The sequence below is a fragment of the Thermobia domestica genome, chromosome 4, assembly GCF_964235325.1.
Source record: "Thermobia domestica chromosome 4, izTheDome1.hap1.1, whole genome shotgun sequence".
Taxonomy (NCBI): domain Eukaryota; kingdom Metazoa; phylum Arthropoda; class Insecta; order Zygentoma; family Lepismatidae; genus Thermobia; species Thermobia domestica.
The window spans coordinates 151,921,886-152,066,064 of NC_137457.1; positions in this window are offsets into that span (position 1 = coordinate 151,921,886).

Genomic DNA, 144,179 nt, shown 5'->3' on the forward strand with positions numbered 1-144,179 from the left:
ATCGGACTTCCGAAGAAATATCAAACAATTTTAATGACCGTGTCAATAGCGAGAACTCCCAGTCACGACCCTTCTTTTTAGGTTTTAATAGAAATAGAGAAAGAAAGAGTGAGAAAGAGAAAGAAGAAGGTAGGAAGGAAGAGGGAAGGAGAAGGAAAGGAAGAAGATAGGAGATCTGAGGAGAACGAATTACTGGATAATTTTGGGAATATGGTGAAGAAACTCGAATATTTCTAAAAGGTAGTCTGTATTCAGAATGTTATTGCTCAAGTATTGATATTGTAGGGATCCGGAATAGACACTTGTTCACCCATATAACCTCGACCTGGATCCAGGCAACTACGCCAGCGGGTGACATGAAAGTTTAGTTCTATTGTTTATTCATTATTTTAGAACGAAGGTTACCTAATATCCAGTCTCGGAACTTCAAGATTCAGAGATCGATCACACATTTGAATCAGCCAAAAAAAAAAAAAAGTTAATGTTATGACTTACGGTTCAAAATTATCACTCAGTTACACACACACATACACATGGGACAGCGTATAAACAAGGATAAAATATTCCAAAGGAAACTATCTAACTACATTGTTTTATACAATTTATCACATTTAGAAAAAAATATTAGCCATTAATGACATATTTAACATATATCGAGAGAAAAGTATGGAAAAAAATTGGCAATATACATGATAGATAGAACAACAACGTCTTAATCACGTATGGAAATATATATATATAATTATATCCACTTATATTAACAAAGAGATTAGTAGGAAAATATAAGAAAGAGACCCTGTTACCAGTTAACTCATTGTTCTTTAAGTGACTGTCAAAAATAAGGAACTGTGCAGCTATCAATGGAAAGGGGACCCTCTTCCTGTAAGGAAAAGAATCCCTAAAAATTTTCTCAACCCATGTTTACTGAGACGATGCTCAATTTAGGAGCAGATGGGAGCCCCTTAGTTTTTATTTACACAGACATATTAGACATTACTCTAACTACGAGAAAACCTACCGCAATGTTAGTGATTATTTAAAAAAATCCTAACTATCAATCTACTTACAGATTTCTGTAATTCATGAATTCATGAGTTCCAAGCTTTCGACTCACCTCTCGAGTCTTGGTCACGGAGGTTAGAAACAAGATGAAAAAGAATAGGAACATCAAGCAATGAAAAGAATCGAACTTACCAAGGAGAGAGCTGTAGAAAAAAAATTTTGCCAAGTGTGCCAGCGATATACGGATAAGGTGATACGAACTAAAATATGGCAGGCATGTTATTATTTTTATTGTCATGCTAATCCTGTGAAATTTTTTTAATTATCACCTCCCATTCCTGTCAACTATTCCTTGTCTAGATTTAATTTTTTTAAATGAATTAATACATTTTCTAGCCTCAGTCTCTCTATTTCATTTCTAGCTTCAAACAAAAGTTGTGAATCTTCTACCCTGTGTTGCGTTTCTTTTAAATGTTTCGATAAACCTGACACCGGATTTTCTGCTTTTGAATCTCTAATGTATTCCTTTACTCGGACTTCTAAATTTCTTTTCGTTTTGACTACATAACTATCTTGGCAATTGCATTTTATTTCTTAAATACACAATTTTTCATTGGGATCCCTGTAATAACACTTAAATTGGGTGGTGCTCTTTTCTAAAGTTTTCGGAGGTTTTAAGACTGTACGAGAACCGTAATGTGCATTTTATATTTAATGCCAGCTGTCAATCAGAGAAAAATAGGCAATTTTTAGTATGTCTGCATAATGAGGAACGAAATTTGAACTTGGATTTACACGAACTGCATTCATACCGCAAAACCCTTTCATGCCTCTTTACATGGCGTGACAATTTATCAAAACTGAACGTTTTAAAAGAGCAATGAATACACCGATAACTTTTTCTCGAAAACCTATTACCAATTACCTCATTACTTTTGACGTGTACAGTTTCTTGCTCAGAATGTGCATCTCGGTCTTCTCTGTGGGAAAGACTGCTTTCTGTAGGTACTTCTCCAACTGTTTGTACCACACCTCGTGTCCAGATTCCAGCTGTATCTGACAAAAAAAAAAAAAAAAAAAAAATCAGTACCTAAATTTTGTACAGCCTTTTCAGATTTAAAATTAAGTCTAAGATATAAGTCAGGTTTTGAATTTACTTTTTTTTTAAGAAAAGCGTTTGAGGTCCGTATTTCATCAGTCACAACAGCCTAATGCTGAAATGGTGTCTAAAATGCAGGCTTTAACTTCTTTTGGAGGCTGATCCTCCCATTTTTACACAGAAGATGGTTGCTTGGGAAGGATTTGGCTACGACACTCACTTGTGAGTAAGCTAGACTCGCAGTGGGTTTGTTATTAATCTCAAGTCTTATCCATTACATGCTGGAATGTTGTGCATGCAACTATAAAAGGACCCAGAAAATTAACCTTGACTCTTTTAAATGAACATTTATAGCATTGTTTAACATGATTAGTTTTGTTTTAAATTTAGTTTACCATCCGCCTATTTGTCACGATGACTGAAGAGCAGGAAAGGCTTCAACAAAAATTAAGACGAACTCGACCACGGCCTTATTAGATGCCATCAGCATTAACCTGGTAGGACTGGGGAAAACTTCTAAAATTGGACTACCGAACAACGTCTGAAATATCGCCATCCATGTTTTTGAAAGGCCTGACAACTTTTGTGAGAAACTAATTAGTGCTGTTACTCATAAAGCGAACAATAATAGAGCGGATGATCGAGGTGCCTGAGACTTCAGGCTGCCAGTGGGGCATGGATCTTCGTGATTATTAAAACTTAACACCTAATGGCAACGTGCCAGGCCGATTGGTGGAATGAAGAAAGTGGGAGGAAACGGAAGAAACGCAAGAAAACCCACGCACACGGTGTTTATCCATCAGAAGGCCCACATGGCATGAGCCGAGTTTGAACCAAGGATCCCACGTACCAGAGGTGGGTGTTCCAACCAATGCGCCCACGCGGCCCCTTTATCAACATGAGTTAACACAAACTTGGGGTAATACTACTTGACAAAACTGCAGCATACCGAACATGCCTTGTTCACGTTCTTGTTGACAAGTGAGTCCGCGACGTTAAACTTTAGGGGTGAGTGCTAGTCAGGACCAGTTTTTTTTTGTTGTTGGCATAAAATGACATAATATCCATTTCTAATGAGTGACTTTCACATCTATAAAAAATCAGGAAAAATAGAGCATTACACCTGTCAATATTATATGTCTAAATTTCAAAATAATGGCTCTCACCACAATAATTGGTACACTTACTTTAATACAATAAAACTGAGAGGCCATACCTAACAAGGGACCATTCCAATTTTGTAAATTCAATTGTTGAAAATGATTGTTAGCACTGGATTCAGCACCAAAAGAAACAGAGAAAAAGAGTTTAGTGGCAGACCGTATACAGGGTGGGAAATAAGTGAGGGCAAAATGCGAAGATAGAACGTAGAAAATGCCTAGAAATGTTATGTCAATTTTGAAACGAGTAGATGGATTAGGAGAGTCTGAAGAAAATTTTTGACCTCTGTAACAGGAGGCGTTCCACGCTTTGGCAATATATCAATACTAAGGTGACATGAATGAAGAACTAGAGATCCTGTAATACGGGCCATAAGCACGTTGTATGCACGAAGGAATAACCTCGCTTGCGCGCATACCCACTATCACTGACGCGCCTGTTCCCTTCGGACGCATTCCTGCGCAGCCCCACCAGTTTCGTCTTACTCTGACTCGATTAGATAACATTCGTGCTTTCTAGTGGCTACCTATCACCAGTTAGTTTATTTTTCGCACTATAGTTTTTATGGTACACATCCAAAAGCCGTATTTAGACGCAAATCGTAAAAGAATTGTAATTTTTCAACAGTTACTTCTTGTGGTTCCCTTGGATTTTATCTGTGTCAAGTGAGATAATTTCATGTGGAAACCTTTTAGGGAACAATACGAAGGAAATTAGTGAAAGAATTATAAATCTTTTAGGCCTACTAATTTCTTCCTTATTGTCTTCTAAATGGTTTGCGCTAGGCGACATGAAAATATCTCACTTGGCATACTCGTAGAGAAAATTTAAGGGGGTCATCAGAAGTAATGGTTGAAAAATTATGGCCTTATTTTCTTTAATGATTTTCTTATATATAGGCAGTATCGTACCCAGGAATTTATTTCGGGGGGGTCGAAACTAAATATGAAGGTATTTTATATTAAAATTCCTAAAATTGCCCCTAAAATTAGGCTAAATTTTAAAAAAGTCGAAATTTCGGGGGTGGGGGTCCGGACCCCCAGTTTCCCCCCTGCGTACGTCCCTGTATATAGGCCTACGTAGTCCGGATATATGATAAAAACAAAAATGAAAAAACACAAACCCTCTGCTTGGTCGCCACTCAATAGCACGAATGCAATCTAACCGAGTCTGAGTAGGGCGAAACTGCAGGCCCGTGCGTAAGCGACAAGGTGGCGACCGAAGGGAGCAAGCGGATCAGCGACGGTCTTTCATATGCATTCACTTATTTCATCTATCGTAAAGCACTTGTAACGATTTTACACTTGAAACCGTATACTAGTAAACCTAAAATACATGTGCATTACTTTGGCAGGGCTCTAGAACTTATTAATGGAGTAGACGGCTCTACCAAATTTTCACACATTTATTGCATTTTCTGATTTCTTGCAGAGCATGCACTAAATGCGGAGCTAATGCATAAACCACGAACCAACTCCTGCTACGTGGCCAGTAAAAGCACGAATGCTATCTAACCGAGTCAGAGCAGGAAGGCAGCATGGGGCCCGAGCGGAGCGAGGGGTGCTTTCGTAGGGACCAGGCGCGTCAGCAACGGGGGGCATACGCATAAAGAAGGATAGTGGAAAATACATAAAATATCCCCAATAATTTTCACCTTGAAAAACACTTAAATAATCGTAATAATTCTTACTTTCAAAATGGTTTCACTGGTTTTCCGGGTACAAATTGCCCGCTGCGAGGAGAAATTAGTCTGTTTTGAATTTTCATTTCTTTTCCACATTTCGCATTCGTAGTTGATTTTACGTTTCAACATAACATGACGCTTCAAAAACTTTATAATATGACGCTCTTTATCAAACAATTATTTGTAATAAAATCATATGTTTACATTATACCCATCCCAAATGTCCATTCCTAACACGAACAGATTATTTCCACCTTTCCACCAGATTATTTCCACTTAGAATACGTTCACTGCCATTCAAAATGTATTTCAATATATCTAATGACAGAAATTACTTACAGTATATTCACAATCTACTTCTTTTACGAAATGCGTTTGTCATTGTATTTTACCTATAAATTTTGTTTTTGGTAGAGCCGTCTGCTCGAGTGAACTCTAGAACACAGGTTCCCATATCCATTTAGCTGTAATAAAGACACAAAACAACATTGCTTTGCATTTAATTTTATGGCCTGCAGAAATTTGTTTTATATAAATATGTCTTCTATAAATATGTGTTTCACATAAATATGCAAAGTTTTGAATTTGGCCTGTAAATCTTTCAGAATGTGGGTGCCAAGAGTAAACCAACACCTTATAACTTTCCAACCCGTCTTTCTAGTGGTGCGCCAAAAGTAAACCTGCACGCCTTGTTTAATGTCTTTATTAAAGTTTCATGGGAAGGGGTACCAGTAATCTAGAACCTTGCCCTTAGAGGACAACCAAACCATTCTTGTTTGCTATGTTCAAGTAGTATCTAAAAACTTATATTAGAGATTTTTTTTTTAATAATACAAGAATGTCATCCATCAAAAGAGTGTGAAAAGTGTGTATTCCGAAATAATGTACTGAACGTAATGATTCATCTTCTGGGAAGAATCAAAAGAGCATTCCTACATCCTTTCCATCATTATTTCTAACAACTTAATGTATATCATACGTTATTTCCACATACTGTACCTTGTCCAATCCTTGCGTGTTTTGTTGGAGGCCGGTCACAATATTCACACCACCCTTTAGATTCTTCTCTCGTGTAATAATCGCAGTTCCAAGTTTCTTCATTGCATCTTCCTCTTTTTACACCTCTTGCGTCCACGTCGGAGTCCATGATGCCGACTTGTTTTCACACAACTTTAGATTTCCCTGAACATTAAATAATTTCATGAAATAAAAATGGCTCCCGTTCGGGTTTGATAGACTTCTTTCGGATTTTAGCGAACATTTCAACGTAACGACATGTGATTTATAAAATTTTATACGTCACCGTAAATGCAACGGCGTGACACACAAAATATTCTTACATTGTCGTCCCTCTTAAGGCGAGGTTGTTACATTTAAACTATACTTCTTGGTGTTTAAATGTAACAAAATTACATCCATTTTTTCCCAGCAAACCATATTTATACATCACATTCCAATTTACATATATTTCTTCTACGGTTACGTGTATTTATAAGTCAAACATGTGAATGAACGTCACAATTTTTCTCTGTGTAAAATACACGAATACATTTTTTTTAAGTTTCTATTTTAAGAAACAATTATTGGGGACAAAAAGCCCTACCCAATATTTCGAAAGTTGACGCCCGAACGCAGTATGAAGTGGACCGAAGTCAATGAAATTGTTCACAGATATTGTACCTAGTAAATGTAAAATGAGGGAATACTTGTTTCCTATTTTCCTGAAACAAAGAAATAAATGGGTGGGGCAAAGACCCTTCCAAATATTTGATTACGAAATATGGAAAGTGCTAATGAGTATACTTTCGAAATGCCTAAATTACATAGAGATTCGCAACGAAAGTATGTTAAGAAAAAATACACAAAAATAAGCTAACCAGTGTTTGGTAGTTTGTGCGAAAAACTGTGTGGATACCACAGTCCTCTTCTAAAAAGTACATAATAAAGCAGAAGCGCAGGAAGGAGTGGACCGAAGCGAATGAAATTATACATAGATTTTGCATATGTAAAATAAGGCAATACGTGTTTCGCAAGTAGCTAGGGGGCGCTAACTTTTGAGGGCAGAACTTTGAACTTGAACTTTTGAGGTCAGAAAGAGGAAACACTCGGAATTCACTGTATTGATTCTTACTTTTAGGTCATCTATCTATTGGTAAAATTTCACTATTTTTACACTAGTTTCTTTTCTATATATATATATAGCGTATTTTATAGTATTTCGGGGTGCGCCTTTAACCCTTACAGTGTTTTCCCATAAATAAAATCACGTGTCGATTTATTTGCTGTTTACTGTTGGTGTGCAAATTTGAAGCAAATCAGTACGGGACACTTGGGAAATACGAATTGCCTTATTTTACATATATACAATATCTACACACAATTTCATTCGCTTCGGTCCACTCCTTCTTGTTCTCTGCTGTAATATTTACTTTCTTTAAAGGGGCCTTGGCCCCAACACTATTTTTCCGCAGAAACTAAAAGCACGTGTTCGCTTATTTTTTTGCCTATTGTCCCTACACAAAGTGTTGTAGTAATTCTCCTTATCCTTTAGACACTTCTAATATATACTTATTCGCTCTTTTGATATTTCATAATCAAAGGTTTGGAAAGGTCTGTGCCAAACTCACTTTTCTTCTTTTTTTCTTTTTTCTTTTTTCTTTTTAGAAAATACGTATTCCTTCGTTTTAATTCTACAGTATCTATGCATAATTTCATTTACTTCGGTCCACTTCTTCTTGCCTTTCGAGCGCCAACTTTCAAAATTTTTAGTTGGGGCTTCTGCACCCTAAGACTGTTTTTCCGTAAAAAGATAATACGTATTCATTTATTTCATGTAAAATATCTACCTGCCAAATTTTATCAAAATCGGAGTGTTGCACTTGGGAAGTGTTACATGTTAGTACTTAAAGAAAGTTATTGCTGTATATGATTTTTAATGACGATGTGATATATATAAGGTGCAAAGTAATGATTTATAATGTACTCAAGAGCGTTTTCAAAATCAGAAACAGTCAGTCTGAGTGAAATAAGTTGATGGTAATGAGTGTGCTTACTTAATCATGCTTTTCTACCCAATGTGATTAATATTTCTGTGAGAATGAAGATACGAAAATGAAAGAAGTGAAGAGACAAGAGAGGACATGCAAGTTGCTGTTTGCGCGGGAATATGAAAAGTGTAGGTAAACAAGAGGAATAATAACACTTTCGAACTTCAAGCAGTTGTAAAAAAGGAGTCAGAGAATTTCCTCTTTTTCAAAGACTGATCACTACCAGTGTATTATTTTTATGCCTTTGATAGGTTATATGAAATGCTTCCAATTTGAAGGAATTTGTTGGAATCATTTCTCCATCAACCACTTGTATCGCCAGGATATTTTCTTGTGTGCATACGTATCCAGTTTTGTGGTTTTTCTATCAGCATACATACCAAACGTATACACATATATAATATATATATGTGTGTAAGTGTATTTTTAATATGTTAATTAATAATAAGCAACCTTAAATTCAGAACTTCTATTCATTAAGAGATTAAGTAATTACTATTATTTCAAAATGTTGTAGCGAACTATATTTTGGATTTGAAATACAGTACTAAACATATTCTTTAACTCCATAGATCAATATTGAGAAATTCGCAAAGAAGGTTCCTTCTAAATGTCCATTACATTTCACAAAATATTTTTTTATCGTAAAAGAATTGAAATTAAATTCCTATTTACCTACAGAATAAAATTACAAAAGTTTACAATTATTACTGGAAATTAATGCTATAATTCATTTCTAACATTTTAAAACCACATAGTTTCTACTGTACTGAAATCATTTCTTATCGATAGTATGAAATATTGCAAATAGTTGTACTGTAAGTTTCCATAACTGTTCTCCAAGTGGATTTGTATAGAACCAAAGGGAGTTTTGTCAAGTTTAACAAAAATTCCAAAATAAACCTGTTGAAACCAGCTCTTATTTGTAAAAGAATACATAATGATCGCTTTTGGCTGTTGTAATGCTCTTTTAAGCAGCTTAATAAAAATTCAGTGTAGTATGATAACAAAACCTGCTTTTCAAATGTAAAAAACAGAAAGCTTGGTAAGGTGTCTGTACTGGGTGCCGAATTCTACTTCACACCGGGCCCCAAATTCTCTAGTTACGGCTCTGGTTGACGGTACTTAAAAAGCAAACATCTGTTGACATGTAAAAAGTTCGAACGGAGTGCCTACAAAACGGAATACCGAGCTCACTCATGGTGTATGGCACGCTTTAACAATGAGAAAGGCAAATAACTTTAAAACGTCGGCACAATCAAGCCCTTAAATGAGATATGAACTTCCTTTTCTGAACATTTGTAATTTCTAGGTTGAAATTGGTAAGAGTAATTTTAATTTTTCATTGTTGGATAAAGGCAGGAAGATTGTGCTAATATATTTACTGCTACAGTCAACTGCTTTCTAGTTTCCTTAAAAGTACGAGTAATTTCATGTGTTTAGGTACAACTCTTCCTCGTTGTTCAATCACTCATTTTCCTCCTTAATTATTCTTTGTTTTTGGCTGGGGGTTAAAATAATTGGAGTAAATGATGTAAGTTGGTTCTCAAAATAATTTAGTGCAAACATTACTACATAATTATTGGTCAAGTAATTAAGTTCTATTACTGACGGTTTTATTGAAAGTAACTTATAATCTTTAATACTGTGTGTAAATTGAATAAACTTTTTCCAATAAGAAAGTAATTTATCGATTTTCACTTACAGTATAGTATGTATTTGTGATAATGTTTTTGACATTTTACATGTTACAAGCTTTGCTTACTTAATATACATTAATATCATCACTGAGCAAATCAGCATGTTTTAATTTAGAAAGTTGAACATTCACATTTAATTTGATAAACTAGTTCTATTTTACCCCGACTGAAGAAGAAGAGAGTTGTTCCGTTGACAGCTCTTATGACTTATTTATACTTTTCTCGAGTAATCTTGAGGAGTACGAAATTTTAATTATGTTGTCCTTACTACGCAAATTCAATGAAAATTCTTGTGATTACTGAATCTTGTTTTCTGGTTTGTTGAAGTGATGTCTGAATCTCAATCAACCTTCACACTTTTGAAGACTTGGACTATGATGATTTTTTTCTCCAAGGAAAGTCCCCAAAGGATATAATGTCTGCAACAGAGATGGAATAGGTCAGTGGGTCAAGATTTGTGAGTGGGTCAGTGGGTCGTGGTCAGCAGGACGTGACCCACTGCTACCTACCACCCACCGTGACCAACTCTGACTCACCGACACACTCACACCGACTGACTCACTCTATTCAGTCCATAGTAGACAGCATCTTCTGAACACTGGTGAATGTGCCTGTGTTTCACTTTCAAGGCCTCCATTTTATTCATTTTTTATTTTTTTCTGTTTACTTATCTGAGATGAGTATATCTATGTGAAAAAAGAACTTCAGGTATTTTGGATATTGGCATTTGTAACTGTTGTAACAAGAATAGAACTTACTACCTGGCTTTCGAGATACAGCCTGAGAGTTTTTAGAGGAGCTAACTACTGAAAAAATACATTTTTGAATCACCTGTAATACATGAATTATTACATAAAAGCGAACGTAACTATATGTGAGTGATGATCACGGACAAATGGCAAAGCCAAATGAAATGAATTTTGGTAGATAGTTAGACCCTAATCCCAACTGGGATGTTATCATATCACTTTTATTATAATACATGTACTAAAGGGGGAGAGGAGGTCCAAGTTTTTACGAAAAATTGAGTATCTCACAAGTCGTTCAACTTAGGGAGGAAATTCAGTATATTAACTCTTTATTAAAAATAAACAGAACGTGTTCTAGCAGTTTTTAAATTTCTCTTCTATGAGGGTGGCTTTCTATATATGGGAAATTGGTAGTGTGTTGATTTGTAAACTAATCAAAAACGATCGATATTAGTTGAGAAAAAATTAAGAAACAATTATTAATTGAGACACAAAAAACACAGTGTCAATTAATTAGAAATAAGTAATAATTAGAAAGCAGTGATATCATATATCCACTACTTTCTAATATACTAATTTTTGAATCTTATGTTTCAGCACAAGGCACTGAAGCTATAAGGTTGCGAGAAATATATATATATAAAATTAGTACTGTAAGTTTAATTACATGGAAGTCTTAAGTTTTCACTGTATACTTAATTATATGGAAACCTTTAAATCTTTTTTCGCATTTACTTTGGTCCATTATACCTTGATTTGAGACTTTCAAATTTCATCCTATTTTCCACTGAAAAGTGTCTTTAATTCAGCAAGATAATAATTATATATAATACTTCAAATTCATCGTAATTTTACCCATGACAAACACTTTACCATTTTATATTTTAAAGGTCAGATCCACCTTATTGTAACAGAGCGGTGCTTGAGCGATTGACCGTAGAAATTCAAACTCCGATTAGTCATAATTTCACAGCATTGTTTAATTGAAAGTGTAAACTCTTTAGTCAGTGGACAGAAGGACATGGATCATGGGTTAAAGTTGATTACGATGGGTTTTGATGGGTAGTGAGTCAGAGTGCGTCACGATAGGTAGTGGGACATATTGGGTAACCGTTTGTCGAAGTGGGTCATGGTGGATGGTGGATCACAGTGGGTCATGGTCACGATCGGTGGTGGGTTAATGGGTTGTGGGTCAATATTTCATTGACCTACATCATCTGAACAGTGATCAGAAATAACGAATTGAAGCAAACAATATTCCTTCTGATCACTGTTCAGACATTTTCTCCTTTATATATTTTCCTTGGAACAACGTAAACATGATAGTTTAAACTAATTAAGGTTGCTTGAGATTCCGCCATCACAATTTTCAAGCTTGACGTATTATAAGAAAAGTAACAATGCACTGTAGTGCCTTTCTTTGCTAAACAAACGCATGTTTAATTAGATGCGTAACCGTGATCTCAACTAATGCGGATAATCAACACTATTGCATTTGCTGTCATTACTGGAAGTAAGATTTCTTTATAGATTAATTGGTATTTTAGGCTTCAAGACTTTTACTTGCCTCTTGATGTGACACTCGTCAATGAGCACGTAAGGTTGTAATGAAAAATGAGACTGAATTAAATTGTTCATTACGAAGCAACAGTCTGAAAGAGGTTTGATTTAAAGAGGGTGAGTGTCAAGAAAGAAAAAGTAGATTTTGTTGCGGAGGATGATAGGTAAATATAAAAGTTCGTAGTAAAGCTATACGTATAAGGGTAAAATATTTAAGGGGATGACAATAGTTTTAAGGAGCAAAGAAATATGAAGTTTGTTTACAGGGTGTCCAAAAAGTCCCGTATCAGAGATGAGAGCACATTTGTTCAATGTGCCCTCTGTTGTATTCTACCCATGTTTTGAAGCGGCATGGTAAAGGATGAAAATACGGAGAGGGACAATTTGGGCAAATTGCTTCCCTTATATGTCCTTTATTTTCGTGCAAAGATGAGCCCCGTCGCGAATCTATACGCTGCATTACAACAGAGATTAACCGTACTCCCAGAAAGCGTAGTTCATCGAACTCAAAGTAAGTCTCGGGCTCCTTGACGATCAATACAGTTTGCCTGAAATCTAGTGTTCAAGTAGTTTAGTATGATCAAGACGGAGATTGCTATGGCACCAACTTGCATGAACCATGCTTTCTTTATATGTTCTAATAACAAAGTGCAATATTCTTATCCATGTTCAAGAAATGACCACACAATACTAGTTTGTATTCACGATCGTGGGGAAGGAAAAGTTGCAGCTTAAATGGATGTAGTTTTCCTTTGGGTTATCGTGAATGGCTGAGCGTCTTGTCTTATCCTCCTGTCCTCCCTTCATTTTCAAATACCGTATTTACGCAATCCTAAAACGCACATTTTTAATTATTTTTCAGCCCCAAAATCGAGGTGTGTCTTACATTCGAGTTTGCAAGTTTAGGCCTACATTTTGCAGCGTCAGTAAGACCCAATTTACAGCAGAAAACGATTGAGTTTTGCCGGAGATAGCTAATGTCGTTAGTCATGATTCTGTAAAAAATAATGTGTACTAGGAATACCCACATTTTCCGAAAATGGGAAATTGTTTTATCCGGAAATTGGAAACTGAAAATGGAAGACGAAAAATTTTCATTGTGTTTTCACATGTTTATTTATCTTTTTCATTCTTAAAAGTCAACCGAGTAGGGTTTTTTTTCGTCTCACATTTGAGGGCGTTTTAGACTCGCGTAAATACGGTATCTAAAATGTCCTGCAACCCGTTTTTAATTGAAACCTACGCTTGAAACTGCTAAATTTTTATTCTTATAAACTTTTAGTTGAGATGCATATTCAACAATTTTTCCTATGACCATAGAATTTCACCCCAACGAAACTGTGCTTGGAACCTCAGAAACATTTAATATATACAGAAGTAAATATAATGTTTAAAATTGTTGAAATTTTGTTCTCACACATTTTCACCGCAAATTCAGTTTTACCAGTTTCTTGTATATTACAGCACTTTTGAAGTATTTTGTAGATATATAAATGAAAGTCAACGCTCTATTTTTACATAACAGAAAATTACATTTGAAGAAAAAACGCCATACAGTTTACCGCAGTTGCATATTCACCCATTTAAAGGATAGTAAACGTTTTATGTTAAAAGAACTGAACACTGTTTGAAACTGAAAGAAATGTTTTCAAACCTCAGATGTTATTTCACTTAACCCATTTCAGGAATTTTGCAGAAATTTTAAAGTAACATATATACAGGGTGTATCAGATCACCCGTCCCAGGCTTTTTTTCGGCTCGTAGTGCACGTATACACTTCAAATAACAAATGGTGATACTTTCATATTTGGTTCTTCAACTAAGTCAAACTAGCTTCAGGTATTCTTATTATGATAATGCCATTAAGCGATTAGCTAACTGCTTCACATGGCATTTGATACATAGATTTGGTGTTCCAAATACTTCTCTGCAACACAGACTGTCACAGCGAAAGCAAGGAATGAAATTACCTGTTGCGCGTAAGTTAGGAATTGAGAAAATACTTTTCCCGATATGTATGGAGAAGAGCTGAAATGCCGTGTGAAACAGTTAGCTGATCGTTTAATGTCATTATCACGGTAAGAATACCTGAGGCTAGTTTGACTTAGCTGAAGAACTAAATATCAATGACAGGTTCAACAAAGATAAACAGAGTGCTGTCAATGGTTTCTATACGAGTTTAAGAAGTGACTTCCCAATTTATTTGTTAGAACACCTGTGTCTACAAGTATATTGAAATATTTGACCTTTTTTTCCCACGCTTATGCCTGCTAGGCTAATAGAGACGGCAATGATGAGAAATGAATGAAATTGTGGAATCAAGAAAGTGGGAGAATACGGAAGAACCCGGAGGAAACCCACACACTCGGTTTTTGTCCACCACAAAGGTCACTTTGTGGAGCTGTGATCGAACCAGGAACTCTATGCAGCAGAGGTGAACGCTCTACCACTGAGCCACCGCGGCCCGTAAGTATATCATGAACAATAACTTTCAATAAGGAACAAATTGCAAAGTTCTATACAAATTAGTGCACACTGATGAAGAAATGTTCTTTTCCACCATCACGAATACTGAACGCTCATGAAATTAGTGTATCGTGTGTTCATGTTAATCGCAATGTGATATGTGAAAAACGGAAACGAGTTTTGGGCAAGTTGACGTCGGGCTAGGGTTGCCAGACGTCCCGGTTTTCAATGAAAGAATTAACTGTCCCGAAAAAGGCTTTCAGAACGCCTGTTTTCGCTCTTCAGATTGAAAAAGAAATCAGCCCGCAAGAACTAGTATGTCTCACCTGAAAACGGAAGGTAGTATTTCTGACTCAAATGATGACGAAACATTAAGAGTGTGTTGGGGAGAGTGTGTCGTAATTGGCGCAATATTTAGGGCCTTGTTAAACACAAAAGCTCGGAATTCGGAATAAGGGACACCAGGCAGCTCTCCCATTTTTATACTTCCTTTGTGGGGCTTCATTTGTGCTAACTGTATATTAAAAAAATGAACTGGAAAATTGTAAGTAGCTACTAATCTGGTAAAGACAGGTATAGTCGATTCTTACCAGATGAGTAGGAACCGTGATCTTAATGGCTATATAGCGTGAGATTGGTTTCCCCTGTTTTTCGCTTATAAAATTTGGCAATCCTACGTCGGCTGAAAGAGGTCGGAATATAACATTGATATTCTGCGTGAGTGCTACTGATCAGTTTGTACTACCCCTCTGCATAGTCGTATTTCCGAGCCAGAGAATGAGTGAGGGACTGTTTGTTGATGCTCCACCTGAGAGTATTGCTGTAGCACAAAATACTGATTGGATAACGAGTGATACTTTTTTCAACTTCGTTGCAACACTTTGTGAAATTCTGTCATCCTTTCCCTCACATCCCAGTTCTGCTAATTGTTGATGAACATGGCAGTCATAAAGAACTGAAAGTGATTAAATATGCGAGAGATCACAGGATTCACTGCTCAGTACTCCTCCACATATCACTCACAAGACTCAACTCACTGATAGATGTTTTATGAAACAATTGCAACACGCATACAATGATGCTTGTTCACTGTGGATGCGCAAGAATGCTGGAGTAAACACATCCGAATACTATGTAGGGTATCTTGTTTCAGAGGCATACCAAAAGGCATGTCACATGGACGTAGCTCTCAACCGATTTGAATTCACTAGAATATATTCACTGAACCCTCAGATATTCACAGACACTGACTATCTGTCCGCAAACGTCCACGAGTATTTGATCGGCACTTTGTGTGCAAAGGATTGGGCAGGGGGCACATCCATCCTCACCACAACAAACGTCTGCAGATCAGGCGCCATGTTCGGGATAAACGGTCTCCCGACATCCTTGATGCAGTCCTTATGGTTCCCCAAATCTCAACAGGACGATTAGCTAGGGATGCTGCTATGAGCCACATAATGATTTGGAGGACTCTGCACAATAACGCGTTAAATCCTTATCATGTTCGTCTGCACCAAAAAATCCGAGAACAAGATTTCCATAATCATCTAGAGTTTTGTCAATGGGTGAGCCCCAGGAACCCATGTTTCACCAGAACATTCTGTGTACGGATGAGGCGACCTTCAAGATTAACGTAGGTCAACGTACACAACGCTCACTACTAGTCCAGCGAGAATGCTCACTGGGTACGTGAAGTTGACAACCAACATACCTGAAGTCTAAATGTCTGGTGTGGTATAGTGGGAAGCCAAATTGGTCCTTACTTCTTCGAAGGTACTTTAACAGAAGTAGGATACGCTAATTTTTGTCAGATATTCTTTGTGAGCTCTTGAAAGAGGCCTCATTATCAACTCGTGAAATAATGTGATTACAAGACGGTTATTCTGCTCATTTTACTTTGCTCATTTATTTCCAAACAGGTGGATCGGAAGATTTCTTTTTCTGGTCAGCTCGTTCTCCGGATCTGATTCGTCTCGATTTTTCTTTTGGGGACTAGTCAAGGATCTGGTTTAGCAAGAGCGTCCTACTACAAGGAGAGACATAATGAACAAGATCTATAATGTCTCCCATGGACTAAGGGGAAATGGAGTATTAAGAGCAATCTACAATGTCCCGGTGGGCATTCGAATGTGGATCGCACGTGCTGGACGATCCTTTGAACATTTATTGTGAGTTTTATTTTTTTTTGGGGGGGGGGGGAGTATGATATTTTGGTAAGAATGTTCAGAACTTCCAGTTCATGTTATTTATTTTATTTATTATCTTCAGTTTGTTTATTTGTACTATTCTTGAACAATTGTTTGTGCAATGAGTTCCGAAAAGTGATTTATTAAAATGTTTACATAAGTTAAGAAGACTAAGAGAGTGGCAGAGATTTCGTAAGTTTGATTTTTTGGGTGGGGGGTGGGGGGGTTGTTGTTGGACTTTAAATCCAAATTTATTTCATACGTAGTTTAAAACCAAAGAGTATTTTTCTCTCTTTTTCTGTTTTAAATTGGTTCAGATTCCGAAATTTAAACTAGTACTGTCCTATAATATTGTTTTCGTTTGTTGATAAGTAGACGAGATATGACCTAACGTTTGATACTGAATGCTGTAAAGAGTTTTCAACAACTATTTAATAGAATACGCCTTATCTGATGTTCTTTTGGAGTCATTACCAACTAAAACTGTTGTTCTTAGTTGCAATTCAACAGCTAATATTACATAGATGCCAAACCATAGAGTTTAACGAAAAACGTTCCTGTAAAAGTTGTTTCCTTTTAAATAATACTTCCAAATAAATCAAAATTGATACCACTCTCCATTTAAAATTTTGGAGTTGATCCCCCGCGGAAGTATTCTCGCTACGCCACTGAATATGAAAGAATCACAGTTTGATTCTTCACATACGATTTGGTCATTCATTTTTTTGTTTGTTTCTTTGTTTGAAGTGCCTACTTGCACTGCAAAGTACGAACTGAGAAAAATGCATGGAACGGGTGGTCTGATAGCAATTCAACAACAAATAACACACACAGATACCAAACCGTAGAATTTAACGAAAAGTGTTTCCTGCAAAATTCCTTGTTTTTCAATAATACTTCCAAAGAAATCGAAACTGATTTCTTTGCAGTTGATCCCCCGTGGAAGTATTCCATTTAAAATTTTTGAAGTTGATCCCCCGTGTAAGTATTCCCGCTACGCCACTGGATACGGAAGCACCACTATTTGATTCTTCACATACGATTTGGTAGTTCATTTTTTGTTCCAAGTGTCAACGTGCACTACGAGGCGAGAAAAGTGCCTGGGACGGGTGGTCTGATACTCCTTGTATACAGTAAAAAGCTGAAGGAACAGAATAAAGAGCTCGTCGCTCCATCAGATAAATACATACATATCTGTTACCATAACTAGAGGTGCGTAAAACATCTATACACAGCTTTGCCGGAAGTCCGCTTCATTGTAAGGCTAATTGGAAGCCCAAGCAAACGTTGGTATTTCTGCTTGAATAGGCGCAGAAATTGCCTGAAACTGTACGCTAAAAAGCATCTATACTGGACTCCGAAGAGGTACTTGAGTGAGTTGTCTCCAGAAGAACGCCAGTTTGGGAACAGGCAGAAATGCATCAATTTTGAGGAAAAAAGTTGAGTATGGTATCATCCTCAATGTCTAGAGACGATATATCCAAAAACAAATTTCTATACTCCAGCCGTTCTACCGGTTGCAAAAAGGATACGTTTTATGACGGTCTCCAAATTAGTAGAGGGATTTAAATATATATATATATATATATATATATATATATATATATATATATATATATAGTGTGTGTGTGTGTGCAAAAACAAACCATGACTTACTTTTTGTTGTTATCTCTATCGCATGATAAAGGTAATATTTCCTAAGAAGTTATTATGCACAAATGACTGTATGTACAAGTCTATAGTAACACTACGTAATTATTACATGTTTTTGCGTGGATGGATAGACATAAAAGGACATATGATGAAATGTTGATATGTTGTATGTCCTTAAATTGGAAACATATATATCAGTGGCGGTTAGTGCTTTGAATTTTTGGTGGTGCACAATATACGAGGACACCTTTTCATTATTATTAATATTATTATAAATAATAATACCTTAATAATATATAAATAACAATAATTAGTATAAATAATAGCGATTTCTTCATATCATAATCCTAGCATGAAATGGAGGAGCTATTTTTTTTATGATTTTTGACGAATTCTTAGAAATTTTTACGTTTTCTAAATAACTCCTGAGAGCGTTGTCAAGTTCAGCACTGAAATTAATTAATCCACTAAATACGCCTGGATTTGAAGAAGAGCCTTTTTCATCTTGTCCTCTTAAAGCCAGGTCGAGGCACCACTAAACCGAATCCAATTTATGATCATATTGTGCACGTACCTGTTTTGCATAACTTTTTGTTTATGATTCGCAATCGACCGCCTTGCCTATAACCAACATCTATTTGAGTAGCAATATTCACATTTCAATATTCACAGTGAGATTAATAACATGTTTTATATAAGCTGACGAATTTTCATGTTTTTTTTTATTTTATCCTGCAGATGCTGGATATCCAGAACTTCTCTTTTACTCCATGCATTTCCCCAGCCCTTAACAGCAAACACGAAAAACAAAGTAATTTTAGTTTCACATCCACATAACCACTTATGAAGTTAGTACAAGTTCAGTTTAAACTCCCTTGTAAATATTAGTTTCTGACTTATTACTTGCGTTATATTGACAGTCGAAAGGGAACTCAAATGTTTTTCACAAGTTGCTTTGCTTCTAAAGTTCTGCTTGAAAACGGCCCATTCAACAGAGACGTTACACAATTCATTGTCACTTCACATATATCAGGGACAGACATGTAATTCTGCAATTACAACAACCATACTCCAATGAACAACAAAGACCGCCACACGCACACAAACACACAACATTACAAAGTACGAACTGATTCGACAATTGATCATGAACATACTACTGTCCGACTCCAAATACGTTATTTTCCCTGTCTGATATATTTTGTGCCAAACGAAACCATCGAAATACTCCCCCTCAATGACGTTTTAGTAAGAAGGGTGCTAGCCCCAATTTAAACAGCCAAAGGCGCGGGTGATAGTAGGCGGAAGAGGAAAGTAAAGAAAGACAAGGGTTTTGTCCTGTATTCTACATTCCCTTTGAGGAGACATTGGTCAGTTGAGTTGACAACTGGGCTTGTAGTCCTCTTCAAAATCGCATCCCTTTCCAAATTAACACTCTTTTTCTAAAAACTGCTCTCCAACTCAATCTATCTTCACTCTTCACGGGGTTGCCTTTACTGCCTCCATAGCTGACTTGACCTTCCTTCGTTGAGAGAACCAATAGTTATGACCATTTGGCACTCTTGCATTTAGGCAAGGTGCCAGAGTCTCTGTACGACTTGGAGGAGTGGACCATTCCCCTTTAGGCAGGAACCGTGTCAACCAATAATGCAGGGGAAAAGACGATGGAGAATTTCCAGTACCAGACCGTTTTGTTTTGGAAACGTTGCTTTGTGGGCAGACTTGCCTGCAAAAGATCAGCAAATGCAGTAAAAGCTCCTTATTCGCGCTTCCTTCATTCGTGTTTTCACTATCCGCGGATTTAAAAAATGCGACACAATTCCTATATTCGCGGCTAAAGATTTCTTTATTCGCGGATTCAATCAGTACGTACATACATAATAATAAACAGGATTCCAATAGGTATCCAACCCAATATCCTTTGTACACACCGTCAAATGGAGTAATAACATGTAAGATAGACCTTATTATAACTTTGCCTAAAGTATGTTGTTAAATGATATCGGCACTGTATTGGTTCGGACTTTAAAATAAGCCGCCTTCGCCGGGATCTGTGTTTTTGAGAATGTAAAAAAAACAGAATGAAAGCAACTTTATTACTCAGTAAATAAAGTATATTTTTAAATCCCACCACATTATTAGACGTTCCGTCCTTTGGTAAGAGACGCTTTGCGTGTTTTATTGTTTCGTCTTTCTATTCGTTATAAACATTCTGATCGAGTAACACGTCTATTCCGCTGTCTTCCTAATTTATACAGTAATGCCAACTAAAAAAATGAGAAACGAGTTTTGACACGAAAAAAATCTGTTACTGCTTAAAGTGAAAATATTAATGCTTGATCGTTTACGCCTTGGAGAGTCGTTTGCAGCCATATTACGCTCATTCAATGTCAACGAATCAATGGTAGGATCGATGAAAAGTCCAAAGATAAAATAAGGTAGCTTCAACTTTACTGTCAGCGAAAATTGTTGCTTATCCAGCAGTAGAAAAAAATGGAAGTGATGTTGTCATTATTGATCACAGACTGCAACCAAAAAGGGTGCCCCTGAGTGGCCCGATGATCTGGGAGAAGCAAAAGCGTGTTTATGCTGATTTAAAGAACCTTATGGTAGTTTAGTGGTGAACGTACACATGGAGGATTTCAATCATCGGAAGGTTGGTTCAATATATTTAAGGAGAGACAATCATAGCATAACTTTAAAATTGTTGGAGAAGCTGCATCTGCAGACACTGCTGCAGCAGAACGATATCCAGAAGAATTTGCAAACTTAGTAGCTGATGGAGGATACAAACCAGAGCAGGTATTTAATGCAGACGAAACTGCACTGTTTTGGAAGAGAATGCCAAACAAAACATTCATTTCTAAAAGCGAAAAGTCTGCTCCTGGATTTAAGGCAGCAAAGGATAGAGTTACACTGCTGCTATGTTCTAATGCATCTGAAGATTGTGTCATTAAACCACTGATGCTTTACACATCGTTAAATCCTCGGGCTTTAGTAAATGAAAATAAGGACGAACTGCCAATGTTTTGGTATGCTAATAAGAAAGCGTGGGTTACAAGCGCTAATTTTCGTGACTGGTTCCGAAATTGTTTTGTTTTTGAAGTTGAAACTTATTTAAAAAAAAACAGAATTTAAACTCTAAAGCAGTTTTAGTTTTGGACAATGCACCACGTCATCCTCGCGAACTTGAAGCTATGCATCCAAATATAAAAGTGACATTTTTACCTCAAAACACGATGGCTTTGCTTCAACCTGTGTATGATCCTTCATCCTGGTATAATCCAGGCCTTTAATCTCTATTACATTAGACGAACCTTCAAAATCGTATTGGATAATATGGAATGTAATCCTCATATGAATGTTATGGAATGTTGGAAGAAATCTGACATAGCAAAATGCATCGTAAACATAAAAGCATCATTGGAAGAACTGAAGCCACACACATTGAAGTCATGCTGGAAAAAACTGTGACCTGCCCTGACTGCGGAAAATGACGAAGAATGTGTGCAAATTCAGACTTTGACTGCAAACATAGCCGAAATTGCGAATGGAATAGGACGAGATGGGTTTGAAAAGATAGAATCAAGTGACATTCAGGAATTGCTTGAATCGCAAGATGAAGATTAGACTGAAACTGACTTGGCGGAAATGTTAAATTCACAGCTCATTAAAGAAGAGGCTTCAACAAGCACTGGAAACGTGACATTTAATATGGAAAATCTTAGTGAAGGTTTAAGAATGGCAAATGAGCTTTCTAATTTCTTTTTGAAAATTGATCCGTCTATGGAACGAACTTTTATTTTTAAGAGACAAATTGCTAATGCCACTGCTGAATATCAGTCTGAATTGAAGGAGCTTTTAAAAACTCCAAAACAAGAAAAATTACAAAATTCTTCAAACCATTCCCTAATCCTGAAGATAATAATTAATCAATATGGTCAAAAACTTGGATTACAATAAATTGATTTTTTATGTATTTGTTTTTTTATTCTGTCACCTCGCAACGTATCCCCTATAATCCCATATAAATTACCATTCCATATTCACGGTTTCTGTATTCGCGGCATATTTATGGAACAAATAAACCGCGAATAAAGGGCTTTTACTGTATATAGATCCTTATGAGGCACCATAAGGATTATCACATCCCTGCTCCACGCAATCCACACAGTGGCTTAGCTGGGGAGTTTGTCAAACTCCCAGGCAGAAAGAATTTGCCAGCCCCATTTCAAACGCACTTGTTTAAGAAAATATGATGTTGACAATAAAATGGAAACTGATTTAGCACAAATAAAAATTGAAATATTGGAAGCAGGTTTGTACAAATATGCAAACATTAAGACCACTGATTATATATATATGTATATATATATATATATATATATATATATATATATATATATATATATATATATATATATATATATATATATCATATAAACTGCCGTGGATCCAGGATATGATCAAGGGAGTGGCTAAACAGTAGTTTCCAGTTTTATCCAGTGTAAAGAAATTGGGATTGAAGCCCATTTTATACCTGAGCGTCAAAGAAGGGCTATAGCACTAAAGGCACTAAAAATCTCACCTTGCATCTGCACCTATATATATATATATATTCGTCCGCCTTCACAAATAAAGGAATAGTAACTGAATGGCCATTTTATAATTTCATTGTATCCTAGTAAGAACAACATGTACATTTTTCCAAACGTTCTTAAAAATTGTGAAGAAAATTGATTGACTTGACACATTAATGTGACAAGTGCATGAATAAATTGTAACTCGTTCTATATCTTTAGAAGGACCAAGAATTGTACTTGTTTTCCGTAAAATATTTTCATAATAAAGACCTCCAAAACGGGATAATAATTTAACGGGCAATTTACGTCAAGTTGGCCACTACATTTTCACCCGTATATTTGTGGTTATATCACAAATTCTATATAGGCAAACCTCATTGGATGCCGACCAAATATTTGATCGGCGCCCTGTGGAGCGCAGTGATTCGGCGTCGGATTAGTTTACAAGTTGCTGGTATATTTCTTTAATCAGCTGACAACACGCAAGCTGCAGAGCGGTAGTCAATTGCGAACTGTTAATTGATTGAGGATCCGATTCACTAAGTCTGAGTTCAATGGCGTCTCAGGTGTGATCGATGGGGTTCATATCAGGTTTCCGGTGTAGCTAGTTCAGTCATTGGATATCCCATGTATACTCTTCAGATCATTCACGAGAGACACAGGAGCGATGTGGCAGTGTAGTTTCATTGTGAGAAACTGTGATGTCCGGGTGTAAAATATCACCCTCCTTGTGATGGTGTCCGAGCTGCTGACGATACCGCGAACCAGTCAGGAAGTCGGGTCATTCCATGCTCGTAAAATGCACCCCACACTATGACTGATTCCCCACCACACAGGATGATCTCCTCATAGAATGTGAAATACACCACTTCATGAAGTCTGCACCCCACTATTGCCTTCCATTGGCAGGTATAGTTGATACCGCATGACGTTACACCACTGTTGGGGTGTTCATCCTCGGTGATTGGTGGCAAATACACGTCGGAGTCTCCGAGGACATGAGATAGCATTGGTACCCGAGTAGGGCGCCGGCATCCATTCCTGAGGTCATTCATGTTCCGACGGGTAGTCCACTGGGAGATGTTTCTAGCATTGCCAGTGTGAGATTGGGCCGTGATTTGTTGCACTGTTGCTCTAGTATCTTGATCGACCATCCCAAGTATCGCTAGTGTCGGTTATTGAAGGCAGCTAGACACCCTGCATGATGTTTCTTGTAACCTATGAAATCATTCATTGGTCATGAAGTCATGAAGTCATTGAAGTCCTCGGGTACATCCTGGACATGGTTGCACTTAGAAAGCTGTATTCCTACGCCACCTCCGAAATCGAATGTCCCATGTGTAGCTCATTGACCACCATTCTCCGTCCAAATACGGTTAACTCAGAACAACATTACGTTTTACATGAATCACTTATTAACCACTTTCTACAATGTCACAAAAAACTGCTGACGTCGGGGAGTCCTGCAGGAGAGGTACATTCATATTCAAATTTGAGACCTATTCGAATTTGAATTTAAATTAGTTTAAAATTTTGTATTATTTTTGTATCTTTTTGTACAACCAAGGAGAAATTTGGGATCATTCAAATTAACAAAGGAGGGCCATTTCAAAATTTGGGCCACTTCGATCACCTGTAATGCAACATCTTTAAATTTGAATCATAACTAGTTCAGAATTTTGTACTTTTTTGTACCTTTCTGTACGGTGAAGGTAAAAATTATAGCCTTGACATAAACGAGAGTGGGCTTTTTCAAAATTTGGGATTTTTTCAGTGAGACTGCATCTGCGGCCGTTAGGTATGAAACTTATATAGTTTGTTTTCAGGTGTTCTCAGCTCTCATCAACATCCGTAAGAACTGAAACTAAGTAGTGTGTTACGTTTCTAAATACAACCAAGTATCTTATCCATCTCCACATGAACTGAGTATCTACGCTTTAGCCAGTACTCTCTACAACAATCCTTTTTGAAACAGCAACCACCTGAAAAGGGTCCTTAACATTTCGCAGTGCTTACAGCTTGACGAGTGAACCAGTGGCAAACTGAAAGCATTGTGAACCAAGAATTCGAAACTCTGTTAAACTAACATTTTCTTCCCCAGCTGACAAAAGGAACTCACTCACTATCATATTCAAATAGTTGGAGTCAACCTAGAAATACTTTTAAAAAAGGCAATCTTTAAATAAACGTAGATACCTGTGCCAGACTACACTGCATAAGGAGAGAAACTCTACAAACGAGAAGTCTCAGTGAAAATGATCTTGAGAAAATTGAATTTCACGTCGGACTACACGTTTAAGCCTCACTTACCCTCGATGCTGAAATAATCCTTGAACTGTGGCATTCAAAATTAACACGATTGAAGCTCTCCTTGTAAAGACATAGGGCAACTACTATACTTGAGTATAGTGTATTTGACAATATTACACGTATGTTGTTCCTCAAAAGATTTCTTTTTGCTTTTTGTTTTTTAATTGTTCGTATCTCTTGATGAATTTAAAGATGAAAATTGAGTAAATGAATTAGAATGTAATTGATGTTGCATAAAAACAAATACAGTGATAAAATATTCATGAAATGTAATTGTGGTAATTTGATATAAAATTAATGATTGTTATATCATTGTAATTAAATGTATGGTACTTATATTAATCATACTTAACCGCTTAATGTAGGATTATAATAACCCTTAACTTAATCTATTCTTAGTAAAAAGCACCAAATAGGGGAAATTGATGGGTCTCGACATCGTAATAATCTGGCAGAGAAATATTCAGAAAAATTGCATACCTTTTACTAAGGAGGTATGCGAAATGTGTCAGCTAGATATTTATGAAAATTGGTGTCCTGACTAATCGTGTATCACTAATCATCGTGGTGTTAGTCATCTATGCTGAAATCATTTGTTTTCCCGCTACGTAAAATATATACAGTATACTAAGAAGTCACCGGGTGAAACTATGTCAAATTATACCCCAAAACGATGGAAAGGCAGAAAATGAAAATGTATACAGGTAACTGATATCTAGTAGAGGGGAAGACGTGCACAACAATACGGCAGTAATGTCACACAAGCAGTGCCGCCATCCCAACACAGACACAAAGTTTTTAAAATAGAACGTATATAATTATATAGCATTAAAACAATTGGCAGAAGGTGAGTTATCAGCGTTTCGAAATGAGGGAGATATGAGACTTTAAAATTGAGAAATATGGAGTCCGTACAAAGAAATTATCAGATGTGCAAAAACAACAACACTGCAGAACTAACAAAAATTATAGTAGGAAGTAAACTACAGCATGCAGAGCTAGTAGTTACTAACAAGCTTGATAAAGGATTCAGCCAGAAAATACACATGTTAGAGTAGCCGTAGAAGGAGGAGGTCGAATGTTACATAATGACGAAATGTGAACAGCAAGTCTTCCTGTAGCGTACCAATTCCAAAGGCATTTGTATGAAATCGCTATCTCGATCCGCTCTTGAGAGCTATAAAAGGAACTGTCTTTAGGTTGCAACAATGCATAAAATCCTGCTTGCCTTCCAAACCACAGAAACGACGGCATAGCACCTGAAAAGAGTATATAGAAGCTGTGGCACGAAAGGTAAAAATCTGTGACAAGAAAGCAAGTCAAAATCATTTGAGAAAGCTTAGTGACCTGTGATAGGTGTCAGTTGAGAGTATAGGAAACGTTAACATGTGAGACAGCGATGAAGGCAAAACACACTACGTTCAGGTTACCAGTAATACAAGACGTAAAATATTTAACATAATACATCAACGCTTACAAGAGAAAGAAATATATAGTCCTGCAAAATGCGTTAATTTTTGCCATAGCCGCGCACTCAATATGACGACATCAATTCCGTTAGTCACTAGATGCTGTGTATGCTATAGTTTAATCTCTACTTATATTTCCTCCTTCTGCCGTCTCGTTGTTGTACATTTGTTCGTATCTCTGTATAAACCTCTGATCTGTGTTTCTGTCTTTGTCTATAATCATTCAGAATCATGTAATTGGATGCGTTTGATTTTATACGCCTCATCCAATGAGGGAAAACGGTCATTATCGCTCACTCCGGCAAAAATTTTCACTTTTAATAGGAAATGTATAATTATTAAAGAATGGGAGATAGACAGTTGTTGGGATGCGCGTATGAGTTCCCGCGTTTATTCGCTGACATGTAGAAGTTTGTGTATCTTTTATATTAAAGATTGTAGACTTAGGGTAAGGAAAATCAAATCATGAATAACCAATCTTAATTACTTCTAGTCAAGGCCTCAACATGGAATATTTAAAATTTGATTATTGTGTTCAATATACATATTAATTTCTTCAATTTCTTTGTAAAATCCATTGTAGTTATGGAATTCAGCTTTTTGAATTGTAGTAATTGTAAAATTCTCGCTATATAAAAGATTGTTATCACTTTTTGTAATGCTTTATGATTAAGCTATCCTATGACTTTCTATGTAACGATAGTAGTTTGTTTGAAAATTATTCAATTACCTTTACTCCAATAGTATCCTTGTAAATGGTATTTCAGGTTAATCATAGTTGACTATATCATACAAACTTATAACCACAATCTGTAATAACTAAGATTCGAATTATTCAAAGGAATGGTATTAGAATATTCAAGAGGTTCGAGTTCGAACAACGAAGAGAAATGCGATCCTTTTGTATGCACACGAATTGTGCTAAGGTTCGGTTACGAACCACTAGCATAACACTTATCTGAAGCCCAGCGTCGCTCACCTCGAATATCACTGAGTGTCAGGACCTAGAATCTAAGTATGTGTGCTATGCTTTCAATTTGTATTTTGTATAACGTTGATAATCATTCTGACTTTTATCGAAGCCACGATAATTTTAGTCAGATGTCGGATATATACATCTTGTTTGTAATAAATAATGAAAACTTACATTTATTTCTAAGATCCTCTTGTGAGTAGTCTCTCTAGCAATTACCGAGTAGGTCATTTGTAAAACTGATTACATACTGAAACTTAGTATTAGAGTAATTGGGGCTGAAGTGGGTGTTGAGGTGAAGTGGGTAATCCTAAGGTTATGAAGATCTGGCAACATTGTAATGACATGACATAGAGAACCAAGTACTGTCATAGCTGCAGTCATTCAAAAGGTACGTACCCACTACATGAGTGACTGATGAAAACAACGCGCAAGAGACGTGTCAGATGGCACGTATTTGTTTCGAAAGTAACAAAAACACTCACAATTTTTCGTTTTTCTAAATTTTAAGCATGAGAACCTGAGCTGTATATCGCATCACACAGCTTTGGATTGCAGATTTTACCATATAGTATAGCAAGGTTTAATGATGTCCATATGAGAAATATATTGATGTAGATTCTGCATGGGATAGTAAGAAAGTGGTAACGAATCAAAAAGTGTAAAATGGCTTGAAGTGTGTAATGTCATGTGGGGTGAAGTGGGTACCTGTAACTCATTTGTATGAACGTTCAGTAGTGATGCGTAATTTATAATTGGGGTATATATATTGTATAACACGATATATAGAGTAAATTGAATTGAACTGAATATATTAGGCCTTTAAAGATCAGACTGGGATTTTGGAGGGGTAAGGATGTGTGAACGTGACGGTGGTTGGTTGCTGAAATGCTGTTGATATACTCCTTCCTCTCTTTGTTATATTCAAAGCGAAAGGGTTGAGGAGTGAATTTCGTGATGGTTTACCACCAACTTCGCACGTGATTAGGACTGATTCCGGTTATATTAATGACGCTATATTTCTGAATTCGCTGAAGCTCTTTGCTCAACTAAAGCCAGAAAGACATTGTTTACTTGTTATGGATGATGCAGCTCATTAGGAGTCATTGGAAGTGCTTGAATACTGCATTCAACAACAAATGTCATACGACTCATGCATTGCAATCTTTGGATATGGCTTTCTTTTCCACCTCTGAGTGTATTCGTCAAGCAAGTATGCAACCCGTGGCTTTTTCCACATCCAGATAGATTATAAACTACAGTTCAGATTGGTAACGTACTAAATGAGGCATGGGGAAAAGCTGAGACAGCTGCTAACATCGTTGCAGGCTTTACAGCAACAGGTAAACTTTTACTAAACATATTGGTCATATCCTAGGATAAACTTGTTACACTTTTGTCAACGAATGCGCCATATCAAGAAGAGGTAAGTGCTCTTCAGGAGGTCGACAGACAAGAATCACCAATAACAACACAAGCACGAGAGAAACTATCTTCCCCTCGCAAGACACCTTCAGTGGAGAAGAGAAAGAGAGCAAGACAGGGATCTGAGATTTTGAGGTCTTAGGAACATATTGAGAAATTGAGATGGACAAAATGTAGGAAGTTTCTTCAGTCTGAATGTCCAGACAATAACATTATGGAATCGAGCAGTAAAAGCTCGAGTCGAGCCTGTAGAAGACATGCGGTTTGTGCGGAAAATCTTTCACCAGTACGAAATCCAACAAATTTCTCGACTGAATGCACTACCAATAATGTGGTGTGTAGTATCATAAACACTGTTTTAGTGCTTCCAATAAGTTGCAGTTTGTGTGTAGCAAATGTTGACTGTTGTTTCGTTCCGTACTAATCCATTGTATATTTCACCCAACAGTTCCCAGTGGAGAACCTCGCATGTGGGCCTTGTGTATGAAAAAGTATAAAATGTTGTTTCAGCTATGTTAGTATAAGAAAAAACTCAACTTTAGTTCATATTTTGTCGAGAAAATGTGTCACTGTTTACCTATCTAATTGATAAAATATTACAATTTACTTTTCAAACAATTGATGGCATTTGCCACATTCCAATAACTATCCATATAATTTCGCTCTTTACTCAAACTTGAGATAAGAATTTCTACCTTACTTGACCTACGTAACGTCTGGTGGATAGTTCTCTCTAAAAACTTGAAGCTATCTTTATACCCATTTCACCCCATGCACCTAACCACTTCACCTCGACATTCGGGGTGAAGTGAGTAATTGAGACATTAATATTTTTGTTTCTTTTTTCTCTCATCTTAAGATATATTTGTATCAATCTATATCTACTTTCTAGTGGAAAGTTCGAAGTGTACAAATTACCAATAAGTTTTTAGTTGAATGCAAGAATACACGTGATTTGTTGCAATATGTTTCAAACCTACCCACTTCACCTCAATGAGTAATAAATATTACTTTGCATACTACTATATACTTGTCAAGTAACTAATAAAGTATACTAGATATCATATCCAGGTTATATAGTTCTGACGTAATAAAAAAGGTAATACTAATACATTGCTACTACCAAGTGTAATGCAATTAAGAAGATAACTATAACATCGCAGGGCCATTTCGTTTGAAATCACCTAATTTCAAAACATTACTGTGCTTCAATGTCTCAGATTTTCTTCTATTTTTTTTCATGCATAAATACCAATGAAATTATGCAAAATTTATTTTTTCTGATTTTTTGAATGAGAAATGGTCCGGGAAGAAATTTTTGAAAAAAATAAATTTTGCACGAATTTCACTTTCCACCACTCAGCATTTTGGGACTAAATGTACTGTCATATTTTTATTTTTCAAGCTACTAGATCCGTTAAGGTGTCAAAGGAAAGCTTAATATTTTCTCGTGCAGCAGGTTCTAAGGAACCTTGCTAAATTCTACAATGTCAAACATTAACGGACATACAAATCGAGTTCTAGGGTCTTTTATAAATTGTGTAATTACTCAAAAGTTACAACTATGAAACTTTTGAAACTCTTATATTCATTCATCTTAACACTTACATGGTATGGTTAATAAAATTAGAAGGTCTCTTTTGTATCTTTGTAATTATTGTTTTTGTATTTTACATGTACGGAAATATAAAGTTTTAAATTTTGTTACAAATGGTGTAATTGCTCATAAGTTTCAACTATGAAACTTTTGAAACCTTTTGTAGAATCACTTTAGCACATACATAATATGATTAAAAAAAATACGGTACTCTTGGTATTTTTGCAATACGTGTTACTATTATTTCATTTTAAATGCACAGAAATGCCAGTTTTAGTGCTGCAAACATATTATGCCTTTTCTCTGAAATAGTGTTCGATAATTCGGAAATTTGTAATTTCAGGATTCCGGAAAGTAAAATCGCAAAAAATCAGAAATCGAAAAAACATGTTTTCGGAAAATATCACGATTTTTTCCAAAATCTGAAAAGTGAAATTTCCGATTTCAAAAAATGTTGGCTATCCCTACCCTGAACTGACAACTGTCGCACTTTAAAACTTCTTCAGGGAATAATCTTAGTAAATATTAGTTATGTTTAAACATAAAACTGGTGTAATGTGTAGTTTTGGAATTACCATAATATTATATTTTTGTACTTTTAACTATGACTTATTTTCCAATTGTACCATTGCTTACAACTATCAAATTTCCGTAACATTTTATAGGGTTAATTTACATTTACTTGGCGTTATTAAGTAAGAAAAGTAAGGCTTTTCTTGTGATACTTTTGTGGTCTTGCGAAAATATAGACTAGCAATGTAAGGGTTTGAGTGATTATTACAAAACCTATCAACCAAAATAAAAAATAATAGACTAATGTATATAGATGAGAACAATAAAGATACATAATAGTAGTACTTCTCAGAATTACGTACATAGATTTACATACAAAATGTATCATACATGTCACTTCACTGTTCTCACTGATGATAAAAGGTCACTCTTTTTTAATTTTGTTTTCAGTTGCCTATTCCCGGGCTGATTGGCTTGTAAGAGATGGAACAGGAAGTTCACAGATGATATTTTCAAAAAGTACACAACAAACGTCTTCATTTTCTGACCAGTAGAATGCAGAAGACCCAGAGCGATTAATGAATTGCATTCTAACTTACAAAAAAAAATAATAATAATAATTACAAAACTACCAAACGTACCCTTTTTATTTTTAACCTATCATGTATGTGCTAAGATGATTCTATGAAGAATTTCAAAAGTTTCATAGTTGCAATTTACGAGCAATGACACAATTTATAACAAAACTTAAAACTGTATATTTCCGTACATGTAAAATACAAAAAGTATAATAATTAAAAAATACTAAAAGCACGCTTTTTATTCATTAACCATATGGCGTATGCGTTAAGATAATTCTATAAAAAAGTTTGAAAAGTTTCGTAATTAAAACGTATGAGCAATTACACCATTTGTAACAATATTTAAAACTGTATATTTCCGAACATGTAAAATAAAAAATACAAAAACACTCTTTTTTTAACCATATCATGTATGTGCTCAGATGGTTCTGTTAAAAATATTTCAAAGGTTTCATAGAAGTAACTTACGAGCAGTGATACAATTTGTAACAAAACTTACAACTGTAAATTCCTGTACATGTAAAATACACACAAAAAAACAAGAAATACCAAAAATACAAAAAAAACTTTTTCTTCTTTTAACCGTATTATGTAGGTCTTAAGATGAATGTACAAAAAAATTTCAAAATTTTCATAGTGGTAACTTTTGAGAAATTCAACAATTTATATAAACCCTAAAATTTGTTTTGTATATCCATTAATGTTTGACAGTGTAACCTCTTGCAAGTTTTTTTTAGAATATACTAAAAGAGCAAATATTGAACTTTCATTTGACACGTGGAATGGTCCAATAGCTTTAAAAATGAGAAAGTGATGGTAATTTTAGTTCCATGATGCTGAGTGCCGTAAATGTGAAATTGGTGCCAAATTCACATTTTTCAAAACTTTCTTGTTGGGAAAAGTTAATGTAGCATATTTTCATTGGTATTTATGCATAAAAAATTTTGAAGAGAATCTGAGACATTGAAGCACCTTGTTCCGTGTGAGTTGACATCGAATGACCCCGCAGCAATGTTGTTGTAAAGTTGCAATGACGGGTTAACATTGTAGTCACGTCTGTTTCAAACAACTCATAAAAGCTGTTACCAATAATTACGGTTATACGGTAGTGAGAATAAATCAATGATGTAAATAGAAGCACACCTAAATTTAGAGGTAGAGAAACGAGAATACAGGGACACTTTTATTAAACATTTTTAAACTTTATCTGTCCAACTGTATGATTTGTTATAAATATGACTTAATGTGATTCCTGTGTTATGTCAAGATGTATGTACTGATTAATTGATTTTAACGCTGAAAGAATTTCACCCCAATACAATAATGGTGTTATTGTATCATATATTATTGTAAAGAAATTCTTCATGTTTTTTCTCACTCATCCAAGGTATGTTAATAGAGGCATGTATATGCCCATAACATATAAAGTAAAAAGTATTTTACATTGCAAGATCTGTACTGGTATAATTGTAGAAGAGAAACGTAAGGTTGTAAACTATATGTGTATATTATCATGTTGCTCTGTCCACAGTACTCGGTACGTACTATTATTACTTTGTTTTAAATTAACTAGAGAACAGAGGCAATGATACAGTGTATGTAAATTTTCTATCAGTTAGATTGCTCTAAATGATCATATCAAGCTCGAGTGGATTGATTACTTCGTATACAATCCCGTTTTAATATCCTATATTGAATAGTTGATATTATATACTAGTACTAGCAGTCAAAGAGGTGGTTATTCTTTATTTCTAAATACATCCATGCCTGTTGAAAAAAGCAAGCTTAACCTGGTAAACAAGATCGCTTCCGCCCCTTTATTTTGTTGTCCTTAACTGCTGTTTACTTGAAACTCTGTTTGGCCCTTCCGGTTTATATCCAAGGTTAACGCATAACTATTACGACTTTTCCTGAAGACATTCCTTTCGAAACTTTTTTTAATGAGCCGAGGAAAACTCGTTACCTGATACGCGTAAGCCACAATTAAGGCCTTCAATTGTTGGGCTGTGAACTCCGTGTTCCTGGGAAGAGGTGTGGAAATCTTGATATAAATGGAGTGAGATTAAAATGACCCCTTTGGGATATTATTTTATTGATCAATGATAGCGAACCAATGAAGATATTATTATCCATGGTAGAGTAAGGTATGTTACCAAATCATACCTCCGTATTGCTGGGAGAAGAGAGAGAGACAGACAGACAGACAACAGAGAGAAATAGCGAGTGAGAGAATAGTTTTAAACCAATATAAGGCATGGTTATATATTTGAAGTTTTTCATAGGTGGAATAATGTGTGATTCTTACTTGGCCACGCACTTACACTGTGTGATTTTGTTATACCTCCTAATGTATGGTGGAGCCCTCAAATTCAAAGAAGTCATCGATCATCGAAACTACCACTAACTGGTTTTATGTGTTCTTGCCGAATTACCATCTTCATGTACACGCAACTACTACACCTAAATGTTGGTGTTCGTCTGCCGGGATACAATTAATGGACTGTGCTCCACACATGTGTATACTAATATCACAACACATATACACAACAGTATCTTCTTTAAATTTTCTCTTCATTTTCACATAATTCACATTTCCATTAACCTTTCTGTCTGCCTATCTGAATAACATTTTTTCTGTTACACCTCGAACTCCTTAACTGATTCAATATAACATTTTATTTAATTCTCTATCTTCTCGTTTTAATTTCTTATCCATAACTTTACTATTGCTATTACTCTTTCATTCAATAATTGTTATTTGTAATGAATTAACATTAATACCCCAGACAATACATTTTGTGTGTACTAATTTTTATTAAATGCAAAGAGCAGAAGCTCCAATTTTCTTTCAAATAGTATGATTAATCAATTTTACTTAAAACAATTTTAGCTCATAACCATTTTTATATATAGATTATTCTTACATAATTTTAAGTTGCCATATCTTATATTTTAAGTACACTTATCTGCATCACAAACGTTAATATTTTACCCACTTGTAGCTCACTGGCATATATTATCTGGTGCACCTATTCATACTACCGTTCATGATGATACTGAATATATGAAACGCGATACTAAAAAAATCCTGCTCACGCTCATTCACTGAACTTTCCTAAACCTTCCGAGACATTCTTTACTCTTACTAAAGTATCAGTATTAGAATTCACCAAAACTCTTAAACCGTTCCCGGTGGGTTCAGCAGATGGAATAGATAATCTCCGATTCTAAAAGATCTTATTATGATTTAAGATTCCGAGACGAAAAGCGCTTAATCAACCCAATCTGCGAATTATTAAATCTGGTTATTTCAGGAAAATTACCAGCTGTAATAAATCCAACATTTTAGGCGCTTCGCTCATTACGCTCAAGGAGAAAAGTGGTGGCACACGACCAGTAGCAGTGGGGAATGTGTGGAGGCGACTCACAGCTAAAATTATATGCTCAAGAATGCAAGAATCATTAATTGATATATTATCCCTATACCAGCTAGGAGTCTGCGTGTCCTACGGAGCTGAAATTGCAGTCCATGCTGCACGAATGTATTATTCCTCTCATTATCCTCAACCTAAAGCTCTACTTAAAATGGATTTCAAAAACGCTTTCAACAAAATTAACCGAGATTGAATAGTGTCTTCAGTTAAAAGCCACTTCCCTTCTTTCTTTCCATATAGGAGATAATATTATTCTTTCACAACGTGGAGTTCAACAGGGAGATCCACTATGCCTTGCTCTATTTGATTTAACTCTTCACACTATAATACGAGATATTAATACTGAGCTCAACATTTGGTATTTAGATGATGGCACTATAGCCGGTGGAACTGAGTCAGTATTCCATACGCACACAAGCAAAATCGATCAGATTGTCTCTCAATTACTCAAAATGCGAAATCGGCTTTCAAAGAGTAACAAATGCTGAAACTAAAAATCTATATCATAGATTCAACGAAGCGGAGCCTGGAATTAAATTATTAACATCTTCTAACGCTAAACTGCTAGGAGCGGCTCTTACACCAGACACAAGAGCAAGATATTACTAGAAAAGATTTGATCTTTAGATCATCTACTTTCACGCCTTTCCAAACTTTCTGCACATTCAGCATTTTATCTCCTCAGACCATCTTTCTCGATCCTAGGATTGTTGATTTTTCTATGTTGTTCCCCTGCTGGAAGGATAGGATTAGAACAAGGTTGAAGAATATTCTTAATTATACCCTCAGTGATGAAGCATGGCAACAAACATCACTACCAGTCAGAAATGGAGGTTTAGAATACTTCTCGCCAAGGATTTTTCCCCCGTCTTTTCTGGCCTCTTTATATAGTTCAAGACAACTGATTGGAACCCCTCTTCAGAAAGAATATGAAGTTACTAACCCGGATGTGCAGGACTGCATAGCCAGATGGTCAAATGTAATTGGGTCGAATGTAATTGACTCCCTCGTTCCCGAAAGCCGAAATAATCAGTCGGTCTTAGACGATCCTATCATGAATTACCGTTTAGCTGCATTATTGCAGACTTCTAATAACATCGAAGGTAAGCCCAGATTACTTGCTGTCATGTCCCTTAAAAACGGAGCATGGCTTCAAGCTCTACCTTCACCTTCTCTCGGCCTACACCTAGAAAACGAATTTTCCTAATGTCCGTCGCCGGTCCACTAGGAGCAAATATATGCGAACAACACAACTGCCCTAGCTGCAACGTTCTCGTAGATAAAAGAGGTTTACACGGTTTGTCATGTAAAAGCAGCGCCGGCAAACATTCACGGCATTCGAATGTGAATGACATCATTTGGATAGCCTCAACATTCGCAGGGGTGCCAGCAGTGACAGCAAAAATTGGGTGCAGCCGTGCAGACGGAAAAAGGTCGGATGATACAACCTTAGTCATATGACCCTAAAAGCAAGGAAAGTCGTTAATTTGGGATTCAGCTTCCTCAGACACTCATGCACTCTCCAATCTACAATTTTCATCTACCAAAGCAGGACTTATCCCTGCACGAAGAGCAAAAGAAAAAGAAATAAATACACTAATGTCCTAGATAAGTATTGGTTTATTGCAACAGCAATTGAATCTAGTGGATTCTGAGATCAAGAGGGCGCAAAATTTATTAACGAAATTTAAAAGCGCATATCCATTAAAGGAAGAGACACTCGAGCTAAATCTTTTCTAATGCAACATATTAGCATGGCCATTCAACGAGGGAACATAGCCGCTATTATGGGCAAGTTACCCTCTGGTAAAGAACGAGAAGAGATTTTTCTTTTATAATTTCTGACGGCGTGTAGTACGTAAGAGCATTAGATTTGGAAATAAAGTTAGAAAGATCTAGAATACATTAAACCCAAATCTTCTGGGAGTTAATTTTTATGTTACTAATATTATTGAACAATTCTAACTACATATATTATTTAAAAATTGTAACGTATATTAACCATGTTAAACAAATTAGAAAAATATAAGTTTCATACTGCGAAAAAAAATAAAATTATAGTGCATAATTTACAATAATTTTCTAACTTAGTAGAACTCTGACGATAAATATAGTTGAATGAATCGCGATTAGATTGAAATTAAGGCTGTGTGATTTTATCCGGGAAGTGAAAGTGAGACTGTAAGGCAAATAGTTATTTTATTTGTCTTTAGAAAAGAAAGGACATGTGCTCTTTTAAAATTTATGCAATAAACAATTACCGAGAAGAAGGAGCACATAGCTGTCACTCCTATAACATGTTCTTCAAATATCTATGGTTGAAAGTACGTTAAGGTTCAGCAACGTAGAAGTGATTATAATATGTAGTAGTATCACTATCACAAAATCTTACCTCTGGTCTTTTAACTGATTTGTATTAGAGCTCTCAAAATAAAATTTTAATTCTCTCCGCACTTAAATAATTAAAGAAGAAACAATAGTTACCTTTTCTAACGAGAAAGGGTATCTATCCTCATGATACGAAGATGAGGCAATCAGGAATTTTTTAACACGGAATTTCCTCAAGAATGGATTCACAGAAGAGGAGAGGTTGAGTGGCCCACTGGATCTCCTGATTTTCCGCTACTGGATCATTTCGTCTGGGGATATATGTAAACCCGTGTGTACTAAACAATGTCAATCACTTAGCATGATTGTCGTCAAAGAGTTATTGACGAATATGCACTTATTGAATCGGATATCAAAAGGGATGTTGTAGTTGGGTTTTTCCATTGAGTTGTTCGCTGTCAGAGCGAGAAAGCTTCACAGTTCTAGCACATGCTGTGAAACGTCAGCAACAGTATGTCAGCTGCTAAGATTATGGACAAAAAATCCTGAAAAGCAATGGGACTCATTTTAATTAAGTACTTCGAGAAGACTTCACGTGGCTGATAAACATGATGGGTAGTTACGCATTTCGCCGATAGGACTAACGTAATTCATGGTGGCAGGAAACAAGAAAGGACATTTTGTATTCTCGAATTTCATCTAAACCAGGGTATCAGTGTTCAATGCAGATAAATACATGTGAAAAAACAATGTGTCAGCCAGGCCTGATAGTATACCTGATTTTGAGCTCAGTGTGACAATTGCATCTACTTTCTCTGGAATGATTTAAAGAGTGTACCAAGATTTAAACTTTCAAACTGATGTGTGTCGAATTACGAAAGACCCTCATATTAAACATCATTACCATGATACATTTATTTAGAAATTTTTTTTTAAGTTTTTGTCTCATGTAATATAATCTTATATAATTATGATTAAATGAATATGAGTTACTAATGTTTGAGATAGGGAAGATCATTTACAATAGTCCTGTAATCAATTACATTTTTTCGTGCTTTATAGACATATTGCAAAATTCTTTTAATGTGATATGTCGTTTGTTATATATGCTTTTACGTGTTCGAATGAAATAATGATTTTGCTTACAGATGTGGACGTTTCACGTAATTTTAAGAATCATACTTATTTTTCCTTTATACTCCTAATGCATAACATCTTTCCTTTTCAAATATTAATGGTTTACCAGATTTATATTGAAAAATAGAAGGAAGGAATTTAATTATGTGATAATTATTTTTTAAATGTATAGAAGTTTCGTGATTTTTGAAACACAATAGTATTTCTCGAGATATTTAATTCATTATCAGGTTAGGTGACGGAGAAGGAACATCATTTATGCTATTACAGCACCATCTAGAAGAATAACGGAACAGTACTTCAAGTAAAAGTTACGTATTTGTGTTCGCAGGATTCGAATCTGTAATAAAAATAACTGGTTTATATTTGAACTTTAGAATTTATACCACCTTTCCCAACAAGGAAGGGAAGGGTGTAACGATCTATGTTCGTCGAGACTTTTCATCATCGAAGAATGGTTTCGTTGAAAGTAAAAGAAAAAAGGAAAAAAATAATGTATAATTAGGAAAAATATTAATTGATTTATTATTAATTATGCATAATTGTGTAGTAAAGTTTATTCCGTGAAGAAGTAATAATTTTCCGGAAAAAGAAGAAAATATGAAAGAACAAAAATTGATTTAAAAATCGTTTGCTATTGACAACTGGAGAAAGAGAGGAAAATAGCGAGTTGCGAGAACGGGGGGCGTAGCCTGTCTCTTGTGTAATCCTTGGATTTAGCATTTGTCGTGGTAACAGCCTTAAATTTAAAGTGTTATATTCACTTGCGAGATTTTTCAGAGTAGAATTTTTTTGGTGGACAAGTCGGCGTTTAGTGAATTGCTTCGTTCCTGAACTTTTCATTGCCAGCTATTAGTGGGATTTGTCCATTCATAGGCATTTTTCGGAATATAAATTGCGGATGACGTATTATTCTCTAGTTACTTCAATCTTTTAAAAATTTAAAAAAAAGTGTGTTTGGTCTGTTTGATTTGTTTGTGTAATTTACCTACATAAACAAATATTGGATCATTTGGTTGACATTCTACGTGGTGGCTTCGTAATGGAAACCCCGCGGGCAAGTTCATTTTGCCTGGTTTTGTATAACTGAATCCACATTGATAGTTCTGATATTATCATTATTGATTACATACTTTCCTTTGTTGAAGCTCTTAGTTTGGAATCGAAGTGATGGAACTAGGCTGACATGCCCTTACATAGAACAAGGAACTAGTCCAAATTTAATTTTTTTTTGGTTAGCACCTTTTACTTTTTGTATATATCTTAACGTCTGAATAGTCTTTATATTCATATTTATGAGAATTGGAAATCAATAACCAATATATACATATATACATATATATATATATATATATATATATATATATATATATATATATATATATATATATATATATATATATATATATATATATATTCAATCGCCACTCCGAAAAAAAATGTAGTTTGCGTTTTGGTTTTATGTGATTGTTAATGATCAATTGTTAAGAATTGTTTTCATTGAAATCTCTTCCAGATCATTTAAATTAGGTTCGGGTCAATTTCCATTTGTTTTCAGTCGTAGTGTTGGTCGAGTAGTATTTATGGATTTATTTACAATTAAATATTCCTTTTTCATTTTGCTTTTGTTTTGCATATATTATCATTGTATAATGGATAACGTTCGTGATTACGTTAGTGTCGATATTCCTGAATCAGAATTTGTGAATGTTGACGCAAGTGGGCATTCTAGTTTTCATATAAATTCAGCTTTTGGTACTTTGAGCATCGATTTAACGCCACCTACACGCGGTAGCATGGATGAAAGTTTGATCTCTTCACCCTATGGTAATATTTCAAATCCTCCAATTCAAAGTGCTGTTGGAACTTATGGTTTCAGTCGGTTAGCTAATCCTCCGAGTGCTAATTATTCAAGAGGTGAGCAAAGACTAACTTTTACGGAACTGCCTTTGCGTAGTAGACCTGTGTTTCTTTCCGAATGCTAATCCAATAGGAGGTACTCGAGATCGTAATCGATATTAGAACTAGGAAATTATTACAGAAGGGTTTCAAATAGACAATTATCATACTGAATCGAGTGTAGAACATGGATTAACGCTGAAGTACACTCAAACGAGACCTTTGTCATACTTAGCTAGTAGGTTGGTGAGTGTAAAGAATGTTTCTGGTAACGATAGTATGCAAGGTTTTGAAATGTTAACGAGGTTCATTAATTACAGCGTAAATAAATAAAAAGTATCATTATTGAAAAGATACAGTTCGAAATATATCACTTGTAATTAACAACTAGGATTTCACCCACGGTAAAGTTGTCAGGCAGTAACAATATATGTAAGTACTGCTAATTTCAGTGGAGAGTTCTTGAAAGATGAAAGTGCTAATGATTAGTTTCCGTTTATTCGCAAATAGATGACATCTAACATTAGAAACATTCGGAAATTTTATGATATATAGTACTTTTATGCTTTGTTTACTTCGTGTTGATGCAACAAGTATAAATATGGATCATATGTACTATCATTTAATATTTTATTTTCAACAACACATTTTCTGTATTATATGTAAAATGTTTTTTCTTCCCTTTAATTATCAACTTGGATACTGTAACAGGTCGTAAAAAAGATTGATCCGATTCTATAAATTCATATTCTCATGCTCATGTTCTGGTATTGGACATATTGTCACAAAACTTAACTGATGTGTTGTCACACTTAAAAAGGTTCTTTTGTGTATGTGTGTGTGGTGCTGGTTTGGTTTTGGTTTCTGTCAAGACAGGGCTAAAGTAAGCATTTGTCAAGATAGCAACAGACGCGAAAACTTATGTTGTGCTCGAGTTTCATTTACATGATTTTGTTCTAACAGTGTAACAATACTTCCGAACGAAGCTCAACTAATATTCTCCAACTGCCAATTCTATTCGGCGATGGAATGCATAGTTCACAACTTCAGAATGCGTCTGTAAGGACAGACTAATTTCTCAGCCCATGGAACAAATGCATCAGTACAGGATAGGATAATGATCCGAAATATCTGTCACGGCCCTCTTCCTTCTTAACACCATGTTTGCGGATGGGATTATGTGAAAAATACATTGTATTCACCTCCTCTACCAACAAACCTAACACAACTGAGAGTTAGCATATACACTTTTTCCCAAATAATTGATAGTCGCCATTTTGAATAATGCTCGCTCCTACGCTCTCAGTGCAGAAACAAGAGGTGAGATTGCAATAGAAAAATATCAGTTTTAATTTTTCAGTAGGTCTACAAAACTTCATTAAACTATGTACAATAACGAAGCTAAGTAAATTTATGAGACCCCGTTAATCATTTGAAATAATTATAAATAATTAGAAATTAGGCACTACATAACAATATTTTCCACACAAGGCAAGTGGAGTCAGTCCATCGTTCTGAGTAATATATTGAAGTTTCTCGATAGCTTAAACATTTTGAGTAAATATGTTATTAATGAAAAACAATGCATAAATTGAACTTGATTTTTAATTTAAAGAAAGTGCTAATTTTTCTCAACAATCCTTAATTTATATCTTATTAGAGTTGTATATATCTTTTGTTATTTACTTTTGTACGTAAGATGTTATGAGTGTACTGGCTATAAGTAGAGGTGAAGTAATGATGACAGCGAACACCAATTAATATAAGGCAGAATCCACACTCACGGTCATCAGGTTCGAGTGCATTATATTACCACAAGAGGGCTAACTCGAGCGCCCACCGTTACTGGTGAGTCAAGCACCTTACGACTACATCCATAATACATTTCTTACTGATAAATATAAAAGATATTGTGGGGGGAAGGGGGATGAATGACAATGTTGACACCGGATGGTTGCAGAGTAAGAAAAAGAAATATACCTTTGCACTGCGTTACATACAATGTACTTTAACTCTAACCTAATAAAATGTTAAAACATGCATGTACTGCATACTAATACTTATCCTTTTTCCACAATAGAAAATAGCACTAGAAAATGCACATAAGAACATTAGAAGTTGTTGCCAGATTTGGAATGATCACACAAAACAAATATATTATATATATTTATATTTTTCAATTTTAGGCAATCAAAACACTTTTATATACTTTACATGAAATAGATTTTGGCCCTTAATAATCGATTCGGACGCGTGCGAAACGATGTTGACTGAAATGCACGGATTTTGCGGTTACGGAAGTTTAAAGAATTTCATGAGGATTCTGAAGACGGTACTTGTCTTCCTGTTTCACTATCACTAAAATAAATATTTCTTGCAATTTACGAGAGACACCTCCCACATGATAGTGCCATTGTTTCGCTGGTGGTGAATTTTGCTTAGTTTATCGTGGGTGCAGGAGATACTTGTAACTTAGAGAATTTTACATGATGAAGTTTTGCTTTTGACTCAGTTTTAATTGAAGCATTACTTACAAGCTTCACAAACAAATTACATTAAAACTGTGGCGCTTACACTTAGCAATAAAAATTGTAGTCGTTCGTCAAGTGCTCTAATCTCTTTCGTTGTCCTACACGCACTCCCCGCGCCAAGTCGTGGCTCCTCTCTTCGTTAACACAATGGAGGCTCATGGATAATTATTGTAATAAAATAGTTAGCAGAATACATTTACTTTTACATAACTGCTTCGATAGTAAGAAGTAATTAATTAATTAATTATCCCTCTATTGAGAGTACATTAATCATATTGAAGCACATAATAGTGTAAATAATTAATAATTATTATCGAAAGTACACATTCTGACGTATGATCCGAGCTCTTGCTCGGAAATTCAGATTTGCGTGGGTGTGAGTAAGGGAACGAACAAATACCTTCCCAAATACGGTTCGGCGAGAGGATGTGAAATGTCTTAAGGGAAGAGGCACCTTCTGGGTAGAACTTTCCATTGTTTCACTCTTCTGCGAATATCGACTGGCTAGGCGTTAGTTCTAAGATTTTACATTGAGAATATGAGGGTTGGTTATAAAGTATATATCGATATCGTTATAATGTGATAAACTGCTAGTAAAATTAGGAATGTACAGAGAAGCTTTTTATGGAATTAACGCAAAAAACTTCGAATAACTTGTTTGTATGTTGTTTAATGTAACTTCAAATGGACGTCTCTTTAAAAAAAATATTATAATTCTATACAGCACCAGGTGAATAAATAATGAACAAGGCATACGGTTTGAACATATGCTCCACTCGAAACAGAAACTAATTACTACTGAGGAAATTTTTAATAAAGTTTTACACTATGCGATTGTTCCAAGAATTAGAAACATCTATATTTGAAACTGTGTTTTTCAACTTTTACAGAGATCTGCTCTGGTAAGTATATTTTAATTTTCATTTCAATTTATGAATTCAAAATCTTAAAGATATCCAAGATGTAGAATCTCTCTCCGTTATGAGCAGAATAACAATTAAGGTTTAAACAAGACAGCGAGCCGAATCTTATTAGATGCTGCGATTTTATGATTTAATTTCGTTACACAAAATCTGCTAAATATTTCAACTGTCACAAAAAAATGTTTGCTTTGCCGTTTTCCGTGTGGAATCATACTAGAAATCGAATTTCTAACTGCATGCAATACTTTCAGTCGGATTTATGTAACACTTCGCCGGCAGTTTTACTTTCAACATCTTTACTTTACAACGATATTGTATATCTATTTTGTAATTTCTTCTATTTTTATTTCTTTGTTTTTGGCAACGGTGCTGGGCTGGTATGTAACGTGAAAAATAATAGGTTATAATCGTTACATTTTAAAATGGTGGTTCCTACATACATTACATTTTAGAAGGTGGTTCAGCCCAGGACTTACATTTTAGATGGTGGTTTACCACCGGCGACCTTGAGACTAGTTTGAAATATAGTTAAGCAGCCTCAGAATAGTATTCAACACGGAGTATACTTTACTCAGAAATGGGAAAAGAATTTATAAACATAAAAATTAGTGTTTCTGCAAATGAAAATATGCATGAAGAAGGTTGTGATGTAGTGATACCACGTACGAATTCATCAACGAAAGTGGCTCATCTTATAAGACAGCTTGGTCAGCAAATATCACAGCAACAGCAAAGAATGGATACTCAGCTAGAGCAAATGTCCCTTTCAAATATCATAGCATCAACTAAAAATAGATACCAAGCTGGAGCAAATATCACATGCAACACAACAAAAAATGGAACAACTAGCACAACAGGTGGATGTAAAGTTTGAGCAAATAACTAATCAAGTGGACACTAAAATGGATAGTAAATTGGAACAAATAAACCAACAAAAACATTCCAAATTAGAACTCACATATTATGAGATGGAATAAATTTTATATCGATTCACTGACGTGCAAAATTCGGTAGAAGTGTTAGAAACTGTAGTGAACGAGCATACTAATAAGATACTGGAATTACAAAAAGAGGTAAATGCTATAAAAGAAAAATTTAGTACGGCATATGGATATTGAGTTTCGGATGTTAACGTGGAACCTATACTATGTGTATCCAGATTATGTAGCGTTTCCATCCGCTGTCAAAGTCAGAGTCGATGCTAAGAGATCAACATTCATGGATACAGAAGCCGGAAGAAATGTTGATCCGTCAGCAACACCCTAAACCAACCACAGAGGGATCTACGAGAGTGGACATCACCCGGCAATATTCAGTGCAAATTGTAGTCAGTGAAAGATAATTCAGCATTTATCAAATAAGCAAGATTAAATACCATACAAACAACAAAATATACTTATATCTAATAAATAAGAACAACAAAAATTCAATTTAACAATTTATTAACAATATATTTGCAAATGATATCTGCCCAATTAGATATCTAATGGTAGTAGTGTATTCTCTGTTGGTTTATGTCCCATACATTGAATCCCTCAATTTCAAATTTGAATCTTTAATATTCAGTGAAATATAAATTAACATTAATTTATTTGATCTTGAAGTTTCAAAAAATATATAAATTTCTTCAATACTTGACAATAATTAATGTCCCAAGAAGGAAAGAGGATAATTCTTTGCATAGCCTCAATATCTCGAGCAATAACAGTCAATCATACCCTAGCAATTCAAAGAGTCAAAAATTGGGGGGGAATGAATCTCTAAATGCAACTCAAGCAAAGTAAAAAACTAAATATTAAATTTCTGGTGAAAGTTACTTTAATTAGCATTCAATTATGACAACTTCACCGTAACGTCTCACCCCATACATCTATCGCATCCAAGAATCGTATTAAATCTCTCAAAGTTGTTCCAATCCTCCAATATTCAACATTCAATAATCATTAGGTATCAAATCGAGCTATGATTATACCAATAAACCAAAAATATATTGAAACAAAAACCACACAATAACTCATAGCCTCTGTACTAAATGCTGAATTATCACGTGATCAATATTCTAATGGAAGAAATTGAAACGTATTTGACCTCAATGAATCTCGAATAGAGTCAAACTCACAACCTACGAACAAATAACACACACAAAGGACAACAACTAGAAATTAAATAAAGTGACACTCACCTTACGCTGACTCCAATTCTATAGTTACCTCTTTATTTTTCCTTATTTTGGACTGCATTTCGTCTTATGCCAAATTGAAACGGAAACAAGAATAATTGTTTATCGCTGCGCTACTGTGTAAGCCGAAACCAAGTTCCGACCAACTTAGGTCAATTCAAACAGATAGGAAAACTCCCATTACCTGTCGGCATGCTATCACTGCACCAATCAGCTCTCTCTTGCAACAATTTCTACGTAATTCTGCACAATTTCTGTAATCGAGCCTAATGGAAATATATTCAGACTTGTTTTTCCTCACTTTATTAGTTCGAACTATATTCTGCCTTATGATATCCCACATGCGCATTCCACTACTTGACCAAAGGCACTTTCACAAATATTAAGAGAAAGGAACTTTAACGAGGTGGTAAGAAACAGCCTTATTTGATCAAAACCCAAAGTTAGACACCACTCGCACTTGCATCTCCTACATCCCCATTCCACCATTTAGTTAAATTCCCAAAAGTAGCACATAAAATAACTACTACGACAAAGAGCATACAACTATCGATACTTGAGCCGTCTGTAGTAGAATATCTATATCAGTACTTTCATGAATTTCCCACGTTCTCATTCCACCAAACTGAGAACTGAAGTTAACAATACAAAATTAGTATTTCCTTGAATAGGGAAATCCAATGGTTGTGCCAGGCTTAGGCATAGGTGTTTCACACGACTGTCTTGTGCATGTCATGAACAAGCATTCTACAACTTTCAAATACGGCACTTTAGTAAGACTCTGAAAAACTAAATCGAACTTAAAGAGAGGCAACTGGAAAAAGATTCCAATCACTACGATACTCAACTGGGCTCAACTTGCAAAGCACAATTACGTTCACCATAATGTAACACTATTTTTTCCACAGCACTTCTTTTTAGAAAAACTCACAGAACAAATACACAGCGAAAACTTCCTATTCTTGTTTCTGATATTATTCCACACCATAGCGAAGCTTGATAATAACTCTCAAAACGAAACGAAATAGAATCAAAATGTCCCATTAAGTAAAGTGCTCTTTAGACTCCAATGTACACGAACAAGCCAAGGGACTTCCTCCCTCTCCGAGCACTAGACAATCAGTTCGCCGCCAAGAATGTCAGGCGAACCCACGAAGCTATCCGGCGCTACGATCGCGTTAGGTGAGACACACAACTCGCGAGCGACCTTGAGGCTATACAACACAAGAATTCTTCCCCCCTCTCTCATTATCTACCAAGACTCAGTCAATTTAATCTTCCTACAATCTTTCTCTCCCTTTCTTCTTTTTTTTAAAAAAGCAACGACAAATTCAAGAAAATCTCTCACAGAATTACAAACCTTTTATTTCATGAAGCAAACATACTTTACATAGGATAAACTTATTTTATTCTTTTTTCTGTATTTTTATCTTCTCTCCAATCCTTTCGTAACGAGATCGTTACAATTAGTAGTGGAAGATATTAATTCATCCGAAGGGTATTCTGAAAAGGACGATAGTGAAGGTAGTCTAGAGAGAGGTGGTAGAAGAAATCACATCCAGAATTCTCACCGCCGGAAAAAAAACATCTACGTAAATTCCATACATCGTAAGCATACTGGTAAAAATAATCTTTTTCGCTTTAGAGAAATCAGATCAATAACAAAATTTAGTGGAAGATCAGATGACATCCAGGGCACCACTTTCCTAGGAAAATTCGGTGAAGAGTGTTATTTAATGGGAGTAGATAAATCTAAATTGTTGAAAGTTCTGCCTCATATTTAATTACCACCGCGTTCCTTATGGTTCAAAGCAGTCTGAAGCAATTCACGTAATTATTTAGAGTTCAAAGATGCTTTAGTTTCTAATTTCGAGAAGATTTTATGTTGGCTAACACAGGTGCCTTAGTTCGAAATAGACAGTACAACCGAAAAGAGTCTCAGTGATTTTGTAATATTTGTATATAATGAATTGAAGTTAATTAATTCATACCAACAGGAATCAAGAGTCATAGCATCAATTCTAATCTTGTTACCATTTAAGTTGCAACAAATGTTGATTTCTGCACAATGTGTTAATTGTAATCACCTTAGTATGATAGTGCAAAATTTTGATAGTCATTATATGTTACAGGCTAATAATATCGTAATCAAATCAATACTATTCGTAATCAAGTTAGTTATGTACCTGTTAATTAATTTCAGGGAAGAATGTGATTTTAATGCGACAAGTTCCTTGGTATCGATAATTGAACTGAACCTAATTGCACCGGTAATAGAACTGAATCTAATTTTAGGAGAAACAGGGACAATAATCATAATACATTTGCGAATCAAGTGAACAATCAGTTTAATTTTCCACGAAATGGATTTCACAATAGATTCATAGGTGACAGAAATTATCAAAATAGAAATCGGAATATCGTTGAACTGCATAATAGGCATGATGGTACACAAGATTGTGGCTTGCAATGCAACTTCTTCCAAACCTTTGGAAACGTAACTTAAGCTAATGTTGTCGCGCCCGACAAAACAAATTCAATCGATTTGTGTTTTATTTCGCTTTGATTACAGCTATGTTTTTATTTGTAAATCGTAGTTTGTTTGAATTATATTAAGAAAATAAAAATAATAGATATTAAGTTACAGAAGTTGTGGTATTAACACCTATATTGCTTACTAAAAGTTATGATGCCCGAATACATACATACATAACATATTATATCATATTTTAACCCATATAAGCTTTATTAATTTTTAATATAATAATTTCTTTGTTTGTAATATCTGATATTGATGTTATGATATTGATTATTTATATCATTTATGCTTGGTTGTTCCAACCGAAGATTAAGATCGGATAAGATAATCCATTGATTATTTTTATCTTTGGATAAGAATCTTACATCGTTGTACCAACAGTTTGTGAGAAAGGATTAAGTTGTCCACGAGCAATCGGAAGCTGTATAAAAGTTTGAAGTTTATGACATGTCGTCATGCAATATCATGCATTTGTTGGTTAAAACCGTGCAGTAACAACTGAAAACTGATCCGCGTAGCATGTGGTATCTTTTGCACTAGATGCGGGAAGAAAGTGGGTGAAGTTGACTGCTTGGGAAGGCAAATATGTTTTAATGCTTTTGTATAAACACATCCTTTAACAAAAAAGAAGTCATATGACATACGAAAAAAGCTATTCCTGATATTCGGGATGCGGGAAGAAAGTGGGTGAAGTTGACTGCTTGGGAAGGCTAATATGTTTTAATGCTTTTGTACAAACATATCCTTTAACAAAAAAAGTCATATGACATACGAAAAAAGCTATTACTGATATTCTAAAATATATACAAGAGCGCATTTTTGCTAAGCGGGATGGCGTCGAAGATCCGGCGTCGAGAGCTCATGTAGTTCGGATCTTACATTGAGCTGTAGGACCGCATCTTATATATCCTTGCTGCTGAAAGGAATGCTAAACTCCAAACCAAATCTAATATACATATTTTGAATCCAAATATTAAATTGAAAAAATAGAAGAATAGCTCTGTTCTATCAAATCAAACTCCTTTATCCACCTGTTAACCGACATTTTCAAGTAAGGGTGGGTATTCCATTTTTCTTAAACAATTTTTGACCACAAACTAGGCTAAGCTTCACACAAATACCATCTTGTCTAAAGTCCAACGCTCGGTTTTTCCACTGAATTATAGGGTAGGATAGGGGCAAGTAGAAAATATTCGTGATCAGTAGCGTAGGCTAGAGTAGTGTAGGTTAAATCAGATTACGTTAGCTCAATGCTTTGCCATTATTTTCAATTGTAGGGTAGGGTAGAGTAGGTTAGGTTACGTTAGCTCAATGTTTAACCATTATTTTCAAATGTAGGGCAGAAAAATGAAATGAAATATTTAAGTTTAAGTTCCCACGTTTGTGCTATTTAGGCTACGGGAGACGAGATAATGATAGAAGAATTGGTGGAATGAGAATGTTGGAGGAACCTGGAGTACCCTGAGAAAACCCACGGACACGATCTTGTCCAAAACTAATTTACTTGTCCTGTTATCGAACAACTGACCCCACGCACCAGAGCTAAGTGCTCGAAATGTTGGGTAGAGTAAGTTCAGTTACGTTAGGTTAGGTTGCTTTACAATCAATATTCAGGTTATTAGTTTGAAGTGAAGGACAGAGTAGGAAAGTGTAGGTTAGATTAACTCATCATATTGCCGTGTCTCACCATCACACTGTATTTAACAGCCATCGTGTATAAGTGGGAGAATAATCGGGACCTCAACTACGAAGTTATATGTCCCCGTCTCGCCCCCACGACTCTGTTCAGACAACCTTTTCAAAACCCAAATTTTGAAAAAAAAAATACATTTACATCGCCGCGCTAGTTCAGCTGAAAAAATAGCAATGGCTTAAGTTTACATTTGCGTCTCCATTTGGTTATACTTCATTAAAGAAAGTAGCACTGGTGTAGGTAAATATGGTCATCCTAATTAAGAAGTTTATTTTAGTAGTTGACTGTCGTTTTGGCTTATTGTTACCAATTGCCGATGCAGATTTATGTAGAGATCCAGAAGAAATTCCTTGCATATATACTTCTTTTCAGTAAATCGCCTTTTTGTACCTTAAATAATGATTCTTGTGGTGAGTACTTGCATTTTTTTGTACCAATTCACTTTAGGGGAACTTCAGTGTTTATACGATAAGAACTATTGCGCAAAAGACACTAACCAACTCTTCCTGGATGGACACTAAAGGTATGAATGCTATCTAAGCAAGTTACGGTACGAGCGCAGAGGAGTTTCCCGATCGGTAGCGAGGCTGTGTATAGATACAAACGAGGATAGAGCAAGGAAGTCTATGCACTAGGTCGGATATTCTTCTAGGTCGGGTAGCACATTCTATCTGTTCGAGCACTTCTGATTCATCTAAAATATCCATATTTTTTGCAAACCTATTCACTCTACTCACAGCTGATCACGACGTTGGTAAGGATTTATTTCCTGTTTTCGATGGCTAATCTTAATTCGAAGATTTGACAATATAATCTTCAGATAAGTATTGGTGCAAGACATTACCCTCACTTCAATGATTAACTTTAGTTTAATCCTTATCCATGGATTAATCCTCAATTAGTGCAACCGGGCATAAGTGTATTGTTATAATTCCTTTGTAATTCGTACTACTTCTGAATTCAATGCAATTTACATGTCTGCATTGCTACAAATATAGTTTATTAGTATTGTACTTTTGCCCAAATAGAAGAAATAAATTATATAGTATGTCAACATATACTAAGTTGTTTCGTCAATGAGCTACCATAATATCAAATCTCCGAATTAGAAAGAGAAGTTTCCGATTTGAAGAGTAAATTAAGGACATGCAGTGAGATCAACACGAATCATAAAGCCAGAGAGGTTGGTTCGGAGTTACAACTTCCAGTAATTATTGCCAAATTACATCATGCAATCTCTAGGCACGGGTATGAAGATGGAAGTCCACCGTAGAGTATCGCAACGGAGGATACCAGATCCTGATATTGACAAGGTGTAGAAAAGACTACAGTTGAATTCTTGTCACATAAATCTTAGAGAACTAAGGTCTCTAAAATGTATTATTATTAAATCTTTAAGTGTGCCGATAGTGATTAAATTTAGTAGACGTATGGACGATATTCCCGTTACTACATCCATGGAAAATTTTGAGGAGGAGTATGAATTGATATGCGTTAATAACTGTAGTTGTATTAACATTTTATCTCATGTTTTATTGCAGCAGTGTGAACTGTGGTTCAATGCAAACTAAAATGGCATACATAGTTATGAAGAATTTAACAGTATTTTGCTAGCTAATTTTCAAAATGATTTAATCCTAGCTTGGAAGGACGCACAAGTCAGAAATAAAAGACGCGATACTAGAGTAGAAAAATTATTATAGATGTCTTTTTAATAACATCTATAAGCATTTAAAATTACTCAATTCTTATCAACCTTATTCAAGAAGTTTTGCTTCTATCAGAACTGTGTTGCCGTACAAATTTCAACAGGTTTTAATTTTATGTGAATGTATGCATTTCAATCACTTATTGTTGATAGTGTAAGGTGTTGAGAATAACGTGACTATGCTACAAAGCGCAAACACGAATGTTCTCAAAAATATTAACAGTAAAGAATTTAGGCAGAAAAGAAATTAGGCCTGCACCAACAACATAAATATAAAACAATATTTATAATGAAAAAAACAGCCCTAGATTAAGTAGTAATGTAACCGAAACAATTTCACTGGTAATACAGTTTTAAGAACAATATATTCAATCAGCCTAACCCAGATAGCGTTTGCGGAGTTCGCAAGCAATTTGACTCTGGTACAAGGCATGAATTTTTACAATAGAGGTCAAATAGGAATCGAACTTAGTTTTCCTCACAGTACTGCAGAAGTATGTAGGATTGAATGTAATTTAATTCATGCTAGGTGCTGTAATACTTTAAACTAACCTTTGCTTGCTGGAAAGGGGTGGAAACGAGGTCATCAACTGATATTCATATTTGAAAAGTTACGTATGCAGAAATTATTTACGACATTTCAAAATCTCATGCTGATTTTCTGGTTAATTCTTAGTAGAATAATTTCCTCAATTTCTATTACCTTTTATTTAGTTTTCTTTTAGTTATCGCTATGAACTATTGTGATCTTTATTCTGTATCACGACTATGCGAGCCACATTTTTCAATTTTATGTGATCTAATCCCGAACAGAAAATAAATTGTATTTTCACTTCTATTCATCTACGTATAACAATTATAATTTGTTATTAGGAGAAGTCCAAGTGGACCAAAATTTAACATGAAACTAAATATTTGAGTTTTACGTCTCACGGATATGCCAGCTAGGCTAAAGGAGATGGTGATGATGAAATATGAATGAAATTATTGAATGAAGAAAGTAAAAAGAAACAGAAGAACCCTGAGAAAACACACGGCGCGAACTAGGATCGAAAATGGGACCCCAAGTACTAGAGCTGAACGCTCTACCACTGAGCCACCACGCTCCGTAATCAAAATTATCTACGAATTGGCACTGGATTATTGTTGTACGTATTATCGTGGCACTCATTGTTAAGAAACTCGTTTATTTCTTATTCATCTCTAAATACAACATTGTGAAACTGTTTCTAACCGTATTTCGTCCTCTCTGGAGGTTATGGATGCAACTATTGTGGTCGCGCAAACCTGGTCAATTGAGGTTCAAGCGCTGTGAAAGTAACAACATGACGTAAATGTAAGCGTGACACTTAAACGTATATCAACGGTGATAATATTTGTCTAGATCCAGAGTTTGTTATTCTTTTTACAATAGTACGATTTTGCACTTTCATGTGATATAAGTAATCAAAATAGAATAATAGCATGACTAGATGGAGTCTGTGAGTTATATTGATTCATTTTAACTGATTATGAGGAATTATTGTATTTTCCGCTTTGTAACGACAAAACGTTTGTTACCACATATGTTCCCAATGTGTTAAAAACTAAATATGTTTAATTGAAGACTCGTAGAACCAATTTCTCAGTAAATCAGTGTAAATGTCAAAAATAAAAGTTACTATAACCGTAAAGACAAAAGATAATGAATTGTGCCAAATTGGCACAAAATAGAAACCTTTATTGCTTAGAAATATAGCGTAGCATATAACGAAGTATTGCTAAAAATAGTTGATTAATTGCTCGGAAATCTATGACAGAATGTGTGTAAACAAATTAAATTGAGAAATATTATGTGAACAAAAAGATTATTGTTTTCAGAGATATCACAGAAATACATAAGTGTACTGTGACACAGAGGGATTTCTAAAAAGACATGTTTGTGTGACTAATTGTACTGAGAAGTAAAATGTATTAGTGAATGAAAGAACTTGTAATAGTTTTTTTAGAATACAGTTTATTGAACAAACCGCATTCTCTTTTAGTTGAACTAAAGATCTTTACTTATGATCCTAGGAATGAAAAATAGTGAAATAATTTTACATTTATTTTAATTAGTTTAAAATTTTATTTTTTGTTTGGCTTTTATATACCTTAAATATTCTTACAGATAAAAATCGAAACGTCAAATGAAATATTGAACATAATAAAATAACAGTAAGGCATATTTAAAAAAAAAAACTTCGAAATTTAGAACACAAATCAGCTATTGATTGAAGCGTATTCAACTTTTATATAGAATATTAAATCATAATGTTGGAAGATACTATTTTGGTTTGTTAATAGTATTTTTAGAGATCCTTCTTGGCTAAGCGATTAGTGTAGGCGCCTTTCAATTTTGAGACCCGGATTCGATTTCCGGCGGGAGCTCATGTGATTCGGATTCCAAGTTATTCAGTAGGTCCTGCCCCATAAGGCCTCGCTACTGTAAGGAACATTAAACTCAAAATCTATTCAACTCAACTTAGTAGTATTTTAGTTCAAAATTTTAAAGTATATATTTCACCTAAGTTTCCCAAACACATTACAGATAAAGTGACAAGCGATATAGTTACTGGCAAATTCTGATTAAAATTTAATATAAAGAACTAAAAGACAATCTTAATTTTGAATTCTGTGTTACTGAAATTGAATATGTTATTCTAGGATTCGCTGTATGGTAAATAATACTATTTGAACAATAATATTACTATTTAAACTATTTAAACTGCTTACTATTAAACAATAATAATATTCGTGTTTTAAAACCTGTTAATTAACAAGAAATAGATAAACCCCACAAAATAACATTATGGGAATTAATTCAAACACAACATACAAATCAAAGAATAGATATAGATATATAGATAGAAAATATTAAACATTAATACTCCAAAGGTATTATGAAGATGTGGTAATACTTCCTAAAGAGCTGGAAAGAGAAAATTTTATTTAAAAAATCAAGAATTCAAAAATTTAGATAATGATTTTAAACTTAAACAAATACACTTTAAAAGAAAATCTAAGGACAAAAACTATGTTTAAATTTCCTAAGTAAAATGTGTTGTTAGTTTGGAAACGTAAAAGGTTTGTTCTTGCAAGTAGTTTTAATATTCACGTCAACGTTGCCTCAGATAACACATAATCACTCAAAGTTGTGTAGTGTATCAGATCATACTACAGTAATGTTGGATTTTATGGTTCAAAAAACTTTTGCTTCTAAAGATAAGTGAGACTACGAGTTGTGATATTCTTGGTTATTAACACGTTTTACTCCAGTCTATAAAATATAAAACATAAAGTGTTATGAAACAAAATATTCAAATTCGCTTTCTTTCTTTAGTTGCTAATATATACTGAAAACATAGCTGTCCTTGAATTATACTTTTCATGGTATCCTCCGAGACTCTATTTCCCATTTTTGATGCGGTATATTGCGCACAGGAAAACGGACACGGAAATAGATTGTCATTATTTAGATGTTAATTTAAATTTGAATATACAAATAAATCAGAAACTACGAAACAGTTAAGAAAAATAATTTGGTAAAATATACATTAATATTAGATATAAGAACTTTTCATCGTGGTATAAATTTAGTCGTATAGCGCTTGATTGTCTTTATAACTGAATTATGGTCAATTGCTGAATAAAGTACGTATAAGTTCTAAACATAACACTATTACGTATATGCGATTAAAATTAACATTTTTTAAGCATTATTGTCAGCATCTTGACCCATTTAATCCCAAATGATTTTTGTCGAATTTAATCTTGGTTCCTGCCAGATTGGTAGAAATAAAGGTAAATAACATATTTAAATACGTTATGGTTCACGAAAATGTTATTGACCCTAATTTGGTAATGTTCCATTTTTGGAACAACAGTCCTGAGAGGGTACAAGTTTCTGAAAGGAAATATTTCAATTTAGCCAGACAAAAGTATTATTTCGTTAAAATTTCAGGATACAAATTTTACAATAAATTTATATTGAAACATGTTAATATTATCCACATCAACATGGTAACATATGTTTTTTTTACATTATACTTATTTTACAATACATCTCATTCTTACTACTTATGGAAGATAAAAATCACTTCCTTGTTGTATTACTTTCACTCTCCATATCTTAATTGTCTTTCGGATTTTACAATGAAATGTCCTTCTTTGTCATATCTCACTTCATTTGTTGAGTGATTGCATCTGGTTCGAAATAGATCTTCCAGTAATTCCACGTAGTTGGGATTACTTGTCTTACGTGACTTTACAGAAGGCTGACTTTCATTAGATGTACTAGATTTCGGAGCTTCATCATCTTACAAACCCTTACAAATAAATTCTTTTCTCAGCTGGCCGCTTTGCGTTACCCTAAACGAAGCTTCTTCCTTGGTGAGCAACTGCTTTCTAGATAGCCTCTGTATATCTGCTTCCTCTTCTTCCCCACTATCTTCTTCCGAGAACTCTTCATTTTCCGGTGGTGTAATGACAATATCTGCAGCAAGAATATCTTCTCCAGTTGCAAGTATATTGATAACTTCTTCAACAGTCAATCGGAAATAGGGAGTGAGGATCTAGATTTATGGGATTTCGTCATCTGTGGCCATGTTAGCCCGTCACGTTTGATAGATTGCCTCCCTCGGCGACAACACTCCCCGGGGAAAGGGAAGGAAGCAAGTGTTCGGGAAAAAAGCAAGCGAGCTGGGACATATATGTTAGATACCACCCGGCATTTGTCTGGTGTGAACGAGGAAAACCCAGGAAAACCTCATTCAGGATGACTTGCCTAAAAAGCTTCTTACATTTGTTTGACCAAGAGCCCGTACCGCTAATTGAACCCGGGATCGCTCGCAATCAATATGAAATAAAACAGTACTTTTAGAAATAAATAAAATCCATATGAAGTTGTGGAATGCACATTTAAAATATGAAACAATATAAAATATTTATTTATTGACAAGTTCCCAGATACAGCTCAGAGGGCATTTTACACTGGGGCGATCAACATAATGATAACATTGGGGAAGGAAATGGAAGAAAAGGCCCTATGTTCGAAAATTTACTGTTTTCATCTCACTGCAGTAAATTCAAATCAATGATAAATGTTACAAGATATAATCAAGCATACCTAACAACTCGTATAAATACATAAACAAATGTACGATCCAGTGAATGAGCGATCAAGACATCTGCAACTCTATTTGGCCGTCTTCTTTCAACTGAAAAAGAGCTCCTTCATTGCTCAGTGGTTAGCCAACACACCATTAGCATGGCGGACCTGGTTGGATTCTTGGCGGAAGTTAATGTGATTCGGAGTCCACGTTAATCAGTAGGTCCCGTCTCATATAGACTCGTTCCTGAAAAGGACGTTACATTCACAATTAACTCAACTCAACTGAAAATCGTACCGAATGGGATTAACAATTAGATGATTTTTTGTGTTTAAATTCTCCCTCGTACATGAGACCAATGCATTCCGAATGGAAGCACAAAATGCCATCAAAAGCCACCATAGTCTATAGTTTTATGTGTACGTTTACGCCCGTTGTTCCAATAATAGAACAAACATATTACAAAATTCGTGTACCCATTCGACTCCATTGTTCCAATATTGGAACTTTAAAAATTATAAAGCGTTTCAATTAACAACAATAATAATCAACTGTGGCATTTCACATGCACTGAAAACTTAATACTTTACCTACCCAAGAGGCCGCGGTGCCTCAGTGGTAGAGCGTTCACCTCTGGTGCTTGGAGTTCCGGGTTCGATCCCAGCCTCTGCCAAGTGAACTTTGTGGTAGACAAACACCGTGTGCGTGGTTTTTCTCGGGGTTCTCCCGTTTCATCCCACTTTCTTCATTCCACCATTTCATTCATACTCATCATCACCAGTATCCTTTAGCCTAACCGGCATAACCGTGGGACGTAAAACTCTAAGATTTCATTTCATTTCATTTCTCCCACCCAAATAGTATTATAAAAGTACAAAGTTCATAAATGAACATAAGATTTATTTACATCCTTTGAGACGCCATAATTTGTTTGTATTTAACGCCACTAATGTCGACAGTACACATCGTCCGTGCAAATTCAAGACAAAGGTACGTCATTTACTATGTTTGATTGATTGATTGATTTTGAGTTTTACGTCCCGTTCAGCAGCGAGGCTATATGAGACGTGGACCTACTGATTAACGTGGAATCCGAACCACATGAGCTCCCGCCGGGAATCGAACCCGGGTCCCCCGCGCCAAAGGCGCGTACGCTAACCGCTTAGCCACGAAGGAGCTCGTCATTTACTATGCATTAGTGACAAATGAAAAGGTCTATACAAAAATTGTTAGTTTTATTCACGAAATATGAAAAATAAATGTGAAAGTTATATTAAGTGATTTTCAGATCTTTTAGATTTTCAAGAAAAGTATAAAGAATCCGTTTCTTTTAAAAGTAAACCAAAAACTATGACTAAGTCTCTTACCACACAACTTTTTTAATAAATGGTGCCACCCAAAGATGTACCAAAATTTCGATTTCTACTTCATGCATTCGAATTATGTACAACCAATGACTCTGAGTGGAAAGTGGCCTCACCCTTTCAACTGGAGCAGAAACTCGAAAATGATATACAATCAACTATAAAAAAATATTACGACAGTAAATACGTGAAAAATTCTCTCCAGATGACAAAATTTAAGTCTTTCTCCCACTACGGAAGAAATGTCGCCGAAACATCGACTGGTAAATACGAAAGTCCTGTTTATTTTATAGAGAAGTTAAATCCCCACTTTTACAAACTTTGTCTTCCTGATACTTTCAAAGAGATCTGAAGAGATCAAAGAGGTCTTCCTGATACCTTCAAGAATGTTCACAATGTATAAGTTGGCTACTGAAATCAAAAACGGAAAGAAAAAAAGGATTGCGTGGAATAAATCAAAAACGAAAAGAAAAAAAGATTTATAAATCATTTATACTGGATGAAAATTATAACATTGTGTTGCGATAAGCAAAACTTCTGAAAATGATAATATTTCGAAAGAAAGGAAGATAAAACAAAGAAAGAGGAAAAAGGCACGAAAGTTGACTTCGCCAATAGACAAATAAAGTGACTATCTCTAAGCCTAGAACTGTGCAGAGGGCTTCCTGGACCTAGGGAATTTGCCTTTTGATTTAGATTTAAGTTGTCAACACTCAGAGCTGCCATTTCACGTTATTTTTCTTTTTCTTGGCGGGCTTTCAGTTGTTTTGTTTATTACGGTCGTGACAATTCCGTTTTGGCAATAAAACGTTGTAGGGCACTCAGTGCCCCTATATACGGTTAGTGTAACTTTTCTTTCACGTATACGTATTTAATTCCTACAGTATTATGCTTCCTTCTGTGTACTCCTTGCAGACTTTCATTTACAATGGATGAACTACAAACTGAGCAAGGCATATTAAATGAGTCACTGTGTTCTTCTGTTCCCGATGAACCGGAGACACTTGAAGAAAAATTCTGAAAGTGAAAATGTAGAAGCCTTTTTGGAAGATAATATTATGCCATACGTTTTTACCTGGTGTCTCAGAAACTAAATGAGTATGGACTGTCACATAGGTTTATGCATGTACTCCGGGGGATAGTATTTTTGTCGCTTACAATGAGAATGAAATCGGTAAACATTCCTTGCTACCATCTTGCGATTTAATTAAAAGTTTTAAAAGTGTTAATATCTCAATACCTAATTCTGCATTTCTCTCTCTCTTTGCAGTTCACACAACGCACTATGGAAATATTGTAAATTTAATAAAAAGAAAAAAGAAATAACGTTGTTTTACAGCTTGAAGCTTACGTTTATTGCCACATATATTTATGCAGTAGATCTTGTGTATCTTGTTCCATAGCTCTTTAGATCTATGCATAATTCCCATTCCCGCGACACGCGTTCGAATCTTCATATTACTACTTTTCATTCTTATTTTTAATATACATGCAAATACTATACATGCAAAAGTCAGGTGCCAGTGTTTTCTAATCTGTTGAAAACTGAAGCTGAACAATGTTTTATCATTTATGCTTAAGTTGGTACTAGCGTGACATATTATGTTTAATGGCATTAAACATTGCACAGAAATTTCACTACTTTAGTGTTGATAACATGGAAAATGCTAGGTATTGTTAAACATGAAAAAAAAAACTACTCATTTTCTATGTCAATAAATGGCTTAAATAACAAGACAGTAACAATATTATTAATCTATATCTGCATAGCATACAAATGAAAAATACTTTGTCTATCATAACGAAAAATGGGTGAACCATTTGAAATGAATTTTATTAACATAATTAACATCTACATCGGACTGGGTTGCTATCATGCCATTTTTACTAAATTGAGTATTCTAACAGAGAAGAGAGTTAAACGTGTATGCCAAAAGTAGAAGATCTAACGTTTATGAAGTAAAATTTGATACATAAAAACCTTAATTGAAACGAGTGTACACATGTCCGACCATGTTTAGATTTCTCGGTAAAAAGGCGAAAAAAGGGTAATTTGTATCATTTTTGCCGAATATTTAAGAATGTTGACATCGAGGCTGTGTCTTTTCACACCGTGTTTAGCATTGAACCTGTCGGTTTGTATAATTCATTTACATATATATTATAAGAAGAAGAGGCGGGTATAAACACCTTACTTTAAAATATGTGAGGACGTCTTCCATTGTCTCTGAAAATTCGCTTTTGACGGAAAGAAGGAGCAAATTTTAAATACGCAGTCAAAATGTAAAAGTGACGCATTGTTTAGTTGCGCTCTCAATTGATGCTGACTGATTGCTGCTGCATTATTTTTTCTTATTGTGTATCATCACGTAACTTTACTGTAATCCCATTAATTTCTCCCCGTATGAATTTCTACCTGATTGTTTTCATTCAGGCATAGTTGATCATTCTCTAAATAGTGTCTAAGTTCGCCAGCAGACGCCAAGTGACCATTTCTTACAAGGGGAAAGCAGACTTATGTAAAATAACTTCTTTTCCATCCTTCACGAGATAGTAGTGGACATTCAAACAGTTAATATTACAAACTGTGAGGGCACAATAGCCAAAAATAGTGGAGGAACAGTGTCTTAAAGTGTTCTACTCGCACCTGTACGATACGACCCATAACGTTGTCAAGCGATGACATGGCAGAGCATCTACGACACCCGTGCAAAGGGTCACGAGTTGGATTCCCACTTTTGTCAGCTGTTTTTCTGTTTTATGCTTTACCGATAAAGTAAAAATAAAATATTAATTCACGATATGGTTATAATGCATACATCAATGGAAATGTTAAAAATCGTTCAATGTTCTATGTTAACTAGTAATAAAATGTAACATATTCCGCGTTGTATATTGATGTCACGAGTTATATTATGGTTAACCCAGTTGTTGTGTAAAAAATTCTAGATACTTCCCGATTATATCTGTGGACAGTATGCTAATTGGAAGGGGATGAGGGAAAAATCCCTTTGGTAATACTGCAAGTATGCTATAACCAGCTGCGTCATTTCAGACTTCTCTCGAGGGAGCGAGAGCACCAACGACATAAGACTTTAACGTTTTGTACTAGTATATTAGTACACAATCTCTTAAAGTATTTTATTTCTCTAATTTTTTAGGAGCAATTGCCCATTTTGCTCTTCCTAAATGTCACCTCTGGCTACAACTGTCATAATGTCTATGCTCTTGTCGTCTGAAACACAATCCATATCCCATTCCAAAAGTAAAGGATTTCCCACACTGTTAACAGATGAAGCACGAAGAACATATTTTACACAATGACTGTGCGAACCACGATATAACCCATTTGCTTCAATGTACAACGAGGAAGATGTTACATTTTATTGCTCGTTAACGTGAAGTATTCAAAGTTTTTCAACTGATTTCAACATTTCTATTATTTTTTGGATTATAAACAAATGACGAGTTAATACTTTACTTGTACTTACAAATGGCTACTTTATTGGTTAAAGAAAAAATGACTCGAGCAGGAATCGAACACAGGGCCCTTTCCACGGGAGTCGAAAATCCTCCTAACTCTGGCACGCCATCGATTGATAACTTTTGGAGTCGTTGCATATATGCAGCGAGTCGGATTCTTTAAGACGCCTTTTCCCACTATTCCAGGTTATTGCGCTTCCCCAGTTTGTAATATTAGCACGTTAAATGTGCTCTACTCCTTTGGAAAGAATGGTTCCACACTTCGTTTACCAAAGTCTGCTTTTCGGTTGTTAGTTAATTCTGGCCGGTTTTTATCATGTTACTTTCATAGAATACATGTCCCTAGCTAGGGAACGAGTATTAAAATATACTTCAAAAAAGACAGTTTCTGACAAATCTCTCATTATAGGAAGATGAATTTCGGCATTTAATCCTCCTTACAAATCTGTGGCCATGTGGTTCATCGTTTCCTGAAATTCCAACTTTAGCAAAGAAACCAAGGCAACTGCTACAACATCTTAACTTCCCATTTTGTGTTCATACACTGGTCAATGTGAGTAAATATTTAGCTTTCTAAAATAAATGTAGAATATATTTAGCAGTTTGATTCACTTGGATGTTTTTTATTTCACTTCAATTGGTATGCTATTTTATTTGGGAAGAGGTTTGAATATTTCGCAAATAATATTTTCATAAACTCATTCTTCTCAATAGAAGAATGAGAATTTTGTCTAGTTCGCGCCTGACCTTTAAAGAGTGCTCCAGCCTATATTTTTAAACGATTTGTGTATTCTATTTTTTGATTTTTAGAATATACTTGCTTATATTTTGAAGTCGTATTAGGGACATAGAAACAAAATTTTAGGAAGCTAGAAATGCACTTTAATTATTCTATGGGTCATAATAGTTCTGCGAGCGATCAACCTCTACACACAGATTTTTAACTTTAATCTATTTTATGTTACTTAAAAATTGCTAAATGCATTTCTTGTAGATTAATACCTAAGCAGAGACCTTTCACAATTCACAAATCAATCATCTTTCCTGAAAGTGATAGTTCTAGGGTTGAGTTTCATTGAGAGTGTAATATCCTTTTAGTATCGAGACTATAAGAGATATGCTTCTACAACTTAACTTCGGTTCCTAAACTAAATGAACTCCCATCAGGAATGAATATTTTGATAGGATCGATTCCATAAACATAACATTTTTTCGTTCTCACGTAAGTATTCATAAATATAATATCGACTTCCAGAATACATACTCTCGTTCCACTCGGTATGAACATTAGTTTATTAATCATAATCTTGATAATAATGATTTTTTTTTTACAACATATTGAAACATCTAATAATAAAAAACAAAATATGCTAATATTGCTTCACTCTTCTTCTCTTTATGTTTTCACACAGAGCGGTATTTCATTGACAACGTTTTTTTTAAAAAAAAGATTTGTTCAGTTAACAGTTAAGACAGACATAATACAGGCACTTGAAAGCGCCTCAGGTTATATTTACTTTGCTCTTCTGAACGGTTCTGACTCACCTAATTGCTACTTTCATTTGAATTACTTGTATATTTAGTTTCTGATGTAAGGTTATTTTTATATTTGATTAATGAAAAGAAAGAACACCGTCACTTTATATGTATTTAAGCAGAATCAGACTTTCCGCCTATTAGTATTACTTTAGACAAGAATAACAAAAAATCTAATGGAATGACACCATATATGAAACATACTTGAACTAATGGTTGTTCCCTCGATTAAAAGAAGAAAAATAGTACAAGTAATAGATTCCTTTCACAAAATGTTAAAAAGTCAATACTACAAGCAATGAGTGTTCCTTCGACTAAAATAATAAAAAAGTGCATTTGAGGGGATTCGAAAATAGAGCAGCTGATTGGTAGGTTTGTTAGTTACTCCATACGTCACATACTCGGGTGATTGTTTCCTTGCTATACACTTTAAACATTCAGCCTTTGATTTTTGCTTCTGTCGTCTTATCATATAACAGTTTCTCGCTTACAATGCTTGTCACACTATTCGTGTTACTTGTTGTGTAACTTGTACTTAAAAATGCAATATATATTTTTTTTACTAGTAGAAGGAGATGATGAAAATGCACAAACATTGCATCTCAGAAAAAGGATTAGACGAATCCGTCAACCGAAAGGCTGCAAAATGCAGTATCTGCCCACGAAACAAGGATTCGATAACCACCATCTAATGTGCTGAGTGTAAGCAATTTACATGTGAAACACACCTTAGAAGTGTTTGTGCCAGTTGGAAGGAAAAAAACCTAAAGAATATGAGACTCCCAAATCTTGTATAAAATTGTAAGCTTTCTTTTATTTTGACACATTACACACTTGTAAACTCTAAGATAGCGTGTAAAACTGTTTTCTTGTTTCGTTGAAGTTAAAGAATTAAAGAATACGTTAAAGTAGTTTTTCAATATAAATTAATATTGAAAATGAGTTTTTATTAATGGGGAACCCAATACTCCAGTATACGGTTAATGTAACAGAAATTAGATTGTACGGTTTCAATGTTAAATTATCAACAGTTTAAATCTTTTCCCCCTCTCCGCAAAAACGGAATAAGAGACGCAAATCAAACCATTACTTACGAGAGCTACTTTTCATAGCTCAAAACAACTTTACTCATTTTCACTCTAAATAGTAAAGTCTTAATCGATGTAGTTCTTATCATTATATAAAACACGCTAGATTGGATGTATTGTTAATAATTAAAAGCAACTCACTTCACATTATTTTCTGTTGTTGAAGTTAGTTGACTGAAATTGGTTGAATTAACCAATTTCATTCAGTGGGAGAAACTGCAACCATTGCTTCTGTATTTTTTCCCCATAAAAGACAACTGTACACAAAAGGAGACAAGACAATAATTATTCGCTAAAATGTTCCTCAAAAGATTATACTGTCACTGAATCTATGGACAAAGATCCACATTATTTAGCGTGTCATCTAGTATTATCATCACAAAATACTGTCATTATACATATTATATATATATATATATATATATATATATATATATATATATATATATATATAATTATAGCCTCTATCTTCTCATAACAAAGTAACAGCGAGAAGTGTACTTGAAGCGGAATGTTGTGCAAAGTAATTCTTAGTTGATTATCCTCTATTACTTACAGTACTTTTTTCAGCGACACAGACCTACACTATTAATAGGACGAATAAATAGCAGATTGTCCACATTTCCTCTTAAGAAAGAACAAATCGGCATTTAGCTGACTCCGTTCTGCGTTTTAAAGTAAAATTTCGAATTCAGGCCTGACTAATAATGTTCAATAGTTACCCATATATTTCCAGAATCTGGATATTTCTTTAAAAATAATACTTACAATATTTTTATATTTCTTTGTTCGTTAGAATCGCATGTCTGATTGTCTTTTCATAGTGAATTACTCTATATAACATTTGTTGTAATTAACCATGAAATATATTCTATGTGAAACTAGAAATTGATTACAGTTTTGACGAGCTGTAGTAAACACGTAAAATTAGAAAGGAAACTAAAACATTGATTATTTCTTTATCTTTCCAAACTGCAAACTGAATACTAATCCATGTTCTGCAATATGAGCTTTCTACACAGAGTAGGTGTCATGTGGCTCCCAGTTTGTCTCAGGATGTTATGCGCTCACTTAAAATATTGGTTACTAGAGTCGTTGGTTACTAGTAAACCAGGCCATCTAATATCAAGAATGCTTTCTTGAGTTTCGCAACAGCGAAATTTCGCAAACGAAGTCACTGGGAGCTCGAATATCAGTTCTTTACAGTAAGAACTGCATGTTTTTCACATTCGACGTATCAATATTACTCTGCTTCATTTACAAAGCATCATGTTTTCACTCTTTACTTTAGGGGTACGAATTACAATTTAGTATACCGTACACCACACAACACTCGATAGAGCATTTATCAAAGCCTTGTCTATTTACAGATAACAACAACGCATTTGTCTCGATGCCTCACAATGAGTAGAGACACACAATACATTATAACTACCTTGAACAAAAGTTATTTATGACTCGACTTCATACCACTGGTCACTAGTACTATGACTAATGTAGTAGTAATAGTAGTAGTATTACTAATAGTCACTAGTAGTAGGAAGTTAGTAGTAATAGTATACTGACTAATAATGTGTCCATCAGCAATTGTTGTCTGTAACCGCTCTAAAACAATTTTGCACGTTATGTATTAGTCTCTCACATGTTCGGGGTCTTTTACGAATACAATGCGTGGTTTCTTTCATATGTTGTAGCAATGCTTTATATGAGGCGCCTAGTATCAAAAGCGGCCAAATCCATTTTTTTTACCGAAAACGGGTTATATATCGCTTGTTATATGTTTGATCTAGAGGAATTATATGCAAACAGAATTTTGTTTAAAAGGTAAATACTTCATTAAAAAACTAGTTGAACTACCTGATTTTGTACTCGTGTATATGGAGCTTCCCTGCACGTTTTGCGAGATTACTAGAAACAAAGAGAAATGAATTTGATACTAGGCACTTCATTTGTTCTCTCGTGTATGCAATCCCATACCCGTAGGTTACTGTCCCAATGTTCTCTATTGGATTTAAGTCTGGAGATTCCGCTGGCCAGACTAAAACCAAAATTTCAAGACGTTCAATTAACCACTCGTAGAAACTCGGGCATTATGCTCACTGTTGTTCTCGTGAACGTCATTTTTTGTAGTATTTCTAAAGCAGGATTGGGCCAAAGAACTGGTGGCAACATAGAGTCTTGAAGAACCTTACCGTTCATTGTCCTTTGTGTTCACTGTAGATTATGCATCGCTTAGTTCACTAATTCCATTTGCACTCATCTGTTCTCAAACAGAAACACAGACATGAATTGTCTATTTGTTGGCTGAACGTTTTGTGAAGATATCTTGTATCTATTGAAAATTTCCTGGCGACGTATTGTGAACAGGTCTTCTCGGGCTAGCAGCCAGGTAAATACTGTTACATCTTGCGACGTTTCGAGGGCTGACATCGTCCTCATATTCGCCTTAAGATGAGGACTATGTCAGCCCTCGAAACGTCGCAAGATATAACAATATTCACCTGGCTGCTGGCCCGAGAAGACCTGTTCACAAGATATCTTGTGTTATCGTTAGGCCACACTTTAAGACTCCCACCATCACGTGAAGTAAATACATTCTCATCCCTCCAGATTACGCGGTTCCACAATAATTGTGGCTTGTTGATATGAGCCTTTGACAAAACAAAGCGAGGATGTATAGACATAACTATTAGCGTAACCAGCAAAGCAGAAGAATTAATATGAGTAATAGACATCTATTAGGATAACCTGCAAACTATAGTTACGTACAGTTGCATACAGTGTTCTCTTTGAGCATTTCAAAAGGTAAGACTTTTTAGTAGGGGCAGGCGTATGGCTTAATGGCCCGTGCTTCAGGACCATGGCTCTAAGGTCAAAGACCGAGGAGTACCTTGGACAACCCACTGTAAATATTGGCAGGGGTACCTTATACTCCCCCTCATTTTTGGTAGGGGTACATAGGGCCATCCCTGTAAAATTTGGAAATTGACAAATCTAAATTTTGCAACAGTAGCCTAGGACTAGGGTGCATACCGCTATCAGTATTGGGCGTTCATCTCGTTCCCTTTCATGGGTAGTAAATTGCCAAAAATGTATATGTCGGAGTTTTTGACCTAATTTATCTTTTTTGATGTGGTTTACTACCTCGTGTAGTTACATAACCGTATACAGGGGTTCATTCCGTTTCATAATATATGTGTATATTAGTGCACCCCAATAAAAATTTAGGACAGGTACATTGGCCCAGCCCTTAAATTTTGGAAATTTTCAAATTTAAACATTCGGTATAATAGTAAAGGACCTTAATATATAATACTAGAAATTTGAGTGTTCCATCTCGTTCCCATTGATGGGTAAAACTTGTAAAAAAAATAAATAAACGTAAACAATACGTTGTGCCACGTTTTCGGCTTTTAGCTGTATTTATTCCATTGGATGAGGTCTTATGACCTTATATGGTTACACAGGCATGTAAAGGGATTCATTCCCATTCATAAGATATGGTTACGTTGGTGCACCCCTTTAAAAATTTGGGAAGGTACCTTGGCCCAGCCCTTACATTTTAGAATTTGTCCAATATAATAGTATGGAACCTTAATATGTATCACTAAAAATTTTGGTTGCCCATTTCGTACCCTTTCGTCGCCAAAGTTCCCAAACATTATTACGAACACGTGCCCGGTTTGAGCTAATTTATTCCCTTATATAGATGTATGGGCTATATAAGGTCCACTACCTACCATATGACATAGTTACCTTGGTGCACTCTTCTTAAAATTTGGAAGGGGTACATTGGCCCACTCCTTAAATTTTGGAAATTGGAAAAACTAAAAATTTGGTATAATACTATAGGACCCTAATAAGCATTAGTATAAATTTGGGTGGTCCATTTCGTTTCCATTCATGGTTAAAAAATGCCGAAAATTAGTACGACCACGTATTCGGTTACTGATCCAAATCATTCAATAGATGAAGTTTTATTACCCTATATGGTTATATAGACGTATACAGGGGTGTTCTATTTCTTAAGATGTAGGTACGATAGTGTAGTGTACTCTTCCTAAATTTGTGATGGGTACATTTGATCGCCACTTACATTTTGGTAATTGTTCAATTTAAAAATTCGGTTTAACAGTATACGACGTTAATATATGCCACTATAAGTTTGAGTGGTCCATTTCGTTCCCTTTTTGCTGTTAAAATTGCCAAAAAATCAAATTTCGGAGGTTATTGAAACAAGTTATTCCCTATGATGAGGTATTACTACCTTATATGGTCATATGGACATACAGAGGTCTATTGTCGTTCTTAAAAAATAGATACAATGAAGATTTAGGAGGAGTACATTACCTTATCCTTAAAGTATAGAAATTGCCCAATTTGGTACAGCAGTACAGGGCAATAACAAATATCGTTTTAAATTTAGTTCCCTTGTATGGATAAAAATTGTCCAAAATTTAAATTTTGGAAGTAATTGAACCCCACTTTGATAAGGACGGATGTACACAGGAATCAATTTCCGTTATACTATGATTCTCAATTTTTAAAATTTGTCGGGTACATAGGACCACTGCTTAGATTTTGGAATTACCAAATAAAAAATCTGTAAACGTTCTCACGACCCGTTGTAAAAGATGGTGTCCATTTTGCTCCCTCTTATGTCCAAATTTTCAAATTTCAAAGGTTATTGACGTATTTTATCTTCTTTGATACAGCTTTATTATTGAATGAGAACGGGATTTTTACTTTTTTCATAACGCACGTGTATATTTATGCACCAATCTTGCATTTGATTGGGGAACACTTCTTGTGGTCTAATCAATAATCGCCAATTATTCTTACAACATGAGTATAGAAATTTCGTGGTTCAGCCTATTCCATTATTTTTAGGTAAATCATTCTTAAATATTAGTATGGTCACTTGGTCAGTTATTGACCTATGATGGAGTATGTGTCCAGGGCATTGGTACATTGATATGCTATTTTTAAGCTTTGTAGGATCAATTTGCTTAAATTTGAGAATTGCTAAAATGAAATTACGTAATATACATTTTAGTGGCCTTGATTAGTCTCGCCAATGGGCCAAAATGTAAACTTAAGTAATACGATGTAGCACGTGCAATGTGTTACTCACATTGATGAGGTTTATGAATATATGGTATTGTACATGGATTTATTTACTTTAAAGATTTGTTGTCGTACTCCTCAAATTTCAAAGCTACCAAATAATACGTTTTTAGACCACAGTTGGTTCTGCATATTTCTTTCTAAGGTAAACAATTGACGGAGGTTATTAACCTAATAGTGATCTTACTACAACATATAATTATATGGTTAATTCTAAGACAGGTATATCGAGAGAAGTACGTAAGACCGTTCTTTAAATTTGGAAATTGTAGTAATGACTGATAGTCTAAGGGCAATATTTCAACACATGATAATTGATATGGAACAACACTTTGAAATTTAGTCATATCATTTAGTGTCTAAAGTGAAGCAATCTGATTGGTTAATCGGTAGCAAAATTGTTGTTGATGGAATTTGATTGGCTGATCACTATCTTTCATGCAATCTGATTGGTTGATAATCTAATCTTTGATGCATACAGTTTTTAAATTTTCGCTTAACATTTATCGATTCTGTTTCAACATGTATTTAAAAATCTTGGTTTGAAAAATTAAAAATTTCGAAATTATTGTTAGAAAACTTTTGTCTGAAAATGTTGCTTCAAATTATTTATTTTGAAAAGTTTTATTCATTTATGTATTGAAAAATATTTGTTTCAATTTTTTTTTAAATTCTTGTTTGAAATTTTGTTTATAAATTTTAATTTATGTTCGAAATTTTAAGTTTGAAAGTTTTTTTGTTTCGAAATCTTGGTTGCAAAAATTTTCAAAATTTTTGAAACTTTTAGTTTTGAAATATTTGATTTTTTTTAAAAAAAAGTGTTTCATTTTTAAAAGTTTTTTGCACTTATTGGTAAATAACCAGAACTGTTTGCAGCAAAAACATTTGGCAACACTATTTATCATGATGTAATGGTACACGTCAGAATATGATAATGCCATTTCGTCAATCTTCCAGCGTATTTAACTATCGTTCGAGATAGTATTCATGATAACTTCATCATAGTTACTTGCTTACAGTTTCTAAACACACTTTACGTGATGTGGTCATTGCCAAGATTACCTACTTAGAAGAGAATATACATTACAGAATCTTACCTAGACAAATTATTCCTATGAATTTGGATTAAGAATCGTAGTGAAGCTTGAAAATGATAAGAGTATTATTTTAATAGCAATATATTTACCCACGGAACCTTCAAAACAAGAATAACTATTACGTTGCTTACAAGAAGAACACCGGATCTGTAACTTTATGCTACAAAGGATTCTTGGGTATGAGTCATCAATTCTAATTTACTACACAGCCTGATCTGTGAATTTGGTTTAGTAGGTAAATTCCGTGTCAGAAAGAGCTCTATGATTTGTGAAGAAATCATTAATTCAAACGATAGCAAATTCTTTTGCAATGACGTCAACAATATTTATATGATTTTTGACGGAATCGTCAATCTCAATGCAATCTCTGAATTTGGTTTGGCATTCTTACGTCAGTAAATTCCTTTTCAATGACGCCAGCATGTACGCAATAACTCTATAATCAACAAATTCCTTTCTAATGCCGTGTCATCATGTAGGTAATATCCTTGTGATTTGTGGTGAAATCATTCCAAATGGACTTAGTATCATTTTGACCCCATATGTATGCCCCTATTTGACCCTTTCAATGCGCTCTTTGGCCGATATAAAAAATATGTGTCGCTTTTTTCGATGTTCTGTATGTCTGGGCAATGTTATCAAAATCGGTGCGTTGCACAAAGGTACCCTGCCTTGTACGAAATATTAACTGGTGTAAACGGATTAGAAAAACGCAAAGTAATACAAATATACAGTGGGTGAACAGCATTATCTTGCTAGTTTAATAGTTAGCATACTTGGTTTGCATCTTACGGATTTCAGATTATATATTTCTTTATTATATATGTATGATCTTTTCTTCCGTATTGGAGTACATTTGTTGGGGACTTGTGTAAAGTTTATGTTAGTTCAAGTGCAGGTGTAATAAAAACTCTAGCTTACTGGTTAGTGTGTTGAATTTCTATTCGGAAGACTTGAATTTTTGTCCCCACCAGGTTAAAACACTTCTTCATATTTCAATTTTAGTGCACACTCACTTTCTTCAACTCTCCAAAAATAAGAGATGTTGAAATGATGAGAAGTAGGGAAGGTCTGTCAATGAAGGCATTGATGGATAATGGACGCGAATAACAACTTATTTCCTGCAGTTGTTCTAGATTTGAATATTTTCTTATACTTATAACCATTTTTGATTCGTGTTTGGTCAGTGATTTTATTTATTGAACATGCGGTATATAATTAGACACATACACAGCTATATTGAGATTAACATATTGGGTTCATAGAATAACACGTTTCGAACAAGAGAGCATGGATAACTGTTTCATTCGTTACCTATCCTACAATTGTAGCTCAATGAACAACATTTGGCTCAATGGTACCAACTGCTATCAGTGCCGAGATAAATTTCGTTTTAGTTGGATAGCTTATGTTCAAGCGTTTTCACGCCTGTAAATGTGCTGGCACAAAGGAGTGGAATTATAGTAGTCTGCAGGGATATACTTCTGGTGGCTGCTGTACAACACATCAATTTAATTTTGAAATATATCACATTACTCATCTTTAGATCGCTGTGAGTTGTGTGTCGTTCCTTATTGATTGTTTATGATGGTAACGTTGATAAAAATATCAAACCGCTTGCGAAATTAGATCTGTGATTCGTTTCCAGAATAAACGTAAAACCATATGACATCATCAACAAATCTGCGAGGCTTACGGAGAAAAGGCAATGAGTGGTTCAATGGTGAGGAGATAGCTCTGACAATTTAAGGAAGGTAGTGATCAACTGCATTACGAAAAACGATGTGTGCGTCCACCTGTAGTGTCTGACGAATTGGTGAGTGCAGTAGAAGAAAGGATTAAGAACCAACTGTAGGTTTTCTATTAATGCTCTTACCCGGGAAGCTATCCAACTCCTCGACGAGAATCGCATTGAAACTTGCACAATTGGAAGGGTATGCTGATTCGTACGATACACCGTTGAACAGGAAGTAGAATAAATTTTGCCCTGAAAGTTATATACCCATGGCATAGATGTCTTGGAGGTGATATGAATCTTATACACTGGAACTTACTTCCTCACGAGGACAAATGTTGCAAACTAAAGATGACAACATTCGTTGCTGATTTCGTTCTCTAGTACGTCATTAATGCGAATCGATGTCAAATGGAACTCACTACGTTACCAGATGAACACTAGGGAAACTCTGAAATCACAACGCAAAATGACTTTCTATGATTATTACTATTAATATTATTATTAGTAGTAGTGATAGTAGTAGTAGTAATAATAGTACCCGTAGTAGAAATAGTAGTTTCCTATCTCCACTTCCCTATCTCACTCCCGGTTACGGAGATTAACAGGACAGGGGAATACATGATGACTATTTGCAGTTGGAAGTGACGATTTAGACGTTGGGTCAAGCTATATATATATATTCTTAATTAATTTTTATGGCCAGTCTACCCACAACATGTGAATCCGACTAAAATGCGACTACTTCCGGTCCAAGATGTCCAACCGGAAGTGAGATCAACCTGCATATATTCGTGTTCATGTAGCCTGCCAAACTCCGAATATCTGGTTTGCCGAACTCTTCAACCTTTCTGCCGGTCAGAAATCACTTCCGGTAATATCCGAAGAAATTGTAGACAGCTCCTCAGGCCCGCTAGGCTGGAAACCTTAATGTTACCCATTAGCTTGTTATTAATATTATTATTATTGGTAGTAGTTGTGGTAATAGAATGTCTTCGTCTTCTTTCCGATCTCGCTTTTGGGTGGGTTGAGGCGTGAAGCCAGCGATCCCACTGTCCCGGCTTCGAATGTCGGCTCGGTTATGTTTTTTCCGGATTTTCAAACCTCCATATCAGTACTAGACGACATTCAAGACGGGTGAAAGTTAATCGTTACTGAACGGGCCAAAGAATATCTTCTTGTCTTCTCATTGTTATTATTTATACTACTACTACTACTACTACTACTACTAATAATAATAATAATAATAATAATAATAATAATAATAATATAGAAATCGTTTTTGCGTTCTGGTTTCAGTGTCACTTTTCTCCACCTCGTAAACATGTTGGTTTTCAACTTAGAATTACATATCATGTTCCTTTTGACATTGATTCGCATTAATGGCGTACCAGAGAGCACAAATAAGAATGATTGTTATTACCTTGAGTTTGCAACATTTGTCTTCGAGAGAAAATATGGTCCAGTGTATAACATTAGATCAAATCCAAGGCATGTATTACAGGGTACATAGCTTTCATGAACTATGAGGAAAACTCATTGTACTTCAGGTTCGATGATGTTGCGAATCGTCAGAGTAAGCATGCTTCCATCTTTCAAGGTGTCCTTCCGCTAGTGTAAGTTTCAATGCGACACTTGTGGAGCAGTTAGATAGCTTCCGTTGTTATTCTTGTATTTCCCAAAAGATTCGCAGACAGTACTTTAGAGACTGTTAGTGAAATACTGGTTTTCGTAAACTTTGCCCACGTAGGTGCATAAACTTCTTACTGAACAACCTAAAATCAACGGATGGGCAACATAATTGATTTTCTGACCAGTTGTCATGATGATTTGGAGAACCTTTTATCGCAGATAGTCACGGGGGATGAAACGTGGATTGCTTATGACTTCAATGAAACGAGACGGCAAGCCATGGGAAAAAGCACAGTTTGTCCGCAACAAAACTAACCAATAGCAATTCTCGACACCTCTAAAAGTCATGTGCACGGTTTTTGAGACATACAAGGAATTTTAAGGATTGAATTTCTATTACGATGTCGAAAAATCGACAGACATTTTTGAGAGACGCTTAAGAAATTACGCCTTGCAATACAGTACAAAAGCAGAGGAATTCTGTCCAAAGGTCTGTTTTCATTCATGAAAAAGCCCGACCAGAACTGCGAAAGTCACCAAACAACTCCATGAAGGCTTTGGCTGTAAAAGTTATCGGCAATGCTACGTTCAGTCCCGACGTCATTTTCATCGACTCTCATCTCTCTCTCCTTAGTGGTAAGCGCTTCAACAACGATTGAAACTTGAAAGAGCATGTTACTACATAATTGACAACACAGGCAGCTATATACTATCAGCCAGAAATCGAAAATCATATACCAGGCTAAGAAAATGCCAGCAGAATTACAGGAGCACTGTATGTGGGCGTCACCTAACCTAATTTTGTAAAACAAATGCTATTTCCAGGACATCCTGATAGCAAACACTCAATTTTTCATGGCTCCACGATACGTGATACCAACCGTACCATCCAAGTATGAAAAAAGAAATATCCCGTAGAATTCGTTCTCTTTTTTGACCCGTTTATCAACCCTTATTTAGTATATCGGGGATGCATTCGTTCTTGTTTTCAACCCGTATTTAATATAGCAGAAATTACGTATATATTTGCATTCTCTACAGTGGATCGTAGCTACTAGACCTCGTTTGCTTTTTCAACCCCTACGTCATTTAACAGGATTGTACTTATTCTCTTTCCCAACCTGTATTTAACATAGCACATATTCTAACAATATGTAACATAGCAGTGGTGTATTAGTTCTCTTTTCGGGTATAATGACCTACAGTCCTATTTGGCAAGGAGTGACAGCTTTGTGACACTCAGATTCTTTTTGGAGTATATGACATCGATATTAATTCCGTGGTGTGGAATTGGAGCTCTATGAGTGAAAGTGCAGTTTACATGGCATGATGACCCCGTAGCGACTTCGTGGTTTAAGATTCATGAACCGCACATCGAGTTAAGTAAAAAGGAATATTTTCACGCTAAAATTTCGAAATTGTCAAATTTGGGTCTAAGTAACCCAAAGTCTTATTTAGCATCGAGTGACAGAGCGGTAATTCGTCCTCGTCTCCTTCTGTCGTGGGATAGCTCTGCGGGAGAAATCCTCACCGTTGGTGCTGAGGAGGAAATTTACTGGGTTCCGGTAATCCAAGGGTCATTTCCTTTCTAAAAGGTTGAGAGTAAATTGTCTTATGCTGGTGTAACCGGTCCTGAGTTCGAGTCGCTGTTCGGGCGTCATTTATTTGTAACCAACAGGTGTTCGAGTCGATGTTCGGGCGTCCATTTATTTGTAACCAACTAAAGTGCGTGGTCCATGTTCGGGCAGCTATTTATTTGTAACCACCTGTAGTTCTGTTCGCTGTCCTCGGCTCGTGGTATTACCAATAAGTATACTCCTGATACTTTAACTTACCTGGACAGGACGACGAAGACCTCTCCAAGAAAGGTTACAAACTGTTTCCCAAAAAGCTCGTCGGTCTCAATAATGAGATGAGCATTAGGCGCCGAGAGGTTCGGGTGTCTCGTCTCGAAAACCTCACGGACGATCAGACGGTCATCCAGACCATAACGCACACAAACATCACTCATACAAACAACGAAAACACACTGGATTAATTGACACTATACTTATTTATTAGAACACTATTTTGAAAAAAATAACGAAGAGAAATGAACACAACACTGGACACTAATAAATTTTGCCGCGGAAATTACGTTTTGCCCTTTTCGGGAAATAGAGCCCTTTCTATATATATGATTATAATTCAGGTATCACTATAAATACTTTGCTCACACCATTAACACACTTGGAAGGTTAGCACTGGGGAAAAGTTGTCTGGATCGTCCCACGATGAATCCAGTTGTTACGCTGAACAGCCCTGCAGCGTAAAGGTGAATCTTCAGTAAACACACAAAAGAAGATCTCTATAATGGAATACAGATATTGGAGGGCGCGTATATAACATTTTAAACGCACAAGGTCTGAGGACCTGGGATTTCACTGATTGGGGCTAGCCGTAAGAAATCGTCCTTCACCGGCTAAATAGCTTGTGCCCCTTAACACAACTTATGTTTGAAGTTCAACGCGAGATGCGTGGTTGCATCTTCCAGACCTGGAGTCAAACTCCTCGAGCGTCCAAGCTCAAGCTACGGGTTGCAATGGTCAACAGAAAAGTGTTGGCAGTTCATTTCAAAAATCACTCAGTTACTCACCTGTATGCACATACAAATAGAATATAGAAAACAATTTATGTTAATTTTAGTCAACTGCCCATAATGCACTAGACACTGCGATAACTTTGGCGTGAGAAAGTACAGATAACGGGCTGGAATACAACGCAGTTGGTGCCACTTCGGCTACTGGGACATCTGGTCAGCCCATATTTCTCTAATCTATTATAATGTTTCCATAAGCGATTAAAGAAAGCACTTAAGTCAGTTCCCAATAACTATAGAATATATACTGTGTATATAATGAGTCAGGGAGAAACACTGAAATGGTTAGTCACTAACTGAAATGTTCTCAGCAAAAGCAATGTTTTAAATATATATATGAAAAAAAAACGATGAAAGACTTCTTTGTCCAATTGTGTGGGAAAGAAGCAATTCCCACCAAAGAAAGAACTTATGTGCGTTGCAGAATAAAGTACAAATCAAAAATAATAATCACTGTCTTGACGAAATATACAGAGTGTCCACAAAAAATTATTATATAACCTGGTAGCGGTTATATATGGTGTCTGAACGTGGAACGGCCTGTCAAGTGCACACGTAGACAGGTTGAGAACCCTTGGCCGTCTGACGAAGTATGAATAAAATTAGGTTTTTCACCTGAAAATTTAAAATTAGTTAGTTGGCAACACTGTCATATGGTGTGAGACTTACGTGTATGAACGTTGAATGGTTTTTCACCTGAAAAAGGGCTATTAAAATAGTTAAATAACTTGTTCACTCACTACAACATGATGAGGTTCCTGCATGAGCAATGTCCAATCCAAGTGTTCCATGAAGTAATAAGATCCTCTTGAACAATTGGTGCAGTTGGGTTTCCTTATCTTCCGTTTCTTCACATGTTGAAACCATGCTGTCTTCCTGTGTAAGTATCCTCCGTGATTCTCCAACGATGAGTTGATGAGGGGAGAAGGGGAGTTTTTCTTTTTAACACTGGTGTGAGAAACGAGATATGGTTATAACACCTGTATGATAACCTTTTTTTTTTTAAGTTCGCAGAAAGCGTTTATAGGGCTATTAAAATTCTTACCTTTTTTTTTTTTTAAAATACAAATACTTTTCGTAAAATGTTTAAGTGTTCCGTTTCGATCACTTTATTTGATATAATATGAAGTAAATACGTTATAGGGCTATTTAAATGTTTTTTTTTTTAAACACTAATAAATTCTTTTCATAAAATGTTTAAGTGTTCCGTTTCGATCACTTTATTTTGTGTAATATGAAATAAATATACACACACGATAACTATTCATGAAAACATCGACTTAAAGAATTATCAAATATCTCAATAAAAATTAGTAAATATGCTGATATCTGTATTTAAAATATCAAAATGTGAATGAATAAGCAAATAGCAAAACATGTTAAAGGTACTAAAATATTAAAATTATTGTTAAAGTTTCGATATCACTCTAATATATTTGAAAAATATGAAAATCATTGAAAAAATAAAATGAATGGAAATGTAAACACATGATAAAATGACAATATATAAACAAAAATAAGATTTTCACCTGTATTATTATTATTTTTTTTTTTTTACTGTGCCTCGTGTTGTTTGGTAGAAAAGAACGAAAAATCGTTTTTCAAAATAAAAAAAAATAAACTTAAGTGTCAAAATTGACGTTCATAGTAATTCTAAGAAATAAGCATGATTCTGCATATCAAAGAAAAGGATCGTGATTTCGTTGACATGTATGAAGAAAATTCGGCACGCCATAAGATCAAATGCCATCTGCTCGTCGTGAAAATCGAGACTTTAATTTAGTAATGCTCAATACAACTAATGGTTTCATTCTGAAACAAAGTTATTATTAGCTTAGGCCTAGAATAATGGTCGTTGTTCACTTCCATAAACGTAAACATTGTAGGGTTACCAGAATAGGTGGGTATTATCTGCAAGAGAACTTATTAATAAAGCGTTGAAAACTATTCGATATTGATCCAAGTTTTTCGAAGGTCTGAATCAAGGAAGTTGACTCACTAGTCCAAACATTCCTGAAAATAAATGGTCATTACACCATGAATTGACCAAAACTATTGGTGGGAAAAATGTGTAATACTACACGTACTTACACACACAATATGCCATCGACACCTGCGAGGCAAAAAAAACTAGAAACGAGGAAGGCCTGCAACCCTAGGCACTTACAAAATTGTTTCTGCACAAAACTGAAATATAAACATTAATATTCAGTAAAATGCGTGTATGTTCCCTGGAACATAACGTACATCATCCACCTGGAAAAAATGTGTAAACACACAAAATACAAATGCTCTCGTAGCATCGTAAAATATGTCTCCAAAAGACAAAATACATGAGACCTACTAAAAGAAAAACATGGGATACAAACACAAAATGTAGTCAACGACATTACAACTTTCTGGTTGGTCTGAAACATCCAATTAAATTCCCTACAAAACAGTTATGTCACTCCACGACAATTAAACTTTCTTAGGCATCTTCGCTACAAAATATTCAAAATGGTCTTATTAACACATTAAAATTCAGTCATCGAGCATACGAAATAATTGACAGAAAATAATTTTCATAAATCATTATGGCTTCATGCTGTTGGAAAGAAAATAAGTTTATTATTCGGGATCTATATCGAATTCGAATAGTTTCTAGGACATACTGGAACTAAAATACAATTTTCTCAAAATTAACATGAAAAATAAACATTACAACTCATTAGCATACAAGTACACAATATAGTTACGATTCATAAACGTTAAAATATTCGCTGAAATGTTACTAGACAATAACATACACTAAAAAAAAATCTAACCTAAGAATACACATGGTTAGTTACGGGTTACTATAAAAGAAGAAGGGAAATGAAAACTATATTTTGCGATTGATGGCGAAAATACAGTTAGCTATGGAATATCCAATGGATTAGCCACATCCATTTTTGCAACAGATCTGCAATTCCAGGAAATATTGCCTCCCTGAAAAAAAATATTTATATTTATCCCCATAAAATATCCTACCCGAAGAAGTTTCCCTACGGTCGTTCAGTGGTCTAGAGAAGACAAAAAAAAAATGTTAATTAGAAATTACAAGAAAATATAGAAGTTAATCATATTTCCGCATATATATTAATATGAGGGGAAAAACGACCGTTCACCATCAGAATATCTGTTCATATAGTTCCTTCTACAATAAAAAGATTACTGCTTTCGTTCGGAGAATTATACTATTCACACGACATTCCTACACATTCTATTACCAACAAGGAAATGTCTGTTATCACTTGTTTAAGGCTTAGCCTACTTTCCGTTCTAAACTTTTCTCTTCGAACAAAATATATCATGTCACATCCTGGAAATTCAAATAAGTCAAAATCGGGTAAATGACGTAAATGAGGTTCAATAAAATTACAGTAAACACTTCAAAATGAAAACGAAAATCTAAGATTAACACTGAAAAGAAATTTAACATTGATTATAAGTGTAAAATTCCATATTCTACGCATGAGATTACATACTAAGTTTCAATGACAAATATACACGTGTACAGTATATATAATTAACAACTAAAAATTTTCTTATCTATACATTCTACTTTTCTTAAAGGGAAATCAAACATTAATTCTAAATAACATGTAATAACATATTTAAGAATTTCGAAAGTGGGAAGAAATCCTAAAAGATTTATATATTTTTTTTTTAATTTTAAAACACCATAAAAATATATATTATAACGCCAAAACATCTTCCCACTAGCTAGGAATACGGAACTGCGCCACTAGTTCAAATTGCTTTTGGATAAATGCAATCTCCCTACGTATATGATACGTTAATTATTTATTAAGAAATCTAAATTCAAACATCTGAAATGAAAACAAGAAAAAATTAATGACATTAAACTAATAGTAAGTCAGTGATAAGGTTTGCAACATTAGTATTCAATTGTGAGGCGCGACACGGAGTAAAGACCAAAAGCGGAAAAGAATCAGCTGTGTGTCGTTCGTCATTCGTAACCATAAGCACAGGTGGTCGAGAATGCAGCGACTATCTTCTCTAAAGAAAGAAAAACGTGTTATCTGCTCATTGCCGAACAGTTAAAAGCTAGAAGCAAAAATAAGTTTGAGAGAAATGCGTAGTTCTTCTTTTCGTATCCCGGTGTTCCGATCAAAAACTAAAAGCAAAAAGAAAGAAAATGAATACATGTTTATCGCTTAGAAATGCGTCGCTTTTCTGAAAGAAAATATTTGTATCAACACCCAAAGTCTTGGTTGCCCCTCTTTTTTTTTTCTTTTCCTATGATTACTGTTTCTGCCTTGGTAACTGCAGTCTGTTCGTTTATTTCTACGATGGTTACCTCTATGTACAAAAATACTTTTAATGTTCTCACTCAAGTTGCGTTTCCAATCTCGTTTGTGATAACTCATATTTCGTGGCCGTGATTTACGACTCCTTCTGTTTCTGTTACTACCTTTTCGAGTGCGGTCTTGGTTCTGATTCCCTTTGAATTTCGTATTGTTTACGATCTGAACTTGGTATCTTTGCTTATTACAATAACTGTAACTTCGTTTACGCTTTTTCTCTCTGTAGTTTGTGGTAGTTTGTTTTGTGCGCTTACGACCTCTGTCGTCTACAATCATATGTTCGTGGATTTCACTACTTCTGATACTACAAGTGGTGTTGCTAGATACTGAATGAATAAAATCATTGTCAGATTTCTTACGAGGTTGGTTTAGACTACCTGTCTCTGGTTGGAGTTCAGATTCCTGCGTTTCCTTTTCATTAGGAGTATTAGTTTCTAGCTCAGATTTCAATTCCAATATTTTGTTTTCACTAGGAATATCAGTCACTAACTGAGGCTCAAATTCCGGTGTTTCGTATCCAGTAGGAACATCTGACTGTAACTGGGGTTCACATTCCGGTGTTTTGTTTTCAGCGCTCTTTCTTTCTTGGTCATTTTCACGAAACACGTCCCGTAAACCGTCTATCTTTTGCCCTAATTCGACAAAATTTTCTTTATTTTTATCCAATTTTTGCTCTAACCTAGCAAAATTATCTCTATTTTCAGCACGGTACTCTCTATTTTTATTTATATATTCCTCAACATCCTCTTTCATTGCTTTCTTTAATCTGTCAATATTCTCTTTAAAAAGTAAGCTTATCTTAGTAAACAAATCTGCTTCGTTGTATGCCATCTTCAACAAGAATAAAACAAAACGTACAATTAGGATAAAATAAACTATCACTAAAACATATTATTAAAATCACCTGAAAAAGAATATTTTTTCAAATTCCTGGTACTAAGCTGAAAGAGAAATGGTATATTAAAATATTAATCTTATAAGTATTCGAGCACCAACGGTCTCGATTCGGGTCCCTGTTCGGGCGCCATTTATTTGTAACCGGTCCTGAGTTCGAGTCGCTGTTCGGGCGTCATTTATTTGTAACCAACAGGTGTTCGAGTCGATGTTCGGGCGTCCATTTATTTGTAACCAACTAAAGTGCGTGGTCCATGTTCGGGCAGCTATTTATTTGTAACCACCTGTAGTTCTGTTCGCTGTCCTCGGCTCGTGGTATTACCAATAAGTATACTCCTGATACTTTAACTTACCTGGACAGGACGACGAAGACCTCTCCAAGAAAGGTTACAAACTGTTTCCCAAAAAGCTCGTCGGTCTCAATAATGAGATGAGCATTAGGCGCCGAGAGGTTCGGGTGTCTCGTCTCGAAAACCTCACGGACGATCAGACGGTCATCCAGACCATAACGCACACAAACATCACTCATACAAACAACGAAAACACACTGGATTAATTGACACTATACTTATTTATTAGAACACTATTTTGAAAAAAATAACGAAGAGAAATGAACACAACACTGGACACTAATAAATTTTGCCGCGGAAATTACGTTTTGCCCTTTTCGGGAAATAGAGCCCTTTCTATATATATGATTATAATTCAGGTATCACTATAAATACTTTGCTCACACCATTAACACACTTGGAAGGTTAGCACTGGGGAAAAGTTGTCTGGATCGTCCCACGATGAATCCAGTTGTTACGCTGAACAGCCCTGCAGCGTAAAGGTGAATCTTCAGTAAACACACAAAAGAAGATCTCTATAATGGAATACAGATATTGGAGGGCGCGTATATAACATTTTAAACGCACAAGGTCTGAGGACCTGGGATTTCACTGATTGGGGCTAGCCGTAAGAAATCGTCCTTCACCGGCTAAATAGCTTGTGCCCCTTAACACAACTTATGTTTGAAGTTCAACGCGAGATGCGTGGTTGCATCTTCCAGACCTGGAGTCAAACTCCTCGAGCGTCCAAGCTCAAGCTACGGGTTGCAATGGTCAACAGAAAAGTGTTGGCAGTTCATTTCAAAAATCACTCAGTTACTCACCTGTATGCACATACAAATAGAATATAGAAAACAATTTATGTTAATTTTAGTCAACTGCCCATAATGCACTAGACACTGCGATAACTTTGGCGTGAGAAAGTACAGATAACGGGCTGGAATACAACGCAGTTGGTGCCACTTCGGCTACTGGGACATCTGGTCAGCCCATATTTCTCTAATCTATTATAATGTTTCCATAAGCGATTAAAGAAAGCACTTAAGTCAGTTCCCAATAACTATAGAATATATACTGTGTATATAATGAGTCAGGGAGAAACACTGAAATGGTTAGTCACTAACTGAAATGTTCTCAGCAAAAGCAATGTTTTAAATATATATATGAAAAAAAAACGATGAAAGACTTCTTTGTCCAATTGTGTGGGAAAGAAGCAATTCCCACCAAAGAAAGAACTTATGTGCGTTGCAGAATAAAGTACAAATCAAAAATAATAATCACTGTCTTGACGAAATATACAGAGTGTCCACAAAAAATTATTATATAACCTGGTAGCGGTTATACTGCAACCCAGAGAAATACCTTTCGTTTAGGCATAAATCGTAGGGTGATGACAAGCACTCACAATAATTACAGTTTCGGTACTAATTTCGATTGCAGTTTCATGTTTTTAGAGATGACACTCAAGAAAGGCTATAAGTCAGCAAACGAAGAACACTAAGGATGTTAGTTAAGAAAGAGTAAAATAAGTTTAGAAACATGGTCGTTGTGAACTATTAAAGAGTTAAGTGTAATACACTTTTACAAAAAAAAAAACAATTTTTGTAGTTGGATATTGTCAACAGACTAATATAGTAAGGCAACAAACATTAATGATAATCCAGGGAAAATTCTTTTAGTTTTTTTTTAAATTTCACTAACAATTGTTATAAAATATATTATTTATTAGAATAACACGGTCAATTTGATACTAAAATTAGGTGTTTTATATTCTGTAGCACTATAAGTAATAAACTGCATAATTAGAAAAATGAGTTCAAATAATATCTCAATTATTAACAAGGTAACTAGAAAGTACAAAAATCCGAATGAACGGCGCAATGATAATTGAGCAAATTTCAAAATCCTCTCAAGGGAAAACTCAATTATTGGCTGGGAAGTGGAATTGATCAATTAATAAATATGCTTATGTAAATTGTAAATTCCCACCATAAGACAGGCTGACATTTTGGAATCAGATCAATACAGATAGGTGTTCCAAGTTTTCGTTTCAAGAGGATCGAATGTTGGGTAAAACTTTGTCTCGCAGACTTTGAATCGAAGTATACAGTATAATGCAGAGTTTTGGAACAAGATGTTGTTCTTTTTTGTTGTTTCCACCATGTTTCCTTACTTGTATGGGATGGTGAAAAAATGGAGAATTTTACCTCTGGCCAAGTGTGTGGGGAAAAGTGCAATGGCATAATTATTATTAAGAATAAAGATAGCGCGAGTAGTTGCTAAAGGGCTGATTTGTAATAAGAGTGATAAGAATACATGGAAACCTTAGAAGGGGGACTTTTTGTCTTTAGAAGTAAAATCACTGTGTAAGAGCCCATGCGTTAGTTTGATAAATGACGACGGCATATAATAACTGTAATTAATTCAAAAATATTTAACTGAATATACCAATATTGTGTACGATGATTTGACTGGAATAAAACGTTTCTTGAGAGCGTTTGCGGTGAAAGAAAAATAAAGTGCTATACATAATTAATGATTATAATGTCATTACTACTTTTTCCGTAGTTAGTTGTGTTTACATTGCGGTACATGTCCTAAGAAATACGACATTAAAGTAAACATAGATTTCGTTGTAAGGCATTATGTCCTAAATCCAAGAAAAATTCGTCTTGTAAAAAAAACAGAGATAGTACTGACTTGGGGCAATTGTAACAGGTGTAACGAATATATGACGTATCATTTAGAAACGAATTTGTGTTCCCAGTTAAAAGGGTGCACAATATGACTTAAATCATGCACTTGTTAAAGCAATATAAATCGTTATAAGTGCGGGGAAGAGCATTGCATAAATTATCAAAATGTTTTGCCGCCGCGCCCTCTTTGGTATATTCTTTCCGGAAATATGCAAGTACCGAAAAATGAAATATGCTGTTCTATTATATGGAAGGTAGAGAAGATGATCTGCTACGACGGCACGGACCTAACTTACTTATTACGCAGCAAGAATATAACCAACCTTTTAAGAATAGTGAATTTATTGCATGCATCATCTGTAGTAGACACGAAAACACGCTTTGTGGAGAAAGTTTTTGGTTGCTTTTCCCCATATTTAAGCAATAAAGAAAGTCTATTAATAACGCTATTTGCATTGGTCATAACACTAAAACTTTCACGCCCATTTTGCTCTGCGTGCAATAATAAGCACAAAACAGTAGACCCCAAGCGTCATTATCAAAGCGTGTAAATTATTGTGTATTTAACATTTCGTATCATAGTACATGACCTTTATATGTATCAGCATAAATTTGGGTGGTGCACCTAGTTCTCTCTCATGGGTAAAAAATTAACAAAATATAAACATAAGCAATATGTTCTTCCACGTGTTTGTTTTTTGGCCCAATTTGTTCCCTTTGATTAGGTCCTATTGCCTTTTATAGTTACATAGTCATGTATAGTGGATTGATTTCCTATCATAAGACATGGGTACATTGATACACCCATTTAAAAATTTGGGAGGAGTACCTTGGTTTATGTGTCAGGATAAATTTAGGTTGTCTACCTAGTTGCCTCTCATGGGTAAAACATTGCCAAAATTAAGCATTAGCAATATGTTGCACCAAGTGTTAGTTTTTTGGCCCAATTTATCACCTTTAATGCGGTCTTATTACCTTGTATAGTTATGTAGTCATGTATAGGGGATTAATTTCCTATCATAAGACACCCCTTTAAAAATTGATACACTCCTTATTGATACACTCCTTTAAAAATTTGGTAGGGATACCTTGGCTTATCCACTCAATTTTAGAAATTGTTTAATATAAGCATTTGGTATCATAGTACAGGACTTCAGTATGTACTATAACCCTTACCAGGTTATAGAAAAATTTTTGTGGACACACTGTATATTTCGTAGGGACAGTCACTATTTTTTTCGATTTATAATTTATTCTGCGACGCATATCAGTTCTTTCTTCGGTGGGAATTGCTTCTTTCCCACAAAACTGGACAAAAACGTTGCTTTTGGTGATAACATTTCAGCGAATGAAGAATCTTCTCAGTGTTTCTCTCTGACTTATTATTATGCACGGTATATATTCTGCAGTTATTTGTAACTGAATTAAGTGCTTTCTTTAATCACTTATGGTAATATTGCAGTAGTTTAGAGAAATACTGGCTGACCAGATGTTCAAGTGACCAAACTGACGCCAGTCACGTTGGTTTTGCAGTTCGTTATCAGTACTTTCTCACTCCCGAGTTATCGCAGTGTCTCGTGCACCGTAGCCAGTATACTAAAATTAACATAAATTATTTTCTGTATTATGTTTTCATGTGTATACAGGTGCTTTAACTGAGTGGTTTTTGAAATGAACTGCCAACACTCTTCAGTCCACCATTGCCGCTTTCATCTTGAACTTTTGAGCTCGGGGAGTTTGACTCCGGTATTGTGTGCAGCCAACACGGACAATGCGTCGGGAATTAAGTACGATTTTGTGTTACGGGGCACAAGATATTAGCCGGTGAAGGACGTTTTCTTACGGGTACAGTGAAGTTCCAGGTTCACAGACCTTGTGCGTACATGTCAGTTATATATGCGCCCTCCAACATCGGCATTCTATAAATGCTTTGGAGGCTCTCTATTTTAATTTGGTGAAGACGCATCTTTACGCTTCAGGATTGTTTGGCACAGCAACTGGATTTCATGCCTGATTATCCAGGCAAATTTTCCCCAGTGCTAATCCCCTAAGTGTGTCATTGGTGCGAGAGAAGCATTTGCAGTGAAATCTTAATTATAATTTGATATATATATATATATATATATATATATATATATATATATATATATATATTTACATCTGCTTATGCTTATGACATCAAATATGATCCGAAGCTTTCTGGCATCCAGTGGAAAGCTTGGAGTATATTAATATCTGTTTGCATATATTGTTCTTGTAGACTGTTCCCATAATGACCATCGACTTCGATTTTATAAAATTTGAGAGAGAAATTTAACTTTTTATTTTGTGGTCAATTTGAAGGCATTTTATTACACTGTCATTAAGAAACCCATATACATCATCTTACGAATCAATCATTATGGAAGAATTGCATGTGTAGGTTGCAGCAGTGGTACCAATCTTTGAAAGTTTCATTAACAACTATTCTTTTTTTCTTTTTTTAATTGATGTTCTGAGTAATTGCGCGTTCTGTGTAAAGGTGCAATAAGATTCTCTCTCTCTTTCTGTTTCCAGCTACCGGCATAGGCATATGGGAACTACCAGATATACTTTCGTGTGTACATAAGTTAGTGTGTGTGTGTGGCGGGGTCGGGAGTATGAATTATTTATTACGATCACTTAGTGGAAGTTACTGTAACATTCCGCACGATAACTTTTGAACGAATGCGAATTTTTTAATTCTGTTTTTTGAAATAGATAACTAGAGTAATTATCTCGAGGAAGTTTGTTAACGGAGATGATTTAGTCAACAGAAAGTGTTGCAAATGAACCATTTCCGGTTTCCACTTTGATCACTGTAGAGCACATACTGTAATAGATAGCGACAAACGGTTTTCGGCAATCGATTAAACGTTTCAAGGACAACTCTCATATTCATTCTTAACACTATAGTAAAACCGGAAGTGGTATAAACGAGTCAATTCCGGTTTTATTGTTGATCACTATAGAGCAAAAACGGTAAAAGATAGCAAGAAGCAATTTTCGGCAATCGATAAAGCGTGTCAAGGATAACTTTCATCTTCACCAATAACATCCTAGTAAAACCGGAAGCAGTAGAAATTAACTATAATTTCCGACTTCAAATTAATCTACATAGGGAAATAGGGAGAAGCTATTTTGGGAAATCAGTTTAGCGTTGGGGGAGTAAGTATCGTTTCCTCTCTTAAACTTCTAAATAGACCGGGAGTGGCAAAACCCAACTACTTCCGGTTTTAGTGTTGATCACAATAGATTAGAAACCGTAATAAATAGCGAGAAGCGGTTTTCAGTAATCAATTAAGTGTTAAAAGAATTTTCTAATTCGACTTTAATTTTTCTACTCAAACCGGAAGTGACAGAAATCAATCACTTCCAGTTTAAGCATTGAGTGTTATAGAATATATAACGAAAAGGGAATAGAATGGAAAATTTATTAAGTGCCCAAGAGTGTATTCCATCTCGACAGTAATCACTCTACTCAACTAGGAAGTGAAAAAAATATACTACAACTTCTGATTTCCAAATCAATTGAGAAAATAGTACGTAAATCTTTACTGTTTTTACAATTAGGATTACGTAGTGAAACTTGTAACATCGTAATGTTTGTACATACGTCCGTCCGTTACTCCGTACGATGACATTTGGACGGATGCGAATTTTTAAAATGTTTTTGCAATAGAAAGATACAATGGTTATCTCGAGGGAGCTCTTTAATAGCGAAGATTCACCAACCGGAAGTGGTAGAAATATGTCATTTAAGGTTTTAATGTTGATCATTATAGAACAAAAACGGTAATAGATAGGGAAAAGCGGTTTTTGGCAATCGATCACACGTTTCATAGCCAACTCTCATCTTCATTCTTAATAGTCTAATAAAACCGGAAGAGGTACGAATGACCCATCGAGAATGGACAATCGAAAAAGCGTTTCAAGATTAATCCACGTCTTCACCCTTAGCACTCTAGTAAAACATGAACTGGTACAAATGAACCATTTCCGGCTTTAACGTTGATCACTATAGAGAGAAAAGGGTAATAGATAGTAAGAGGTAGTTTTCGGCAATCGATAAATAGTTTCAAGAATAACTTTCTTTTTCATAATTAACACCTTAGTGAAAAAGATGTGGCAGAAATTACCTATAACTTCCGGTTTCAATTTAATCTATATAGTGCAAAAACTATAAGTTATAGAAACTGTTTTTGGGAACTAATTTAGCGTTGTAGGAACAGGTATCATCTCTATTAAACTTCTTATCGAACCGGAAGTAGCAAAACCCAACTAATTCCGGTTTTAGTGTTGATTACTATAGATTAGAAACTAACTAGCGATAAGCTGTTTTCTGTAATCAATCAGCTGTTTCTGTTTTCTGTGTCCTAAGAATATGTTCTATCTCGACTCTAATATTTCTATTAAAACTTGAAGTGGTAGAAATCAATCGCTTCCCGTTATAACATTGAGCGTTATAGAATGGATAGCGAGAAGGCTTTTTTTTGGTAATTCATTAAGTGCTCCAAGAGTATATTCCATCCCGGCAGTGATCTCTTTACTCAAATTGGAAGTGAAATAAATATACTAGAGCTTCTGGTTCCCAAACCACTACACAAAATATAACATGATCCTCTTTAAGATTTTATTATTATTAGGATCACGTAGTGGAACTTGTAATATCGTAATGTTAGTACGTACGTACATACATACGTCCGTTACTTCGAAAGATAACATTTGAAGGATGCGAATTTTTCTATTATTATTATTATTATTATTATTATTATTATTATTATTATTATTATTATTATTATTATTATTATTATTATTATTATTATTATTTTCAATAAGAGGATAGTGTGATTTTCTCGAGAGAGTTCATTAATAGAGGTGATTCGACAAACAAAATGGTAGAAATGATTTTTTTTCAGGTTTTAACGATGATCAATAAAAAAAACGATAATGGATAGCGAAAAGCGGTTATGGTCAATCGATTTTACGTTTCAAGGGAATCTCTATTCTTATTCCTAACATTCTACTAGAACTGGAAATGGTAGAAATGAGCCATTTCCGATTTTAACACTTATTACTATAGAGCAAAAACGATAATAGATAACGAGAAGATGTTTTTTGCAATCAATTCAACTTTTCAAGGATAACCTTCTTCACATTTAACAAGCTAGTAAATTCTGAAAGTAACCGAATTGAGCCATTTCCTGTTTCAACGTAGATCACTTTAGAGCGAAAAGGATAATATATAGTAAGAAGCAGTTTTCGGCAATCAATAAAGCCTTCCAGGAGTAACTTTCATCTTCGTACTTAACACCCTAGTAAAAAGGAAGTGTAGAAATCACCTACAACTTTCGGTTTCAATTTAATTTACATAGAGCATAAACTATAAGATATAGGGAAAAGCAGTTTTATGGAATCAATTTAACGTTGTGGGAACAGATAAGTTATTATCTCTCTTAAACTCCAAACCGGAAGTAGCAAAATCCAACTACTTCCGGTTTTAGTGTTGATCGCAATAGATTAGAAAAGATAACAGATAAGGAGTTTTCTATAATCATTTAGTGTCCCAAGAATATGTTCTATCTCGACTCTAACTTTTATACTAAAAGCAGAAATGGCATATATCAATTAATTCCGGTTATAAATTGAGTGTTATAGATTGAAGAGCTAGAAGGGATTTTATGTAATTCATTAAGTACCGCAAGAGTGTATTCCATCTTGACAGTAATCTCTGTATTAATACCAGAACTGAAAGAAATACGATGCAAATTCCGGTATCCATATTAATTGAGAACATATTACATAAAATCCTCTTTACAGTTTTTACTAGAGTTTATTTTTAAATTAAATACAAGCCGGATGTTCACTAAATTTTGTGAGATACCAGCCCATTCCCTAAGGAATAAGTACTGGCATATTCTGTGGTCAAACTCGGCCAAGAACAGGGTGGACGCGGGTTGCATTTCATACCTTATTTCTCGATAACTACTTAATTAGCCAGCAGCATTTTCTTGACAACTATTGGCCGAATCGGAAAAAAATTCGGTGGTGGGCAGCCCTCAACCTAATTAAGATCTCTACATTTGCTGGTCCAGTTTGGCCAAGTTTTGGGCTTGATTTGCATGTGGTAATTTATTTCTCGGTAAACTCTTGTCAGATCCAATCTGAAGGATTTGCCATTACAGAAAGCCGCTCGTAACTATTTATCGATTTTGCTTTATAGTGTTCAACGTAAAACCGGAAATGGCTTATTTCTACCACTTTCGGTTGGTAACGAAAGGATATGAAAAATATTCTTGAAATGTTTAATCGATTGCCGAAAACCGTTTTTGTTTTATAGTGGTCAACGTTAAAACTTGGAAAAGGTTGATTTCTACCACTTTCGGTTTATGGATCACTTCAATTAAGTAGCTCCTCCGAAATACTTACTCTACACATAGTTTGCAAATAAATAAATAAATAAAATAAAATAAAAAATTGCTTTCTTTCAAGAGTTATCGTGCGCAGTAACTTAGTCGCAGTAGCTATCGTGGTCTGTTATTATTATTATTATTATTATTATTATTATTATTATTATTATTATTATTATTATTATTATTATTATTATTATTATTATTATTATTATTATTATTATTATCGCGTCTATGTTCTGTTATTCTTTGAACTGTTAGAGGAAAGGTTCATTTTTTCTACAGTCTTACTTTATCTATAATGCTACTTCGGTATTATACTTAATGTTTAGTTAACTCAAGAAAAAGCGGATCTAGTTGTGTGAATCCTCCATTTCATGTTAGCCTTCGGTGATCATTTAGTACTGTTCAGCGAGGTAATTTAACAGAAGTACAATGTTCTTATAGAGTATTCGTTGTAGTGTTATAAAGTAGGAAATTATACAAGACGCTGTGTTTTCTAAATTAAAGTTTCGGGATCTTCTAGGGCAATTGTTCCAACATTTTTAACAAGCGCCCACATACTTCACACCTACATCATTCGCGATGTCTTTGACCGTTTCTGCAATTTTAGTTGCAGAATTGTATTCTCAAATCATCAGTAATAGCAACAAAAATAATAACAATAATAATAGTAACCTATACTGTATATAAGACAACATAAGTGAGTTACTCATTATCGACGAAGCCATAATGCTATAATTAGCAAGAATACTCTTTTTGAGGAAAGGAAGGGATAAAGAAGGATTTTTTGAAATATGTATCCCTAGGGGCGTAAATAGGATAGTGTATCTTGCTAATCCCTGAGGTAAGGAAGATGAAACTAGGCATATAAACTAACCATTAAAAATAACTGAACATGTTTCTCACAGTTTCTGAAAATTTCGCACCTAAACAAGAAAGGAGTAATTCGTATAACATTAATTTTTCAACTGTACTTTATTTCATTCCTTTTTAGAAAATGATAAATGTCATCATCATAGGTATTCTGCCTTTATTGGCAGGTCACTTGCCGCAGATGAGAAGCTTCCATGCTCCACGGTCCTCCGCTAACTCTTCGTCTTCGCGTATGATCCTTCTGTTGTTATATAATCCATTAATTGTAGTCTCCTTCGCCCCCTCCCTCTCTTTCCCGCCTACATACCCTCTAGGACGTCCCTCATGATACAATCTCTTCTTAGGCAATGTCCCAACCAGTTTCTCTTCCTCTTCCTAATAATATCTAAAAGTGTTCTTTTCTCACCCATCATTTCTAACACTCTCTCATTCGTTATCCGCTCGACCCAACTAATTCTTTCCATTCTTCTCCACACCCACATTTCGAAGGCTTCCAGTCGATTTTCATCATCTTTACGTAATGTCCACGTTTCCGCCCCATACAGTACAACACTCCACACGAAGCATTTTATGGTCTTTTTCTCAACTCTTTATTCAAGGTCCCACAAAACAGACTTTTCTTCCTCCTAAAGCTTCTTTCGCCATTCCTATCCTTGCTTTTATTTCAAGTTTGCACTTCATGTTATTACTAAGAATACTACCCTGATATCGAAAACTATTCACTTGTTCTATTTTCTCCCCTACTACTTTTATATTTGACACAGACCCCCTCGTTCCAATCACCATGGCTTTTGTCTTTCTAACATTTATTTTCATCCCATATTCTTCAAAGCCCTTTCTCATTTTTTCTAACATTTTAATGATTTTCTTTTCATATTCTGCAACAAGCGCCATATCGTCTGCAAATGTTATGTATTTAATCATTCTACCTCCTACCGAAATGCCATCGTCATCATGTAAACTCTTTTTCACTATCTCTTCCAGATAGACATTAAATAGTGTTGGCGACAGGCAACATCCTTGTCAAACTCCCCTTCCAATTGCACTCTCTTCCGTCAGTTCTTCCGCTATCCTAACACTTACTTGTTGGTTCATGTATAAGTTTCTTATTAGTCTTCTATCTTTCCATTCCAACCCTATCTTCGTTAGAACTCCCAACAACAATTCCCAATTCACGCGGTCAAAAGCCTTTTCTAGATCAATAAATATAACACACACCTCTTTCCCTTTTTCTCTAAATCTTTCACCGATCGCCCTTAATAATCCAATTGCATCTCTTGTGCCCTTGCCTCTTCTGAACCCGAACTGCTCCTCCTCAACTTCTTTATTTGTTCTTTCATATAACCTTCTGTTCAGTATTCGGAGCAGAATTTTAGCTGCATGAGATATGAGACTAATAGTTCTATAATCCTCACATCTCTTTGGCTTCGATTTCTTAGCCATCGGTATCATGATCGTTTTCAGAAAGTCTTTTGGCCATTCTCCTGTTTCATATATTTCATAGCATAATCCGAACAATTCTTTCTTTCCCTTGTCTCCTATATTTTTAATGAATTCGATTGGTATGTTATCTATTCCGGTTGCCTTTCCATTTCTAATCTCGGATATAGCCTTTTCAAACTCATCCCTAAGAATACTAAATCCTTTATCATCCTCGCCTACTTCATTTTCTACTTCAGCATTTAGGCTACACGGTCTATTCCTACTCTCATATAAGTCTTCAACGTATTCTTTCCACCTTCCTAAGACCTCATTTCTCTCGTTGACTACCTTCCCATTCTTATTTTCTACTGCCATCATAATACCCCCTTGATAAATGTAAGAATTCTTTATATTGGAGACGTGAAATTTCAAAATTAAACTCAATTAGAAACGAACCTACACATGTTTAGGTTTTCCGAAAATTCTGACCTAAGATGAGAATGGAGGATAGTGTCAACCTATTAAAATTTCTGAATTTGCTTACGTTTGAGGTGTGAAATTTGACTTTGATTTCTTAACTATAAATAATTGAACGTATGTTTCCGGAAATTTCCCTCTTAAAGATGGAGAAAAGAGACGATTTCTATAATATTAAAATTTACCACTATTTATTCAGAAAATGTCCCGAAATGTGAAATACGCTTAAATTCGTAATGTGAAATTTCGTAAACCAACTCTGAACTAAAAAGAATGGAATACGTATTTCAGAGTTTTCGAAATTTTCCTTTTAAGCAGAAGGAGGGATGAATTAATTTACTTATTTCTCGACATTCAAATCGGCGTTTGCTGTCACATCATCATGGAATGTTCGAGGAGAATTACTGAACATATTTAGAACTACTCTAGAGCATGGTTTCATCATATCGCTTTCACTGAAATGCGTATCCTAAGGGGAGGGGTCAAGTTCTAAAATATTTGCTAAAAATACAGTATATATCAAATCTCTCATGTATGAAGATGAAATTTAATATAAAAACCAAGTAGACGCGCAACCCAGCGTTCTAGGAAATTCCACTTCCGTCTCCTCTCATGAAAAATGATTGAGAATTTTAGAACATAGTTAGAACTTGGCTGAATCCATTTCTTAACCATGTCAGTTTCATTAAAATTCGTATCCTAAGAGGGTGGAGGAGTTAATATATACGGCGGAAATTAAATATCTTCCAAGCCAAGGAGATGAAACTAGGTATATAACTTTTAACTTAACGAGTTCATCATGTGGTAATGCCCCAGCGTTTTCGAAAATTCTGCTTCCAAAAGAGGTTACAGTGTGGCAAAGTGTTTGAAACGTCTGAAATGAATTTTTAAACATATTTAGCATGTGGGACATTTCTATTTTATCAACTCACTTCGAAATAAAAGAATCGTAAAAGCAGAAGAGAATTTAGATTTCTTGCAAAGAATAAATACTGCATCGTATGAAACACATTTTTGAACATGGTCGAGCTAGGGGTTTTATTTCACTTTTGTTCAAATAAGTTACGTAATGGGGAAAGAGTGATCAAATATAACTTTCAAATATTTCCCATAAACCTATTCTACCCGTACGAAGAACGGGCTTGCATATAATAATAGTAAATAATAATAGCCATATTCTCACAAATTTATATTTATTTCCAGCAAGATTCCTGCATAGCATTGTAGTGCAGTGGAATATTATATTTTACCAGTTTTGTCAATGAAACCACAGTTCTTACAGAATAGTTATTTCGTGTTTAAATATTTAATATAATGTTTTTTACAACATTCGTAATATTTGTAATTTTAAATTTAGTTCTGTCAGAGACTCGCACCACTAGATTAGGAGCCACTGCTCTAGGGACTACCTAGAAACTTTGAATTTACACCTACATAGGATTTGTGACGTGGGGTACCAGTAAGAAAAATTTTTGAAAATTAACGAAAAGAGGATTAATTGTGGTGAGAGTTACTTTAATAAGATACCCTCATCTCCGAAACGTAGAGTGTGAACTTAAAATTTGGTATTTGGATTTCCAATTTAAAATAATTTAACACATGTTTCACCATTTCTTTTATATCTTAGTAATAAAGGAGAAAGAAAAGGTGAGAATAGGAATTATTACTCATATAATAGCATAATGGTATCTCAGAATCTCTGAAAGTAACAAACATGAAATTTAGCTTTAGGACTTCTCATTTAAAACAAAATCACTTAAAGACAGTAAACAGGACCACCCAATATTTTTCAATTAAAATTGAAACCAGAAGTTGTAGTTGATATCTACCACTTAGTGTTATTTACTAGTGATTAGAGTGGGGATGGAATACATTCTAGGGGCGCTTAATCGATTACAAAAACCGTGCCTATCTATTGCTGTTTGTCATATACAGTCTTGTTCAAGAAAACTTTGCCATTCATCTCTCTTTGAAAAGGCCTGTGGTCTTACCTATAGTTAGAATTAAATCAAATAAATGTGAATTTTGTTTGGTTGATTAAGAGGTTTATTTAGAGCCACAGCACTATAATTTCCTTTTGCGGTTGCAAGAATATCATCTTTCATAGCAGGGTGAGTGGTCAAGATTTCTTGAACAAGACTGTACAACGATGAACGTTAAAACCGGAAGTGGTTGATTTCTAATAATTACGTTTGATTACAGGGTAAAAGAAGAGATGGTATTTTAAGAACGCTACCTATTTTAAGAACGCTCATTAAAAAAAACTCTTCTCGCTGTCTCTTATAGGTCATGTTCTATGTATATTACATTGAACCTGGAAGTCATACTGGATTACCAGGGTGTCTATCGGTCACGAAAAGGATTAAAGAAAGTCACGAAATCAGAAAATGGTCATGAAAGTCAAGAAATTTTGCTTTTGGGCCACGATTCATTTTATCTGTACAAATATAAGTACATACTTGTAAATGTTGTTCTATAAAGTGTCCAAATTCACCACCAAAAACGCATATAGTTTTATACGCTACCAAATCACAAGTAAAGCACGCTTCTATCACGTGCGTGAAAATTGGCCTAAGTAGCACTAAAATTCGCTTTTGAGAATGTTACTAAATTTAATGGTTTGTTAAAGAAAAGGTCATGAAATTTCATTTTGGAATTTTAGTGGACATCCTGTCATTTCTGATTTTATTAGAGTGTTATGGAAAGACAAAATGTATTCTTGGGATGCTCCGTCCATTGTCGGAAACAGCTTCTCGCTATCTATTACAGCTTTTGCTCCACAGTAATGAAAAGTAAACCGAAAATTGTTGATTTCTACCGCTTCTAGTTTTATCAAAGTGTTAAGGATAGAAATGAAAGGTGTTCTTGGAATCTTTTAGTCGATTTCCCAAAACTGCTTCCCTATATATATTACAGTTTTTCCCCATTCAATGTTAAAGGGGGAACTTGTTTATTTCTGCCACTTTCTATTTCAATACAGTATTAAAGATGGAGTTGAAAGGTATTCTTGGGATGCTAAATCGACTGCCGGAAACCATTTCTTGCTATCTATTACCCTTTTTGGTTTACAGGATCAACGTTAAAAGCAAAAATGGTTGATTTCTACCACTCCTGGTTTCTAATCCACAACCTCCTGGTTTATGATCCTCTACTAACGAACTCTTTCGAGATAATTACTTTAGCTATCAATTGCAAAAAACAGAAGTCAAATTCAGTTTCGTTCAAGAGTTTCGTGCGGAGTAACGGACGGGATGAACCAAAGTACTAACTGTACAATATTATTATAAATCTTACTCTGTAATCCCAATAATTAGATATATAGTTATCGTTTTTGATTGTGATCTAGAAAGAAAGAAAAGGGTTTGGAAGAGAATAAAGGTGGATATTACAATTATTATTATACTAAGATGTTTATATCTCGGGATCCCGTAAAGTTGAAGACATGAAACGTGGTATTTGAACTGAAATTGGTATGCTTCCTGATATATAAAGTGCAAGGCAGGGACGGCGATAAGGGTGGGCGGGGGTGGGCAATTGCCCCCCGCAAGATTTTGAGGAATACATATACTTTATCGATTGTCTACTAATATACTAGTGCAAACTGTGAAAGTCTTATGTTGTTGGTGTTCTTGCCCCATCAAGCGAAGTCTGAAATGACACCTCTGCAACAGAAGTAGAATAATAAAGGTGACCAGTGCCGGATTTAAGTTTGATTGGGCCCTAAGCTATTGAAGATAATGGGGCCAATTTTATTCTAGCATTCTTTTTCAGCGACAAAATTTCGCTTTTTCTGTTTGAATATATGCTATATGGTAATTTAATGACCTAATACATATATATTAAGTAAATACGTTTTCGTGTATATTTCGTTAACTTAACTTACTGTTTTGAATACATTGCAGAAAAACTGTAAAATTTGTAAAATTAGCGGTAGTTTAATTTGGTAACAATAAAGTCCCTTGCCGATCTTTTTGCACCAACTATGATCAACGCCCCACGCCATGCTTCTACAATATGTGGAGACCGCATCATTTCTCATTTCAAGTTGTTTCTATTCAGTTGGGTAAAGTTTGAAACGTTTCCAGGGATCCGTGTAAGTAAATACAGTCTAAATATCATCCAGGGTTGGTAATTACTGCCTGAAGCTCAACTAATCGTGTGAGCTTTTTCCAGGTCAGGTTACTGGAGTAACTCAAAATGGAATGCAACCCTCGAAGATTACACAAGGTGTAATACGACACAAATTCGTTGGAACCAGAGGCGAACTTAGAAGGTTAAAACTGGAGAAGGGGCAACTAAAACCCAGATTATGATAGATATATCGTGAGTTTACTCTAAACTTTCAAAAATATGTAAGTAATTGCTTCAATTATTTTTGTCACTCAAAAACCTGGGATCGTAGACCTCTCCGGCTCCTGGCTAGATACGTCTCTGGCTGAAAATCATAAAAAACATCGTTAGAAAACCTGTTTCACTAAAATTATTATAAGACCTATAAATGTAGGTAGCATCTTTTTACTGCGACTGAAAAGATGTTGGTACCTTGCCTTGCTATGTAGTAACCAGTGGCGTATTTAGGGGGGTGGCTTCCGGGCTTAAGCCCCCCCGAAATCACTTAGTATAGTAAAGTAAATGAAATATCTTGCAGAATGTTCACATTTCCAGGCAAAGCCCCTCCCGAAACAAAATCGTAAATACGCCACTGGTAGTTAGTAGTGCCAATAACCTAATGGATTCAGTCTGTTGCATACTAACTTACACAAGGTAAATTCGGGCAGTTCTGAACGTAACAATACATAAAATACTGTTAATATATACAAACGAACGACTCATATGCCTAGAACGAATGGTTGAAATCACTACGATTTGTGCTCCTATTCTTTCCTTTAGTCAGGGGCGGATCCATTCTGAATGTTTAGGGTGGGCAGTCGTTCGAAGTCAATAGGTTTTATTTTACGTTTATAATACAAAGGTGAAAATTCTTAGGATATGTTTTATTTTTTAAATAAAAACATATTCAATTCTGGGGGGCGATCGCCCCTGGATCCGCCCCTGCCTTTAGTGATCCATTATTGCACTCTATAGATCACTATATGAGCTCTTCCGTGGCTAAGCGGTTAGCGTACGCACCTTTGGCGTGGGAGACCCGGGTTTGATTCCCGGTGGGAGCTCACGTGGTTCGGATTCCACGTTAATTAGTAGGTCCCGTCTCATGTGGCCTCGCTGCTGAAAGGGACGTTAAACTCAAAATCAACTCAACTCTATAGATCACTATGAAAATCAGTGCCAAGTTATGAAAGTTATGAATATACTTCTGCAAACTACCTTTCATACTTACGTACAGCGAAATAAAATAGCTATAATTTCGCGATGTGAAGATTATTGCCGCTTAGGGCTGTAATTCCTTTATATTTTACTATTATTTTGCGAGCTTGTCGTTTCATGTCTTCTTCTTAAGCATCCACTGTTACCAGACTCAATTTCTTGTCGAATTCCAAATAGTACAAGAAAGGGTAGCACTAGATTTCTATCCGCATACAAGATACTGTATCACTTATGCTGTGAAGTCTTATTAAAGTAGCTAAGTGTAATGGCTGGAAAACAGGTCCGGATTACAAATGGGGCTCTGAAAGAAAATCCCCATTACAAGCGGAGCTGGGAAACGAGGGTTCCATTATAAGCGGGGCTGGGCAACAGAAATCCCATTGCAGGCGGGTTGGAAAACAGGGCCCTATTATTTGCTTCATGAGAGCTTAATACATAACAGTACAGAACACCGTTGTTGTATGTGCGTTTTATCTTATTTGCTTTTTCTTATTATTTGGAAATGACATTACAGCCACTTTTTCTTTAAAACTTTTTGGGCCCCCTATAGCTTGTTTAGCTTATACGCAAATCCGACACTGAAGGTGAGACCTGTACTTCACAAGCAATAGGTATTACTTTCGATTGTAATGTAATAGGTTCTATGACTCTGTTTAACTCTGCAATGGACAATGATTTTAAGACAGATACTTGTAGTAATATAATGATGCCAAAAGTCGTAATTAATGAATTGAAGTTTAACACACACGCACAATCGTGCTATTGAAACGCCAGTGTTTGTATGTGCTGCACTAAAAGAAAAGTGCTTTTTAAAAAGCCAACTAAATAATGGACAGAGCTGGCCAGTATTATCTATTGTCTCATTTTGAGAAAGAGAGGGAGAAGAGTAGTGCTTTGTGTCAAGGCATAATTTGAATTCAATTTGTCTTAAAATCCTCGTGCATGCCTTCTGCATCTGAATGCCCCTCCCCCAAAAATTTACAGAGAAATCGGCGCCCTTGCTTTGTGTTGGCGCGATAGCTTCTTATAAGAGGGTTCCAACTTGCAACTGTTTACAGCAATGTACCACATGTCTTACCTGTGTGGCATTTAACAGATTTGTAAAAACCCTTATTATAGCATTGCTGAGTTGATCTCTGTTGCGTTCAGAAGTCTTGGCGGTCGGTGCTTGTTCAGCTAATATGTTGAAAAAATTTAGCGGTTTCTTCTCAGGCTCGGGTGTCTTTCTCGTGTTCAAAGAAGCGCGATTTTCAATCCGTTGATGTTAGTGATAATCCTTCTTGTTCAATGGGGAAAAAGACAAAAAATACAAATACATGTGACAACCAGGATTCGCAATTTGAAGTGTTCGATTTCGAGGAAAGTGAAAATGAACTAGATGTTGGAGAGAGCGAAGACGACAGCATTGTTTCTGAAGCTACTTATTTATATTTTTTGTCTCTTGCTTTCTTGTAATAAATACTTCAACGATAAAAATGTTTGCCACAGCCTATTTTATCCTTGTTTTACTTTACCAACTTATTGTGTATTTAATGTTAATAACGAAAAGTAGAGTATTATCTGTTAGTCAGCGTTGTTTGAACCTTCTTTTATTTCTATGCATTCATGTGCATTCTTGGAGGGAGAGGAGGTAAAGCAGTCTTGAACTTCTTCAACTACACAGAACACACCGTTATTATTGTTTAAAAAGCTGAAAGTAGAGGTAGTGTGTGTGCCACGTGGAATTCGGTAGGTCGAGCATATTGCCACGAACTCCCGCAGCCCATCCTAAGTCCTGCATTTCTTCAGTCTTACCAGGTGAATGCTGGAGTGGCACCTTCTACAAGGCCAGCACAGCTGTTTTCCACATCCTTGTTTCTCCCGTATTTCGGTCTGAGCCTTAGCTAGCTAAAGAGTATAAAAATTAAAATTTAATTATTGCCAAAAAATGTCTACATTGCCCAGTTCTCATTTTCGTTGTCCGCCCACCCAGCAGATAGGTCCGCCTCTTTCCGCCCACCCCATCAAGCGTTCCTGGCGCCGTCCCTGGTGCAAGGCCATAGGCCGAACAAACACGGTGGCTTGGGAGCAAAGCCCCCAGGTATTTCAACTGAAATTCAGTATACTTGCAGGTATGTGAGGTGCGAGGCCGTAAGCCTAGCAAACACTGATGATTGCAGGTTTGAGATGCAAAGCGTTAGACCGAACAAATTTGCGAGTCTGAGGGCAAAGCCTTCAGCAAGACGAAGGCTCGTATTGAATAAACTCTGATGAAGACACTAAGGAGGCTCACACAATATTTTCTTAATTAATAATGAAATAGGAAGTGATAGTAGATTTATACACTTCCCGGTGTTAATAGAGGGATTGGATTGGTGACACAATTATATTCTTGGGGTGCTTAATTGATTGCAGAAAACTGCGTCTTGCTACCTACTTCCGTATAGAGGTTGATATCTACCAGTTCCAGTTTTAGTAGAGGGTAAAGGATGAAGATGAAGTGTATTCTTAGTCGATTGTAGAAAACCGGGTTACGGTTTCTGCTCTGCAGTGACCAACGTTAAAACCGGAAAGGGTTGATGTCTACCACCTCCAGTTTTAGTATAGGGTTAAGGATGGAGATGAGAACGGATGGTTAATCGATTATGGAAAACAGCGTTTTGTTATCTATTACAGTTTTTCTTCCATAGCAATCAACGTTAAAAACAGGAAATAGTTAATCGCTACCACTTCCTGTTTTACTTGTAGATTAAGAACAGAGATAATATGCATTCTTAGGACGCTTCATCGATTTTCAGAAACAGCTTCTAGTTTTCTAATAACGTCTTTTGCTCTACAGTGATCAATCTTAAACCAGAAGTCGTTGATTTCTGCCACTTCCAGTTCAAGACTCACCTCCATTAATTTTAAAACATTTTTTCCTACATATTTATGTAACACTTGATTTAATTCCAACTAAACTTGATATGTCTTACAATCTGAAAATAAATACGCGGGAGGGTAAGGAACCCCTGGCATCCCAAGGAGTGGGGATGGGAGAGCTGACATTTTAAAATAATTGTAATGATCGATATTCGTGCTGAATCCATAGTTTTCGGGTGAGTCGCTGATATGGATAATGACTGTTTCCATGCCGTTCAAGTTCATCTATGAAGAATCGGGAAGAGTGACATTTTAAAAGTAATCGAAAATGACGGATATTAAAGGTGAATCCATAGTTCTCATTAGTGCTAAGACGAATAGTGGTACTTTTCATACAATTTAAAAAGAAGTTAGAATGCAACTTTTGAATTTAATTCATGTAAACTTATGCATTAAGAAAAACTAGACTATTTCCCATCCAATGTTGTAGGTGCGACTGTAGAGTTTTTTATTATTATTATGTTTAAAGTATACTTTTAAATAGCACCACGACATTGGAGGGAAAGAGATGGGGAAATTTCTGGCCTTTTCGACATATTCTTAAACGTTTATAAAGATTTTATTAAGATTTTCTTATAATTTTAATTTATGTTTGTTTCTTATAATGCAAGTACATACAACTTGTAAGATGTCAATACAACTTAATTTTGAAGAGACTAAAAAATGGTGACGCCATTTCCGGTGTTCTAGTAGCTAGTACGCGCGCCTTTCGTGCACATAGTTGCACGTTCGATTCCCAGTGGGAGTCTCTTACAAAATTTGGACGATTACTGTGTTTGAGTTTCATCATAATCTTTGAGTCTACGTCTAATATAATCTCGATGCAGAAATGGAATTCTAAACTGAAATAATTAACTGACTCGAAACCGATGAGAGATCAAAACTCAAGGTTTCGGCAGGAAACTAGCACAAAACTTTGGATAGAAAAAGTATAAAGTATCCAGTTGGAGGGGGAGGGAAAGAATGGGAACACGGACATAAGACCATGAAACACATTATTGAAATGGCAGTCAGTGATGATTACAGAGGCGGCTCTTGGACCTAGAGCTTCGAAATTCCCTCTAGGGCATTTCCCGAGCGTGCTCAATCTGAGCTACCAGAATTTTCACAGTACTGTATTCACCCATCAATCCTCCCGTACTGGAAAATCTGAAATGAACATTGTCTCCTACCGTGCTCAATATGAATTACATGTATTTTTCCAGTACTGCTTTTCACCTATAGTGTAATTAAATTCTTCCACGAGAAAATCTGTAATCAACACTCAGGCACGTAGCCAGGGGTTCCGGACTCCCCTTCGAGACCAGAAATGAAAAAAAATAAGGAAGGAAAAAACAAACTGAAATGACAAAAAGAAGGATCAGCGTTTAAAATTAAAAAGGAAACTACAGGAAGCTTTTGCTTACTCTTTCTTATGAGGAGATTTGTATTACTTGCAATATGGTGGCGAGGTAAGCGAGGTATTCTGGAAGAGTCAGAGAATTTGAAAAATCAAGAAAAGTTATGGAATTCTCAGAATTCCTGCTACTATTCAGGGAGATTTCAAGCTTTCGAAAACGTAAGTGACGTTGTGTAACAGCGTGGGCATTTTTAATCATAACTTTTCGTCATCGTATCCTTGCAGTATCAAATATGTCATTTCGAGAACAATTTTCTGTTGCTCCTTTAACCTGTCATTTGGAACCGACAGTAGTTGAGGAATAATAAAAACAAAAAGTGCTGTTGAAAGAAAGTTCTGTAAGCATTTGATTCTACAGAGAAAGGAACGCATATATTGTGAAACTAGTTGAATATACACATGCTTCGCACAGGGGCTGTATGTGGAAATCAATGCCTGTGGAAGTATCACCATTGATCTCAGCGACCGCGAAAACTATGGATTTGATACTAATATCGGTCATTTTGGGATATTTTTTACATGCCTCGGTATCCACCCCCCGCTGACTCCCGGCCCGCATACTTGCAAGTCATCGCTAATAGAAGTGTCATCATTGATTTCAGCGACAGTGAAAACTATGGATTTGACACTAATATCGGTCATTTTGGATTACTTTTATATGTCTTGGTATCTCACCCCCTTCCGGTGACCAAAATTTGGATCAACACTGTATAGTTTTCAATGCTTTATTAATAAGTTCTTTTGGAGATAGTATTCGCATATTCTGGTAACCCTACAATGTTTACGTTTTTGAAAGTGAATAACCATTAATCTAGGCCTAAGCTAACAAATTTTTTGAGAATGAATCATTTGTTACATTGAACATTATCGAACTAAAGTCTCGACTTACACATGGCGAGCAGATGTCATTTTGATCTTATGGCGTGCGGAATTTTCTTGATACATGTCAACGAAATCACAATCTTTTCTTGATATATAGAATCATGCTTATTTCTTGGAATTACTATGAACGTCAATTTTGACACTTAAGTTTATTTTTCATTTTGAACAAACGATTTTTCGTTCTTCTCTGCCAAACAACAAAAGGCACGATTTAAATTAGGAAGACATAGAGGTGAAAATCTTATTATGTTTATATATTGCCAGTTTGTTGTGTGTTTACATTTTCATTCGTTTTACTTTTTCATTGATTTTCATAGTTTTTGAATATATCACAGTAATATTGAAACTTTGACAATAATTTTCCTATGTTAGTACCTTTAACATGTTTGCTATTTGCACATTCATTCATATTCTAATATTTTAACAATAGATATCAGTATATTTTATAAGAACACATTTACTAACTTTTATTGCAATTTATGATAATTCTTTAAGTTAATATTTTCATGAAAAGTTATTGAGTGTATATTTACTTCATATTATATCAAATAAAGTGATCGAAACGGAACACTTAAAACATTTTTCGAGAAGTATTTACAAGTGTTTAAAAAGGATTTATTAGTGTTTAAAGAAAAAAGTAAGAATTTTAATAGCCTTGTAAACGCTTTTTGCGTATTTTCAGTGAAGTTATCATACATGTGTTAAAACTAGAGATGCAAAAAGCCGGCTTTTTTGAATCAATGTTTTTTGCACATAAAAAGACGGCTTTTTTGAAAAAAAACGAGAATTTTGGAAATTTTGTTTTTTTTTCATTTTCACGATTTTTCTATTTGAATAGCTTTCTTATAGTATACTCTAAAGTTAAAAAAGATTTCATCACCTAAGTACCATATTTCGCTCTCGAATTCACCATCATGATGGATGGAGCACATGTTTTATGAATTAATGTAAACATGCAGTACGTAGTATTTGAGGGCAATTGCAGAGGATATTTAACTTTATTTTAAGTTCTGAGTTATCGACATTTTTTTCTTCTCTACGTCATTTCTTTTTCAGTCATCCGTATTTCATTTCTTAAAGATTAGCAGGCCTACTCTAGCTCCTAGCACGTAAGTTAAATTCATGTTTTTCAATATATCTGTCAGAGCGTACGTTTATCACCATATCTGTCAGAATGTGCTTCCACACTTTTGTTATAGTGTAACTGTGCAATGATTTAGCAATAATCTTCCGGATACAACCTTGAATACAGTTTTATAGAAATAATCAGTAGCAGATTGAGAAAAGTATTTTGGGAGGGGTTTATCTGCTTAATGTTTGTTTTTCTAAAATTTCCTAATTTTTATTTTGGATGAGCTTAAAGTTTATGAGTACGGTATAGGCATAACTAATATCTTTTTTATTTGTATCCAGCAATAAACTTCCGGATACAAACGTGAAGACCATTTTATACTGATAATCAGTGGCGGATTTAGGAAAGTATTTTGGGAAGGTTTTGCCATATTAATATTTAATTTTTCTAAAAATACCTAATTTTTATTTCAGAAGAGCTTGAAGTTTATGAGTAAAGGTATAACAAATATTTCGATTGTTTTAGAAATTCTGTAATTTCGGGATACAGGCTTCAATCTGTAAGACATCTCCGCCCTAATCCCCTTCACAAATCCGTCATTGCTGGTAATTAGTAATAACAATGATTTAAAAACGATAAAGGAAGTCGGCCAGGATTCACAGTACACGCAATTTCTCTACATTCACAGATGGAAAATTAAAAACACTTTCGTCAAAATGGTCGAATTCTGGGTTGAATCCCGGACTTCCCGATAGAAGTAAAAAAACTAACCACTCACTCATGGTTGTGCAGTTGTGCTTAACTTAAATATATTCTATGTATATGTGGTTTATGGAATCCGAAGGTTCAATGCCGCGTTCATAAAAGCTCTCCACTGACATCTATCCTTAGCCAACTGGATCAAGCTTTTAATTTCTATTCCTTTTTCTGTGAGGTCCATCTTACTGCCCTCCCATCTGCTCCTAAGTCTTCCTAATGCACGTTTTACGATTGGATTTCCAGTTAAAACTTTGAAAGCGTTCCTAGCTTTTTCCATTCTGGCTACATGACCTACCCACCTGATCCTCCTACACTTGATGACCGTAACGATGTTTAGTAAACCGTATAAATTATGCAGTTTTTCGTTATGAAGTTTTCCCCATTCCCGTTCCTCTTGTGTCCGAATATTCGTCTCAGGATATTATTTTCAAATACTTTCAGTCTGCGTTCTTCCCTCATCGCAAACGACCATGTTTCACAACCATACAGAACAACAGGCATCGTTTTATATATTTTAAGCTTTAAATTCCTCGACAGAATTCGCGACGACCTAAATTTTGAACTGAATAATAACACGAATTTCCTTATTTCAGTCGACATTTAATTTCTTTCTGGATATGATTTTGGTCTGTTAATATTGATCCTAGATATTTGAAAGTATCCACTCTGTCGAAAGTCTTATTTGATATTTTACCGCATCTACAATTTGCCGAATTACGATCCCTGTATTTAGTTTTCTCTGCCAATGTCCAACGTCTAAACCAATGTCACTGCAAGCGTTTAGTAACGCCTATGCATTTCTTTCTATTGTTCTCTCATCATCCCCATCAGCATCCTCCATAACCTGGTGAACACCATTCAACTCTAGGGCCTGGTTGATATCTATAATTTTCCTTATAGCGTGCTCCGTAACAATGCTGAATAATAATGGCGATAGCGAATCTCCTTGTTTCAAACCATTCTCGACGTTGAAGCTCATGGACAAGAATGTTTCTACTCGGACTTTACTCTGGGATTCATTTACAAACATTTTAATTAATCTAACTAGCTTTTTCGGCATTCCGAATTCTGTAAGAATTGTACAATACTTCCCTCCTATCCGAATCGTAAACCTTTTTAAAATCAATAAACAGTTGATGTACTGGGTAATATATTCCCAGTTCTTTTCAAGTATTTATCGAGTAGTAAATATCTGGTCGATAGTTGATCGATTTTCCTTAATCCACACTTATAATCTCCAATAATTTCATCTGCGTATGGAATCAATCATGTTAATACAATGTTAAGAGAAATTCCTTGCTAATTATTACAGTATGTTTTGTCGCCTTTCTTATGCCACCATTTCATTCATTACTCATCATTATCGTCTCCTTTAGCCTAACCGGCATAACCGTGGGACGTAAAACTCAAAGATTTCATTTCATTTTCTTCTTAAATGTATTCCATAGTTTTTTTAACAAAAAAGTAGAACTCCTGTCCTTAAAAATTCAGAAACCTTCAGGACTGGGTAAACTGTGATGGTGGTTATAAGCCTAGGAAACCACACGATAAGATGAACAGTCTATTACGCTTATTATCCATGAACTTGTCCGGTACTTGCGCTGTTCTAAACAAGCTTAAGGAACAGTCAGTGCATTATAGAATTCGAAATTTTACCGATTTTGCAGATCCGAAGCACCTAATAGGTGGTAACAGATTATTACGTATGTGATCAATGATGAAAAATTTGTTCGAAATATCCATACAATGTATATGAAAGTAAAAACTTAAAAGTTTCAAGAATGTGCAGAACCATCCAAAAGCATGCTCTTGATGTGCAGCCTGTAAGATTATCATATAAATGTATTTCTCTCATGTTTAATTTGTTTCAAAAAGAGGGTGTGTGACATTTTGAAATAAAAATACTACGTACAATTTTGCTAGGAATTTGTGTGTCATTTTTTAAAAATAAAAGTACTTACTTTTTGTGTATAAGAGGTTAAAAAATTATTACATCTCTTGGTTAATCCTTAGGAATTGATAATGTAAATTTGTTAAGAATTTTAAAAAATCGTTTCGAAATTCATAGTTTATTTTAGGTTTTATATTATTACTAGAGCAATCCAAAAGCATAAAAAGCATAATAGCAATTTAGACATATGGTCGGTATCTTGAACATGGTTGTGGTTATTTAAGCGTCCATAAGAAACAAATTTTAAAAGGATAATAAAGCATAACTTTAGAAAATAAAGCATAAAGCATAATTAAAATATATAGCACAATTCTTGGAAAATACTGTTTAACTGCAAGTTTAACATAGGCGGACTATATAATTTTTAAAACCAATATTTATAAAGTGAAATCTTTGAGAACTTAACAATGCAACAATGAAAAGCTAATTTTTATTTCTGTAAACTTTTCGGTGTAATCCTCTGATGTGGAGGGAAAAAAAGGAAATGAATAAAACTTTCTGCCAATAAAGAATGGTATACAATAACTCCACTCTATATTGTTATGTGTACCTCTTGAACTTGAACAACTTCTGTTTTTTTTTCGTGATATCTTTTACTTTCCCATTCAGTATATACGATGCACCTCTAAGGCGGACTCAAGTGAAACAAAAACTGACAAGAGTAAAGCATATCTCTTTACAATGCAATAAGTAGAAATTTCATTAAATGTGAAAGAAACTGGTTGCACAAAATTTTAATAAACAGATCAAGATATTTAGAATATTTAATGTATTGTAAATATTTTACATTATACACGATTAATATAAAACAATGAATGAAATTAACAATAAAGCATAATAAAGCATAATTTGGAAAAAATAAGCGTAATTACACAAAAAATAAACCATAATGTGGGTTGCTCTAATTATTACCTACATCAACCACTAACTAAATGAGTTTTTGTGCTGTAGAAAAGCGAAACAAAGTCTGCCTAAATTTAAAACACAATTTTGAAAACAGCCCAAAATTTCCCAAGCAAAAAGCGAAGCAGAAAAAAACCGAGTTTTTTCCAAAGAAGTCGTTTTTAACCGAGCCCTTGCATCTCTAGTTAAAACCATATTTCGTTTCTCACACCAGTGTTAAAAGAACTCCACTTCTCCCCTCATCAACTCATCGTTGGAGAACAGTGGAGGACAGTTAACACAGGAGACAGCATGGTTTCAATATATGAAGAGACGGAAGATAAGGAATCCCAAATGCGTCGATTGTTCAAGAGGATCGAATTACCTCATGGAACATTCGGATTGGATTCTGCTCATGCAGGAACCTCATCATGTAGTAGTGAGTGAACAAGTTGTTTAACTATTTCCACTAGCCCTTTTTCAGGTGAAAAACCATTCAACGTTTATGTACATAAGGCTCACACCATATCACAGTGTTGCTAACTAACTGATTTTTAATTTTTTTTTAAAAAACTAATTTTATTTGAATGTCATTATATGGCCAGGGATTCTCAACCTGTCTACGTATGCACTTGACAGGTCGTTTCCTTGAAGAGCCGCAAATCTATAACAGCTACCAGGTAATAGAAATATTTTTGTGGACGCTCTGTATATTTCGTAAAGTCAGTGACTATTTTTTCGATTTATACTTTATTCTACGACGCATATCAATCCATTATTCGGTGACAATTGCTTGTTTCCCACACAACAGGACAAAAAGTGTCTTTATATATATATATATATATATATATATATATATATATATATATATATATATATATATATATATATATATATATAATGTATATATACATAAAACATATATATTTAAAATGTTGGTTTTTTTAGAACATTTCAGCGAATGACGAATCTTTTCAGTGTTTCTCCCTGACTTATTATTATGCACAGCATATACTCTGCAGTTTTTTGGAACTGAATTAAGTGCTTTCTTTATTCGCTTATTGAAATATTGCAGTAGTTTAGAGAAATACTGGCTGACCAGATGTTCAAGTGACCAAAATGACGCCAGTCACGTTGGTTTTGCAGTTCGTTATCTGTGCTTTCTCACGTCCCAGTTATTGCAATGTCTCGTGCATCGTTTCCAGAAGACTAAATAACATAAATTGTACAGGTGATTTAACTGAGTGGTTTTTGAAATGAACTATTGCCGCCCTCATCTTGAACTTTTGAGCTCGGGGAGTTTGACTACATTCTGTCGGGAATTAAGTCTGATTTTGTGTTACGGGGCACGAGATAGCCGGTGAAGGACGTTTTCTTACGGGTACCCCGAACTAGTGAAGTCCCAGGTCCGCAGACCTTGTGAGTACATGTCAGTTATATATGCGCCCTCAAACATCGGCATTCTACTTTGGAGGCTCTCTATTTTAGTTGGCTGAAGACACATGTTTACGCTTCAGGATTGTTTGGCGCAGCAACTGGATTTCATGTGGGACTATCCCGGCAACTTTTCCACCGTGCTTATTCCCCAAATGCGTCAATGATGTGAGAGAAGCATTTGCAGTGATATCTTAATTGTAATCTTATATATATAAAAAGGGTTACAGTGCATTAGGAAAGCAAAGTTTGGTTTTAGTGATGAAAATTATTATACATATTCTGTGTTCAGTGTTGTGGTCATTTCTCTTCGTTATTTTTTATATATTAGTATTTTAATAAATAAGTCCATGGTGTTATTAAATCCAGGGTGTTTTCGTTGTTTGCGTGAATTATGTTTGTGTGCGTTATGGTCTGGATGACGTTCGTGAAGCTTTCGGGCTGGATACCCGAATCTCTCGGCGCCTAATGCTCATCACATCATTGAGACCGACGAGCGATTTGGAAACAATTTGTAACCTCTTCTTGGAGAGGTCCTTTATCGTCCTGTCCAGGTAAGTTCCAGTCTCAGGAGAATCCTTGTTGGTAGGACCACGAACCACGAACAGCGAACATATTACAGGGAGTGGCTACAAATAAATGGCCGCCCGAACGGAGACCTCGAACACTATAGTTGGTTACAGTACCACTTTAAATTTTGATGGTCCACTTCGTTCCTTTTTGTGGATAAAGAACTACGAAAAATCAAATTTTGGAGGTTATTGACCCCCCTTCATAAGGATTTAGCACGTTATGTGGGTATGTACAGATCTTTATTACCTTTATATGTTTATGTTCCCTTTTAAATTGGGAAATTATCAAGTAACAAAATTCGGTTAGTGTTCCTCCTATGGCCAAATATTCAAATTTCGAAGGCAATTGACCTTTTTTATCTTCTTTGATACGGCTTTATCATTGAATGAGTACAGGATTTATTACTTTTCCAAAAAACACAGGTGTATTTGTGTACCACTCTTAAATTTTGGGAGGGTATATTTGTTTTTGTTAAATCAATAATTGGTAGTTGTTCTTACAATTGGGTGGTATCTCGTTTTTGGGTAAATCATTGTCAAATATTAGTATGATCACGTGGTCAGTTATAGAAACTATGATGGGATAAGGAGTCCAGGACATTGGTACATTGAAACTATATGCGACAATTTCAGAATTGTCTAAATGAAATTACGTCATTAGTTTTGATTGTTCCCGCCTTTGGACCTAGTATAAACGCAATTAATATGATGTACCACGTGATTGACCTTCATGAGGTAGTGTACAGGGATTCATTTCCTTTGTTGTGGTACTATTTTGTTGTGTGTGTTTTTGTGTTATGTTTTTTTGTTTAAAGTGTGTTGTTTCAAAATCTTGTTTGAAACTTTTTGGTTGAAATTTTTTTTGTAATCTTTTGAATCTTTTTGTTTGAAATTTGTGTTTGGTTAATTTTGATTTCAAATTTTTATGTGCACTCATTGATGACGACCCGGAACGGTATATAACAAAACCATTTTTCAACTCTCTTTACGGTGACGCAATAGTACACGTCAAAACATGGGTATGTAACGCCATCACTTTCGCAACATCATTCGAGGTAGTATTCATGATAATGTCATCATCGGTACTTGTCTGCACTTTCTAAACTCACGTGATGTGATGAAATCATTTACCGATTTACAACAGAATGTACGTTAGAGAATCTTAATAGCCAAATGATCCCTACACAGTTGAGATTAAGAATCGTAGTGAAGCTTGAAAATGATAAGGATATTATTTTACCAGAAAGATATTTACCCATGGAAGATTCAAAACAAGAAGACTATTACGTTTCTTAAACACTTTATCTGTATCTTTATGCTATAGAAGATTCGTCTAACGGAGTCACCAATTTGAATTTAGTACACAGCCTGATCTGTGAATTGGGTTTCCTAAACAGTTGTGATGAAATAATGAATTCAAACGTCAGCACCTTTCTTTTTCAATGACGTCAGCCGTCGCTGTATGAAATCTTCAAATAAATATATTTAAAACAAAACATGTCCTGGTTGGTATCTGTGCTACAACGTATGAACCTGTGATTCGATTGAGCATAGCAGAAGAATTTGGTGTACAACTGAACTTTGAAGAATAGCAAATATTATATACACTCATCGACCAAATGAATGATTATTTTCATGATGAGCTAAATGTGACCATAGCCAAATCATTACGCTCAAATCATGAAGTTGTGCTACGTACAGTCCTCGAGAAGAAGATGGTGTCGTTACGTAAAATGAGTACATTGCATGAAGCCCGCAATATGGTGTTTGTAACGCAAACGGAATGGAACTAATTCATGAACGTATTACAGTGTGTTAAACATGCAAGTGTTGGAAATGTGCAGCAAAACAAGTATATTCCTCAAAAAGTATCATTTTGAGAAATATATCATGCATATTGTATATGTATCTAGATGTTTTGATGGTTGTCAACATCGTTCGTGGGTGAATACCTGTATTGATAAACAGTTTATTTGTGATTAAATAGATATTGAGTTTAAAACCAATTGACATTGCAATAGACCTTAAAAGACTTCAATTGGAATTAAAATTATACGCTAAAGACAAACTAGAGCAAGACGTAAAAATACATTGTATCGACAATATCCAGATCCTTTATCTGGTATGGATGTATGTGATTAATCAATGCAGTGTAATAAAATGACCCATTTCAATGATTTGTATTTATCATTTCAAATATAACCACATGTTGTGACGTGTACTATTGTATCATGATAAACAGTGTTGCCAGATGGTTTTGTTCTAAACAGTTCCGGTTCCTTATCAATGAGTGCACAAACTTAAACATTTGAAACAAAAATTTTCCAAACAAAAATTTCAAACAAAAAATTACAAACAAAAATTTCAAGGTAAAAGTTTCAAGCAAAAATTTTGAAACAAAAAATTTAAACAAAAAATTTCGAACAAAATTGTTCAAACTAAAAATTTGGAAACGAAAAAATTTCGAACAAAAAATTTTTCAAACGAAGAATTAACAAAAAATTTCAAACAAAAATTCTGAAACGAAAAAATATTCATAAAAATTTCAAACAAAAATTTTCAAACAAATAATTTTACGTTTCACGATTAACCATCAAACTTTATCTGGTTTTCAACTACTCTATTAACAAATGAACGGTTTTGATCATATTTATCAGTGAGTGCAAAACGTTAAACGAAAATGTTCAAACCAAGATTTTTAAACAGTAATCGGTAAATGTTAAACAAAACTTAAAACTAAAGGCAGCAATGATTTGAAAATCATCAACTAATCAGATTGCACGAAGAATAGTGATCATCCAATCAAATTGTATCAACAATAACTTTGCCAGTGTTAGATTATATCACCATATGACTAAATTTTAGTGTTGAAGCATGTATTGCCTTTAGACAATAAGACGTAAGATTCAATAAGATTAGCTATCAGATTTCTGAAGGCCAAGGGTAAATCAACCACCACCAATGATATTAGGCTATGAGCTATGACTAAAGTTCAAAGTATTGTTTGAAATTTCGCGTCTTATGTTAAAATTCTGTTTATTACAATTCCCGAATTAAAAGAATACCTCTCTCGATATACCTGTCTTAGAAATAACCATATCATTATATGTTCAATAAGGTCAATAATGACCGTAAATTGTTTACTTTAGGAGAACCAACTTTTTTCTAGAAGTGTGTACTCAAACTTAAGAAGTACCACAACAAAGGAAATGAATCCCTGTACACTACCTCATGAAGGTCAATCACGTGGTCCATCATATTGCTTACGTTTATACTTGGTCCATAAGCGGAATAATCAAAACTAATGACGTAAATTCATTTTGCCAATTCTCAAATTATCCAAAGTTTCAATGTACCAATATCCTGGACTCCTAATCCCATCATAGTTCAATAACTGACTACGTGATCATACTAATATTTGACAATGTTTTTCCCAAAGAATGAGATATCACCCAATTCTAAGAACAACTACCAATTATTGATTTAACAAAAACAAATACACCCTCCCAAAATTTAAGATTAGTACACAAATACACCTGTGTCTTTTGGAAAAGTAATAAATCCTGTACTCATTTAATGATAAAGCCGTATCAAAGAAGATAAAAAAGGTCAATTGCCTTAGAAATTTGAATATTTGGCCATAAGAGGAACACCAACATTTACAATGTGTCCTAGAAAACGTTTACCGAATTTTGTTATTTGATAATTTCTCAATTTAAAAAAGAGAACATAAACATATAAAGGTAATAAAGATCTGTACATACCCATATAACGTGTTAAATCCTTATCAAGGGGGTCAATAACCTCCGAAGTTTGATTTTTGGTAGTTTTTTACGCATGTAAAGGAAACGAGGTGGACCACCAAAATTTATAGTGGTAATTACTGAAGTCCTGTACTATGATACTAAATGCTTATATTAAACAATTTCTAAAATTGAGTGGATAAGCCAAGATACCCCTCCCAAATTTTTAAAGGGGTGTATCAATGTACCCATGTCTTATGATAAAAAAGTAATCCCCTGTACATGACTACATAATTATATAAAGTAATAGGACCTCATCAAAGGGGATAAATTGGGCCAAGAACCAAACACGTGGTAAAACATATTGCTTACGTTTATATTTTGGCAATGTTTTACCCATGAGAGGGAACAAGGTGGACCACCCAAATTGATCCTGATACATAATCCGAGGTACCCCTCCCAAATTTTAAAGGGGTGTATCAATGTACCCACGTCTTATGATAGGAAATTAATGCCCTATACATGACTATATAACTATATAATGTAATAGGACCTCTTCAAGGGGGATAAATTGGGCCAAAAACCAAACACGTGGTAAAACATATTGCTTATGATTATATTTTGGCAATTTTTTACCCATGAAAGGGAACGAGGTGAACCACCCAAATTTATCATGATACATGTTGAGGTTTTGTACTATGATACCAAATGTTAAATTGGAAAATTTCCAAAATTTAAGGGGTGGGCCAAGGTACCCCTCCCAAAAAGTTAAAGGAGTGCATCAATGTACCTATGTTTTATGATAGAGAATGGACACCTATACATGACCATATAACTATATAAGGTAATAGAAATTCATCAGAGGGGATAAATTGGCCAAAAACCAAACACGTGGTACAACGTATTGCTTATATTTGTAATTTTGTAATTTTGTACCCCTAAAAGGGCACAAAGTAGACCACCCAAATTTGTAGTGATATGCATTAGGATCCTATACTATCATACAAAATGATAAAATTATGCAATTTCCAAAATGTAAAGGGTGGCCCAATATACCTCTCCCAAAATTTTAAAGGTGTTCATCAATATACCCTTATCTTATGAAAGTGAATGGACCCCTGTGTAGAAGGTACGTGTAGAAGGTACTAACACCTCATCAAAGGGGTTAAATTAGGTCAACAACTTGAGAAATTTTAATTTTTGGCAATTTTTAACCCATAAAAGGGAACAAGATGGACTCCCTATACTAATATAGGTAGATACTATGGTCCTAGGCTACTATGCCCAATTTTTAGATTTGGCAATTTCTAAAATTTAACGGGGTGGTCCTATGTAGCTTTGTACCCCTGCCAAAATTTAGGGCGTGGACCAAGGTACCCCTGCCAAAATCTCGAGGGGTGGTCCTAAGTACCCCTAGGTCATTGACCCTGGGCCAAGATCATTAACCTTTAACCTATGACGTCACTAATAATTTCGCTGATTCAGCTGGACATAGAGGGACCCCTAGTACTTTGTGGCACATCAACCCATATGTAGAAGAGATTCTATTAAACCGATTGATACTCTATTCGGAAGAATGTTCTCATCTCAATTATTATTACAAAATAGCCCGAGGGAGGAGCACTTTAAGGAGATGTCATTTCGTTATATCTTTACTGTTGTATGGTGAAAAGTACCTTATGGATCACACAAATTCTATGTGGGTAAAGGTTGTCCAGAAATCCATAAATTGGAAGGTTTCGTGAAATGAACTGTACTTCCTCTCTAAGATTTGTATCTTCCCGTTTCGTTTCTACATGTCCTATCCATCTAAGTTTCCTAGACTTGATGACCCTAACAATGTTTGGTAAACCGTATAACTTATATAGTTCCTCGCTAAGAATTTCTGCCACTCACCATTCTCTTGGGTCTCAATATTCGTCTTAGGATTTTGTTCTCAAATGCATTCATTCTATGCTTTTCGCTCAGAGTAAGCGATCATGGTTAGCAATCATACAGAACATCAGGCATGATTATCTTTTTATTTATTTTAAACTTCAAATTCCTTGACAGAATTCGTGACGACAAAATATTCTGAGTTAAATAATAAAACGAATTGCATGCTTTTAGTCGACAATTTAATTCCTTTTGAATATGATTTTCGTCTGTTAATATTAATCCTAGATGTTTGAAAGTATCCACTTTTCAAAAGTATTATTTAGTGGTTTAGAAGATACAGAATTTGTTGTACTACGGTCCCGCTGCAATTCCGTGTGTATATTTTTCTCATTTACTTCTAAGCCCATCTCAATGCAAGCGTTTAGTAAGACCTCTGCATTTCTTTCTACTTTCTCTTGTCAATCATTAAGTTTACATTATCAGCATATGATTTGAAATATGATGGTGATCAGGTTTTATGTATTTGTAAGATTACTCATTACTAATGAGTGTATTGCGTTATCCACTAATGAATAGGTAAGGTTTCTATCATATTCTTTCTATAGAAATGATTATTTTAGAAAAGGTGAGAATGCTACTGAATATGTTCTGAGAGACAAAATTAGATTAATAGTTGACGCTAATAATGACGATGTTAAATTAATGTATATTGGTTAAAATGATAATGATAATAGAGTTGTATTTGATTTTTCTTCAAGGAAAGATGTTTCAAATGCATTTACGAGTCAACTTATACCGAATCTATACTTACTCCTGTAATGAGGAATATTTATATGTATGTGTTTCGAGGAGTAAATTTAGAAAAGTTTCTTATATTGGAGTTACTGCCACAGCAAATGAAGTAGAATTAATTTCTATGTTAATGGGTGATTGATAGATATTTTACTTTTAAAGTACTATGTAGTAGACAGATTTTCACTATTCTTTCAAATGCATTATAGCAAAGCGAACAGTATGCATTCAGTAGTTATTTTTGAAAGAGAATTTAAATCACTATGCTGAAAAATGGAAAAATAAAGTGTGGTGTTATGTCGATTGGCAACCCTTGTAAGATGCTATTTCCTCATGTTGAATATTTAAGGAATGATTTCCAGAGTTTGATGAATTGTCAGCGGAGGATGGTTCGCACCATGTTAATATAGATGACTTAATGCGTGTAATAATAGGATTGTGAATATTTCTACCTAAGGTGGACACCAAATAAGTGTTATTTTTACCACTCAGAATAACTTGCACCAAGCCAGAGGTATGTGTGATAGACCGTTAATTTGTCATTATTTGGTATGTTTTAAAAATCCTAGAGACAAGGCATAAATTTATTACTTGGAACTCATATGTTCTGGGTAACGCAAAAATTGTTCAATAAGCCTTGGAGAAAGTAACTGAAATTAATCATGGTTAATTGCTTTTTTATTTAAAACAGAATACTCCTGATGAGCAACGATTGGGATCTAATATTTCCCCTCGGATTCTTTAAATTCTGTTTATGTAATCTCACTTTTTATATTTTAATAACCAATTTCACTGTAGTGGCTGTAAAAGTGATTAGTGAGGAAAGTGTTCGATTACTAAAATTTTAGACAACGCAAATCCTAAGGTAGAAAATCTAATGTAACAAAGTAAGGGTTATGATTTAGTTTGCTCAAATTGTGAATTTTCCTATAAAGAAATACAAGGAAACGATCCGTTTATTAAGAAAGATAATCCGTTTATTAAGAAAGATAATATATATCAAAAGATTTATAAAGGAAGTTAGGTATTTCATTAGGAAAGATCCATCATTAAAACAGAAGAAAAACGAATAGTTGTTCAAAAGCGTAATTTTCTTAGTGTATTGTGAGCACCTATCATACTATCTAGTTTAATTCAATAATCATAATTGAGCATGCGGAAAAATGTACTTGTATTTCACCAGAAAAATTTCGTCATTATCAAACAATATGTAATAAATACAACGAAATGAACAGTATTTTAAATAACGAAAGTAAATGTTGAAAGAAAGTGGGTATATAAGGAGGTATTACAAAAAATATTTACACATTGTTCAAAAATCTACCGCAACAACAACTAGTGATTGAAATAAATACATCTACTTGGGTTTGAGGTCAAGGGCAAGGAGGGGGAGGTAATACTATCTACACTCCCAGAAAATTGCCTGCGTAAAGCAGGCAAGCGTAATATACGTATATTAAAGAAAAGTCCCTACACTTAGTGGGATGACAATGGCAGTGATAACATTTATAATATATTAATTAATTTAGTAGAAAATTATTTTATCCACATTTCGTGAATCCTTTGCTGTACTATTAGCCAAACCCAATATATATTTAGAGTATGTACGTAACCCTCAACGTATAAAATGTATTCGAAAGCTGACAACGGCTGCTGCTGATCCAAAAGAAGAGAAAGAGAATCAGGACGAGGATTAGCCACCACGTAAACGTAAAGTTCTCAAAATATGGAGAAGATATCTAGTATTTATTATAACCTCTCACTCCATGCCTCATTTTCAACTGCATTACGGATATCTGTGAAGAAATCATTTCATTTCCACAGGGTGCCACAGTGGGTGAGAGAACAACTGACTTATGCACTGCATATACTTACACGTAAACAATTTTCACGTAATCCTTATTCAGTGTTTAAGCATGCAAACTCTACAAAAATATAATGATGCACACAAGTTTATTTTAACAGTTGCTGATTTATTTAGTCACTATGTACAGGCTGTGCCTGTACGTACAAAAACTGATGAAAATATTTTAAAAACATTTAAGCAAATTTATTTAAGGATCTACCTTTCATAGACCCTTAAGTGTACAAACAGATAAAGGTACAGAATTTGTTTGATAAACCATGTCAGATGTAAATATGAAAGAATAATATTAATTTCTTCGCAATATAAACCCCTGATTAGGATGTACCGAAAAAAACTTATTCTCGAAATGTTAAGGTAGATAGTGCTGAAAAGTGGCCATTTGTGACCAAAAAGATGCAAGCTTTTTTTTCAGATTTTTGGTGATCGTTTAGGTGGCGCGCATCGACTTTGAAGTTTTGGTTATGCAACCACGCACAACTATTTCACAAAATTATCATTTTGCCTCTTTTTATGTATTTATTTGTACTTTAAAATCGTGTTTCTTTTGTTCGTGGCAAATACATTAAATTTGTGTCTCAGTGAAAGGGTTCTATGTTGCTTATATCGGGGAAGCGTGAAGAAAAGAAAATAAGAAAAAGTAAAGCGACTTTAATGTAAAGAAAAAAGGAATACAGTAACAGATTTAGATGGGGAAGGGATTGTGTTATCATTGTTAGGCAGAGAGAGAGAGTAGGAGAAGGGGTTGGTAGTGGGAAGCAAACTGTTGTACTTTCGTAGGGGTTACAAGGGGGTGGGCAGAGGGGTTTGTATATTTTCAATCAGAGACGCTTAGTCTTACTTGAGGTTTGCGGCTATTGACTGCTAGTGTTCCGCGTGTGTAGATAATTGAATTGCGTTATTTTTTTTCGTTGTTCAGTGTTCACTGCGCACTTACTACCATTTTGTAATTCTTATACAGTGTTTTTCCAATGAATAAGAAGAAAGTGTTGCGTTAGACGGACAAGGACTTGCTATTTGGTTGGCCAGAAGAGCTTCCCGATAATAGACTTCCAAGTTATCGTGATGTTATGAAACATTTCTTCTGGGAAAGAAACCACAGAAAGGATGTATTCGGTGGAAAATCCTTCCCTAACAGATTTGACGAACGCTACCGCGAATAAGAAAATACAAATCTGGACAAAGGCTTCGATTCCTACAGTTTCTAAAAAACTAGTGGTGGACAAGTGTTGGATTGTAACAACTATTCAGTGAATTTGCGTAAATCTGAAAAACGTGCTTCGACTCAAGAAAAACTACAACGTTTTAGAGATAGTGGACACAAACTCTTTGATATTTGTTCGTGCAAGTGTACCGACCCAGAAAGTTGTGTAACTATGAAAGAGTGAAAAAAGTGCCAGAAGCAGAGAAACTATTTCTTATGGATCAACGAACGAATAGAAAAATGATAATTGGAAAAGTGGATCCTGAAATGACAAAAATAATTTTAAAAAAGGCTGAAAGAAGGAAGAGGCCTGTATCAGAAACAAGTATTTCAGATACTAGTATGAAGAGGAGGAAGACCGGATCTCCGGTAAAAGAGGACTCTTCAAGTGCAACTGATATTTCTGGAACAAGTGATTCGGAGGTTGAGCCAGTGGCATCAGCCTCAAAGTCAGGAAAACCACAGAAAGGTCTAGATCTAAAAGCCGTTGCTTCAGCTGCTTATAGAACAGGGGCTTCGAGGAGACAAGTTGCTCTTATAGCATCTGCTACTTTGGAAGATGTGGGAATGATTTCACATGATAACAAAGATAATGTTGTTGATAAAAACAAAGTGGCGCGATAAATGAAAAACACTTCGAGCTTAAATTGAGTCTACATCAAAACCAGATCAAAAACCTATCAGTGGACTTTACTGCAATGGGCGTAAAGATAAAACTTTAGCAAAGGAGGAAAAAGGAGATCGTTTTTACCGAAAAGATGTCTTTGAAGAACATGTGTGTTTAGTAGAAGAACCAGGGTGTGTTTATTTAGGGCACACAGCGCCCTCAGCGCCATCCTCTGGAACTACCAAGGAGATTAAAAATAGTATTTTTCATTTCATTGTAGAGAACAACATTGATTTGTGTGATGTACAAGTGATTGGATGTGACGGCACACCGGTATATACAGGATGGAAAGGTGTAGTCATCCGTTTGATTGAAGAACTAGTTGGCAAACCACTCCAACACGCAGTTTGTCTTCTTCATTTGAACGAATTGCCGTTTCGCCACTTATTTACAACTTTAGGTTGGCGCCACGAAAGGTCCGTCAAAACTTTCAGAAGCAATTAGAACAGCCAACAAACCAGTGAAAATCTTCCAGTTTGTAAGCTTGAACCTATCACAATCTCCTGGGTGAAAGAAACGTCAAGTATAACAGATTTAAGCACGGATCAACAATATCTGTTGGATATCTCTTCAGCTGTTTCGAACGGTGTTTGTTCTCGCAGTCTAGCGAGGAAAGAGCCTGGGCCACTTGTCCAGTCACGATGGTTAACGACAGCATGCCGTGCTCTTCGGTTGTATGTAAGCACACCCCACTTCTCTGAACAGCTGCAACTTCTTGCAAGGTATATAATGAACGTGTACGCAACAGTGTGGTTTGAGATCAAGAAGAAACCATTGATAACTGAAGGAGCCCGACACCTCTGGAATATCATCCACTTGTCCCAATTTCTTCCAGACCACTTGAGAAATCTGACTGATAGGGTCATTCAACAAAATATTTTTTTTCCTCACCCTGAAAATCTTCTGCTGGCTTTAGTAACGGATCAAAATCCAGACATCAGAAATCTTGGCTGGAGAAGAATTAAGAAAGCAAGAGGATTGACAAAAGGCAAGAGAATACGAACTTTGGTTTTGCCAGTCATCAATTTTAATACAGAGCAATACTATGAGATGATTGATTGGGCTTCATGCTCCCTCCACGAGCCTCCGCTGATCAAGAAGATGACAAATGAAGAAGTAGATGAATACATTAAAAACAAAAAATAGTAGAATTTCAAGACTTCCCCTGTCACACCCAAGGTGTAGAGCGACTTGTGAAAATTGTTACAGAGGTTGCTTCTTCCGTTTTCGGCGTCAGCGCACGTGAGGGCTACATCAAAGCAAAATTGAAATCTAGAGGACATATGCCGACATTTCAAACAAAAAGTTACTATAAAGTTAAAGGAGAAAACTAAAAGAAAATCTTGGCTAGCCTCTTAGTAAACTTCTGTTTACTATGATAATTTGAAGTGGATGGGTGGGTGGACCTCGCAGTCCAGCTACCTCTTCGTGGTGACCTCTGGGTTATTTTCATAGCATAATTAGCATAGAGCTGGTCAAAGACTGAGAAACGGTAATAAATTTGAACACTGAAAAACCGTGTTTTAGTGTTTTATATCGAGAAACTATCGAAAAAATTCAAACTCAAAAGAAATTAGAAAAAAATCCATAGAAAGAAAGGAATTTTAGCCAAAAATCACTTTTCTAGCCAAAAATAATACGTAAATAACATAGGATCCCCCTTGAGGCACAAATTTAATATATTTGCCAGGAACAAATGAGAAATTACTTTAACCTACAAATAATTAGATAAAATTATCAATTATTAAGAATTTTGCGAAATTGTTGTGCGTGGTTGCATAACCAAAACTTCAAAGTCGATGCGCGCCACCTAAACGAACTCCAAAATATCTTAAAAAAATCTGGCGTCTTTTTGGTCGCAAATGGCCACTTTTCCTCACTACCCACCTTAACATTTCGAAGAAAACTTTTTTTCGGTACACCCTACCCATGATATTAAGCCACGAGTGCTGGAACGTTTTAATCTGAAACTTAAGGAGCGATTGTGAAAATATCATACAACAAACAAGTTTTACTATTACCTAGATATGCTACCTAAACTTGTTCACTCATATACTTCTAGACCACATAAGTTCATAAATTACCCCCTTCTAGTATGAAACAGGGCATGCTTCAACAAGATTGTAATAAATATTATCGCTTCATACTGAACTTTCTAAACTTGTAAACTATAAAGAAGGTGATACTGTACGAATTACTAAAGCAAAATGTAAAGGTTACAAAAATTATTTTTGAAGAAAAGGATACAAACAAAATTGGACTGTGGATAAATTGAAAATAAAGTATGTGTTATGTAAAGAAAACAAAGTGGATTATGCGTTGGAGAATTTACGTGGTGAAGAGATTGATGTTGTATTACATGAAGAAGAATGACAACGAATGGCTTTGCTAAAATCTATGTAATAGACCAAAATTTTAGAAGTTAAAATTAACCTTGTGCGTGTTTGTTGATGGAGATACCCTCCTTCCTTTAATTCATAGATTCCTGTACCGCATTTAAAGAGCATTTAGCTGCAATAAAATAATATAAATTAATAATATATTTATGTATATAACAATATAAATGAATAATCTATACCTTAAATATTATTCTATACAAGTAGGATATGTATATAATGTATAGATTTGCTCCATTCAAGAAGTGTATGGTGGTTTATTTCGGTATGTAAAACAAAAGTGCGAAAAGGTAAAGAACTATCAATGAACATGAATTAATGTATTAGAAATATTGGAAGATGTACAGTAGATGCGTTACATGATAATAGATTTATTGACGAGGATTTAAAATCACGTTTGCAAGAAGCAAAAATTAACTTTAAAAGTTACGCTGAAAATATAATAAATAAGGTTCGAATTAAAAATATCTTATTAAAAATTATATTTAAGAGTTTTTACGTAGACTGAATTAGCCATACAAAAATCTAAATCGACATTCTGCTGTGTCCGCTTCCTGAATAATCGACAAGCTCTCGTAATAGGTGACTTTAAATGTGCCATAGTTTGAGATCTGTTGTATATAAAAGGTAAACGGTTTCTTAATTTCATGATTCTATATTAAAATTCAATAACTTTAGACACTCTGAACTGTCGACATGTCCGTTCAGTAATTTGTAAAGGAAAATTAGCTGAGAGTTCTCGTGTCTCGTTGCGAATGAACTACAGCCAAAAATACTCAGATGAGTTTTGTACGATACCTTTTTTCATAAGAATTAATATTAAAAACCTTATAATACAGATATCTCAAAATATATGTTGAATAGATTCAACCTTATTAATATAGTTTTTCTAATAAGGAGCCCAGACTATAGAAGCATAATCAAGTCTATTTCTAACATGGGTATGAAATGCAATTATTAAAAATGAATATTTTTGAAGTCTTTTATGTTCCTCATTACAAATCCTAAAAGCTTAAAAGCCTCATTGAATACTTTCTTAATATGTACATTAAAAGACATCATATTATTCATGATAATTCCCAAATCACTTACCCCTTAGCATCCTTTGATATTTAAGTTGTTAATCTTATAATCAAAATAAGTGGGATTACTTTTTCTTGAAAAAGTTATTGCAATACATTTATTGATAGTGAAATGCAGTATATTTTCAAGGCTCCACATATAACAGCTATTTGAATCATCTTCAAGCTTCCAAACATTATTAGGTTCTCTTATTTGTCTATGCAGTTTCATATCATCCGTGTACAATAAGAAATTTGAATATTTGAGAACAGACAGTACATCACTGATAAATAATAAGAAAAATAAAGGCCCTATTATCCTTTGACACACCTGAGGAAACATCAAATTAAGTAGATCTTTGATTATTTTAAGTAAGTTGAAATTAATAGAAGCAAATGTTCTGAAAATCCGAAACTAAGCAACTTAGTAATTAATATATCGAGATCAAATTTGCCGAAAACTTTTTTAAAATCTGTGTAAATTGTATCAACTGAATAATTATTATTGAGGGAGGATATACTGAACGAAAGTAACAAGATTTGTAATTGTTGACCATCTGTGATAAAAACCACGTTCATAAATTGATATTATATATATATATATATATATATATATATATATATATATATATATAGTTTAACAAGACCAAAAATTAATAAAATAAAGTATGTGTTCAAAAAAGTAGAAATTAATGACACTGGTCTATAATTTTCTATTACTGTAGTATTCCCCTTCATTAATATAGGATGAATTTTATGCAAATTTTCCAACATTATAACAGAGAAAAGCTTTTAATATGAAATTACAGATGTGATATAGAAGTATCTTCAAAACCTCATAGGCAATTGTACAGGGAATTCAATCCAATCACAATACTTAAGTTTTAATTCTTTAACAAGCTTTATATAGTTGCAAGGCCTTTGAAGATGTGATTCATGGTCTATAGGTAACCTCCTCGTACCCCGTGTAGCCAATAAGCGACATGTGTTATACATTATGCATACACTGAGACCCCATGTTGCCTATAGACGACATGTACTCAGCGGATAACTGACAAAGAAACGAAAATATAACTGAAAATTGGCTAACAGGATATACAATCGATGGTAATTATAATATTGGAACATAACATTTCTACCCCCCCCCCAAAAAAATGCTGGGCCCAAGGAGGTAAGTATCTTGCCACAGGATATAAGACACATTTATTGTCTTTATTTTGAACGTTAATTACTGCTTTCTTATCTTTAATAGGTTTACTAAGTTCAATATAGGAAGAAGCTCTCAATGGTACATAGTTGCTTAGTCTGATTTCTAGATGTTTAATTTGATGCAATGTCCATCCTGATCTTCTAGCTTAAAATACTTCCATTTTTCTACGAAGTTTATGTTTAGCATGGTATATGTATTCATCTAAGTCTGTTGATTATAACATCATTTCATGTTCTAAAATTAAACCCTTCTCCTTCTTTTTCTTTGATATAGTCACTAATGAAAACAAGATTAGCTTTAGCGAGATGGAACTTTTCTCTTTGATTTTGTTAAATCTATCTATAATCTTAAAAAATGTTGTGTTTTTTTATATCCTCCTATGTTATCGATTTTTATGGTCTGTAATCTCTTTTAATGCTGTTCCTTCTATTTCTACTTTAATAGGTATGCGTGCTGATTTAGTTTCTTCAGTTACTTCTTGAAATTGAATAAGTTTTAAAGCTTCCTTTCTATCGAGTCTTTTAGGTTTTGGTTCTCCGAGGACGTCTTCATCAAATGGAAATGTCTGGGCTAAATTTAATCTGTTTTAGTTGTGTTCAATTTCATACCTATTATTATGATCAGCAAGTTGTGCTTTCTTTATTCGGGAGTACCCTCTTATCCCTTTCTCTTTAAATATATTCCTTAAATCTACTACAGAATGTATAACTAAAGACTTCACCTTTTTGTTTTGTCCTGGAAATTTTGAATTGTTTCATTTTTGTTATATCGCTACCATTAATGCTATCAATAAGTTGCGCTTTGCTTAGTCGGGACAAAACTCTTATGTATTTCCCTTTATATATAATCCTTAACTCAAATATAGTATGTTTAACTGAAGAGTTCATCTTTTGTTCTTGCCAATTTTGATCTTATTTCGTTTTTGTTATATCAGTAAGATTAAAAGGATCAATAAGTTCTGCTTTAGTCAATCTTCAATAACATCTTATCCCCTTCTCGTTACGTATACTCTTTAACTCTACTATACTATGTTTAATTAATACTTAATCGTCTAGTTTTGTATTTGCAAATTTTGATCTGATTTCAATTACTCTGAACAGTGCTTATCTTATTTATTATAGAGTGGCTTATATGAGATTATCACATAAAAGCCATAGATATGTATATTCTAATCTATGTACATAAGAATCTAACTAATCACTTTCCTTATCACTATCCCAATTTGATTCTAGTTAGCATTCACTTTTTCCTTGCATCTCTATTTGTTTTAGCAACATTTCCATTTTTTTCAATAATATTGTCTTTCTTTAAGTACTGCTTTAAGTTTAAAGTCTTCCTGCATTAGTTTATTTTGGACATGTGTTAAAACAAAATCAATATCTATATTTATTATATAGAAAATCTTTAAAAAATAAAATGATTTATATCTTCACATACAGAAGAATATTAATCAAACATGTCGTTTGCTTAAGAGCTGTTATCTCTTAGACCTGTATTCAATCGTGCCTTATTACTTAGATGATGATGAAGACCGTGTTCTTTTGATAAATGTGGAGTAAGATACAGCTTATATTTATTGTAACGCAGATGAATACGATCATCAAGATGATGAAGATATGATGAGATATATAAAAATGATTTTATATTTTTTGCGTTGCTGTTGGTATTGATTTAAATGGGCTGTTAAGGAAGATAACGAACTAATTATAAAAATATTATGGAGAACTATATTATGAACTTGTCAGGCGAAACATTAGATAAAAAACAGATAAGCAATGATCTTATATGCGTTTTAGTGAAAATGTTACAGAAGATTTCTTACGTAAGTAAATTCAAAGATAAAAGCAATTGGGAAATCTTAACGTATGACTTACCAGAAGAGACTTTGCAGTTAGAGTTAACTGGTTGGCTATATCATGCAATAGCTTACTAAAAGAATCATAACAGAATTTGCTGATAAGGTTGATTGGTGGATTATATCAAACACAAAATTTGTACTATAGTTTTATAGGAAAGTTTGCTGATAAGGTTTATTGGGACAAAGTTAGCTCATGTTCATGTTTATCAGAAGATTTTATTGCATAGTTTGCTCATAGAGTATGCTCGATAAAAATTACGACGAGACAACGTTTGTTAAAAGCTTTCGTTTTAGAATTTCAAGATACCTAACGAAATTTTATTTCTATACAGCCAATATTTTGTTTATAGAGCACAAGATGATCCGAAACCTCCAAAACCTCTTTTGCTCTCATTATCAAATTTTGTCACTACTTCGATTGGTAATGATTGATATTTTATTAAAACTAAGTGATCAATCCTCTGAAATCTTTGAAGAACTGTTTTGCCATATGGATGGAAGTTAAAATATCTAAGCTTCGCGTTAACTCCAAATAGTTCACTGCTACACCATATTATAAATCTTATCTTCTTAATTACTAATATAACTTCACGTTGATATACACTGTCTATAACACCTGCATTGTCTATATCTTCTTTTAATCTCAAACTTGATCTAGACAAGATTTTCCCAAAATATCCTTTTAGTATGTCTCTCTTAACTCCAGTTGTAAGAAATTGAGTATGCCCAGGTATTATTCTTCCAGCTTCAGAAGAGTAGATATCGTAACCAGCAGAATCGTTTACCATTATTCTAGGAACAGTACTATATTCATTTAGACAAACTAATTTCACAAACATAATGATACTCTCTTTTATAAGCTAATTCATAAAAGATTTCATATTTATATTAGCACTACTCAAGTAGCTGGAAAGTAATAGATATTTCTAGTTGTACCTTTGGTTTTATATAATCAATTTAGCTAACTGGAATCTCAGTTAGCTAGCTATTCCTGTCATTTCATTTCTTTCAAAATAACTTCATGGGCTGGAATTCTAGCCATTAGCACTTTCCCTCAGAACAAATGATCGAATCCCTTACCACCATCTCTTCGCTTTGTTATGTATATAAAGAGATCCCTATGATTAAAGGAATTGCTTTTATTACAGGGTTTGTATGATAAGTAATGAGACCAGGTCTGGAAACATTGTTTTATTGATCTGATCTGTACAGGGACTTAAAAGCTTTCGAAGTACTCTCCTCTTGCGTCGATGCACTTCTGCAATCGATGTTTCCACGCTGCAAACGCCCCCTGGAAGTCAGCAGCCGGCATGTCCTTTAGAAATGTGGTCACGGCTGCTTGGATGGCTGTGACGTCTGCAAAACGGGTTCCTTTCAAGCGTGGCTTCAGCTTCGGGAAGAGGAAGAAGTCGGCCGGGCTCACATCTGGGCTGTAGGGTGGTTGTGGAAGGACTTCCACCCCAATCCGGGTCAAAAAGGAGGTCACTAAGAAGGCGGTGTGGGCAGGGGCATTGTCGTGATGCAACTTCCACCGGCTAGCGATCGCCGGTCTTTTCCGCTTGACGCTCCTGTGCAGTCTCTCAAGGACTTGTTTGTAGAAGGCGGCGTTGACGGCTTGTCCTTGGGGTACAAACTCCTTGTGGACCACCCCCACATTGTCAAAAAAAACAATCAACATTGTTTTCACCTTTGACTTCGACATTCTGGCCTTCTTGGGGCGCGGGGACGCAGGAGTGTGCCACTCCGCGCTTTGACGTTTCGTTTCAGGGTCGTACTGGAACACCCACGACTCGTCACCTGTTATGACGTCATCTTCAAAGTTAGGGTCACTGTTCATGAGGTTCAACAGTTCCTGACAACAATCAACACGTCGTTGCTTTTGTTCGTCAGTCAACACTCGCGGCACCAGTTTCGCACAGATTTTTCTCATTCCCAATTGTTCCGTCACAATCTTGTGCACTGTTGTGTGGTTCATATCGAGTTCATCAGCAATCAATCTCAACGATAATCGACGGTCTGAGTTCAGGAGATCCCTCACTTTTGCCACAGTTTCGTCCGTAGTCACTGTTGTCGGGCGTCCAGCCCTCTCCAGATCCTCAACGCTTTCCCGGCCGTTCCGGAACGCACTGTGCCAACGAAACACCTGGGCTTTGGATAGGGCTTCCTCTTTGTAGGCCTCCGTGATGAGAGAAAGCGTCTGAGTAGCCGTTTTCCCCAGGCGAACGCAAAATTTGATCGCATAACGCTGTTCGATGGAACCCTCCATGTTTGTTGATTTTCCGCCGTGACAAGAATGTTCACAAGGGCTTTGTCCAAGGCTTGTCCGCGCTCCACTAAGGCTCGGAGCCAACTGACGCGCGGTGCGTTGCTTTGCTCGGACCCCCCACTACATCCTCCATCACCGACAAACCCGCTCCAGCGACACGCGCGCCGCGGCGCGGCGAGTCTCATTACTTATCATACAGACCTTGTATATAAATCGAGCGGTCCCCGAAATTCTGGCCATTGCTTTATTTAACCGATGCTAGAAACCTTTTCTGAGTAATAATCATAAAAAAGTCATACATACTAAGTTTAAACTTCATAATATCTATCTAATTAACTATTATGGGAATCATCAAACCCTAGCTATTTAACATATACTTTATTACATTTCTTGAGCAATACTTTTCCAACAAAGTACTCATCTTTGTACTTAGTTCTTAATAATTATTTCCCTTACTACATTCCTTGTACATACTGGTTGTCCAAATCTTTTATTCAGTACGTTTGTAAATTGGATGGAATAACTTTTTTAATAACAAATACTTCTGTTGTCCAATTAAGTGCATATCTTTTTCCTAACAAACCTTTAGACGTACTTATACGAACGTAATGATTACTTTTATATTTACGTTTAATACGCTTATATTCTTTCTCATATACTTTCTCTAATAGTATTTGGTCATTCTTTTTTATTAACTTCTAATGGCTTTATCCCAATTGTTCTATGTAGTTTATTATTATACCCGGTAATTAATGTTGGTGATATCTTTGTCACTTTATAATTTTCCCTCGCAGAAAACTTTTTCCACATTTTTGTTCAAGAGTTCTGTACAAGCCTTCTACCATGAAATCCTTTTTACCACTATAAGTTGAGTAATGATTAATAATATATATCTCTCTAAAGTATTTGTTATAAAACTCTTTTCCCTGATCAGATTATAAGTTACTAGGTTTTCTAATTTTTAATACTGATTCAAACGATTCTGTTACATTCTTGCTGCTCTTATCTTTAACAGGAACAGGGAACTCATATTTCGAGAACACCTCAATAATCGTTAGCAACTACTTGTATCCTTTGTTTAATTTGGAAACACCTTTTTGTACTCTACTATCCATTTGTACAAGATCTGTTTGGCAAAGATCATCAATGCCTTTTATAACAACACTTAGACTAGGATATTTTGTCTTGTAGGTTAGTGAATTTCTTCTATAATGTCTTCTCTAATATCTTTAGCTTCTTCGAGTAAATATTTTATTTCAACGAATTGAGATTCAGTAACAACACGTACAGAAGAAACACCTTTTTTAATATATCTTCCAATCTTTGTTTGCCTCATTCTAATTACATATTCCTTTGTATCTGTTAGTTTCTTACACTGGATACAATACATCCTCTATATTATATAGAAAATTAGTAAAGTTCCCTTTCTATATACAATATAACAAATAGTAATTATCCTTCTTCGAAAGCAGATTTTTTATCTGAAAGAAACGTAATTACATGATGTTTTAAGGTCTAAATAAAAAGTTTGAACTGCATCATGGTTTAGAAATTAACCAATGATTGGAAAAAGGGAATAAGTACAATTTTTGCGATTTTAACCTGAGATAGCAGATGTGTTCCTTTGAGATAGTTACATCGTTGAGTAGAAAATAGGAATGTTTGGGCAACTCTATATGACCAATGTAGAAGACAAAATATCTCGCTGATTAGAAAAAGGGAAAAACTACGTTTCTTATTTCCTTCTTCTAATCACTATCGGATACCACCACAACTGAGAGACTGTGTGTATGTAGACAACCATTAGAGCCCTCTGCTGACGTTACGATACTTCGCCTTGTTTTCGCATTGCACAATATATAGAGAAATATTTGCCCCAATCAGTTACAGATTTACGTGTTATCAGTGACACAAGTGGTGATCATAAATACCAAAGCTACAATCATACAATGACATTAATGCTTTTCAGTCTGATCGTGTCATAACGCTTTACCACTGTACAGCAATATTTGCCTATCAGAGATCACACTTTTTACAATGTGACCGAAATATTTTTATAATCAAACGAGAACTGAAACGACACAATCGCATTTATTTAGCAGCACAGTATAACCACATGATTACGAATGCAAGAAATACTGATACTCCATTTCAGGTTTACGAAGTTGTCAATGAAGAAATCTTAGATTTTAAACATTGGTGGTAACTGTTTTACAAGAAATCTTCTGGTAGCATTGTGGGGAAAACAGTGAAACTCCAAGTACGTAAATAAAGATACTGTTTATAAAGCAGATTCTCTAGGTTATGTAGGCAAGCTCATAAGTTTATCAATGAACTAAGAACTGATATTTTCCGATTACTCAAAAGTAATGTCACAAACGTTCCACTGCCAATGTCAAAGGCATACGATTGGCAAGTTCCGATCAATCAGAAAAAGACAAACGATTCTTCACAAATCATCAAATGCATACCTGAACAATACAAAACGTTTTATAGGATGATTTGTTCATGGAAAACCACTAACCAAGAAACTGTAGAAGACGAAAATGCAGACGGATAGGACCCTATGTAAAGTCATTTTATTTTGACAACGTATTTTGCTACGCTTTGTTTCAGTTGTCTATTGTATTACTTTTCTTGCTGTATGAATAACATATGCTTTACAAAAAAAAAAAGAAGAAGAACGGTGACAATAACAGTGTTAGAAGCCTAACATGCGTGATAGTTCGGAAATATTTATCCAAGATTAACTTACAACATTGTATTCAGCATGTACATTTTCATAGCTTTCTATCATAAACTGCACATTACATACCCTACAGACAATTACAATTGCGTCTAACTCAAATTGATTGGAAAAGGAAATATTTTTTTCCATTTTTAAGCTTATCTAACCAATTGCAGTGCTGCAATACAAGATTATTCTTCTTGTCTTAGTGTTTGTTAGTTTTTTTGCTACAAGTAATCAATTATACACTTTTTGCAAAAAATACAAAATACGCCTCGGAAAGCTTTTTTTAGCGTTTTTGAAAACTTAGGTCTGATGCACTTATTCCCTTTTTCCAATCAGTGATTCAAATATCTGAAGAAAGTATTTGTCCAGATCTAGTTCCATATGCATTATTTTTTCATTATGGGTAAATTTGTAACTATTTGATAAATTAAATATTCCGAAAATGTGAGGTTTAACATTTTTAGTTCTCAATAAACATAATAAGTGTATAGTTTCCTTATTCTCAATGAACATATTTGCTTCTTTGTTTGATGTATGGAAACATTCTAATAACGTTATCTGATTCTGAGTTTAGTTGACGTAATGTTACAGCATCAGAATGTGTAACTCCTTCATCTATAGCAGTTACTTGTCTACTTCCGATGGATATATATATATATATATATATATATATATATATATATATATATATATATATATATATATATATATATATATATATTCATCTTCTACTTTAAAATTTAATTTTGATAAATCTGGTCTTATATCTAATTCATATTTGTTGAAGTGTGTGTCTTCAAACATCTTTCTATCGTTTTCTAATTGACTATCTATTGACCCGAGTTCCACTGGTTTCTGCATCTTTTTGGTCAACTGAATTAGGCACATTAACAAGTCTTTTGTGTTTAAAGTCAACTCATGTTGTATTATTTGATGTTAAAATTTTATTTAATTCAAATTTCTCACATTACCAACATGCATAGAAACGTTTGTCTTTTAAATGCTATAAATTATTCTTTCTTAACAATAACATCTTCACGAATGTTAATACCATCTTTCTCACTTATGATGTTAACAAAGATATCCATTATTTATTATATAGAAAATGGTAAATCCCAACTTAACTTCTCGAAACATGTTTTCAAAGCAATGTCAGTTTTTGTTCATATTTAAACTCAATATCAATATCTATGACATGTTCTCATAATAGTCAATCAAATCATACTTCAGATTTATAAAGGCGTTTCGTTTACTATAATGAAGTTGATAAAACGTGTAATATAATTCTTCAAATTCATATTTAAGTCTATCTCTCACATGATGTAAGTTTATTGGTGTTTGATCTGTATAGATTAAAAACACATCGTCATAACATTTTGAGTATTCATGTTTCCTTAGTATTTTTAATTGATCTTCCATTGATATTTGATATTTCGGTATATTTTTAAATTGTCCGTTTAAAATAGTAAATACCTCATTTGGTATACCTCTATCTCGTAAAGCTTCTAAACGTGGTAATTATAACTTAAATCTTTTTATAGTACTATACCATGGTTTTCTCATACCAGCACTATAATGACCATTTGTTCTTTCATGTATATTGTAATATTACCATTACATTCGATGTAATGAATTTTTTGGAGTCCAATATTTTTTAAATGTACTGTCCTGTGCTATTTTCGGTCCATATAGTGTATCATTAGTTTTTCATTTAAACCAAAATCAATGTGGAAACTTGGGAATGACCCAGTGGGAATTATATTTCAGGCTATAATATCTTTATAAATACATTATTTTAATGTAAATCTTATATATGGGCATTTCAAACGGATGAGTATTCACATTATACATTTTAATGCTATACGAAAACATAGGCACAATTCTTGAAATTATTCACCAATCAGATATTTGGGAGAATAATTTAGACCCCCCTCGTCCCTCTGAGATGCCTATATCATCCCAAAATCTGGTTTCAGCCAGTTTTTACCACTTTCTACTCGTTTTATAAGTTTTCCAATGCCAAAACCCTTTGTTATGATTGGAACTATTTCCGATGCGCTACCTTAAATTCTTTTCCTTCTATACCTGGGAACGGATCAAGAGATATCGTGCTAGTGTGCTGCAAATATATATTGTGATTTATCCCTAAAAACGCAGTAATACAAGGTAAGACGATTTGAATTAATACATACATTCGTGGGGAGTCTACAGAGCCCCAAGACAAATTGGATTGATATTTTAGAACAGGCAGACGTTCCGTGAAATATGGATACCCGTTTTAAATATCTGGAAAGTTATGTTGATAACCTTAATAGCTGTGGAGAGGAGTAGCAAAAAAAGTGCTTCGATTCTAGTGTTGAAAATCTTCATTACTTGATTAAGTTTTGTCAAGATTCAGTGATTGAAACATTTAGATCATCCTTTCTCCATTTAAAACTCAATTAGGTTACAATAGACTTTTCCATGTATAGTTCTATGTATGTTGCTTATGTATTTTTACTTAGCGGTATTCGTAAGTTTATTTATAGTTAAGTTTTACAATGCCAGTGTAAACGCTAACAGGGTCTCTTATTTATTCCTGAGTTGAGCAAGCTTCCAACAGAGATAAGATTAACGATTACTATTAGGGTTCGTTTTCCTTCAGGAAATGAACTCTTACCATTTGTATTTTTCATATGTCCTTCCTCGGGCATTAAAAATATTTGGAAAACCATGATCTAAATTGGTAGTAGGGCCATTGGGTTCTGATTATTGAGCCTCTTTTCCACAGTTTATAGAGCCGATATAGAATAGTGAAAACAGTAATTCGTTCAGTGTAAATATAGTGAATTTGTGTGATAATATGATTTAACGTATATAGTGATATGTATTGGTATTTGTCTCTCAGTTTATGTAATATGTAGCATGCATGTTAGTGTATAATTTAGTAGTTCGACCGTAGTGACATGCCAGTCATAATTTAACTATTTATGGAAAGTGTTTTGTGGATTATTGGCAATTCATCTCCTTTGGTCCCTGGTAGTAAGTGCATTAATCCATAATTAAAATTTATTCTGTACGGTATACTACTAACAGCTAGAAAATAACAGAGTGCAAAGAATATTTAATCGTGAACAGGTTGTTTTCGTACTATAAACGCCACCCCGTCTGAGTTGACAATTATTTGCTGCTAGTGTCTTGTTACTCGAATACTTAGTGAACTGATCAACACGAACACGGTCCGCCTTTTAAAGCCTGTGATGTTCGAACAACAACCAAGACTAAAATGAGTAGAACATTTCTCAGAATAATGGGCTATTTATAGGCTAATTATTTGCTTTAACCATAAAATTTGAGCTTCTAACCTTCAGTGGGAAATCGGAATTAACATGAACGACTCTAGCTTGACATCAAGCTAGAACTCCCCATTCGGTTAAAATGATCTGATCGAGAAAATTCAAACGCCAGAATTATGGGATATTTAAAGACTAGTTAGTTTCTCTAATCCAAATTTTTAGCTCCTACTGTTTAGCGGGAAATCAGGATCAAAATGGGTGAGTCTAGTTTGACATCAAGCTAGAACCTCCCGTTAGGTTACAATGGCCGACCCAAAAAATTAAAACGCCAGAATTATGGAATATCTATGGGCTAATTAGTTGCTCTAATCCCAATTTTGGATTCCTACTGTAAACGGGAAATTAGAATCAAAATGGGTGATTGTAGCTTGACATCAAACTAGAACCCCCAATACGGTTACAATCATCCGATCAAAAAAAAATCGAACGCCACAATTATGTGCTACTTATGGGCTAATTAGTTGCTCTACTTCAAATTTTTGGACTCCCACTGTTTAGCGGGAAATCTTAATCAAAATGGGCGAATCTAGCTTGACGTCAAGTAAGAACCCATGATACGGTTTCCGTTAGAATGGTCCGACTGGAAAATTTTAAACGCCAGAATTATGGACTATTTATGGGTTAATTAGTTGTTCTATTTCCAATTTTTGACTCCCATCTTTTAGCGGGAAATGGGAAACAAAACGGGCAAGCCTAGCTTGACATCAATCTATAACCTCCCATGCTGTAACTATGCCCCGATTCAAGAAAATCAAACACCGGAATTATGGGCTATTTATGGGCTAATTGGTGCTCTAATTCTGAGTTTGGAGCTTCTAAGGTTTAGCAGGAATTCTTCATCAAATTTTGGGATTTGTCTTAACTTTTAATTTTAAACCTAGTGCTACAATACTCCGATCAAATAATTAAAATGCCAGAATTATGGTTTATTTGTGTGCTAATTAGTTACTCTTCTATTCTTCGCAAGAAATCTCATGCAAATTTGGTATTGATTTCTAGATAACGTGGGATGATACTTTGAAAGTTGCAGAGAGGAAACGTCGATGTCTATTACCTGAAAATTGATTTATTTGTATTCTCAGCGTATGCAAATATATACCCCTACTAGTAAATCCATGAATTGTCTTTGCACGCTTTTACATTCATTATGTCCATTATTAATAAAGTGTGAGGAAATGGGAGAACATTGTGTTTGTCAACCACAAAGACCACTTGGTGCCATCTGGAATCGAACCAGGGATCACCCCACAAGAGGTAAACGCTCCACTACTTTGCCACTGTGGCCACATCCAGAGCCGTAGCTAGGGTGAAAAGGTGTTGGAAAAGGGGAAACGACGCTGCGCCCCCTGAAAGAATTGCGCCCCATTATATCAATATTGTCGGTTTGCAAAGAAATACATTTGTTAAAAACTTTCTTGCTTGCTCCGTTTGCAACCTAAAAATTTTCAATAAGAGTCGCAAAAAGTTTTTACTTGTTACTTAAAGAAAGTTATATACTATCTTTTAATAACGATGTGATATACAATTTGTTGAGTAATGACTTATAGTGTATGTTAGAGCGAGAACATCGGAAAGAGCCAGAGTCTGAAATACGTGTTCAGCGTTATGTTCGTGATGAATTAGCTTAGTTAATTAGGCCCCAATCGGATTAATCATGATGGTGAGCATGAAGGTATGAAAATGAGATGAGTAAAGAGAGACACGCAATCTGCTGTTCGCGTAGGAATATTGAAAATGAAAACAAAAGAGAGTAATAATAACATTTCAAAATTGTAGAGTAAGGGCTAAAAGGATTAGAACTTAACCCGACGAATTTCGTCGTTTGCAAAAACCTAATTAGAAGCAGTGTTTTTTTATTCCATTGACACATGAAATGCTTCAAATTTGAAGGAATTTATTTGGTCTTTTTCTCCATCAACTACTTGTATCGCCAGGATATGTTTTCTGCGCATACCTATCATTTGTGCTCTTTTTTATCTATCTACATGCAAACAAAGCATAAACGTTTTAAATTTCTGTTATATTTCACAAGATATTTTTTAACATAAAACAACAAACTATGCCCTATAGAACCCGAAGGTTCAATGCCGCGTTCATAAAATATCTTCAATGACTTAGGTCCTTACACAACTGAATCCAGTTTCTACTTTGTATTGATATTTCTGCGAGATTCATCTTTATATTGTCCTTCCATCTGCGTCTAGGTCTTACTAATGCACGTTTTTCGATTTTAATTCTAGTAAAAACTTTAAAAGTGTTCCTGCTTCCTTTCATTCTCGCTATATGATCTGTCCACTTGAGCCTCCTATACTTGATGAGTCTAACAATGTTTCTTAAGGGTGCAAATAATCCAATTTCTCGTTATAAAGTTTCCGTCATCCCGATTGCTGTTCCCCTTGAGAACGAATATTCATCTCAGGGCTTTATTTTCAAATACGTTCAGTTTACTTATTTCCCTTCAAATAAGTAACTATGTTTCGCAACAGTAGAGAACGACAGCTATGATTATCGTTCTATATATTTTGAGCTTCAAATTCCTCTACACTATTCACGACGACAAATGATTTGGAACTAAATAATAACACGAAATCTCTGCTTTCATTCAGTATTTAATTTCTTAGTCGATATAATTTTGTTCTGTTAATATTGATCCCAATTATGTGAAACTATTCTCTTTATCGAAAATATTATTGATACTTTGACGCATTCATAATTTACAGTATTACGATTCCAGTAAACTTCCATGTGTTTATTTTTTCTTCTACATTTACTTCTAAGTCTGCAAACATTTAATAACATTTACTTCTTCAGCGTACGCCATATCATGATGAATACCATTCAACTCTATGCCCTGGTTGCTATCATTGATCTTATTTATAGCTTACTTTAGAATAAAGTTGAATAATAATGTGGACGACGTTTCTCCTTGTTTCAGGCCATTCTCGACGAGGAAGCGAGTGTACAGAATCTTTACTACTCGGAATTTACTTTGGAATCTGTTTAAATACATCTTAATTAATCTAAGTAGCTTTTTTCGGTATTCCCAAATTCAGCAAGAATGTTGTATAATATTTAGCTCCTAATAGAATAATATGTCTTTCTAAAATCAATAAATAATTTATATATCGAGGTATTGTATTTCCATTTCTTTTCGAGTATTTGCCTAATGGTAAATATTTTGTTCACAGTTGATTGATTTCGTCTAAATCCACACTGATACTCTCCTGGTAATAAAATGTTTGAGAGAAATTTATAGAACGTTGACACAAAAGAAATGTCTCGTAAATTATTACACTCCGCTTTGGAACAATAATTCATTCTTTCAGCTCTTGTGGTAATTCCTCCTTGTCCCAGATAAGGAGAATGTGTTTGTGTTTCTTGTTTTACAATTTTCTCCTCTAGCTAAAATAAACTCAGCCAAACTTTCGGCTACAATCGGAGATTTGTGTTTTTTTTTAATTTCTTTATAACAATTTATATTTCTGCTCGGCTAGGTTTTGAAATTCATGGTTCTGCCGTGCATGTCCCTTTCCCGACGAATATTAGTTTTTGGCTGTGTGTTAAGCAAAATGTCAAGAAATCTTTCTATCTATTCAAGAAGTCATCCATATCAGTAAGAATTGTTCCGTCGCCTCTATTTAATTTATACGCGAGAGGTTGATACCCTTTCTTAAATTCGTTGATGCCTTTGAACATTTCTAGATTTTTTCTTTTTCTATCATCTTCAAAATTCATTAATTTAAGTTTTTTTAAAATCGTATCTCTCTCTTCTAAATATTTTGGAAGTTTCCCGTCTGATGTCAACGAAATTCAGTGTAGTTGTATTCTTCGGATTTTGTAGCCAACGTACACTCACCTATTTTCTCTTCTCCGTTATAGTACTGCCATAAGGTCTTGAACCGTGGCAAAATGCAAACCAAAGCCAAGCTCGACACACCCACCCATTGAGCCAATAAGGGTTCAATTGTTGCTAAGCGAAAAAGCCTTAGCGAAAGCAAGTGGAATTCTTTCTGTCGACAGCAGCGCTCGGAACGGAAGACTACCTGTCAACTCAATGCTGTATATCTAATACTAGTTTGTTGCATTCCTGGTCGAATCATGATTTGTTCCTACATATTTCCCCAATGTTTCTCTTGCTGAAATTTTAATGCTATCCCTATTTTGAGCCCAAGTATCCTCAACATTATAGCTCTCAAAACCTTCTAAAAACGATAATTTATTACCCTTCAACCTGATATTTCCCTCTCGCCTGGTATTCCTCTAATTTCCTTAAACTAAACCCTGCTGTTTTCAGATGTTGAGTATGCCCTTTATTCAACGATAATCTGTCTTTTATTATCGCTGCTATCTGATAGTGATCAGTGTCACATTCAAGTTTTCTAAACGACCGAAGATCAATTATGCTAAACTGTCTTCTTGTATCTACTCAAATGTGATCAATTCGATTGTGTGTTCTGCCATTTGGCGTGGTCCATGTGTATTGGTGTCCAGTTTTTTGGTGTTTTAAAGCTCAAGAAACTAACCACGTCGTCGTTACTTTCCTTATGCAGAATTTCTTTCCCTTTAAGCGGTTTGAAAACTTCTTGTCGCCTCACCTTCGTATTGACATCCTCTAATAGAATTTTCATTTGGTATCTCTGGACTTGGTCGAATGCCCTAGATACTTATTCTTAAAAAGTGTTTTGTATAACGTTCTCCTTATCTTGTAATGGGCATGTATTGTACATTTAAAACAATAATATCACATCACCGACCTTTAAGAGTAATGAAAGAAAATCCATCATTAAGAACTTCAACACGTTTAACTGCCGATAGCCCTATGAAAAGAATCGAAGTTAAAATACTATTTGTCTGGTCACATACCTAAGAATATTACTAAGTTTACAATTATTAGTGGAAATTAATGGTGTTACACATTTCGAACATTTTAAAAGGACATAATTTATAATGTATTGAAATTTATTTATTATCAATAGTATAAAACGCTACAAGTAGTTGTAAATTTCGTAACTGTTCTTCAAGTGGATTTGTATACAAACAAAGTTAGTTTCGTCAAGTTTTACAAAAAGTTCAAAACAAGCCTTTTGAAAACAACTCGTGCACATAATGTTCTGTCCAAGTAAGTTCATAAAAAAACAGCGTAGCATAGCAGCAAGAGCCGCATCTTTTATATGTAAAAGAACATGCTTGGTGTGGTGCGTAGGGGTACCGAATTCTCCTTCGTTCCGGGCGCCGAAATCTCTAGCTACGGCTCTGCCTCCATCAACGGCGAAGAGGCATTTCCTTTGCACGAAAAAATTAGTTCAATATACATTCTATGTATACACTACTTACTTCCAATCATAATGAACATAAACCCGTGAAAAGTGAATTCATGGATTTACTAGTAGAAATATATATTTACATGTGCGGAGCATGCAAATTCATTAATTTTCAATTAATGAACATTTTTCTCACCGCTATTTTGAGAGTATCATCCCACCTTATCTGAAAATCAATACCTTTCTCGAATAAGATTTTTCGCTGACGATAGAAGAAGAACCTCGACATTAGAGCAACAACTTAGCATACAAATAACCCATAATTCCGACGTCTTAATTCTTTTGATTGGAGTATTTTAGCGCCAGGTTTATAGCTAGAAGTTAAGCCAAATCTCACAATTTGATAAAGAATTACTACTAGAATGTAACAGCCCCAAACTCGGAATTACAACATCAATTAGTCCGTAAATAGCCCATATTATTCACGTTTGATTTTCTTCGATTTGAGATGTCTACAATTAAAGATGGTTCATACTTGAGTCAAGCTGGACTCGCTTACTTTAATCCCGATTTCCCGCTAAAAGGTAGGAGTCCAAAAATCAGGATTAGAGCAACTACTTAGCCTATAAATAGTCCATAATTCTGGCGTTTAAAATTTTCCAATCGGACCATTCTAACCGAAACCGTATGGTGGGTTCTTTCTTGATGTGAAGCTAGACTCGCCCATGGTGATTATGATTTCCCGCTAAACAGTGGGAGCCCAAAAATTTGGAGTAGAGCAACTAATTAGCCAATAAGTAGCACATAATTTTGGCGTTTGAATTTTTTCAATCGGATCATTGTAACCGTATTGGGTGTTCTAGCTTTATGTCAAGCAACACTCGCCCATTTTGATTCTGATTTCCCGCTAAACAGTAGGAGCCCAAAAATTGGGATTAGAGAAACTAATTAGCTCATAAATAGCCCATAATTCCGAGATATGTTCCGGTCGTTTTAGTGGTGGTGGTTGGTCTATCTTCACACGCCCCGTCTTTTACTATAAATGATGAATAAATATAGTTTTGGTCGAGAAGAATGGATCTCTAGATAACTCACATCGTTAATTAACTTTTCGGAAAACCAAAATCATTTGTATAATCGGGTAACCAAATTATAAGTAATAGTAAACTTTGCTGCTTCTTTTAACTTGAAGTTTACCTATATGGCATTATTTTTGTTACCAGGCTGCAGTCTCAAGTTTTCTCTTTTCGTTGCTTTCTGTGAACCATCGCGTTGTTGACATTTTACGATATATAATTGCATGTAGTAAATTATATTGAATTTTCGTTGCATACAAAATAATTTGAAGTCGTAGTTTGCTGTGAAAGAAATTCATAAAAGTTTATATAAAATCACACGTGTTAGTTAATGTACTTTAGGAATTTGCTGATTTTAATGTAGATAATAAGACTGCTTTGAACAGTCTGGGGCGTATTGATATAGTATAGGGTATCTGAAGAAAAAATCGACATTATAGAGAAATAAACAAACATGTAAATGAATAAGTGAGTAATGATAATATTATTGATATATAGATGTGTATATTAGCGAATATGAATAAATAATAGGACACCCATGTCGACCATCCTATTATTTACCCATGAATAAGTAATAGGACACCCGAGATGTGCCCAGTGGTCAAGTTTGGTACTAGATATTGATTATATGTATATATATGTATTAATAAATTCTTAGTGCATTAATTATCACGTTATAGTTTTGTATGAGGGTAGTGTGTTTCGTAAAAATGATGGATGGTATTTTCACTTTCCTGTCTTGCATTCCAGTAGTAAATATACGAGTTAACTCATCAATCGGCCTGACGATACTAATTATAGTCTTACAGCAAATGGTTCCGGACATTTCCCAGTCAATTAAAGAATAGAAGAATCGTTTGCAGAACTGATACTTCAGTTTACTTTTATACCACTCTGCAACTTTGAATATTTTTCACGTCACCTGTCTGAGCTAAGTTCATTATTGTCCACAGAGGTGACTAAGTGGATAAGACTCAATAATATTGAAAATTTGCTACAGTAGACTCTCGTTTTACTATAACCAGGGCATCCAAAACCCCCAATGTTTATGAATTTTCACTTCTTCTACTTATATACAGCGCATTGAAATTAGTTGACTCCTCAAGGTTAGCGCCCTTCCGGACTGGTAGCGACAGCAAGATTTGCCCTAGATCTTACTAGTAGAAAATTATTTTTTAAAGTTTCTTTTTTTTTATTTTTGCAAATCTCTTTTAAAATTTCT